General features: G+C 39.3%; 10 protein-coding genes across 15 annotated transcripts in view; 5 read left to right on the top strand and 5 right to left on the bottom strand.

The window, feature by feature from the left end:
• Positions 1-1,664: 1,664 nt before the first annotated feature.
• On the top strand, positions 1,665-32,144 carry LOC128371221 (connector enhancer of kinase suppressor of ras 2-like). The gene is made up of 22 exons (XM_053331482.1): positions 1,665-1,728; positions 5,892-6,055; positions 8,129-8,331; positions 9,453-9,558; positions 10,205-10,246; positions 10,346-10,465; positions 12,924-12,983; positions 13,075-13,143; positions 20,012-20,158; positions 21,756-21,889; positions 22,847-23,049; positions 23,219-23,308; positions 24,133-24,323; positions 24,440-24,488; positions 24,610-24,788; positions 24,903-24,976; positions 27,057-27,128; positions 27,420-27,487; positions 28,853-28,953; positions 29,028-29,511; positions 31,810-32,009; positions 32,103-32,144. Exons 1-22 carry the CDS (start codon positions 1,665-1,667, stop codon positions 32,142-32,144), a joined length of 2,862 nt encoding a protein of 953 aa, XP_053187457.1.
• Positions 32,145-35,691: 3,547 nt separating this feature from the next.
• On the bottom strand, positions 35,692-36,633 carry LOC128370929 (olfactory receptor 52L1-like). Its single transcript, XM_053331113.1, has one exon. The coding sequence runs from the start codon at positions 36,631-36,633 to the stop codon at positions 35,692-35,694; it is 942 nt and encodes a 313-aa protein (XP_053187088.1).
• Positions 36,634-39,446: 2,813 nt separating this feature from the next.
• LOC128371903 (olfactory receptor 52D1-like) lies at positions 39,447-40,400 on the bottom strand. The gene has a single exon (XM_053332294.1). It carries the CDS (start codon positions 40,398-40,400, stop codon positions 39,447-39,449), a length of 954 nt encoding a protein of 317 aa, XP_053188269.1.
• A 2,833-nt stretch (positions 40,401-43,233) lies between these two features.
• Positions 43,234-44,175, bottom strand: LOC128371787 (olfactory receptor 52D1-like). Its single transcript, XM_053332162.1, has one exon. The coding sequence runs from the start codon at positions 44,173-44,175 to the stop codon at positions 43,234-43,236; it is 942 nt and encodes a 313-aa protein (XP_053188137.1).
• A 2,843-nt stretch (positions 44,176-47,018) lies between these two features.
• Positions 47,019-47,972, bottom strand: LOC128371658 (olfactory receptor 52D1-like). Its single transcript, XM_053332027.1, has one exon. The coding sequence runs from the start codon at positions 47,970-47,972 to the stop codon at positions 47,019-47,021; it is 954 nt and encodes a 317-aa protein (XP_053188002.1).
• Positions 47,973-55,779: 7,807 nt separating this feature from the next.
• rnf167 (ring finger protein 167) lies at positions 55,780-62,186 on the top strand. The gene is made up of 10 exons (XM_053332016.1): positions 55,780-56,188; positions 57,516-57,641; positions 57,731-57,811; positions 57,900-58,037; positions 58,130-58,217; positions 58,318-58,408; positions 58,620-58,725; positions 59,141-59,234; positions 59,691-59,771; positions 60,430-62,186. The coding sequence occupies exons 2-10, from the start codon at positions 57,537-57,539 to the stop codon at positions 60,852-60,854; spliced, it is 1,209 nt and encodes a 402-aa protein (XP_053187991.1). The 5' UTR covers positions 55,780-56,188; positions 57,516-57,536; the 3' UTR covers positions 60,855-62,186.
• Positions 62,187-66,957: 4,771 nt separating this feature from the next.
• srrt (serrate RNA effector molecule homolog (Arabidopsis)) lies at positions 66,958-75,262 on the top strand. 5 transcript variants are annotated; one of them, XM_053331613.1, is made up of 20 exons: positions 66,958-67,025; positions 67,821-67,941; positions 68,162-68,290; positions 68,373-68,519; positions 68,725-68,913; positions 70,604-70,773; positions 70,860-71,044; positions 71,126-71,242; positions 71,329-71,488; positions 71,589-71,743; positions 71,841-71,902; positions 72,011-72,089; positions 72,609-72,800; positions 72,896-73,066; positions 73,294-73,447; positions 73,871-74,064; positions 74,261-74,411; positions 74,580-74,672; positions 74,756-74,870; positions 75,016-75,262. In XM_053331613.1, exons 2-20 carry the CDS (start codon positions 67,823-67,825, stop codon positions 75,089-75,091), a joined length of 2,658 nt encoding a protein of 885 aa, XP_053187588.1. In that variant the 5' UTR covers positions 66,958-67,025; positions 67,821-67,822; the 3' UTR covers positions 75,092-75,262. The 5 variants fall into 5 exon arrangements, with proteins under 5 accessions (XP_053187588.1, XP_053187586.1, XP_053187589.1 ...); XM_053331611.1 differs by having other exon boundaries at positions 74,261-74,417; XM_053331614.1 differs by having other exon boundaries at positions 74,261-74,417; positions 74,756-74,881.
• Positions 75,263-76,870: 1,608 nt separating this feature from the next.
• On the bottom strand, positions 76,871-80,939 carry mogat3b (monoacylglycerol O-acyltransferase 3b). Its single transcript, XM_053331479.1, has 8 exons — positions 80,925-80,939; positions 80,401-80,491; positions 80,083-80,190; positions 79,291-79,361; positions 78,178-78,382; positions 77,757-77,931; positions 77,473-77,657; positions 76,871-77,386 (listed from the first exon to the last, which is right to left on the bottom strand). Exons 2-8 carry the CDS (start codon positions 80,480-80,482, stop codon positions 77,232-77,234), a joined length of 981 nt encoding a protein of 326 aa, XP_053187454.1. The 5' UTR covers positions 80,483-80,491; positions 80,925-80,939; the 3' UTR covers positions 76,871-77,231.
• Positions 80,940-100,842: 19,903 nt separating this feature from the next.
• LOC128371652 (neuronal tyrosine-phosphorylated phosphoinositide-3-kinase adapter 1) lies at positions 100,843-112,780 on the top strand. The gene is made up of 7 exons (XM_053332019.1): positions 100,843-101,030; positions 107,719-108,086; positions 108,184-109,440; positions 109,618-110,127; positions 110,228-110,470; positions 111,636-111,742; positions 112,349-112,780. Exons 1-7 carry the CDS (start codon positions 100,843-100,845, stop codon positions 112,778-112,780), a joined length of 3,105 nt encoding a protein of 1,034 aa, XP_053187994.1.
• A 3,562-nt stretch (positions 112,781-116,342) lies between these two features.
• The window catches only part of atp1b2b (ATPase Na+/K+ transporting subunit beta 2b), a 6,720-nt gene continuing 1,166 nt past the window's right edge, over positions 116,343-121,896 (top strand). For both annotated transcript variants that reach the window (XM_053332025.1, XM_053332024.1), the window contains exons 1-4: positions 116,343-116,433; positions 121,045-121,173; positions 121,269-121,376; positions 121,589-121,794. In XM_053332025.1, coding sequence (XP_053188000.1) covers positions 116,343-116,433; positions 121,045-121,173; positions 121,269-121,376; positions 121,589-121,794 — 534 coding nt within the window. The remainder of the gene's footprint in view (positions 116,434-121,044; positions 121,174-121,268; positions 121,377-121,588; positions 121,795-121,896) is intronic.

Below are 121,896 nucleotides of genomic sequence, written 5' to 3'. Positions count from 1 at the left end.
AAAAGTTTTAGAACACCCCAGTTTTTATTGAAAAAATGTTTTCAAGCTTAGGTTAGCTTGGAGTTATGTTTTGGGTCATGATCTTGCTGTAGGATGAACCCCTGACCAACTATGTGCATGGCATCGCTGCAGAATGCTGTGGTAGCCGACCCTGGACCCAGAAAAACAGCCCCAGACCATCATGCTTCCTCCTTCATATTTGACAGTTAATGTCACACACTGAGGAACCATCCTTATCCGTACAAAACTCCTGCGTGATGAACAGAATATTTTAAATTTTGATTCATCAGTCCATGACAGCTTCTTCCAGTCTTCAGTTAGTCCATTGGCATGGCCCAGGCAAGCCTCTTCTTCTTATTCTGACTCTTAGCAATGGCTTTCTTGCTGCAACTCGACCTGTCAAACCTGCAACTCCAAGTCTTCTCTTCACAGTTGAAACTGAGACTTGTTTACTGCGACTGCAATGAAGCTGTGCTTGAAGCTGTTGTCCTGTGTACCACTTTTCACACAAGCTGTTTCAGTGTATACATCTAAGGGGTTCTTTGCAAAATAAGTTGTATAAAAAGGTTAGGAATAAGCTAAAACTTCAGCCTGCACCTTTTTGGTCAGTGTAAACTTACTTTTGTTTGTCACTGTTTCAAAAATACATATTTATTTACATGTGTATTTTAGTTTTATGAGTTGAAAATGACCAAAATAAACTAAACAGTAGGCCTATTGGTGGGGATGTGTTTCTGTCCATGCCCCCCTCAGATCAACAATGGTAAAAGTTTTCAAATCCATTACATAAAAGTACAATAAATGACATTCAGCCTTACTGAATGTCTGCAAACAACTGTTTGTTATATAAGGGCTTAATGAAGTAATGGCGATTGGAACAGAGAATTAAGCCTCACTACCTCTTTGTACCACACTACTACATCATTTCAAAAATCCTAATCTTTTCAAAAACAGTCAGCATCGTGTTCACTTATTCATTTCTGCTTATTCATGTCTGCACTGAAAATAAGTGCTGTCACTCCCTGCCTGCCACTGGATTTAACACGCTCTTTTTTTCTTTTTTTTCTTTTTTCTAGCTAAACCCAGTAGCTATGATCAGCACGCCATTAATTCCCATTAGTACCCATCTCCTCCCAGACTCACCCTGCCTCTTTGTGGCGTTAATCACCTCTCATACACACATACTTTGCACGGTGAGGACTATGACTCCATGTCTGAGTGTGAGGGAGGATGCTCAGAGCGAAGCCAGCCTCTACGGACACAAGTACGGAGTGATAGTGTGCGCGTTGTTCCCGTCTGCTCTGGATGGTACTGGGATGTATTTTGGAAGAGAGGTCGGGGCAGTGGCGACCCAGCAGCATCCTCACCGCCACTGAGCCTGACGTGAATGACAAATAAAAACAGCTCTTTCCAAGCGAGCAAACAGCAAAGGAATGTGGACAAGTCCGTTAGGCTGCATTCAGGCTCCTCAAAGCGACATTTTGGACCTTTTGGACCTACCTCGTTTTGTTTGTAAACACCCAAATCCCTTAAAGCAGAATTGACATCATTAGTTTCCCCCTCTTATTTGATTTTTATTAGATTTTTTTAATTTGGAATTTGGCGTGGTGAGGTTGTTCGGAGTGTTTTTCTTTTGTCAAGCGTGAACAGGACAAACTTCTACCATGGCACTGGTTATGGAGCCTGTGAGCAAGTGGAGCTCCAGTCAAGTGGTTGACTGGATGAAAGGTAGGCTTTGGACACGATGGTAGCCAAATTAAAAACAAACAACAACAACAACAACAACAACAACAACAAAACAATTGATCTATGCAAACTGCAATGATTAGTGTTGCACAGCGAATCTACATGCATTTCAGGCAGCACACATTCAGTCGAGATGCCCAGAGAGAACAAAACACCTGCTGAGCTTCGGGGGTTTTGCCTAATCGGTCGCTTCTACAGGCTTTTAAATGCAGCCTTAAATCATTTGATCGATCCCCCCCACCCCAGTCAGTGTGAATGTCTACCTCTCAGACCAACATCTTCTCCGGAGCCTAACAAATCCAACGGTTTAAGACAGCTATTGTGTCCTGCGGTGGGTATTGTTAACGCGGGGGTTAGCTCACAGGAGGCTGGGAAACATATAGTGCACAAATAACTACCCTTCACTGGATCTAAGCTCAGAATCTTTGTTTATAAAAAAAAAAGGGGGATTAAGTTATCGACCCAGTTTACTGTGTGAAAAGTGTTACATTAGAGCTATCACATCTGAGTTTGTGCAGCCATCTGTGCCAAATGTTGATCCACAGATGCTCCAAGTCATTAAGAAGTCACAGCTGACTTACAAGATCATCATGTAGGACTGGATTAAATACTTTTAAAACCTCATAGTCCACTGGAACTCGAGATGATGCTCATCCATTAGTAACTAGCTCTGAAGACTGGGATTTACTGACCCCCCCCCCCCCCCCCCCTCCCCCCTCCTCTCATTTCTTTGTAAACCAGAGCTATTCACATAATAAGAACCATGCACACTGTCAGGTTCAAATGCACAGGATCAAATGAGGCAATGTGGGACTCTCAGCCTCCAAGAATGACACGTTTTGACTGAACTGAACTGTAATTAATAGAGGTCTGGGTATGTAGCTGAAATTGAAAGTTAATATTAATATATACAATTGTTAGAAAAGTTTCTTTTGTTTTTTTGAGATTTGGTGAGTAATCGTCAAGTAATTATTCAGCCTCCAGAATCCTATAAATAGTTCACACACACCTACTTGCTCACATATAACTCATTAGTGTTGCTGCTTTTTTTGTCTGTTTGCATTACAAAGTTATTACCACAAGCGCTCTGTTGTTGCCAAATATGTACAAAATGCAAGAGGGGATGTTGAACTCAGGTGGGTGATGTTGTGCAAATGTGTGTGTTTGTCTGTTAAAGCTGTTATTGTTTCACTGCTGTGTGTTGTGTTTTTTTTTCTTTTCTTTTTGTGGAGCCACGTGCTCACGTGTCAGGCTACAGCCCTTCAGAGATGCTCCAGATGAAACATACACATACATACATCTTTCCCGCCTCCACACACACACACACACACACACACACACACACACGCACACACACAGTCATAACTCTAAGCCCATGAGCCTTTTCCTGCTGGCTCAGACGTATTATGATTGCAAGGATCAGACCTCTCTCAGTATGACTATTACAAATTGTACCTGAATCTGGCACTGCCTTTTAAATGGGGTGTTTATTTGTGAGTGGGCCAGCTCAGTAAAAATACAAATGTTTGGGTAGCTGGAGGATTCGATACAGACAAAGGAGACACAGGGAGGAGAAGACGTGGAGAAATGCAAAGACAGAATAACCACAGCAGTTGAATTGAGATTTAAGATGATCTCTTAATAAGCTGATAGCACAAGTGAGAAATGGAAAGAGCAGAGACTGGAATCAAGGGAGGGCTCTTTAGTGTCCCACATCTGACAAGTGGAGCAGAGACGATTCTTGTGCCCAGAGCCCAGTAATGGTAATTTAAAGTGAGGGACAGAGTGGCACTGAGAGACACTGAGGGAGAGAGAGAGAAAGGAGGAAGAGCAGGAAGGGGGGGGTGGTTCATTCTTGTCTCGCATCCATTCTCAGCTCCTGAGGACTGGCAGCATTTTGTCGTTAGCATTCACAGGTTCCATTATTAGCATACCGCTCCATGATGTCACTGGAGGCCAAATAGGGGCACCCCATGACCTTCCCACAATCCAGCTCTCCACCCCCACTTTGGAGTTTTGTGTGAGCAAGACGCTCTATATTCCCAGCTGTGACAAAGCCTCTTTAAAAAAGAGATTCTCATCACAAAAGAGAAAAGAATCCCAGCTTTGACTGACAATTTGTTCTTGACATTGCAAGTGCACGGCAGCAGTGCAAATACATATGATATATACGTGCTGTCAGTATTGTTTTGGTGAATTGTCTGTGTGTGTTTTTGAGGCACAGACCTAATGCAGGCTTAGTATAATCTCTTTACTCTTCCTGATCATGTGCATTAATATAATTCATGTTTTGTGAAGTGTATCAGTTTTGCTCTCTCAGTCTCTCACGCACACTCTCTCCTTGTCGCACGCGTGCACACACTGGCCGTGATCAATGACAAGTCAGATTAACACAAATCCATTATAACAGCGTTAACAGCCTTAAATATCTCTCTTACTTCACATTACCAGTGGATTATCTAGAATTGGGATCAGGATGTGTCAGTGCTGTGCTTTTAATTTCTCCTCAGTGTGCCTGATAATCTGACTCGTTCATGAAGTGGACAGGAACATTGATGTAGCTGAGATTACTTAGTGCAATCAGCAGAGCATACTCTGAGCAGCTTTCTATTACACAATGCTACAGTCCAAAGAGGACAAACATGAAACAAGATATGGCAGCTCAGCTGAAAAGGGAAAAACTACTAGACTTCATGTATATTGTATCTGAGGTAACAAATCCAACATTTCAACTATAATAATGACCTTTATTTCCTAATTAATTCAGTAGATAGCTGTGTTAGCTAGATGTCTCATGCTACCATGTAGTCACTTTTTCGGAGAGTGTCATGCCCTTTCTTCACACATTTCTTTACTTTGTCCTGCGGTCAGGGAGAATCACTGCCAAAATCCTGCTTCATGGTTTCCATGGGAACATGGGGAATACTTCATTGACATAATGAGTCTCAATTAAGTTGGTAAAGAGGGTGATTAGTTAAGCCTTTAAATTTTATGCAAAACCATGAAACTCCCCACGTTTCCTCTCCACCGTTTAGCTGCCAGCTAAACCCGATCTGAATGCTTGATCAGGTTCAAGCACAGGACTGAGTCACATGTGTATGGTCCACAGTGATGAAAAGAAGAGATGAGCAAAGAGTTGTCAGTGTGTGCATATGTGTGTTGGTCCCTCACTCACTGAGAAGATAGAAACAGACTGAGTGTATAGAAAAAGCCCTACAAAGGCTACTCTCTCTGTCTGCAGTGGTAAAAGGATATCTGGTTAGCATGCAGAGCACTGTCCACTGACATTCAGCTATGACGTACTGTATATATAAATTGGTATATATAGGATCAATGAGAAAAACTTTTCTGCTCAAATAATGTGTTGAAGTGTTGCAAATGTAAATAAGATTTGAGATCCAGGAAACTGAACCATCAATTCAAAATGTGTTTAAAAAAAAGCATCAAATAATTGTTTAATATCTAACAATATAGTTTCAACATAATACTAAGTCATTGGGGCAGTGTTGTTGTCTATAGGAAGCTAAGAGTAAAGAGAGTTGGCAAAATATCCAATTAAATATAAATATTGTACTTAACAATTTATTTTTTATATAAGTTTTTATGTGATGCTGTTGTAATATATGATGATTCCTGTCTTTGTGTCCACACCCTGTACTGTGTGTACTGTATTGGTGAAATCTGTTGACGCAGATAGAAGGAGCAGATTACATCGGTTTGTTTTAGTTGGCTGCAACCAACTGCTTCAACAAAAGATTTCACACCTGCTGCAGCAATGAAAGATATAAAACAAGCTGAGCACAGACACACTGCTCCTTTTAAGTTGAAAGCTTTTTCTATTTTAAAGCTGATAATGCGCTGCGGAAGTGTTGATGAGGGCGAATCTGTCGAATTTGTCGTCTGACACGGACTGTTTCACACATAAGACATGGCAGCAAAATACAATAATCAGATTTACAGCACATATTTTGGCAAGGGAGGCGATATCAAGACCTATTAGAAGATTAAAACACATTATGCAAAGGAATATTTGAAAAAGTTTGACTGACTAATAAAGTGGAAAACCTGATATTGCCAGCAAACAAAACTTTTGGCTCGCCATGCTGTAATGAATGTTTTCCCATCTTGCTGTGTGTTTCCCTCAGGCCTGGATGACTGCCTGCAGCAGTATATCAAGACCTTCGAGAGAGAGAAAGTAGGGGGCGACCAGCTGCTGCGTATCACCCACCAGGAGCTGGAGGATTTGGGGGTGTCCAGAATTGGCCACCAGGAACTCGTACTGGAAGCTGTGGACTTGCTCTGTGCTTTGGTGAGTCCAAACTTCCCATGCTGTCCTCCCACCACTCTGTAGTCTCACTTTAAAGAGACTGTTGTTGAAGTTTCTGAAACACATTTTGTGCCTCCTCATAATTCATTGGATAAACCTCAAAATGTGCTGTCATCAAACAAACAAAAAAGTTCCTGGAAAATTAATATTTTACTCTTTTTCTAGCACTTTATTGGTAAGACATCTATTCCAGGAATAAGGGGATTTTTATTGATTTTTGTCAAAATAAACAGAATATTCTCACAAATACTGATAGCTTTAAACTTTAAGTCTTTGCCCATCACACCAGATAAAATACTTTCTCAATATGGTCTCAAATATTACAGCAAATCTACCAGAGTTTATAATCTGACCAAAATATCCTCTACAGGCAATCTTACAGCTGTCATCAGTGCTGATATGGATTAGAAGTGATTTCTGTTCTTAGTCTTAGACCCACAAGTTTTGTGTGTGTCAGCGTTGCATGCTGCTGTTCTGCTGATTGGGCTTATGCGCTGCTGGCAAAGGAGTGAAAGCATAATATTTATTTTAACAGTCACTCTACGTGTCACTGCAGCAACATCAGACCTGTGATACACTGTGATCCAGGTCAGCGGGATCACAAGGTGTATGTTAGAGAAACCAATGATGATGTAACTTCTTGTTCAGTCTCTTCCACCAGTGCAAAATCCACTAGATCCTGATAGAAGAATGGAACACACATTTAATGATATTTATTCAGGTATTTTGTTAAGTTTTCTTCTAGATTTGATGGTTCCATGTTGTAAGATGTGAGAATTAGCTGCTTTTCTTGGATTTACATGACAATAAATTGAATATGTTTTCAGGTTTTGGACTGTTTATTGGACAAACCAAGACATGCCACTTTGTGCATCAGTTGACAATATTTGACAAATTAATTGATAATGGAAATAATTGGTAGTTGCAGCCATAATCACACTCAATTAAGTCAAAAGCACATTATTTAGTTGTAGAATATGTACTTCTTTTCAAAACCTACATTTATAACATTTTTGACTAGTTTTGACTTTTCAGTAGTAGATTCAAAAATGTAAAATCTTAACTCTTGAAAACATTTTCATTTAATTAGTTTTCCAGTTGCTCAGTGGTTTGTTGTATTCCTTTGTTTGGGTATATTTTGGTGTCATAGTTTGCTGACTTAAACATCTGTTAATTTACAAAAGTTTTAAATTCATGTGTCATCTGTTTGCATGTAATTGCCAGCACATACTGTAGCCCTGCTGTCCATATGATAGAGTAGCATACAGTATTCTTCTCGTCAGTTTTTAATCAGTGCAATTTAACATAGTGCTGCAATTTCCTCCCTTTTCAGATCCTTATTTTGATTCGCACACTGAGGACAGTCAGTGTGACAGTCAGTGTTAGAGCTGAGCAGTTGGAGGAGACATAAAAAGAGAAGAGAGTAAAAGATGAATGAGAAGTAGGAATGAAGGAGAGAGGGTGGGATATAGCGATGAAGATGGGTCTACGTTAGCCCTAGAGACACATAGGGACACTGGATGGAGATTTGGTGGACTGTGGTCACAGATGCAATCTGAATCTAAAGTCCCCTCATCCTGCATCACTGCACGGGGGGCCTTGCTTCAGCCTCAAAGCTCCTTACGTAACTGGGATTTAGTTTTAAGTCTCTCAGGCACTGCTGTATTAAATATGATTAGTGGCCCTCCTGCTGCGCTCTCCCCTCCCAAGAAAGTCTGACATGACAGACGCCCACAGGCCTGCACGTGCGGCTTGGCATACAGGGTAATGTGTGTTCTGCTTTCTCTAGACATGCAAAGTGACAGCTGGAGGGGAGCAGGGCAGGGTGGACGGGTCAGTGGTTTCATTCTTCACATGTGTCTCATATGAGCAGTATTCTCTGTAGTGTTACAAGGTGGGCGGATGCCCCGGTGGCCTTGTTCTGCACAGAGCAGTGTCAAGACAAAAGCTGTGTTTCCATCTCCAGACTGGAGATATTCTTGGAATGCCTGACAGTCAGAACAAACACTGACACACTGGTCAAACAAAGTGAATTTACTTTCCTCTCTCCTCTAGAATTACGGGCTGGAGACTGAGAATCTGAAGACTCTTTCTCATAAGCTCAATGCATCGGCCAAGAACCTGCAGAACTTTATCACAGGGAGGCGCCGCAGTGGCCATTACGATGGCCGAGCCACCCGCAAACTACCCAATGACTTTCTTACCTCTGTTGTGGATCTCATTGCTGCCGCCAAAAGCCTCCTGGCATGGCTAGATAGGTGAGATTTGACAAAAGGTTGCATGTGTGATAACTTTCAAGCATGTTAAAAGGCACATGATGTGTGTAAACACTTGGATACACATACATTCACGTTTATGTACACACACACACACACACACACACACACACACACACACACACACACACACACACACAAACATGGATACATTCATGCATAGACTTTGTTTTCTCTTGAATTTTTGGGCTGATTTTGTCACAGATCTTTGCACTTTGATTGAATGTCTTTGCCCCTAGAATAATCTTAGGTACATGCTTGTGACAACAGATTTTTAAGCCATAACGTTGGGGTGATGGAATATTTGAATTTAGCGTTTTCTTTTAATTTCACAGTTGTTGAAAATAACCTGTTGTGCTGCTGTACTGCAGCAAATTAAATATAGAAAGACTGCCTTCAGAAAGGATAAGACAGTCTTGTCTGTCATGAATCATTGGGGCATGCAGTGTTTTGTAGAGACTCCAAATGATACCACATGCACACCAGTTTTGTCGTTGTTTTTTACAATATTTCCATGACCAATCAGCTGACAAGAAAAATGAGTAAAGGCCTTATATAAGTAGATTTTGACAGAGTGGCCAAAAAGGCACTGAGCAAGTCTATTTATATGTCGCTTTATCCCTTGCTTCTCTGTGGGATTGTGCCAATGTGTGTGTGCGTGTGCGTCTGTGTGTGTTTGATTAATTCCTAAGTTCAAAGCTGACAACATTCAATAGAAACAACAAAGTGAATTGCTATTTTGTTTCTCATACAGGCAAATCATAATCTACAACAGCAGTTCTAATTAAAATTCAGCAACATTTTCATGTTCCAAATACGTCATTATTGACAGAATTACACCGCAGCTTAAATGTGACAGGTCTTTGGAGTACAGCAGTGGAAATGAAGATAAAATGTGATTTTTAGGATGTGTACAGTGTGTATTGCTGCTCATATTTGGTCTCCTTATCCAGGGTCTTGAAGTTTTGGTAAAAAGAAAAAGCTTTATAGTAAACATATCTTTATGGTAAATAAATGAATGCAGTGTTTATGTTTGGAAATGTCTCCACAAATTGACCAATGATTTAGTCTCAAAGGAAGAATGATCTAATGGTTCATTCCAGGTGTTCCTTCTTTTTCAGGTCCCCATTTGCTGCAGTGGCAGATTACTCTGTAACCAGAAACAATGTGATCCAGCTGTGTCTTGAGCTCACAACTATTGTACAACAGGTAAACAACTTTTTAAAAATATAATTCACAACTCAAACCCAGTAGTTATCCTAGTGAAATGTTTAAAATATCTCATCCAGACAAGAGTTCTATGATTCATGGTGAAGCCTAAATCCATTTGAACTTGTTAAAAAGCTTAAATTGAGAAAATAATTTGTGTAATGCTCAATACAGAAAGAAACTGAAGCTGCATTTCATTTAATGCCTTGTATAAACATCAATATAAAGCTTCCAATACCCTAACAAAACTTTCATTTTTGCACAAATTGCACCCTTACATATGTCCACATATAAATGAAATTTCAAGGCCAAACAAAACGTAAATGAAGACACAACCCTGAAAGTTCAGTAAATAATGAGAGAAGTGATGCTTTAAAGATGGTCTCTATGCAGGATAGTGTTTATACAGAGTTAAGAGAAACATTTAAAAGAGAGAGAGTTGAAGGCTGATAGAGAAAGAGAGAGAGAGACATGCCTCCGCATTGGTGATTCATTTGTTTTGTTTGTGCATGTGTGGGAGTGTTGGGGGGTTATAGGTGCCAAGCTGCTCGGTTTTTGCTTATATCCACCTACAGCAAAAATGCCTATAATAACTCAATTTTGACACATTCTCTGGAGGTAATAGTGTTCTCTGAATGTTCCCCAGGACTGCTCTGTATACGAAACAGAAAACAAGATACTGCACGTGGTGAGTTGCTGACTTTATGCCACTGAATCGATTGTTAATGAAGCTACTTTGCACACACATTGTACTCAGGCCTAATTTGTCCCCCTCCCTCCTCCCTAGTGTAACACTTTGTCTGAAGTGTGCGACCACATTATCTCTCTGTCCTCGGATCCCATGGTGTCCCAGGCTGCACATTTGGAGGTTGTGCAGCTTGCCAACATAAAATCCACTGAAGGATTGGTAAGACTTTTGCTCACTCAGACATAAAAGAACCAAACACATTTTTGGGGAGTTTCTCATTGGTCATCGCACCCAGTCAGTCACAAGAGGATGCTCTATGTGTTTCTGTGGTGTTACAGATGATTTGTAATTCTGTTTTTCTGCACATATAAACATCATGAAGTAATTATTGGCTCTATTCTGAAGATTGCTGTTGATTATATTTTCTGCTGGTTTTAATAATGCATCTAAACCTGCAAATAGGACAAAAAAATACACATCATTGGCAGAAAATGACTCTTTCAGATATTTTGGTCAGTCAGGTTTTGTTTACAGACTAAATGAATGAAGTTAGCTCTCTAGCTCAATTTTTCCCACTTACTCAAAGTGTAATTGAATAATGCTGAATACTGACATTTTGAGATACAATTGTCATCCAGTCATATGCTGGGTAGCTGCTTTGAAATAAACTCCCTAAACTCAACAGCATCACACTGCACAGACTCTCTCATGCAAAACACAAGAGTCTGTCAGAAGCATACAAGTCCAACACTCCTTTAAACTATGTGCCAATATACTTTTTCATGAATTGTTAATATATTTTAATATACTTAAAATATCAAGATGTTAAATAGTTTTTCCAGGCTTGATGAAATAAACACAAGAAAAGAGCTATGTAAAGTAAAGGTATGAGACTACTAATAATGCTGGATAATGGTGAAACCTACCAGACTAGAAACTGCAGCAGCATGACTGGTGACAGTGTATTGACTTCTGTTTGATTCAAATACAGCATGTACAAGTTATACAGCATGTGTGTCTCTCACTGCACACACAGTTACGTTCTAAAGCACAAATAAACATGCCCTTTCGTGCTACACACTTATTCCTCAAAGGTTGACATCCAGAAACATCACAAACTCAGCAAAAGAATAAGAACATAAGAAAATACAGCAGGGGGCAGAGTCTCTGTAGATACACCATCACACACTTGTAGTGGGTCATACTCATAAGTTATTATCAAGAGGGATTATTTTTGTATGAGTCTATACTCATAGCAATCCTCCATAGTATACCTTTAAAGGGTTAGTTGACCCAAATTACAAAAAGCATATTTGCCTCTAGTGGTAATGACCCATACAGATAGTTTTGGTTTTATTTGCCCCATGTGTTGAGATAAACATATTCCCCAGTACAATACAGATGAAAGGAATTGTATTTCTGTTGTTCACAGTGTTGAAGAGTTTTCATTAAAAATAAACAGAAACAGTATCCATGTCTCTGGGTTTTACCCCCAGACCTAAATGTTAATGGTTTTCATCTGGTCATCCAGAGTAACTGGGATATTGTTTCTGGAAAGACAAGTGGCTGTTGAATTTTTAAATTGGCACTTTAAACAACAGTCGTGGTATCATTTCACATTTCAAAGTAAGTAAGAATATTGAGGCGAAACAAAAACACTGCTGCTTTGTCCTATATCTAATGAAGCTAACTGCAGCTGTCCCTAAACTGGGTTTCATTGAGCTGGTGGGCATATGAGTCAGCTGTTGAAAGGCAACGTGAAAAGAACATGTTGCCCATGTTAAAATTATGAAAATTCAAAGAGCTGAAATTCAACAGCTGACTGCATACACGCTTACTTTTGTGACACACTGTAGATACTGTGTGAAGTAACATAGAAGACACTTATTTTTGCAGCCACCATGTAACCATCAGCCCTTTGTTGGACTCCATCTTCGCACTGACCTACACTCAGACACAAGCGACCTGCTTGGGGCCAGAATAAGAGCTCCACCCCCCACACGAATGCTAGCAGGGGGCATGAAAGTTCTCTCATCCGTTCAGCAAGACCTGAACAGAACAGTGGGCCAAGTGGCCTAAAAATAAACCTCTTACACTCATCTTCAAGACTGGCATGCTGCTCCTGTGTATCAGTTTGAGTGTACTCATGCACATCTGTGAGTGAACGTGTGTGTGTATGTGTGTGTGTGTGTTTGTATGTAATGCACTTCCGACCCCTTTTAGTGAAAGCTTTGAGTTTTAGCTTTTCTGCAACAGACAAACAATATTTGCAGATAAATAATCCCCCATGTTTGATTCAATCTGCTTGGAGTAGAATTTGAGTGGGACTGGCTACAGGACATGACATTAATTTGCGTAAGGTATTTTTGTAAAGTATAGCCATGTGATCTCCCTGGGCTTGTTAAAACATTTGTCTGATGAGGCAGATGCTGGCTCAGTATGAAAATAATCCACTGGAACTCAGCAAGAATTGAGATAAATTCGGATTCCTGTCCTTTCTTGCTTGATAATCAGATTAAAACAAATGCAGGGTCATAGCATATTTGCAAATATGCCTTGACCCTGGTCTGGTCTATGAATGGCTGTGTGGCTGATGCACTGATGCACTGTGTTTAATGAGCCTTGTTTTAGAGTTAGTTTTAAAATGTAAAATGTAAATCCTGCTTTCTTTCCATAGGGCATGTACATCAAATCAACATATGATGGCTTGCATGTAATTACTGGGACAACAGAGGGAGTAAGTATCTTATTGTTCACCTACTGTATGAAGATATTCACAGTCAAATGGTGCAGCAGTTTATGACTCTGCTTCTCTGTGTGTCGATCAGTCTCTGGCTGACCGCTGTAAGAAAATCCATGCTGGAGATGAAGTCATTCAGGTCAATCATCAGACAGTGGTAAGACCATACTTTGTGTTCTCTGCGTAATTTGATATTTTTCATGTTTTCTGTCTGAAGTTGTGGATTCTTTATTTAGTTTTTGCACTTGTGGATTGATTCAGTAAATTTGTTTCATTTATACAATCTTGTTTTGTACGCCCTTATATTGTGTTTATGGTGCGATCGTGTATGCATTTCCTTTACACACGTTCATGTGTGCCGCAGCACATCCACTGTGTGCCACTGCAGCAACACTAGACATAAGTGGCTGACTGCTTTGCCTCTTATAGGTTGATTTTGAGAATATGGATATGTTGCGCTGGCTGGATGAGTCTGCTACTTCTTGGCTGGTTGGATGGTCACTTGACATCATTGAACTTGTGCTCACAATAGCCCTTCAGTCAGGTGGCACCTTTGTAGGGCCATCAACAAACTAAAAAAATGTTGTTTTTCTTTAAATAATTAGATGTTTTCTCAAGACTGTATGGGCATGGGCACATGCATGGACTATGCCTTATTATATCTACCTCACATTCTAATTATATGTGTTGTTCATTAGAGCAGGACTTTCCAGTTTTACAATTATTTTGTAAGATGACCTGACATTATTTTTTAGCGTTGCACCACCCAACTTTAGCAGAGCCCAAAATAACTGAAAACACTTGTACAGGACCGGTGTAGGTACCAGATCAGCTCAGTTTGCTTGAGGTCCTAGCTGTGTGTTCTGCAGAGTAGCAATGACATACTTCCTTGTGGTCTTTATATGTTAGCTAACGTTAGTAATTTCAGCTATGTAACGTTAATTGCCCAACTAATCTAATTTAATTAAGAATACTGTCCTACAAAATGCCATGACTTATGTTTGTCAGTTAGGAGTTAGTGTGTGTATTGTTTTGGAGACTTTATCTGTTTTTCAGGTTCTAGCATACATGCTACAGCTAAGTGATTAACGGTTATGGATGGAACTAGCGCTCCAGAATTATTGTTCCACATGTCGAAGTTAATGTATTATTTATTTATCATTTGAGAGTAATTGTTTTGCTCATATCATATTGACAAAACATTTCAAATTAACAATCAAAATTGCATACCTTTCTCCTTGGCAAGTTTTTTCTTTTTTTTTGTAAAGTACCCAGGATGGCTTTTGACTTTTAATTTCCTCTAACCCTAACCACCATACTCATCAATGCTCTACCATGTTCTGACTGTGATGTACATTCACTGATGAATGCTTTTATTCTTTTCTGGGTGCAATTTTAGTGCCACCCAGAGGCGGCTGCCTGTGCCGCCCATAGGAAGTGCCCCATCCCCCTTTGTGTGTGTGTGTGTGTGGGGGGGGCTTTTCAGTGCTATTTGCTAAAGTGTACGTTGCACTGTATAAATTCAATGGAATTAAAAGCAAAAACTTTCTGTGTTGCACAATCTATTCATAGCACCCTTTGTCTAAAATAATTGCTACTTGTGAGCACAACAGCAAAACGTATGCTAATTACACAGCTCAAATCAGGTTCATTTCAGTCCATCAACTCACCCACTGAATGCAACCGTTTTTAAAGAGAATAAGTGCAAATGCAGAGATTATTTTATTGTCAGGGCTCTTTCATCTAACTGTGAGGTGTTATTTAAAGGCAGCCAAAAGGCAGAGTGGGGAGGTGTCAGTGCATGCTACTCTATGATTTGGGGTACTTGAACTTTACTTAAGTATTTCAATTTATGCTCCTTTATACTTCCACTCCATTCCATTTCAGAAGTAGTTCAAACTAAATCCACCTCGAGCAACTATAACAGTAAAATGCTGCTTACACTGATACTTCAGTATTAATAATTATGTCATATATATTAATATATGCTGTCCTGCTAGTCAATGCACAAACGTTGGATAATAAACTAGATGACCACCATGTTTGCATCAGTTTTTCAACAGGATATCAGGAATTGTAATGTACTGTGTTTCACTGAAACTGGGCTAAATCCTGGTATACTGGACAGTAGCATTCACTCAGGTGACTTTCTTTCTGTATACTGATCTCATAGAACAGAGGATGTTGTCAAGTAAAAAGGAGGACGTGTGCTTTATGGTGAAAAAGGACTGGTGTGACTGTGGGAATATTAAAATGCTATCCCGTTCCTGCCCACCATTACCACATCATTACCACAGCAGTCTCTATCACACCCACATCCACATCTCACCACAGGCAAGTACACAGGCTGCATGTTAGTCTTTGCAAAGACTTGAACTACACACAGACTGATTGATGATGCTGCACTCATTGTAGCTGAAGTTATGCTTGACTTACATCAACATAATAGACTGCCCCATAGGGAGAATAAACCCTTTGGATCACTGCTACACACCATTAAAAGGTGGCTACAGTCATCTTCCTGAGGTCAAAGTACATAAACACAGTACTATACAGTCTTCCAGGATACCACTGACCACTGTTAATGTCACTGACAACAGCAATGGATTCACTGAGTTTGTGGTGGATATAATTTGTTAAACAATAGAAGCAACTGTAGCGATTATGGATATTAAAAGATATTAAAAATAGCTCTCGTAATCAGGAGCACCATCTTCGTAATAAGGAAAAGATTTTTACTTAATTGGTTGTTTGATTAGCCAATTAATAGGCAGGCAAGACAGTTTTATTTATATAGTGCATTTCATACACAATGGTAACTCAATGTGCTTTACATAAAACAGAAAAACATGCAATTTGAGAAACATTAAAACATACAATTAACCCCCCCCCCCATAATAAAAACAAAGAGAATAGAATAGAAAAATAAAATAGAGAGACATAAGAAAGACATAGAAAGAGAGACATAAAATGCTAGAATAGAGCATTAAATATAAGATTGCAGCATAAAATAATGATTTGCTTTAAAATCATTAAAAGGACATAGAGTGCAAATGAAAGTGCTTTAAAAGAGCTCAATCATAAGCACAGGAGAAGAGAAGTGTTTTTAACCTGGATTTAAAAGTGTTCACTGTTGGGGCTGATTTCAGTTCTGCTGGTAGTTTGTTCCAGTTGTGTAAAAGCTGCTTCACCATGTTTAGTTTGAACTCTGGGCTCAACTATCTGACCTCAGTCAGTAGATCTCAGAGCTCTACTGGGTTTATATTCTACTAACATGTCATTCATGTATTCTGGACCTAAACCATTCAGTGATTTGTAGACCAGTAGCAGAACTTTAACATCTATTCTATAGCTGACTGGGAGCCAGTGTAAAGACTTTAGAACTGGAGTAATGTGCTCTGATCTCTAATAAATCAATAAATCATAATAATAATAATAAATCAATACATTTCTGAATCAGTCAAATATCTAAAGTTCATGGCTCTACGGTTCAATAGATCCCCTGTATCACTTCAAAGAATAGACATACACCATTGATTGAGTTTTATGGATTTTATTAACTACACACTACTAATAAATGATGTATAAATAAATGTAATGATACAATACAATATGAAGAGGTTACTGGATATAGCGACATGAATGAAAGATGATGGTGAATGATGAATTTAAATGAAGGATATGTAATTATGTGGAAACTAAGAAAACTTGTAAGTTTTACTGAGTTTTACTTTTAAAGAAAATTTGAATTACTCGATCTGACATCAACCCTTGATTAAAGCAATATTTGGATCCTACTTTCATCGATGGAGGGTGACGATGAAGCCCAAAAAGCCCAAAAAAGTTTTCTCATTTTGATGAAAGATGGAGGAAAAGTCCAATTTAACTAGTTCACTGTTTAATAACTTTCTGGAGAGATATCAGCGCTGACCACACGTCAAAATCATCAAAAATGTCAAAAACAGGCTGAATGCAAAACTTAATGACGTGTTTACTTAAAGAGCCTTTTCTCTAGACGTTGCTGGTGAAAGTTACAAGATTACAAAACTTAAGAAGACAAAGACAAAGAATAACTAAAGATTAAACGAATAAGATAAGGAGACTAAGTTAACAATGTGTGAGGTGAAGAAAAGAAAACTTTTTAACACTAATTTTCTCACTTTCATGCTCTGTGTGGTTTCAGGAGACACAGAGGAATGTGTCTTTTAGTTTATGATCGTGGTCTGTGTGACTCTAATCTGATGGAAGAAGTCTCTCCGATAAATTATGACGTCTGAAGGAGACACCAAAATCTGTCTTTCGTTACTTTTATGTAGTTCTCGTCACTCTTGGTTGCTCCATGGAATGTTAATGGATCTTTGTTTGTCCAAGAGAGAGACCCTGTCAGTCTCTATATCAAACCTGGTCCAATTTACTCATCTGAGGGTCAAAGGTGACTCTGACCAGATGATGATCTGAGCCGTACTGATGCTGTGTCCGCTACACAACTCTACCCAAAACTACAGTTAAATCATATCAACCATGAATAACAAGAACCATCCGAGATGCCATAAACACACACGCACTGCATCCTACAACTTTGGGCAGTTGTTTGGAAATATGGCCAGTTATAAAGCAGAATCCTACACTGTAAAAAGACCAACAAAGTGCTGAAGTGTCTCTAGCAAGTGAACTAAACCACCTTTATGCTTGCTTTGAGGCCATCGGCTGCCAACAAGCAAATGCTGATGCAGAGGTTAATGGATGGGTGGGTGCACCTTTCATATCTATCACCCTTTCTGAGCATGGTGTCAGGAGGGCTTTCAAGCATGTGAACACCAAGAAAGCAGAAGGACCAGACAGTATCAGGGGGTGGGTCCTCTAACTATGTAAAAACAAGACCAGCCTGCCTGCCCATCACCTCTGTAGTGAGGAAGTGTTTTGAACAGCTGGTCAAGTATACATCTGCTCCTCACTATCCAGCACACTGGACCCACTATGGTTTTCCTACTGTCCCAACTGATCAATGGAAGGCGCCAGGGCACACATCCTCTACACCACCCTATCTCTAAAGACTGGTTTACCTCAGATGCTTGAGAGGATGCTTGAGCAATTTCTACTACTACACCATTGAGGGTTTTCTGACAGGGAACACCACTGTCTGGTACAGAAAAGATAAAGAATAAAAAGGATATATAAAGGATATTTGCACCAGGATCTACAAGAATAAGGCTAGAAGAATCATTAAGTATCTCATCCATCCGGATAACGGCCTTTGCTCCCTGCTGTGAAGAACGTTGCTCCTGGGAAGAATGTACCAGATACACCAGGCTCAACAAGAGCTTCTACCTTTATGCCACTTAGATCCTAAATGAGATCACTGCCTAAGGTTGCCCCCACTCATCCAATCACACACTAACTCTTCCTATTCTGTTTAAATTCTTTTTATTCACTAATTTCACTCTGAATTTGGGATAGAGTTCCAGGATGCTGGAGTGGTAGTGGAGCTGGAGATGTCCCACTGCTGCAGAACCAAAAACGAATAAGCATATTTCTCTAAAAATTTGACCTATTAATTAGAAAAAGCGCTGAACACTAGATATGTTGTCTTCTCACAAAAAGATACAAACAACAGAATAGAAAGGCTGTGAAAGGTATTAATTATAACACAAAAAAGACTTCTTCAGGCTTGCAAGACATTGAAACAAACTTTGGGTCCTAAAAAACACTACTATGAAAAGAGGAGGTGTGTGAAAGAGTTCAGGGATGACTAATCTACAATTAAAGCAACTAGGAGAAGTTCAGCAGAAAGACATTCAAAATGTTCATTGCAAAGGATGTACATCAACCAAAGGAAAATTAATTTTCAAAAAATCTTCAGGGGTAAAAGCTGCCTCGTGATCAACTTAATGTTATAACACGTGTAGGGTAAGCTAAAGAACTGGCACATTATTCGGTGCTGTTGAGCACAGGATTGGAAAGCTGTAAAAAATGAGGACAGCATGACAGAAATAAATAACTCCAGGCAGCAATGATAGATTGAACGTCTGGTGGAATGGTCAATAAATGGGGAAGGCTCCAAATACATAAAAAAAGCTCCATACAGGACAGTAAATTTAAACTGGAGAGTGCTACCACAATCCCCTAGAGGAAATGAAACAAAAAGAAGAAACTAGTGACACAATGTTTCATAAGAAATACCTTAAGGGAGGACATTTCTTAACAAAAGTAGAACTGTAAATAGCTGAAAACAAAGTGAGAATCAGGTACACTTTAAATAAGCAATCTTTTTTGGCCAGACACAGCAATTCAATCTTTGTATTATGGAATAAAGCAGGCTTTTGATTCTAAAAGCGTCTGTTTATGCCTATCTGTCTCTTTAATGCTCTCTCTTTGTGGGAAGGATTTCTGTGTTGTCGCTGTCAAGGTGAAAAATTACTTGGAAAGGAACAAAGTGATTGCTAGGTCAGTGCCTGAAAAATGCCAGCTTTCTCAGGCTGCCTGGAATACACAAGATGTACTGAAATTCAGTGCAGTCAGCCAAGCAAGAGAGGATATTTCCTCCCCAAACTGGACCTGACATGTTTAGTTCAGCAGCAGACAGTGTTTCTCTGGGCGGGGTATTTTTTGTGCCAAATGTCATCAGAACTGGGTTAAAGACTATTTACAAGGCATGCAGATGTTCAGGACACACAACATCGAGGCTTAGCACAACATGACAGCATCTGCAGATTGATGTCACAGGAGCTATATGAGCTGCCCTTTGGCATCCAACTTTGCATGTAACATCTTCAACACGAAACACAGACAGTTGTAGAATATTCTGTGGCCATCACGATCCATGTGTATTATTAAAATAACAAGCAAGTAAAAAGCTTGTGTGGCAAGCTGAACTTCAGCATAAAATGGGAAAGAAAACTTAAAATGATGTGCAAAAAGAGACTGATAAACAGCCACAAAGTATTTGAAAGGTCAAATTGTACTCATTATTGAATCATTGTTTCTGTGGTGAGTAAACTTTTTAACTTGTGTTTGTTGTGTGCTAGGTGGGCTGGCAGCTGAAGAATCTGGTGAACTTGTTGCGTGGAGACCCTGCAGGTGTCACCCTGACGCTGAAGAAACGCCCACAGAGTACGCTCACCTCAACGCCTGCTCTGCTCAAGAACATGAGATGGAAACCTTTGGCGCTGCAAGTATGACTGCTTCTTTCATCCTCCACAGATTTGTTGGTGCATGCCTGTTTCTGTATGTGAATATGGATGTGCATCACAGTGCTATGTTTGTATGTGTGTATATTTCTGTGCATCTGTCCCTTTTCATGTTAAAAATAAGACTGGACCGACCTTTGACACAAGGCCCCAAAGTGATTCAGTGAGCCAAGATATAAAATAAACAGAAAAGTACAAAGTGAAGATGGGATTGGCACAACTACAATAGCATCTTTAGAATACAATGCCATCTAATGCAAGAGCCCTGAAACAAACACCATCTGTAGAGCTCATAATGTTCAGTTTCTTTTTAGGGATAATTTTGGTATATAAGCTGGTATTGCCATGGGGGTTGCACTCTATTTTACAGGCTTCTATTGCATCCATCCCTGTTAGGTAGCACAACTTGTTAATAATTGGTTGAAGCTTCCAGCATCATTCATTCACAAGTTGACATTTCAGCCCTAAGTGGCATCTGTTGTCCTACTTTGCCGAAACCAATTATATTATTAGGATTGTGTGCCTGAGCCAGAATGGGTGAAAATGAAATGAGAGGGATGTGTATTAATGTAGCTCAGCCTTTCTTTGAGTCCCAGGCCAGAGAAAATGTTTTTTCCCCCCTGAGGCCCTGAAGCACAGCACCACTCAGCCTCCTCCTCCCTCTTCACATCCACACATTCTTCTTCTCTACCTAAATCCAATTTGCTCTCCTGCTGGCATTTTTAAGGACAGAAAGTTGGGGGGGGGGGGGGAGAACATAGAAACTAATGTTTTCTTTTCTGAAATGTGACTAAGATTAAGAATGTTACGTTATTGAAGAAAACATCGTACTGTGGAAGCCCTGCAGTAGCTCTGACATGCATAATGGTCTTATGATGGAGTACAACGCCTGATAATACATCTCTGATATTAGTCAGCTGTGAGTTATGCAACATATTAGCATAGTCTGAGCAGTGACAAATTAGTATGCCATCACTGAAAGAATTTCAGTTCTTACACATTTAATAAGCTCTGAAGCATTTTTGGATAAATCTATCAACGTCAAATGTTTTATCACTGCAAAACAGACATCCTGTGATTGAATTACATCTCTATTGCTATTCAAGTTAAGCTGGTGACTTTAGTTTGATATAATACATGTTTTCAAGAAGTTAATATTTTGTTATAAAGATAGCAGGCATAATCTATCTCCATGTACTGCATTAACAGACTATGTAGGCTACGACCAGATTTTCCTTGACCTGAATGAGGGGGATGACTGGACTGCACACCAACCTGTCTTCTTGTGTGCACCAGTTAGAACTGGAGCATCAGAAATGTACAGTACACTGCTCATTTCATGGTTGAGATGCTCAGTGGCACAGCATGAACCGAACGAACCGTCCCTGACTGACTGACTGAACTGCTGTGAACTCCAAATTTTCAATGTGTCAATCCTTGTAACTGTTCCTCTCTCTTTCTCTCTGTCCTGCTGTCTCTCTCTCTTTCACACACACACACACACACACACACTCTCACACACACACACACACACACACACACACTCTCACACATACACACACACGCACACTCACTCACTCAGCCAATCTTCCCTCAGAGCCCCAGCAGCAGTGTCGCCACACCCACCAGCACTTTAAGCACTCCATCCAGGAGGAGTAGCTGTGCCCTGCAGGACCTCTACATCCCCCCTCCTCCAGCAGAACCCTACACCCCCAGGTGAACACACACACACACACACACACACACACACACACACACACACATACATAACATATACGGTGTTTGTTCAAATATTAAAGGTACCCTGCGGAGTTTTTGACCACTAGTAGTGTGGAACAATGTTTTTGGAAATTTGGCATTGCGATACACTTTCCTGCCCACAATTTACAGGCCTGAAACACATGCAATGAAGCTTTGCAGTATGCCATCATAGGCACAGTCTTGCCAATGTTCTCAAACTATTCCAATCTGATCTTTCAGTGATCTTTCAGTGGCTGTAATGATCCAAGAATGCCGGCAAAGGCAGAGAAGAACACTGCAAGCTAGCAAACCTGGATTTTGAACAATGTACCACTTAGATTATTAAATATTATATAAAAAGTCTGCTTTGCAAATGTTGCATTACAAAGGAAATGGATTCAGCACTATTGTTGTTGTCATGGATACACATAGTGATAATAATAATAATAAAGATAACTATTTTTTATATAGCACCTTTAAAAACAGAGTTTACAAAGTGCTTTGACAGCGAAGGCAACAGCAGTGCAATGCAAAGCAAAGGCACATGACACAGAAAGCAATAACTAGGCCAACATTGAGAAGATGACATTAGAAGACAATGAAAAACAATAATGAGATGATAAAAAGATAAAAAAAGATGATGAAAAGACGATAATGAGATGACATCACATGAAAGCAAAACTGTAGAAATGAGTTTTAAGAAGTGATTTAAAAGAAGTTACTTATTCTGGGAGTCTTTTACTGGATAATAGACTATCATTATATCCTCATCCTTTATGATCTCAAAACATGGCTGTTTTTGACTGATTACATGCTGAATGTGTAAAGTTTCCACAATACAGAGCAGTTTGATGATGCATTTTCTTTTCTTTGTGTGTACTAGTTCACATAATTATTGACATTAAGTTACCTCCTGCTTTTCCTTTACCGCAGAGATGACAAAGGAAATCTACAGGGGGACGATCCTGTGTCAGACGTCCATGTCGCTAAGGGATCTGAGTCACCAAACTCCTACCTGGACCAGGAATGTAGGCAGCGATTTCCTCTGGTGGAGGAGGACGCTATACTGTACTGTTATGAGTATGACCAAAACCAAGAGGTGTCATCAGTCCGCAGGGGGAGCACTCCCACTTATGGTAAGACTTTGGCCCTGTTAGACAACCTGCTGCTGTAATCGTGAGAGCCAAGAGCTCAAAGCCCTGCAAATGTGACATCTGTATGTTTTTTTAAGACGTCTGCATCTGTTTGATGTGTGTGTGTGGGCAACTGTGTGATATTGACGTTCCCTGTGCCTCCTTGCTCCAGGCAGGCTCAGGCCCATCTCAATGCCAGTGGAATACAACTGGGTGGGAGACAACGAAGACCTGGCCAAGCTGAAGAGAGAGAGCAGGAGAGGTGAGTGGGTGGCAGTGGGAGAGAGAAAAAAAACGGTGGCTAAGAAAGGAGGGAGAGCCAGAGAGGGACAGAGGGAGCTGAGGAGAGTGGGTGGATATCTCATAATATCCTCACCCTCTCAGATCTCTTAGCCAAAAAGTAGAAGGATGAGCTAGCCTGTCAAAACTGACAACATGCCAGATATCTGTTCCTGCCTCTATGTCATCCATACGTTCATAATCTATCGCTGCTCCTTTTTCCCCTTTCATCCTTCTCTCTCTTTCTCTCTTTCTCTCTCTTTTGCTGTGTTTAGATATGAAAAGTTCACTGTTGCTTTGGCAACTGTAGGGATATATTTTACTGAGATTTTTACATTTTGTTGGTGACTGTTGCACTAGGTGGTAAATGGAGTGGGCGGAGACTGAATTGCTTTATTTCAGTCTCAAAGAAAGATTTGAGTGATGTGTTTGTTTCCTTCAGGGGTGGTGGTGATATGTTGTTCCTTTGGGCTTTTTTAGAAAAAGAAGTGATGGTGCTATATTTATCTACAAGAGACAGCATTTGAAAGTTTTGAGGGCTTCCTGCCTGACAACAGTCTTCCTTTGTAGATTTTTAAAATGTCTTTCATGCCTCTTTTGGAACTGGTATGTGGTTAAATGTCCCTGGTCCAGGTAAAAAAAATTGACAAGCTACTTCCTTAAGTTATTGAATTGCTGCAGCATCTTGAAATGCAGATGCAGTTTGGGGAACTGTACAAAGCATTAAGTATGTAAATGATTGTTTGTTAAAGTTTGATATCATAAAGTGCATGCAGTACTGAGTTTGCCTCTGTCATTCCCCTGCAGAAAATTCCCTGCTGCGTTTTGCGAGTGAAGACAAAACGCCGGGGGAAGAGTTCCTTCTTGGACGCAGCCTAAGTCAGAATAGGAGGAAGACAGAGAGGGGAGGCAGCCCCACCCATTACACACTCGTCCCCGCCCTCCAGATGGAAGTCTCTTTGTCCACATCCAGCTCTGACTCTGCCTCCCTCTACCATGTCAGTCCCTTGTACCTGTGTGATCATCACTGAAAGTCAAATTTTTTGTTGCAAGATAGCATAGAAGCGGGAGTGCTGGGGTCCTCTGCATGTCGTCACTCTCTTTTGCTTTGCAGGTGTTTGAACGATCATCACTGCTGTCAAGATCAAAGAAGAAGAGTAAAGGTAGGAATAAGTGGTTTCACTTGAGCTCTCACATGTACTCAAACCCAAACATGAGCAGGTGTTTCATAAGATGTGTTTTCTGACCTCCTTGTCTTTTCTGCTCCCCTGCTGGTGACTACAGCGGGAAGTCCCATGTCTTCAATCAGTAAGCGGCGGATTTCTTGCAGGGACTTGGGTCAGGGGGACTGTGAAGGCTGGCTGTGGAAAAAGAAGGATGCAAAAACCTATTTTTCACAGAAGTGGAAGAAGTACTGGTTCATCCTGAAAGGCACGTGCCTGTATTGGTACATGAATGAGGAGGTGAATATGATTTTGAAATTTTCTCTAAGGTTTAAAAAATTCCAATTATAAATGTGAAGGCTTTTTTTTAATTAAAGGGGCACTTTGATTTAACCCTGGTATTGCTCATCACAGGACGAGAAGGCAGAGGGCTTTGTCAGCCTCCCAGAGTTCAAGATTGATCGTGCCACTGAATGCAGAAGGAAATTGTGAGTACTTTTTTCTCCAAGCTGTCTAGATATGCATTGCTTTTCTATTTATTTTGTGAAAATGAGACAAAACTGGATACAAATTCTGTCAGTGCACAGGTAATCTTGTGAAAAATGTTTCTTGGCAGGATATAGAATTGGTATTGGCATGATTTGCAGTGTTGACCATGCAAAAAGACAATTTACAGAGGATGCCTAACTTACAAACAAAATGCACTCACCCTATTAACTAGCATAATTTAGATCTGCTATACCACTGGGAAAGCAGATGCATACATTTATGCCTTTATTATAATTTTGTGTAAGATATGAATTTAAATGAGTTAAAGAACAAAAAGCTAGAAGAGTAGAAGCTGTAGTAATACTGTCATTGTGATGAGAGTAATAGGAGCTTGCCCCATTTGCAGGACAAAGCAGCCAGTATGAACAGAACAATATATTTTTAATAAAGATTCAGGCATGCAGGCACAACTTGCAGGGTTTAAATACAAACCAAACTGATGAGGGGCTGAGGAGGCGCAGTTGGAAGAGGAGAACAGGAAAGAAGCTGATTGGCTGGAGAAGACACAGGGAGCAGAGCAGGGCTAACAAGAGTGATGCAGGGAAGGTGTGGACAGAAGTGTGGAGGGAAAAGTAGGCTGAGGACACAGGGGGAAAAAGTGAAAACAAGCAACCCTGAAACACAATCCTCTTATCAACAACTATAACAAGCCCATTGCATCAGAGTTTGAAGGCAAAGTGCTGCAATCATTCAATCATAAACTCTGGTTTAAAGGGACTATGAGATGGCAGCAGCAAGGTCTGCCTGAAACAAAGACAGGTGTGTACAATCCTGATTCATGAAAATAACTTAAATACACAAGTAACACTTTATCCACTCAGTCCAGTCTTTTGAAAAACAGGGAGAAAGGTCTGTGGGCATCCTGAGGACTTGTGGATAATGGCAGGAACATAACACCAGACTGTGGCAGGCATCATGAAAGCAATACAGTAATAGAATAGAGTTATAAAAAGTTACAACAAGAAATGTGTGGATCACATTTAATCATGGACATTGTAAGCAATTCTAAGCATAAGCAAAGCTACTTAAAAAAGAGAGAGACTACACTGTCCTGGCTTACTGGTACATATCATTAATGTTATTAGTAACTTGTGCTTTTTCTAATATGTCAAGTCAAGATATGATGTGAAATAAAAGCATATTCAAATATTAGACACTTCTTTTTTTATTTGGTAGCAAATAGCTCTTATTACATATAATGGGTTTGTTGTTTGCTAATTGGTTAAAGGATAGTTTTTCACAGTTTTTCAAGTCTGTCCCACTTTAATCATTCCCAATATTCATACTGGTTCATGTGATGTCTTTTTTTAGTAAAAATGTCCCTCTTTGTCTCTCAGTGTTTCCCAGTTCAGCTGCAGTGGAAGGATAGTAACAAAAAGAGGGAACTTGGCACTAAAAAGACAGTAACTTGAAAACTTAATGACATGATTTGACTAATTTGGATGGCTGAAGCTTCAAATTAGCGTCAAATAAAGTTTTTAATACATTTTTGCACTCAGGGAGGCTTTCTGAGTTTGTCCTCCATCCCTTACATTGTAAGCACATTATGAAACCATCTCTTAATATCCAATATGAACAGAAGGAATCATCACAGCAAACAAAACATGCCTCAGTGTTCATTTGGGCACCTGAATGTTGTTTTAAAACAGTGAACCTGTCCTTTAAATGCCAGCAAATACAGTGACTTTGAAAGTATTTATGAGATCCTTGTGACTTATCATCTATGTATATTTATCTTGATTATGCAACCCAGCTTTCACACCGTGGATGCAGGATTGTGTTTGCAATGCACGCTAATGAAAATGACTCAGACTTTCTTACAGGTTCTCCAAAAAAAGAAGCACAGCAGTTCATCTCATGATGCAAAGTCTTGCTGTTTTTGTGTCAGTCTGGATTACTGTTTGTGTGATTGCGTGCCAGTTTATCCTGGCAGTCTTCTGTATTCATATGTTAATGTATGCTATATATCCTCGTTCTTCTGCTCACATACAATTAAATATAGTCCTGGTTCTCTTTCAGTGCTTTCAAGGCTTGCCATCCGAAGATAAAGACCTTCTACTTTGCAGCGGAAAATGTAGACGACATGTCCCGGTGAGTTAATGAGGCAGTGACAGTCACGCTGTTAACTCTCTCAGTCCCGATGCAGCCACATTTAAACCCCCCACTGGTTGGAAACTGAATCCCCCTACTGGACTGCCCACTCTCCTCGAAGCAAAGCAGTTGTGTAAGATGATTGATCAAACAGGGAGACACACACACACACACACACACACACACACACACACACACACACACACACACACACACACACACACTCTCAATCACAAGATTTTTTATTGGATGTCAAGATGCTGTATGTCATGACTGTTGTTCTCCCACCAGGTGGCTAAGTCGTCTGAGTATGGCGGTGGCAGGCTACTCTGAGCAGGAGAAAATTCGGCAGGACCAAGGTGAGATTAGTCACAGACTGCTCTGTTAAGGAGTCGTTGTCTGCTTCACATTGCTCGTCAACAATTATATAAAACTGGCGATATTAAGCAGTGGGATGTCAAGCTGTTATTTTTAGATCAAGTCATCGTATATGAAGTAGTCTTTACTTAGTGAGGTTTTAATTTGCTACCACAGGTTCACAGCAGTCACTTCCCATCACAGTATATCTGTTCCTTCTGCTCTATATAATACATGCTGGAAATAAATCAGCTTATAGCTACAGGCTTCATGACTTTAACACAAGACCAACAAAAAAAATCTACTTATGAACACATTTATTTCACAGCTTAGGATGAGAAAAACTTGAAAACAATGTGCATCAAAATTGCTGTGGATAATAGGATCATGTCAGGTGTATACCAGAAGATTCACTCTACATGCATTTTAGCAGAGGAAAGGCTTGATGTCCATGCCTGTTATAATGACGGATTTGTCTTCAATCAGTTTTTTGTTTGCCTAATTTTGCACACTCGCAAGTCTTTTTTTATTTGCTACCTGTTGTAAGTTTGTCCTGAATATTTACATTCATTTCAATATATTTTATGTATTGGTAGCTCTTACTCTTTTTTCAATTTCAGGCTTAATCATACCATCTCCCTATCGCTGTTAGTCAGAGGGATTATGAGAAAATAAATGGGCAATCAAAATGCTTAAATCTTGAGTCATCTTGTGTAATTTGATGCAGTAACCTGGAAAAACCAGACCTCATGTGGAGAATTCGTAGGTCTTATTCAGGAACAGCGGCAGAGACTTTTTAGCGCCTCTCTTGCGGTGTCACTTCTACTTCACATCTCACACAGAAGGCGTGCTTGTTTTTCTCATGTTCTGGCGTTTTTCGGCTTCTTATACACGAACAGGAAATAATGTAACTAACCTTTTGTGCTATTTAGAGAAGCCTATGTAGAGACCCTACAAAGGTGGGTGGGTGAGAACTGCTTTGTCATTGGATTTATGAAGGAGGGGGCTTGTTCCATCTTAGACACGTTTCTAAATTAGACACCTTCAGAAGATGTAAGAGGAAGTTCTTGCATCTTTGATTCTTCTTTCTCATACACACTCTACATCATGTTGTCTACATCACTCCTACACCTCAGCGACACTGTAGCTACACCTGATCAGTCTGACCTAAAGCAGCACTTCAGAAGCTAACTCAGAGACTGAACATGTGAATGATTTGTTCCAGCTGCCATAGTTAGATAAGCCATGATAAGCTTCATTTTTGCTCTTGTAAAATGTTATAAAAAGGTTTCTGCTGCATTTAAACAGCTTGGTTTTGATTCTGATGTAGAAATATTAACATGACGTAGTCTGTTTGTCCACAACAGATTATTGGAGTGAGAGTGATCATGAGGACATGGAGATGCCCCCGATGCCCAAACAGGATAGTCCGCCACCACCTTATGACACCTATCCCAGAGCCTCTTCAGTGAGTCTATCAGCCTGTAGTTTAATTAACAGACTATCTCTTTAATTTCTTACTAACCATCTGTTTGTATTTAGGTGAGTCCCTACATGGAACCGAAACGAAGCCATCTCTCCTCCTCTGACACGTTCCAGTCACGTTCGTCTCATGAGGAGTTCCACTCTGAGCCTCAGGAAGGTGGCAGCAATAACGGCATCTCTCCCGGGCAGAAGGCAAGCAGCCACCGAAACTCGTGGCAGGACCAGATGGAGAGCAACACGAGGATGCACTACCTCCAGACGTATCCAATGGAGGAGACCCTGCTATCTGAGGATCGAGAACAACTGGCAATGGAGTACCGCAGACAGTCCACCCTACCTGCACAGCGCAGCCTGCTGCAGGAACAGTACAGAGCCCTGCCTTTGCCCCTCAGGTCCAGTATCGATTCAGACGCGGGAGGGAAACCCCGCAGCTTCACGCTACCCAGGGATAGCGGGCTCCACGCTATCCTGGCTGCCACTGCTGGTGCAGCGGATCAGAGAGAGCCTCAGCACTACCAGCTGGAGCGGCCCAGAGACACAGGTCAGACACCAGGAGATGGAAGATTCAGAACCTGTGTTTTACACCTTGTCACACGCAAAAAAAAAAGCATTTAATATTTAAAATCATAGCAATTTTTGAGACTGCAGTAGAGCTGATTCAAAAACAGTCTTTTAAACAACAAACAAACATTCACTAGTTCCAGCTTTGCAAATGTGAGATGTTGCTGCTTTTTTTTTGTAAATTAAATATGTTTGTGAATTGGACTGTTGGTCGGATAAAATAAGCAATTTGAAAACATCACCATGAGCTTTGAGGCTTGTAATGGGCATTGTTTACTATATATATATATATATATTTTTTTTTTTTTAAATGACTGATAAATTGATAATAATTCAAGTTATTGTTAGTTGCAACCTTACATCACGCACATAATGAGACACAACACTTGACCTTAAGATCATCCTGATATCTCTTGATGGTTAGACACATTCCCTGCTCACTATTACAATATATCAGTTTTTCACTTATTTGTATTTTCAGGGTTTTTCTGTAAAGCAAAGCTGCTAATCGATGGTCCGAGTCAGCAAATGTCAAAGGTTGAATACTGGCTGTTATTTCTTTATTGGATTGGATTTGAAGCCAGCCCATTTACTGTCCCTTGAAGACCTCCAGGGCAGTTGTCTAAGTGAGATAAAATTGAGTATCTTATTTGAGACTGATTTGTCTTGGCAGTCGCACTCTATCTCACACGCTCATGCTCACTCTTTCTCTCTGTCTTTTTTTTTCTTCCCTCTCTCTCTCTTGCCCGATCGAGATGTCACTGTGCCTGCGGGCAGTGTTTGGATGGTGAAGCGAGGAGGAATCCTTTCAGTCCGTGTTAATGTTGAATTCTGAACAGGATAAAGAAACACGCCCCAAGGGTCCTTTCTTCTTGTCCTCATTTATCTATTTGCTCTTCCTTTCACTCTCTCCACCACTGCCTGTAAAGACTAGAGAGGAACACAAAACAGGCGGCAAATAAAGCATGATACATTTCAAAGCACAGCCCCAAAGCTTCAGAACGCACCACCCTCCTTCCAAAACCCAAAATAGAGTGACGACTAACAGATTCAGAGCTTTAGTGTAGAGTTAGTATCATGCCAACAGAGGGCAGTGTATGTAAACAGGAAACAAGGAGGGTCCTGGTGGTTTATTAGAATGATGCATTAGCTGTGTAACCAGTGCTGAAGGTTCTTGGTCTCCCTAAAGAAAAAAACATAATGAAAGATTTAAATGGTTTATTAAAAAGAACAGAAATGTGGATCCAAAACCAAACATACATTGTGCGCAAGGAGAGGAGGATTGAGATTGCTTTCACATACAGTAGTTCAAATTAGTGTGATTTCAATATGTAGGAAAATTAAAGGAGAATCTTGTGTAGAATTAGTTCATTTCTGCCTTGCAAATTGTATTTTAGGTTTTTACTATAATGTTATTGTACATATCTTACCTATATCTTAATTTTATTTTGTAACACAGTGTCTCAGTATGTTAGGTAGGTTTATTTTCATCATCGATAAACATCTGATTATTTACTAGATGAATAAAATAATCGTTGGTCTGTAAAACATCAGGGACATGTGCTAAAATGTCTTGTTTTGTCCAACCAGCAGCCTAAAACATCAAAGATATTGACTTTAATGTGAAGTCAAATAAAATCAGACATTTGAAAAACATTATATTTTAGGCATTTTTTGCTTAAAAAATGACTGGAATGATTAATCAATTTTCACTATAGTTGCTAATTGTAGTTGTTCATTTTCTGATGATTGACTAATTGATTAATTGACTAATAGTTGCATCTCTACAATTGAGATCACATCACAGCTGATCACTTATTTGTTTATTTGGAAGTAAACTAAAGGGCCAGTTCACCCAAATTAAAAAATACATACATCATTTAGTTATAGGTTTTGAAGTTTAGAAAACTCTAGACTATCAAAACTTGTAGCATGCAGTGCTGTGCAACACACACACACACACACACACACGCACACACACACACACCCACACAGAGCTTCAAAAATCACTTTCATCCCCCTTGCCTGTCAACTTGCTTGATTTTTGAGGCTTCTCATCAGCCATTTGTTAACTTCGGCTCTTTGCCATGACATGCTGGGCAGGGAGCACACAACTGGCTGGTGTGAACATGTGGGAAGGCAGAGGTTGCCTGCAGTTTCATACAGTGGAGTGATGAGAGATTCAATGCAAGATAGAATATCTTAATCTTAATAAATCTCACCTTTAGTTCATTTTGCTGTAACATTTTTGTCAATAATTGCTTGTCTTTGTTGCCAGGCCATATACGGGACTTCAGGATGCAGGCAGACTCTCTGGGGGATTTGTACCGGGCTCTGGAGCAGACCAATCTGTCTACCTCGGCTGAGCACAGATCAGCCAGCCGCCTGGAGTACAAGCGCTCATTTGTCCGCCGAGTGAATGACCCCCTACTCAATGACAAGCTCCACCGACTCCGGATACTCCATAGCTCACTTAAGGTACGACCACATACTTTTTTGAGCATTCACGTTCCTCCAATATCTGTGCGTTTTATTATTTAATTGCTAATTATTCCTTCCACCTCTTTGCAGAATGTCCCTCTTCAAGACACAAACCGGTCATTAGGTTTTTAGGGTAAGCTTGTGAGGATCAGCTTGTCAATGAATCCTCGAACGTATCACCTCTGCCTGTGCATAACGCAGCCGGCATCCTGCTGCTGGAGATGAAAGGCACCGGAAAACCTCTTTCACCTGCTCGGCTCTCCATCTCCCCTCCTTTCACTTCTCCTTCAGCCCCGCTCACCGCGCAGGAGCACAGAGACTTGGTGTCTCTCTCCACCTGAACTCTCTCTTTTTTTCTTTTTTTTTTTTAAAGATGAGGGCTTTTTGAGGGCTTTCTCAAAAGGCAAAGAAGAAGGTTGACTTGATCAAAATAAATACAATCTCACAGGGTTTAATACTGGAAAATAAGCCCTTTGTGTCCGTGTCAGAGACTTACTGGAGAGTTTTGTAACTCATCGCTCACATGCATGGCCACTTCTTGTCGCTTTTGTTGAACCATTTTGAAGATCACGTTGGAGTTGTGTACAGCCCCGTGATGGAGGATTTAAAGCTATTTTGGATGTACACAACATTTTGTTATGCATGATTGTTCCATGAGTGTACAGGGTGTTAAACATATAAATATATATATATATATACATATATATATATATATATTTAATATTACGTTACTATGGCAACAGTGACTACACAATGTTTTGGGGTACTTATACAAATTGTAAATTAAGTGCTGTGCCTCAGTGATTGTGAATGTACATTGTACTTTTCCAAGAGAGACGATACAGAAAGAAAACTATTCCACACAACAGGAGCACAATAATAATATAACGCTTGGCAATAATGAACCAGTATTGTAAATTACAAAGGAATGATCAGACTAGTCGTCTATTTTTGTAAGCATGCTGTCTACCTGATTGTTTGTAAAACAGTTTTGTATTTCTAAGTGCGTCTGGAGAATACTGGTGTCAACCTCCCCACCCCCACCACTATCCCCTAAACAACCACCACAATGTGTTTTTAATACGTATTTTACCCCCCCCCCCCCCCACGAAAGTTGATTTATTTTCAAGTGGTCCCTGCAAAAAAGAGGAATTACTGTGTTTATTAAATGTTTAATGTACAAGCATGCTTTGTATAACTAAAACACATTACCATGCCATTTGAAATTGACTGACATTGCACATGAGTGCCATATTGTAGCTACATTACTTTTATATTAAATAAAGTATGGCATGGGCACATGTAAAACATATTGTTAAATGATTTTGTTTCTCATGATCATTACTGTTGTCCAACACTATATTCCACTACCAGGGAGCCCAGCAAATGTTGACTCAGCAGATGGTACTAATAATAATAATATGCAAAGAGTACACACACACTCACTCTGTACGGAGCCTCAGGCATTCTAGTAGGATGTAGTGAATGTTTTTATTAATAAAGAATAACACAGAAGAAGACCAACACAGAAAACTAGTGCAATATCTCCAGTGTAAGTTTGTACAGCAATATTCAAAAAACACAGGGTGAAACTGGAACCCCACTGTTTCCACATGCAGAAAGGTAGAAACCATCAAAAATCATTTGCTGCAGTTTAGCAGCAAGGTAAGGCTCAGTCCCATGCACAAAGAATGACAGGACAACTGCACCAATTTACCACAGATAGATTTTTAACACATAGACACACATCAGTTTTTATATCATCCTGGAACAAAACATGTCTTAGATATGTGAGGAAGGTGACTAATGTAGTGTGAATTATTGGATGTCTTGCACCAGAACCAAGGTGAAGATTAAGTGTGAGAGGATGTAGGCAGCAGTAGCTTTTACATGAGGTCATAATTTTCATGGAAAAATAATGTTTTTAAAATGTGACTTTGTTCACAAAAATGAAAAGGCATGGAGACAAGATTCTTTTAGTTTTGTCTACAGGAAGCAACAGAAAATAGTGATTTTTGCTCATGAAGAGGATTAGGGCCACTGTGGGAAAAAAAGTGAGTTCTGACTTTTTTCTCAGAATTCTGAGTTTAAAGTCAGAACTCACTTTCTTTCCACAGTGGCCCTAATCCTCTTCCGTACTACAGTGTCTTTCTTTGTCTGTTTAGCCATTTTCTTTTCACTTTATCTTATTCATTATTAGAGAAAAAAAGTGACTCTGTTTTGGTTGAACCTTTATCTTTGTGTGCAGTCTTCAACAATATAATGAACACAGAGTGGTAGGGAATACAGCACATGGGACAAATTTAATTTACCAATTTTTCACAGTCACAGTCCCATTTCTCTACAGATGTCGAACTGTATTAATAACCATGATAATACCATCTTGTCTCATAATATGAGTAATGTAGGAGGTCTTAAAGATATTAATTGTCCTCAGTTGACTTTTGAGTAAGAGCCTTTCATCAGTAGCTCAAGAAAAGAATTAAACTAGAAATGCTCATTTTGGATGCTACTTATTAGAATTAAAGGAGGATGAGGCACAAATAGAGAAGCAGATAAATACTTACAGATAAATAGTCATGCAGTCTGAATGTAAACACTGCCACCAAACAAAGTCACTATTTCTCTTTTCTGTGTATGTTTCACACATGATGCACAAATTAAATGTTTGATTAACATCTACAAACATTCAGCAAATGATTTTTCTTTTTAAATTGTATTTTCAGTTAACATGCAGGGGAAAACAGACACCAAACACATATAATAATAATAAAGGGGAATTCTCTACAGTGACCAGATGAATTATACTTTATTAACTGTACCAAATGACACAAAAAAGGACTTTGACACCCAAGAATCTGGACACTTTATCTAATAACATATGCTGTCAGTCAATGCATAAACAAACTACTTCCACTGAAAATGATTTATGTTTTCAGCACATTGTGACACTCAGCATATGAATGGACCACATAGAACAAAAAGAGTTTGTAAATCTTGTCAAATGTCAGAGAGCATAAAATGCACATATATATATTATTTATGATCTAAACCTTAACACTACATGCTGAAAAATCATTACAACTCCAATGCTGAAATGACTTTATTTGATTTCTTTTAGTATTTTTTCTATTAATTTGCAACTAAAAATATCGAATCAGCATGATTAAAACAAACAGTGGTCATATGAGAGTTTGCAGCACAGCCAGGACAAAGTGTGAAAGACAAACTTGATGCATATAAAATGTGTTTTAGAATTTTCTCCACATTTACTTGTTGATATTTACTATTGAGTATTTGCAGGTTTCAGCGTCTGTTTAAGTGTATGTTTAAAAGTCTCAGCAGCATATTTAGCCTTCTTTAGCAAGCCAGTTGAAACTCTGAAAAACGTGTTTTATTGCATTCCTGCATTATAGGATCCAGCGAGGGGCTGACAAACTCATCGAAACTCAATACATTAAATGCACAAAGCCTGAGCTTCAGCCTGAAACTAAACATGGCATGACATGAATTCAACTATCCAGAGGTTTTTTTTCTTAGCACTGCCTGATCTAGTCCTGTTTTAGTAGCAAATGTAATTAATCAACAGGGGGAGACAGGACTTTCTTTATGTCATGTGTTTCCAGAGGCATCAGTCGACACAGCACAATGCAGGACACAACAACAGCTGCTCTGTTGGCTACATTATTTGCACTTGCCTGTTTTTGCTGCTGAAAAGCCTGAACAGTCGCAGTCTTATGGCTTGAATACTCAAACCGTAGATTGTTGGATTAAGAATGGGTGGAAATATCAAAAAGTACAGAGATAAAAACAACTTAGTTTGGTAGGGCAGACCACTAATATTGAATCGACTTTGTGCTATTTCAAAAAAGCACCCAATCGAGTAGTTAGTTATTGCTAGCAGGTGGGGGGTGCAAGTCCGGAGAGCTTTCAGCTTGGATTTGCTGAATGACAATATACATATTCTCAAGATGTGTGCATATGAATAAAAGATCATGATGAGCTGTGGAAGTGTATACAGAGCTACAGATAGCAGGCCAACTATATTAACAACTGATGTATCTGTGCAGGAAAGTTTCACCAGTAAGTAATTAATACAGTACACCTTTTCTATGGTTGTCTCACAAAACCGCAGCCGAAGAGTTAAAATGAAAACAATAAGAAATGCCAGCATGGGGAAAAGCCATGTAAAAACAATCAGTTTCACAACTCTGTGTGACATAATTGTATGATAAGTCAGCGGAAAACAAATGGCCACATACCTGTCATAACTCATCGCTGCTAGAATTGTGAATTCAGTGATGGCATATGTGTGTATACTGTAAATCTGTATCTGACAGAACTGTAGAGAGATCTCATGTGAGTGTGAGAGCATGTTGCTCAGCACTGCTGGCAGTAAAGCAGTGCTTCCATAAAGACCATTCACAGCCAGGTTACACAGGAGCAGGTACATTGGCTCATGCAGGGTTTTTTCACAATAGATCACTCCAATTAACACTACATTTTCAGCAACAATGGTTATGTATATAATCAAGAACATGCAGAAGTATACTGGCTTCAGGTCGTCCATTCCATAAAAATCAGCCAGAATAAAATATGTCACTTCAGAGAAATTTCTCATGCTGACACAAATTCATTTACGAACATCTGATCTTACGAGAATATACTTCACAGTGCCCACTCAACAATTAGAGATCAAATGTGTGTGCTGACCCCCCGCCCCACCTGCACATGAATGCACTGGGCAGCAATTATACTCTGCATTTCTGCTCTTGTGAATTGAAATGGTCACATGTTCTTACTCATATGCATATGTGGATTCATATGTCAAATCCTACAATGCACTTATGGGCTGAGGATGTGACAACATAAATCTGTTTCTGCATAGAACATTTTACAAAAGCTTCAAGATTCAATGTATTTATTACCATACCAGTGAAACACTGATTGGATTTTGTCTTGGTGCATACTTGACAAAAACAATACAATACAAAAATACATTTCCTGTAGTACTGCAGGTGTTATGCTTAGTTCCAATAAATTCCAATTTGCTTAAATGTATGATGAGTAATTTCCTCTCCACTCATCATGTGATTACAATGGCAAAAGTTGAACTGACATCTGCAATCATTTTACCTCTATACTTAATTTTTACTTTGAGATTATCCTTTGAGTTTGAGCCGCTGAACTCCAACCATGAAACCTTTCATGTTTCATGTTAAACGTTCATGTTAAACTTAATCTGTGCTATAATGTTCTGTTTTGTCAATTGATATTGAATTTCTAACTTTGTGACAGTTCTGACAGAATGATCAATGAGGTTAATGAATATGGTGGTCTGAATAAACAATACCAAATACATTTGTATTTTAAAAGTTATTTGAAGATCTGGGTTAGGGTTAGGGTTAGGGTTAGGGTTAGGGTTATGTTTAGGTGATGTTTGATTTCATTTCTCTACCGGCAAAAGTTGAGTGCCTTGTCAGGGGTCAAACAAGTTGCAAGGTCTGTCTGTAAATTGGAGATTTATTACTTTAATGATCCCTCCTATTGGGAAAATAGTCTTTTTATTAATCCATTATTATATTATATTACTATAGTATATTGATTATGGCCTATGCTTAGGCTACAATTGTTTCATCACAATTACACTACAGTCATTTATTCTCCAGGTATTGTTCACAGGTCAGGTCTCACTCTCATTATTAAGTTCCTAATTGCTTCCAAGGGGATGTAAAACACTGACCGCTAATGAGCTTACTTCTATTCTATAGTTCCCACTTTCCTGCTAATTCACAAAACAGTGATAAAGAATTCCATATATAGTGAAGTAGTATTCTAAGATGAGCTAAGCTAAACTAAATTCCACAACTAAATTCAAACAAAGTGAAGGTTTGTTTCAATTGCTGGATTTGGACATTACATTTTACATAATATACATGACTGGAGAAACTAATGTAATAACTGTGCATAATGTGATAAAAAAATTTTAATAAAAACTGAAAATGTAATAATCTGCCAATACTGTAACAAAAATGATGATCACATAAAGTCATATCGTTTTCATTTTTTGACACCATTCCTTATCTATAGTACCTAGTACTTTTGTCTTTTCAGCAGTCCTCACCATTTTATGATATGTGTTACAGCATATTAAAACACATTTAAGGCAATCGGCTGGGCTAAACAAGTATGTGTATTTGCAGACCCCCGGTATCTACATTACAGGTGGTTATTATCATGCCACTAAATTCTACATACTACATCTTTAATCTAAGAAGTTTGGACTTATAATTGTGTCCTTATTAAGGTTATACAGTTAGGGGAACCCAGGATGCTCAGTTACAAGTCCATTACACTATTCTGTGTGTCTTAAAGAAAACTGACAATATACTATACAAAACCACTTTATTAAAATGTTGCATACATGAATACTTGCACACCTGGCGAAGATCTGCTCTCTCCTGCATGAACACATGAATAAATGCATTCATTATTTATGTAATCATGTATTACAACTATCCCACAAAGCCACTGTTTTTCTTCTTCTTTTATTCATGCTTGAATAGACATAAACCATGTTAAATACAGCAATTTCACTCCTTTTAATTGTAAATGGTGGAGCAGCATTGGACACTTGCTGTTCTCTATGTCTGCTCTCAGGTAAAGGCAGGTAAAATGACTCATGAAATTATGAGGACAAGTGATGAATCAATGGGTTTAACTTTGTGTGTTGTTTGGTCTCAAAGTCTTTACAGTAACAATCAACTTAATGTACAACTTTCTGTCTCAACTAAAGACCTAAAAACCTCAAATATTCAAATTTTATTTTGTATGGTTTAGAAATCTTAAGAGATGAAAAGCACAAAGACTCAGGAGAGTATACAAAGAACTGAGAGAGGATGGACTCTCAAGGCAACCGCATTACACAGTTTTCACAAAGCATCCTAATTTCTGACATTTGAAGGCAAATACCATTTATTATGCAAACACAGAGACATATCACTAAACTTAGCATTTAGTTGATAATTAATAAAAGAAATGATGAAAGCAGCAAAGCAAATGTAGTCAGGTACATATCATATAATGTCATATATTATTTATCTTTCACCTTATTTTCATTGGAAACTGAAGTGCATGCTGCCATATATATGAAATATTAACTATCAAATCAATTAATGTCCTTGGAAATTAAATATGCATTACAGTTTAAACAACAGCTTTGAATTACACTCTCTCACTCTTATTAATTTGTATCATTATCACCATTAATAAATAGACTTACTAAAAGGAAAAAGGGCAGCAAAAGATGAAGGAACTCAAATAGCTTTGTGAGAGTAATTACTTCATAAAGATCATTGTATGTATTATAGTGTCAGAAACACTTATAATTATAATGAATGGGGATGAATGTAATAGTCTGTAATTAAGCAGCAATCACTTTGCTAACTGTGTTGGCAGGATCTTGTACTTAATAAACAGTTTCAGTATTTGAATTCTCACCATCTGAGTTCCCAATCCGTACAGCATCGGGTTTGTAATTGGTGGAATGATGATAAAGTATAAAGAAAGGAAGATCCTTGCCTGGAAAGCCACATGACTCATGTTAAATCTAGTTTGGATGATTTCAAATAAGCAACCAATGGTGAAGTTTATCAAAGATAATACATGTGGGATGCAAGTTTTAAGTGCATTGCCTTGAGATTTTTTCAATAATGTCCTACATACTCTTAATATTTGCACATAAGAGAAAAGAATCATTGTTACCTGAGGGGCAATAAGAATTAAAATAAACACAAGTCCCACTACACTTATGTATGATGCAGATGCATTTGTGCATGCGTTTTTGACCAGTTCCATGTTCACACAGTATAATTTTGGCATGACTTTTCCACAAAAGGACAGTTGTACAGTTAAGGAATAAAAACACATAAATAAAACTAGGGGATATATGCTTGCAAATGCAACAAGTTTGCATACTTTTGAATTAGACATGATGCTGTGGTAATGAAGGGGGTAACAGATGGCAACATATCTGTCATATCCCATAACAGCTAAAATACAAAACTCAGCACTCCCATAAGTGTGTATGAAATAGACTTGAGCTATACACCATTTTACAGTTATTTCATGCGTCTCAGATATGAGCATGCTCAAAACTGCAGGTAACAAGGCACTGCTGCCGTAGATTTCATTGATGGATAACATACATGCAAACACATTCATAGGTTGGTGCAGCTTTTTGTTTTGGTGTATGACCACAATTAGCAGTGTATTCAGAATAATAGTAATAAGATACAGTAGGAGCAATACAGTAAAGATCCCGTGTTTGTAGTTTTCCATGACAGCATATGCAGTCATTGTGAATGTTAATGACGTCTGGTTGTCCATTTTACTGTGAAATTCTGAAAAAAAGGGAAAAACATGTACATTTTTTGGGGGGCACATGTACATTTCTTTCTTGCCATTCGATAAATGCATTATATTCACCTTTTTATGTTATGTGACAAGGTACAGGAAAAACACAAAAATAGGAAAAGCAAAGCAGTTATTCCAGTTAAAGGGTAACTTTGTGACTGAGAAGATAATGATAAGAGTCAACAAACCAGATTCATGACTGACATTGTCATGGTTCGGAGTACAGAGACATACATTACCTGTGTTACATGACATAGTTACCTGTGTGATCCTCCTCTTCATGGAGTGTGTCTGCCGCTCTAGCTTGGGTGGTTTTTTAACATTGCTCAGAGAGGAGTGGTGTGTATTACTATGGTTACCAAAGTTTGTTACTCATGATCCACAGCTGCCCCAAACTGACCACTAATCTGCAGAGGGATTTTAAAAAAAAAACTTAGAAAACCATAATGCAAGGTGTAGACTACATTGTTCCCGCACAGATACTAAAGAGGAATGTTGCAGCAGCCATACTTCAAGTGAATGGGTTGTGAATTCTGCAAAGTATTGCCACTTGCACAAAAAGACTTCCTTCAATCGGGGTGAAGAAATTAAGCACTGGGTAGCATCTGAATGTCTTGTGAAGGGTTTCATAGCTGATACCCATAAAAGTGTAGCTTATGTGAAGTGACAAAGTACACAAGATTCTCGGTCAATTCACTGTTTCTCCAAAACATTTCACTTTATCAGCTTAGATGGTGGACTGAACCCATGTGCTTTTAATTGTCTGCACCACAGAGTTGGACCAATCTGATTTCTCCAGTTGATGCCATTCAAGAATAAAGGGTCTGCTCCATGTCTACTTCACCACTCAGCTGAGACAAGATTACATTAGTGGTGTTGCAAAGATGATTTGTTGCTAGACTGTGCATTACCACAATACCACATGTATGTAATGTAACTGATTTCCAACCTGACCCCAGGAAGAATAGCTTCAGCAAGGTTGCAACTAATGGGGATCCTAATAAAACTAAACCCGTCAAGGCAGATGGCCACTCACCTAAAGTCTGGTTCTGCTTGAGGTTTCTTCCCGTTAAAGGGGATTTTTTCGTTGTTATTGTCACCAAGTGTAAAGAGTACAGGTCCTATGCCTGCTATGTGTGAAAAGAACCTTGAGATAACTTCTGTAGTTATTTGGCACTATATCAAAAACTGTATTGAATTCAATTGAATCAGAATGATAAACATGTATGTATGACTCTCTCCAGCAGGAGAGGAAAGCACAGTGATTGTGTTGTAATTTTACTAAAACTCTACTTTGTTAAAAATGTCACACTTTGTCTTAAAGCTGAAACTTTTTTATATAACTTTTTCATATCACTTAAATCAGTGGATAATTCTGCTAATCTGAAGCTACAAAATGCCTAAAAAATATATTTATCTGTTTTACAGTATGAGGTTACTGGCAATAATCACCACTGATCTATTATCACCATATATTATGTTAAGGATTGATGTCTATTGATATGTCTATTTGCAGACCCCCGGTATCTACATTACTGCACCCACTGTACCAACAAAGTTGACTACGTAATTCTAAAGTTGCAGGGGGTTATTATCATGCCACTAAATTCTACATACTACATCTTTAATCTAAGAAGTTTGGACTTATAATTGTGTCCTTATTAAGATTATACAGTTAGGGGAACCCAGGATGCTCAGTTACAAGTCCATTACACTATTCTGTGTGTCTTAAAGAAAACCGACAATATACTATACAAAACCACTTTATTAAAATGTTGCATACATGAATACTTGCACACCTGGCGAAGATCTGCACTCTCCTGCATGAACACATGAATAAATGCATTCATTATTTATGTAATCTTGTATTACAACTATCCCACAAAGCCACCGTTTTTCTCCTTCTTTTATTCATGCTTGAATAGACATAAACCATGTTAAATACAGCAATTTCACTCCTTTTAATTGTAAATGGTGGAGCAGCATTGGACACTTGCTGTTCTCTATGTCTGCTCTCAGGTAAAGGCAGGTAAAATGACTCATGAAATTATGAGGACAAGTGATGAATCAATGGGTTTAACTTTGTGTGTTGTTTGGTCTGAAAGTCTTTACAGTAACAATCAACTTAATGTACAACTTTCTGTCTCAGCTAAAGACCTAAAAACCTTCAAATATTCTAATTTTATTTTGTATGGTTTAGAAATCTTAAGAGATGAAAAGCACAAAGACTGAGGAGAGTATACAAAGAACTGAGAGAGGATGGACTCTCAAGGCAACCACATTACACAGTTTTCACAAAGCATCCTAATTTCTGACATTTGAAGGCAAATACCATTTATTATGCAAACACAGAGACATATCACTAAACTTAGCATTTAGTTGATAATTAATAAAAGAAATGATGAAAGCAGCAAAGCAAATGTAGTCAGGTACATATCATATAATGTCATATATTATTTATCTTTCACCTTATTTTCATTGGAAACTGAAGTGCATGCTGCCATATATATGAAATATTAACTATCAAATCAATTAATGACCTTGGAAATTAAATATGCATTACAGTTTAAACAACAGCTTTGAATTACACTCTCTCACTCTTATTAATTTGTATCATTATCACCATTAACAAATAGACTTACTAAAAGGAAAAAGGGCAGCAAAAGATGAAGGAACTCAAATAGCTTTGTGAGAGTAATTACTTCATAAAGATCATTGTATGTATTATAGTGTCAGAAACACTTATAATTATAATGAATGGGGATGAATGTAATAGTCTGTAATTGAGCAGCAATCACTTTGCTAACTATGTTGGCAGGATCTTGTACTTAATAAACAGCTTCAGTATTTGAATTCTCACCATCTGAGTTCCCAATCCGTACAGCATCGGGTTTGTAATTGGTGGAATGATGATAAAGTATAAAGAAAGGAAGATCCTTGCCTGGAAAGCCACATGACTCATGTTAAATCTAGTTTGGATGATTTCAAATAAGCAACCAATGGTGAAGTTTATCAAAGATAATACATGTGGGATGCAAGTTTTAAGTGCATTGCCTTGAGATTTTTTCAATAATGTCCTACATACTCTTAATATTTGCACATAAGAGAAAAGAATCATTGTTACCTGAGGGGCAATAAGAATTAAAATAAACACAAGTCCCACTACACTTATGTATGATGCAGATGCATTTGTGCATGCGTTTTTGACCAGTTCCATGTTCACACAGTATAATTTTGGCATGACTTTTCCACAAAAGGACAGTTGTACAGTTAAGGAATAAAAACACATAAATAAAACTAGGGGATATATGCTTGCAAATGCAACAAGTTTGCATACTTTTGAATTAGACATGATGCTGTGGTAATGCAGGGGGTAACAGATGGCAACATATCTATCGTATCCCATAACAGCTAAAATACAAAACTCAGCACTCCCATAAGTGTGTATGAAATAGACTTGAGCCATACACCATTTTACAGTTATTTCATGCGTCTCAGATATGAGCATGCTCAAAACTGCAGGTAACAAGGCACTGCTGCCGTAGATTTCATTGATGGATAACATACATGCAAACACATTCATAGGTTGGTGCAGCTTTTTGTTTTGGTGTATGACCACAATTAGCAGTGTATTCAGAATAATAGTAATAAGATACAGTAGGAGCAATACAGTAAAGATCCCGTGTTTGTAGTTTTCCATGACAGCGTATGCAGTCATTGTGAATGTTAATGACGTCTGGTTGTCCATTTTACTGTGAAATTCTGAAAAAAAGGAAAAAACATGTACATTTTTTGGGGGGCACATGTACATTTCTTTCTTGCCATTCGATAAATGCATTATATTCACCTTTTTATGTTATGTGACAAGGTACAGGAAAAACACAAAAATAGGAAAAGCAAAGCAGTTATTCCAGTTAAAGGGTAACTTTGTGACTGAGAAGATAATGATAAGAGTCAACAAACCAGATTCATGACTGACATTGTCATGGTTCAGAGTACAGAGACATACATTACCTGTGTTACATGACATAGTTACCTGTGTGATCCTCCTCTTCATGGAGTGTGTCTGCCGCTCTAGCTTGGGTGGTTTTTTAACATTGCTCAGAGAGGAGTGGTGTGTATTACTATGGTTACCAAAGTTTGTTACTCATGATCAGAGTGACCCTAAGTTACCCCACAGGCCCACAGCTGCCCCAAACTGACCACTAATCTGCAGAGGGATTTAAAAAAAAAAACTTAGAAAACCATAATGCAAGGCATAGACTACATTGTTCCCGCACAGATACTAAAGAGGGATGTTGCAGCAGCCATACTTCAAGTGAATGGGTTGTGAATTCTGCAAAGTATTGCCACTTGCACAAAAAGACTTCCTTCAATCGGGGTGAAGAAATTAAGCACTGGGTAGCATCTGAATGTCTTGTGAAGGGTTTCATAGCTGATACCCATAAAAGTGTAGCTTATGTGAAGTGACAAAGTACACAAGATTCTCGGTCAATTCACTGTTTCTCCAAAACATTTCACTTTATCAGCTTAGATGGTGGACTGAACCCATGTGCTTTTAATTGTCTGCACCACAGAGTTGGACCAATCTGATTTCTCCAGTTGATGCCATTCAAGAATAAAGGGTCTGCTCCATGTCTACTTCACCACTCAGCTGAGACAAGATTACATTAGTGGTGTTGCAAAGATGATTTGTTGCTAGACTGTGCATTACCACAATACCACATGTATGTAATGTAACTGATTTCCAACCTGACCCCAGGAAGAATAGCTTCAGCAAGGTTGCAGCTAATGGGGATCCTAATAAAACTAAACCCGTCAAGGCAGATGGCCACTCACCTAGAGTCTGGTTCTGCTTGAGGTTTCTTCCCGTTAAAGGGGATTTTTTCGTTGTTATTGTCACCAAGTGTAAAGAGTACAGGTCCTATGCCTGCTATGTGTGAAAAGAACCTTGAGATAACTTCTGTGGTTATTTGGCACTATATCAAAAACTGTATTGAATTCAATTGAATCAGAATGATAAACATGTATGTATGACTCTCTCCAGCAGGAGAGGAAAGCACAGTGATTGTGTTGTAATTTTACTAAAACTCTACTTTGTTAAAAATGTCACACTTTCTCTTAAAGCTGAAACTTTTTTGTAACCTTTACATATCACTTAAATCAGTGGATAATTCTGCTAATCTGAAGCTACAAAATGCCTAAAAAATATATTTATCTGTTTTACAGTATGAGGTTACTGGCAATAATCACCACTGATCTATTATCACCATATATTATGTTAAGGATTGATGTCTATTGATATGTCTATTTGCAGACCCCCGGTATCTACATTACTGCACCCACTGTACCAACAAAGTTGACTATGTAATTCTAAAGTTGCAGGGGGTTATTATCATGCCACTAAATTCTACATACTACATCTTTAATCTAAGAAGTTTGGACTTATAATTGTGTCCTTATTAAGGTTATACAGTTAGGGGAACCCAGGATGCTCAGTTACAAGTCCATTACACTATTCTGTGTGTCTTAAAGAAAACTGACAATATACTATACAAAACCACTTTATTAAAATGTTGCATACATGAATACTTGCACACCTGGCGAAGATCTGCTCTCTCCTGCATGAACACATGAATAAATGCATTCATTATTTATGTAATGGTATTACGACTATCCCACAAAGCCACTGTTTTTCTTCTTCTTTTATTCATGCTTGAATAGACATAAACCATGTTAAATACAGCAATTTCACTCCTTTTAATTGTAAATGGTGGAGCAGCATTGGACACTTGCTGTTCTCTATGTCTGCTCTCAGGTAAAGGCAGGTAAAATGACTCATGAAATTATGAGGACAAGTGATGAATCAATGGGTTTAACTTTGTGTGTTGTTTGGTCTGAAAGTCTTTACAGTAACAATCAACTTAATGTACAACTTTCTGTCTCAACTAAAGACCTAAAAACCTTCAAATATTCTAATTTTATTTTGTATGGTTTAGAAATCTTAAGAGATGAAAAGCACAAAGACTGAGGAGAGTATACAAAGAACAGAGAGGATGGACTCTCAAGGCAACCGCATTACACAGTTTTCACAAAGCATCCTAATTTCTGACATTTGAAGGCAAATACCATTTATTATGCAAACACAGAGACATATCACTAAACTTAGCATTTAGTTGATAATTAATAAAAGAAATGATGAAAGCAGCAAAGCAAATGCAGTCAGGTACATATCATATAATGTCATATATTATTTATCTTTCACCTTATTTTCATTGGAAACTGAAGTGCATGCTGCCATATATATGAAATATTAACTATCAAATCAATTAATGTCCTTGGAAATTAAATATGCATTACAGTTTAAACAACAGCTTAGAATTACACTCTCTCACTCTTATTAATTTGTATCATTATCACCATTAACAAATAGACTTACTAAAAGGAAAAAGGGCAGCAAAAGATGAAGGAACTCAAATAGCTTTGTGAGAGTAATTACTTCATAAAGATCATTGTATGTATTATAGTGTCAGAAACACTTATAATTATAATGAATGGGGATGAATGTAATAGTCTGTAATTGAGCAGCAATCACTTTGCTAACTGTGTTGGCAGGATCTTGTACTTAATAAACAGCTTCAATATTTGAATTCTCACCATCTGAGTTCCCAATCCGTACAGCATCGGGTTTGTAATTGGTGGAATGATGATAAAGTATAAAGAAAGGAAGATCCTTGCCTGGAAAGCCACATGACTCATGTTAAATCTAGTTTGGATGATTTCAAATAAGGAACCAATGGTGAAGTTTATCAAAGATAATACATGTGGGATGCAAGTTTTAAGTGCATTGCCTTGAGATTTTTTCAATAATGTCCTACATACTCTTAATATTTGCACATAAGAGAAAAGAATCATTGTTACCTGAGGGGCAATAAGAATTAAAATAAACACAAGTCCCACTACACTTATGTATGATGCAGATGCATTTGTGCATGCGTTTTTGACCAGTTCCATGTTCACACAGTATAATTTTGGCATGACTTTTCCACAAAAGGACAGTTGTACAGTTAAGGAATAAAAACACATAAATAAAACTAGGGGATATATGCTTGCAAATGCAACAAGTTTGCATACTTTTGAATTAGACATGATGCTGTGGTAATGAAGGGGGTAACAGATGGCAACATATCTGTCATATGCCATAACAGCTAAAATACAAAACTCAGCACTTGCATAAGTGTGTAGGAAATAGACTTGAGCCATACACCATTTTACAGTTATTTCATGCGTCTCAGATATGAGCATGCTCAAAACTGCAGGTAACAAGGCACTGCTGCCGTAGATTTCATTGATGGATAACATACATGCAAACACATTCATAGGTTGGTGCAGCTTTTTGTTTTGGTGTATGACCACAATTAGCAGTGTATTCAGAATAATAGTAATAAGATACAGTAGGAGCAATACAGTAAAGATCCCGTGTTTGTAGTTTTCCATGACAGCATATGCAGTCATTGTGAATGTTAATGACGTCTGGTTGTCCATTTTACTGTGAAATTCTGAAAAAAAGGAAAAAACATGTACATTTTTTGGGGGGCACATGTACATTTCTTTCTTGCCATTCGATAAATGCATTATATTCACCTTTTTATGTTATGTGACAAGGTACAGGAAAAACACAAAAATAGGAAAAGCAAAGCAGTTATTCCAGTTAAAGGGTAACTTTGTGACTGAGAAGATAATGATAAGAGTCAACAAACCAGATTCATGACTGACATTGTCATGGTTCAGAGTGCAGAGACATACAATACCTGTGTTACATGACATAGTTACCTGTGTGATCCTCCTCTTCATGGAGTGTGTCTGCCGCTCTAGCTTGGGTGGTTTTTTAACCTGGAGTGGTGTGTGTTACTATGGTTACCAAAGTTTGTTACTCATGATCAGAGTGACCCTAAGTTACCCCACAGGCCCACAGCTGCCCCAAACTGACCACTAATCTGCAGAGGGATTTTTTAAAAAAACTTAGAAAACCATAATGCAAGGCGTAGACTACATTGCTCCCGCACAGATACTAAAGAGGGATGTTGCAGCAGCCATACTTCAAGTGAACGGGTTGTGAATTCTGCAAAGCATTGCCACTTGCACAGAAAGACTTCTTTCAATCAGGGTGAAGAAATTAAGCACTGGGTAGCATCTGAATCTCTTGTGAAGGGTTTCATAGCTGATACCCATAAAAGTGTAGCTTATGTGAAGTGACAAAGTACACAAGATTCTTGGTCAATTCACTGTTTCTCCAAAACATTTCACTTTATCAGCTTAGATGGTGGACTGAACCCATGTGCTTTTAATTGTCTGCACCACAGAGTTGGACAAATCTGATTTCTCCAGTTGATGCCATTCAAGAATAAAGGGTCTGCTCCATGTCTACTTCACCACTCAGCTGAGACAAGATTACATTAGTGGTGTTGCAAAGATGATTTCTTGTTAGATTGTGCATTACCACAATACCACATGTATGTAATGTAACTGACTTTCAACCTGACCCCAGCTAATGGGGATCCACGAAACCTGTCAAGGCAGATGGCCACCCACCTAAAGTCTGGTTCTGCTTGAGGTTTCTTCCCGTTAAAGGAGATTTTTTCATTGTTATTGTCATCAAGTGTAAAGAGTACAGGCCCTAGGCCTGCTCTGTGTGAAAAGTGCCTTGAGATAACTTCTGTAGTGATTTGGCGCTATATCAAAAAACTGTATTTAATTCAATTGAATCAGAATGATAAACATGTATGTATGACTCTCTCCAGCAGGAGAGGAAAGCACAGTGAAAAAACACATGAAAACATTAGTTGATTATTTATTTGTAACAGTCCTGAATATCAGTAGCTTGTGTTCAAAATTGCTGTTTATGTTGTAATTTTGCTAAAACTCTACTTTGTTAAAAATGTCACACTTTCTCTTAAAGCTGAAACCTTTTTTGTAACCTTTACATATCACTGAAATCAGTGGATAATTCTGCTAATCTGAAGCTACAAAATGCCTAAAAAATATATTAATATGTTTTACAGTATGAGGTTACTTGCAATAATCACCACTGATCTATTATCACCATATATTATGTTAAGGATTGATGTTGACTTTTTTTTAGCATTGATGATGTAAGCTGTACATGGATGAACACACTCCTTAGAGGTCATTAGTCCACTTTGTGTTTCCATTCCTCTTGAAAGCAATTAGACTTCTGTTTTGCCACAGGTGAGACCTCTTTGGACAGCACCTTGAGAATAGAGACAAGAGATGGGAACAAAACATTAATGACTTCCCTTTGGAGAACACTGGTGTAACACTGATGAAACTGTGTCTGAAAGGTCCAAAGGCACAGGTTGTGACCTTTGAGCAACAATAATTTGTTATAGCATTTATTTTTTTTCATTTTTTTTTACTTAACTTTGCTGCTAACCACATGCATAAGGGTTCTTTTATGAGAAGAAAAAAATGCTTTGTAAACATTATGTAGGATAAGTAGTGTATATTATGCAGGTAGTGTGGAGTGCAAAGTTGAAAACCTAACACAAGCTTGGTGAGGTAACAAATCATATCTGCTATATTGTGAATAAGTGTGTATTGTAGACTATTAACAACTCCATTCCAATGCAGCACCTATATGTTTATATATTTTAAAGGTGTCCATAAACAGAAACAATAGAAGCAGTAGTAAAAGGTCTGTCAGTGGGGGCTAGCATTGGGACACCCCTCTCTGATCTACTAGAAATATTGCAGATTGCTCTTATCTTACTGGGAATCTTGCAGGATTTAATTTCTAAGATAACAGAAGCCCCCTGAATAAAGATACTACTAGCCAGTGAGCGTGAGTTTTCTATGAACATTTTTGCAGTTGTTTTCTCTTTTTTCCTGCATGTTTTCCTCTGCAACCTGCATTTTGATGTTTGGCAACCAGTCAATTATAAAATGACAACCGTGTGACAGTGACACTTTCTCTGATTTTACAGTACGGTCAAGGATATTGAAGCAGCAATGCTGCAGTCATGAGTTTCCATGTCTAACCAGATTTAAAATACAAAAGATCTGTATAAAGAATTAAGCCAGTTCCTCTCTGATGTAGGGAGGCCATAACCCCACCACATGGCAACCCTGTCAGTTTTCACTCATTTAAGACCAATTTGCATTTACGACCCGTGACAAAAGTGGTTCCTGCATGAGTCACTGAAACACAATTACACCTCTGTCATTAAAACAGCTGTAACACAGCTTGTATTATTGAAGACACAGCACCAAAATCAACAACAAAACTAAGAGTAATGTGATTAAAGAAATTAAGTACTGTTTGTGAGAATGAATAAGCTCTTTAAAAAACTATATGGTGTTTTCTTTCTAAATTATTCAAACCTAAATGATTTCTTTCATTGGAGTTTTGATTAATTCATTCTGGGAAAAGTTGAAATGCTCAACTTGCGATTTCAATCCTAATGCTGTTGACAAAATGCTCCCTTCTATGTGCTCTCCCCAACAGAAATAGATGCATTCATGACAATTTCTTATAAAATACCTTCTGTGACCTTTAACACAGAAAAAAAAACCCTTGTCTATACATGCTTATTATCTCAATCTCAGAGAGTAATGAGGGCTAAAGATGTGCATGTGTTTTAAATCAGCTGAAAAAAGTGTTTTCTTGGAGATGTTTGTCTCTTGTCTCATGACAACACTGGGTCACAAGTTTGGCTCAGTGATGTAGTTTTCTTAAATGTAATTAGGAAAACTATGTTCTCTTAAGGATGCTTATAATTCTATAATATAAAACCTAGTGACCAGTATGCTGCTTCATATTATCTTCACTCCTCCCCTCAGACTAAAAATACAATCAGACCCGGGCCTAACCCGCATTTTGGAGCGACAGTATCAGAAGCAAGAATGTCTGGTTATCGTGTGATGGTTTTGGCGCTCTTGGTTGTCTTGCTGCTCAATGGTAAGTCTTGATATTATATCTCTTCATGCTCGCTGCACATTTTTAAGCTTCCAGAAATGATAGATAATTGAACGTAATTATTATCTTCTTCAGGTAAAAGATTTGACATTAAACATAGCTGCAATGTTTCCCATCTGTGATTACAGCTGTTGAGAATGAGGCTGCATCCTTCCCGTGGTCTTGCCCAAGTCTAAGTGGAGTGTGTAGAAAGGTTTGCCTACCCACAGAACTTTTCTTTGGACCTCTGGGCTGTGGAAAAGGCTTTTTGTAAGTTTTGATGTTCAGTTGTAGTTATGTGAACGTACGGTTTACATTTTGTTTGCTGATGAAAAGTAACTCATTGTTTCTTTTCTTTTTTAAAAAAAATCCCAGGTGCTGTGTGTCTCATTTTCTATGAGAACTGAAAAAAGTGGGACAGGAATGCATGTTCGCTCTGTCAATGCTGTCCTGAAAAATGTGATTCAACCTGGCAAGAAGACACCAAGCATTTCAGAAGATGAGACAGCTGTGGATGATTATTTTGGGCTTTTTACTCTGATGTAACATGGCGGACTTTAGAATGTTAAATTAGCTGCTTTTGGAGTTTTTGGTTTCTTTTTGCTTATTTTAATGCAGTTCAAATGGCTTAGGTGGAGTAAAATACTATATTAAACATCCTTGCTTGTTTGTATTGTTTACATATAATGTAGGATTGCTTATCAGAATGTGATTTGATGTTTATCTAAATTCATAGATCTCTTGGTGGTCATACTTGTACTCATCAGTTCATGTTTTTAATCCAAGTTGGTCTTATTTCAGTTGGGGACAGTCATGCTGAAATCTTTCCCCTTTCACTACACAAACTAGAATTCAGAATGGACTCATTGAAATCATAGTTCTACATCTTCAGTATGAGTAAAATATTTTGGATTGAAACTATAAGATCATGTAAAATTACGAATTGATGGTGAAGAGAGCTCATATAGCTTTTGTTTAATATCTTTCATTTTCCACTAAAGCTGTGTATCCATGTCTCTTTTGTTTGGTTGGTTGTTATAAACAAACATGTCAAGCCGCGCACTCATTTGCATTTTCTTAAGCATCTGGAATTTGATTATGACTGGTGTATGAAATTTGTTAGAGGCCTCGGTGATATATCACATGACACACTGCTCAATTTGATCCTCAAGACCATAGACTTTATTCTATATACTTAGCTTTACAACAAATGTCAGACCTCTGTGCAGCAGGGATTGTTGTGTGACTTGGGTCTAAAATGTATGCAGCTATAGGGCAGATTTTAAAAATACATATTTACATTTACATTAACATACATGCATATTCATCATTCACACAATCCTACAATACAACAAACAAGCTGAATGCAGGTGCCCAGCTTTAGAAGTTAATCTTTCTTCATTCATTTGGCAATGTGCATCATATATACTGTATGATGAAAAAATAATTGCGTGATTTCCTCAAATCTAGTTTGTTATGTTTGTTTTCATTTTGTTTACATAATCCTTCTTACATCATTCAGTGACAAGATTATACGATGATGCAATGGAAACACTCACAAAAGAAACTCTTTCATCATCCAAGGGTCAGGATCTGCACAGACAGGGTATGACCCAGACCCCAAGGTCTGTACAGACTGTACGGGGACACAAGTCAGCTTTGGGAGCCTTGGCAACTGTAATAGTGGACTGACTTTCAGATGATGTAATTATAACTCCCAAAGGCAAGTGTTTGGTTGCTGTTCAGTTTAGACGCAGGCAAATGGTGTCGTTTTATAACACTGAAGATTCACACAGCTGGTGGTGGATTTTGACAAACCTGACTGATTAAAGGGGTTCAGACATCACACAGCTCTTCGCTGTACTGTACACGTTACTTTAAAACATGACGAATATTCTCCAAAGATTAACTCAAAGGTTTACTCTTCAATCTTTTGATAAAATGTGAGCGAAAGGAGCCTTATGACTACTCAGGGATTACAGCAGCTATGAATGAACAATTTATGAAAAGCAATTAAAAAAAAAAAGTATTCATTCCTCACATATGAGTCTCCCCAGTTAGGGGAAGGGCTGGATGCTATCCAAGCATATAGAAAGCAGAGGGCAAGTAAAACACTTTTGAGTGGTTGTTTGGCTATATGCTTGCTTGGCAGGGCCTAAAAATTCATACAGCTGGCTTGTTAGTCTTAAAGACTTTGGTCTTTAGCAAGATATCTTGAAACTGAAATATGGCACTCATAATCTTAGACATCAGAGGATCATTCTACTGATACTTCAGTATAGTACTGCAGTTTGATCTTTTTTTTGGAAATCAAGCAATCATAGAAAGAAGAACAAACTCATCAGTATGCCATCAGTTTTATTCATCCTATACTTATGTACTTACTAATTTTCTAAAGAATGGTAAGCTTAAATTTTCATACTAAGACTGTGAATCTCAAGACCATTAATATTATACTGGTCAGCAGTAAATGTGTGGGTGGATAATTCACAATGAAAAGCATATTTGTCTCCTGACAAGCAGTCTGAAATGCATGAAAATTGTAGATTGATTCCACAACTGACTAAAGACTGATTTATTTCTTCTGTAAAAAAGAAGAGCGTGCAGACAATCATAAAAAGGATGATTCATTGACTCACCATGCACCTCATGAAAATATCACTACAGCAGCAGGCATCACAGACACCTTACAGTGCAGGTTAGTTTTTGACATTGGCAGTAGAGGGATTACTCAGTAGGCCACCTAACTCCTATTAGACGAAAAATGAGCGTGAGAGGAAAAACATTCTTCTGTCAGCACCCTTAGGCTTCTATTTGCTGCAGAAATGCAGTTTGCCTTTCTTCTCAATCATTTTACAAGGCAACATGCTGTAAACAGGCTGTAATTGAAAAATTATATATTATCATACAAACAGTTATAACAGTTTTAGACTTTCTTTTCAAAGACTTATTCAACTGTGTGTTATTAATGACTCTCTTGTTGCAGACAGTAGTTATTTTTCTTTTTCTTTCTTTTTCTTGTCCTGCTAATTGCATATGGATATACAAACAGGTGACAAATAAAATGACAAGCTAGTACAGGCCTGAATTCTTGACCCCTACAGTGAGGGGATCTGGTGGCTCTGTTATGCTGTGAGGGGCATTTTGCTGGCATAGTTTGGGTCCATTAGTTCCCCAAGAGGTAAGTAAAATCAATACAGAGTTGTTCTGAGTGATCACTTTCCTATCCTATCCTATGATGAAATATTTCTATCCTTATGGGAGTGGTCTCTTCTAGGATGATAATGCCCCCATCCATAAAGCACAAGGGGTCACTGAGTGGTTTGATTAACATGAAAATGATGTGAATCATATACTGTGGCCTTCACAGTCATCAGATCTCGACCCAGTTGAACACCTATGGGAGATTTTGGAATGATGTGTTGGATAGCATTTTCCACCACCATCATTAAAAAAACATATGAGGGGAATATCTTTTAGAAGAATGGTGTCCATCCTTCTAGAAGAGTTCAGAGACTGTAGAATCAGTACCAAGGTGAAGCTGGCAGCATGTGGTGGCCTAACACCTCTCCTTGTGTGTGTGTGTGTGTGTGTGTGTGTGTGTGTGTGTGTGTGTTTGTGTGTGTGTGTGTGTGTGTGTGTGTAAGCTTATACATTTACTTGCATCTGCCTACTTTCATAGTCTCAATGAAGCATCCTTTGGTTTCTTCCTTCTATCAACTCCTGGTGATCAACTAGAGCCATTAGGCCTACATAGCTAAGTATTCATTTAGATATTTGCACTGCAGTTGGACAGTCATGATAGATTGACCACAGTACAACACTATGTGATAGTACAGAGATCCTACCACTTGAGGGCAGTGTTGATACAGTTGTGAATACCTCTGTTTTCACCCCATATATGCTCTGGTAGGGGGCCAATCATTTGCACATGACATGCATGAATAATGGAAAATTCCTTGATGTGACCTGCAGATGTAAGTCTGAGACCTGGCTGACTGGATCATTTAAATGCAGTAAAACCGGTCTGTCTCATCTCATCAGCATACAAACTTCAGACTCAGCTCATATAGGCCTACTCCTTTATAAAATATCATAATCACTGGCTGCTACAGATATTTTAATGTTATTAGTTTTTCTTAATCATCTAATTAGAGGTATTAGGTTTTCAGTAGTAGTTTCATTTCAGAATCATTTGATCCACATGTTGCCATCCACGGGCCATAGAAAGCCCAGTAGGTGCCCTGTTTGTGGGCAAACCCGCAGGGTCGTCAGTTCATTGCTGTTTCTCTTTGGGCCACTGGTGTCGCTGTGCGTCAGGTTGCTGTGAGTGAGTAACTCTGCTATCAGCTCACAAAGAAGAGCCAAGGCGCAAGAAGCAATAACAAACAAACCTACAGTAGCAGCAAGCTAACGCAACTTTGGTAAACCGAGCAAACGGGCAGTTTCGTCTTCACAGCGGATACACTTAGTATCAGTTTATATCCTATGAACTTTGTATGATAGGATGTTGTCGGGCTTTAAAGGAGACATATAGTAATCTGTCACAGACCCGACTTTAACGTAACTGTTAACGTTATCTAACATCTGCTAACACTAGCCAGCTAACGTTAATCCTTTCTGTGTTGGTCGTTTTCTTGAAGAATTACCTGTTGTCGAGAAAGTAGCTAGTTTAGACATTGTGAAGAAAACCGAAGTTTATCGTTTCTACACGGTGACATGTGAGAAAACCCAGGGAAGACAGCTGGGATAACCTGAGCGGTGCCGATATTAGCAGGACACTGAGGTTGGTGCTACTACACACTAAAAACATGGACTATGGTGACTTTTGATATGTTACTGTTTTTTTATACCAATCATAAAAACCGAATTACTAATGAACCCAAAGTCCAGCAGGCCAAGACTGCTTTGACGTAATTATTCGCCTGTTGGGACCAAGAGCAGCTAACAATATTAGCGACACAGTAAACAGGTTTAATATTGCAACACAGCTTTGCCCGCTCACTTCCTACTGGGAGCACAACAATGGTTGAACTCTACGTCGATTATATGTAGGCACAGTTTAATTTCAGCATGTTCAAACAAGCAGTATCTACTGGCTTGGGTTAATTACTAACTTGTTATAATCATAAACAACACGAGCTTTGCTTTTATCTGACCTCACCCTAATGCAGCTGACTCCTTCAACATGTTTGTCTATTAATAGTTACTGTCACATGTATAACTGGAGTTAAAAAGTTTCTGTACCCCGTTATAACAACATAAAGGCCTCCACGTGTAAATTATGTGTTGATCATGCTCTGCCACATTGAAAATGATATTATGTAAAAACACTTTTTTTTTTCAACAGTTTTGCAATTTGCCAAGTTTACAATTTGATCATTCAGTCATTTTGAGACTATCTGGTCCTCACCCCTTTTTACTGAGAAACTGAATTGCTGATTTTGAGGTGTTCATAATTTTTAATGTGTAGTATGAATTTAACTACCTATAGTGCCTTTGACAGGACGTGTAAACAAAACATCAGCAAGGTTTTGGTAAAAATGTGTGAGGATATTATATATATTAAAATATGCCCAACAATGCTAGTTTTTGTTAATAGTTTCTTCACATCGCTACTTGAGCGACTCTCATGAATGTTATGCATGTGAGAGTTGTTTTTCATGCTGCTCAAGAATAATAGCACTTAATTGCTTTTTGAGGTAACTACAGTGGAGGGTTAAAATCTATGCAATGTGCCTCCATGTGTTGTGCAAAAGATGTCCTTTTGTTTATATAAACCTAGTCCCGAGAGGTCATTTGTATTATTGTATTACTGCACTGTAGTTGTATTATCTGCTTAGGTCTTCTCTGCCACCCCATGAAGACAGAATGTAGGAAGTAGAGAGTGCCTTATATCTTTATACATGCTGATGAGCTAGTCTACAGTTCCTTGTTTGCATATTCATGCAAGTATTTACACACCACCTGAATTGTCTATTTGCATTAGTATGTTAATGCGAGGCCGTTATCTAACTGCACGATCAGCCTCGGCCTAAAGCCTAACCCACTTTCCCTCTGGTTGTAAGTAATTATTCACTCTTGATTGTGATGTGTTGCTTCTTACCTTCCAGTGCAACTGTAACTAACGAAGGATGGTGCACCTAAGTGTGTGGTGCATGGGAGCTCGAATGAGTATCGTTTTACTGGTTTTCTGCAGTGTACTGGCTCCGTCACCCACACATGCCTATATCTATGCTGTAAGTAATCTTGGAGCTACTATAATACTATAATAGGTTTTCTCAAATTCACCTAGAGTTTATGACTGTTCCATGTATTGTTTTGACAGCATCACAGCAATATGACCTCCATGTTGTTTGAGGACCTACCTGCCTTGTTTGGATATCCGCTTCCTAAGGATGGATTAATGGTGAGAGCAGAGTATTGCAGAAAGGGTGCATAAACAAAAAGATATGTTGTAGTCCTTGATGGTTGACATTTTTGTCTCTGTATTAAAGGGAGTTTTAGTGGTGTCCCGTCCACTTAATGGCTGTACAACAATAGACCCTCCTCCTCCACTGCCACCGTCTTTCGATGCCAACACCACCAAATTCGTAGTTCTTATCAGACGCTATGATTGCAATTTTGATATAAAGGTGAGAAATGTTTGTGATGTAGTCTGAGTGACACTGAATAATTTGAAGTGTTTGTGAAGCAAACTGGTCTAATGTGAGGGAGTGGTTTTCAGGTATTGAATGCACAGCAAGCTGGATACAGCGCTGCGATCGTTCACAACATGTATTCAGAGACTCTGCTCAATATGAACTACAGCAATGGTAAATCATCAGTCTTTATTTATTTTTCAAACTTTACACAACAACCTTATTAAACAAACCCAAAATTAAACTAAACTCTTGTTTTTTCTTCATTTTGCAGACACAATTGCAGAGGAGATTGTGATCCCCTCAGTATTCACCAGCTTCCACGCCTCCCAAATGCTCAGGACTTACATAATTCCAGAACCAGGGTGAGTAAAATCCTCAACAATGCAACATTTGTTTTTATACATTTAGGAAATCATTGCTATGACTTAACAATTGTCAAAACTACCTTTTTAATGGTCAGCATTAGATTTGCACAGACCAGCACATACAGACTGCACAGACTTTGGCAGTTTTCGTGCTGATGATAATGTTGGTGTCTGATTTTTTTTTTTTATATCTCTTCTTGACATGCAGAGCCTACGTGATCCTCAAGCCAGAGTTTTCTTTTCCACTCTCATACTACTTGATTCCCTTCACTGGAGTAGTTGGCATGATCATTCTTGTGATGTGTGTTGTGTTGGTAAGTTTGCACAGTGTGAGGCCTCTTTATGTGCTTATTTAATATGTAACACATTTTTTTTGGTTAAATTAAAATAACCCATTTTTAAACTGCACTACATTATATTGTTCTGTCATCAAGATTTTAAAAAATGACTATTTGGATCAGTGGTAGCAAAGGGGAGCCTAGAATATGTATTTTTTTTTGTGTGTTATAAAATAGTGAACTAATGGTCATCCAGTAATGTTTCCTCTTGAGTTATTATTTATTCAGTAGACATCGCATCTTTTCATTAAGTTAAAAGACTTTTTTTCTATCAGCTTCTTATCATAAGTGACAGGGTCCTACATGAGCAGAAAAATAAACCCATCCTTGCATGTTGAATGTCAGTACAGATCTCGTAGCATCATTAATGTGGTCTTTTCATATTTTTCAGGTCATACGGTGTGTACAGTACAGAAAAAGGTTGAGGAAAAATCGTTTGTCAAAGGAACAACTGAAGCGGATTCCAACCCACAGGTTCACTAAAGGTAATAAGATCGTACCATTTTCACCATTTTGACAGAGTGTTAACATTAATTTTATTCACAGACCTTTAAGGCATTAAGCAGATTTCTTATGGAAATACTTTCTCTGTTTTATTTGGTGTTAGTTATACAGAGAATAAAATAGGGACAGCACTTTTAGGGTTTGGTTCTGCTTTATGATAATTACATGGTTTCTTGACTTCAAAGTTGTGTCCAAACAAGACGAAGCCGAATTTAGCATCTCGGTTTAGGTTACCAACCATCTGTGATGCTGTGGGAAAATATCCTAAAGCTACTGTAATACATTGCTGTTTGTAAGAATATTGAGAAGCAGACACAGTGAAGTCCATTAAGCTTCTTTCATCTATAAATGTTACCTAGTTGTAGACCAGAAGATAGTAAATAGTTGATACCTCATGTACAGTTTGTATGATCCAACTGAACTTTTCTCGCTTTCAGGGGACGACTATGATGTGTGTGCAATCTGTCTGGATGAGTATGAAGAAGGAGACAAGCTGCGTGTTTTACCTTGTTCACATGGTAAGATTTTGGATATCATATTATTGTGATATGTTATGGTGCTGTATTTTGGGGGCTTATCTACCACACTTACATCAACTGCTTTTGTACAACTTGACTATAAAGTATAGGATTGTACCCTGACTTGCAAGTCAATATTTATATTATTTATATTGTGACATTTCAAATCAGGAAAAGCACAGCTGTGAATAATAACACTAATGATGGCCACATTCAGTGTCCCAGTAATCCATGTCAGTGAGCAAGAACGGACAATACCAGAGTGCTGGAACTGACTGACCTAAATACACTGCAGTCATCAATAATGTTGTTAATTCCACCTTTGCTTTCCCTGCTTTGACGAGTCGACGTGTTTGTTGTTAAAAAGGTCTGTCCCCAGTTCCTCTGACCCTTCAGTCCTCATTAATAACTTCCACACATAGCCTGGAACAGTGTAAATGGATCAGCCCATAGAAGTCACTAGTTCAAAGATATGATCCCTTCACCAGATTCTCATTAGTGAAAATGGTCTCTGGTGTAGGAAAGTGCTTTTTACCCTGTGTCATTGGTTGCCTCAATTTATCATCTGTTTATTCACTCTACAACAAAAATGCTGCAATAGCAATTGTCCTTTGGGAGGTCTTTTCTTAAGTTTCTTGACATGCTTCTTCCTTTGCAGCTTACCACTGCAAGTGTGTAGACCCATGGCTCACACAGACCAAGAAGACGTGTCCCGTGTGCAAACAGCGCGTCACTCGGCAAAACCAGGAGCCCTCAGAGTCGGACTCCGAGGAGGAGAGTGGAGGACACAGGGAGGAAGAAGGACCAGAGGGCGAAGCAGACTCTGAACGCACTCCTCTGCTTCGGCCCTCCAACCCCGGATCCCCGTCAGGGAGCCCAAGAGCCTATTCTGCCACCACCACAGTGACCACTGCCCAGTGCCTCGCCTCCCCTGCATGCTGCGACTCACCCATCGTAGGTTATGAAGGCTACTACTCGCCCCATGAGGAAACAGACTCTGAAAGCGATGACGCTGGAGAAGACAGGCACCACACTGACGATGACACCGCTCAGCTCATTGGTAGGGATAGAGTGGAGGTCTGATGGTTGGAATTTAGCTGCAATGAGATTACTTGGTTCTACTTAAAAAGGGTCTTTCTATCATCACGTGTGCTGTTAACACACTGTAATAGTTTTGAAGATTTGTGGTTAGCTAAACATTTAGTGTACCTGCCACATTTGTTGATTGTAACAAAATCTTTTACCCAATAATCAAAGGAGGTGGTTTTATGAGTGTCACATGCAGCACAAGAATTGATCTGTTTTACCAAAAAAATCTAATATTGTGGATCAACCCACTTCAGTACGTATTCACTCCATATATCCAATATTTGTCTGTGGACCTCCTTTTTTAAATGCATGTTGTAATTCATAAGTTGACCACGCCACAAGACCTAACCACTAGTGCTGCACAAAACCACCGCGCCACTTTAATGTCTCTGTAATCTAAAGTTTCAACCAGGAGCTTTCCCCAGTTACTAAAAACATTTTGAGGAACTCAGTTCCTCTACCTGCATTTCCACCAGAGGGACCAGGGTCTAAATTAAGGTCCAGGGAGATAGTTTTACCCCCCTCCCTGCTCAGGGGTGGTACTTTCTAAAAGTACAAGAACCCATGTGCCACTTTATCCATAAACAAGGAAACAACAAGGATTTTGGACCAGTTTAGGATAAGATGAGCAAGAATAAAGCAGTGAATGAGATAATTAAAGTCTAAAGCACAAACACCATCAGACACTCAAACAGCTGTTATGCTGTGGAGATGGATGCTCTTAGTTTCCGTGTGATTCATTGCTGCATTTCTCCATTTCACTCATTCATCACATCCAAATTGTGCAGCAGTAAATACCAAGATCAGGGCTTGTTAAAACTGCCAAACGCTGCCATCTTTGTTACATTCCTGTAATGTGGGTCTAATTTGCATGATCTACCTGGTTCCTCAGATGCAGTGGAAACAGTAGTGTGCTACAGGGAGATTACTTCCTCTGGGTCCAAAGTACCTGGAAGTTTGGGTGGAAATGGGGCTTAATGTGCTGTTGAAATAAGATTATGACTCAAGTAGATGAAGTAGATGAGGCCTGTGTTGCTAAACAGAATGAAGTCTGTGCTCATACAAGGTTCTCCATAAGGATTAAGGTTACTATTGTCTTAATCCTAAATGTTTTATATCTGACAGTCCTTTTACCTAATTTTGAATTGTGCCCAAACAAGGACATGAAAGGGGAATGTTTGTCCTCATTTTGACTTTTAATCACTTTAGCTGTCTCGTCACATGTTTTTAATGCTAAGTTTCAGTTTTTTGAAATGTAGATATTTCTCAAATTTCACACTAAAACTACGCTATGATAGAATAATGTTCTGCTGCTTTTACATTGTTATGGATTTAAAAGTATGTTTTAGCTTTGTCCAGTTTGTCATGTTGAACAAACTCAGGTTTATAGCAACAAATGAAAGGTCAGTTGGTTTTATAAACGAGTCACATAGTGAGAATTAATGGGCTTTGGTCATTTGAGTTGTTTTATTTTTTCTTTGAATCAAGTGTAGATTCATGAATATCTAATGGGGTTTTTTTCCATTTTTTTACACGGAGAAAACATCAACAGAATGATAAATCGTGGGACCCTGGAGGTGTTTTAGGACAAAAAAAGAGCATTGCCTTACATTGGCCTTGACGTACATGTAAATGTTAAATTAAATGTTTGGAAACTGAAGGGACATGATTCACACTCCTTTTTGTTAAGTTTTCCTCTTGTCTAGCTGTATATTATACTGCTGGTTAGCTTTGATCTTGTTCCCCCCCCGGTGTGAAAATGTGCTTCACCTTTTGTTTTTATTAATGTCGAACAAGAAAGAGAAAACTTGTGCTTCCACATGTTTAGTGTGAGTAATAATCTACAAAGAAGCCAGGATTAGCTTGGTCATACTTGATTTGCACCTGCAAGTTTGGACAAGCTAATGAGCTGTCAAACAAGATATGGTATTTTGTCCGTCCCCCTCCCCCCTACTTTTAAAATGACCTGAATGGAGTCCATGCCAGTGTATTTATTTTAAGAGCAGTACAAATGGAAACCTTTAAAAGGCTGTTTCAGCCAAACTCGTTCACTGCTCCAAAATAAATACACAGTTTATTTTTTAATGTTTTAATAATTAAACAGAGTGTGGGCGTTTTCAAAGTACTGTATAAATTTACCCACACTTCATATTTGCCTAAATGTGACTGTACATATGTGATCTGTATTCATTTCATATTGCTACAGAGAAATCAAAATATGTTTTAACCATTATTTTATCAATTAAAATGAAAAAGTCCTGCAATATAAAGTCAACTTAAAACCTAATTTATACCTTTACCACATCAGATAGGGTGACTTAATATATCCTCCTTTTCAAATATAAAACACTGCACACAAAGATTTGTTTTAAAGTGTAAACAATAGGACTGTAAAATCGTTACATTCCATCTTTATATTTCACTGATGATTGATGAAATGACCCGGCACTATAAAGGTTTGATTGGGACGTCTTTGGCAATAGTCTATATTGTAAAAAATAGAACAGCTGTTTTCCTATTTGCAGTATGCTTTAAATGTCTTTTGTACTGTACTTTTTTTTTTTTTTGCTTTATATGTCTCGATTTTAGAGACTCAATTGTTAACTGAAACGTGGAGAAGCCCCCCCCCGCCCCCAGAGTTAATATTTTTTCTGTCTTCTTTTAGAATGTGCCTAGTTTATCACACTTAAATAATACATGTACAGTGTCAAGTATAACTCCCATGTGTAAAGAAGGTTTAATGATCTTAAGGATGTCTTAACATGATCAGTGGAAAGGTGCATTGAATGTGTGATTTGTGGAAGATTAAAGGACATTGAAATGGGACTGTGTGGAGCCACTTTTTTTGTGAAATTAAACTTCAATCCTTACACATGAATTTTCTTGACATAAATGATCACACTTTGCTTTATAATGGCTTTATTTTAATGTGTGTATCATTATCTTGTGATTTTGCAGATCCTACACTTAAAATCATAGTTTGACACAGATGTAAATATCTAAACCAGATGCATTTATTAACCATTTCTAACCTGTAATATACAGTGGTGAAAAGTAAGCCAAAATCAAGGAGTGTATCTTAAATGACACATTATTAGAAGTTTGTGTTTTTTTGTTCACAGTATGAGCTAATGAGTAAAGGTGTTCTGCTGTGACAATTTGTCATGTGGAATAAATACTTAAAACTAATTTATATTAATATTTTTTAAGGTAGTTTCAGTGTCTTCTTCACTGCCTGCCCTCAGTGAGCAGAGCCTTAACGAGGTGGGCTCGTTAATAATGATGAAAAGACCAACCTTATGTAAAAGCGTGGCTCACCCAAGAAAATCTCCTGGTAATTAACTTATGTTCTTTTATGGTCGTTTTAATGAGTTCTCTATTTTTCAGAGGGCCACATTCTCTTAAATCAATGATAAACAAAAGCCTATATTAATACTCTTTTTCATGGCCATTTTGGTTGATAGTCTCTACGTTCAGTTGCCTGCTTTAGGGTGAAATGGTAATTCATTCATAAGACTTCTTGCAGTTGATGAATCTAATTCCTATAATCTTTGCTAACAAGCTCCAAGTCTTTTCATTGTCACCATTTCATGTTCTTTTAATCACGTTACCGGCTGCTTTGAAGAAAGACCATTCATATTTGAGCTGAATTACCTCCAAATAGAAGGTGGGTGTATGTAGGTTAGCCAATGGCTGGATTGTGTGTGAGACTATAGGACATACATACATACACACATATATATATATATATGTATATATATCTCCAAGAAAAATGATGTGAAGCATTTTGACTCATTAGAAATATATGACCTTTCTCTGGATTCTGACTAATGCCAGTTGTACAGTAAGATGTCATCACACTCGGCTGTGCTGAGATTGCCTTGCTTGCTGTTCTTGTTTGTTTCTTTGTTTGTACTGCTGGATTCCAAAGAGACGCGTCATGAGGTAAAGTACACATTTATAGTTATATTTAAATATCAGATTAATTTGCTGCCTGATTTTCACTAGAGGAGTCTCAAACAGGATGATTTATCTTGTCTTTCTCTAACTTGACATTATGTAATGGCATAAAGTATGTTTGACATCTATTTTTTGTGGGTCAACATCTTTAAAATGGCGAATCTTGGTGGATATCTCATTAAATTGCATGTAAAGGAGCTGTAGTGTGCAGATGTTCATCTTTCTATTTTACATTGTTCCTTTGTTCCAGCACCTGTTTGACATTTATTCAATATGGGTGTCCACTACACTTTCAACAAACACTTAAAATTAAAATTTTAAAGTTGAAAAAATGCTAAAGCATAAGAGCAGTGAAAGTATTCAAATGCTATTCAAATGACCTCAAATGGAGAGTGACAGTTTATATCTGTATTGTCTTGTCAAACTCCACTACAGTGTGAATGTTAGTCTCCATCTGATGAGCAGGTTGGCACCCTGTGTGGTAGCTCCTGTATCAGTGTACGAATTTATGTGAATGGGTGAATGTGACATGTAGTGTAAAAGCGCTTTGAGTGGTCAAAAAGACTAGAAAAGCACTATATTAGTACAGTCTATTTACCATTTACAGTTCGGCTTTTGGATGTCAAATGAAACTAAAGGACAGTCTCTACAATTATAATAATCAGATTGAAGTAGAGTTTAATCAGTGGATTAAACTGTACTGTTCCATAAACAGATTCATTTCATGCTTTCTACTATTGACATGAGGCACTGCAATCTTTTATTAAACATAAAGATGAATAATTAATGAAACCTTTTCATTGTTTATGAATGACATTATGTGTGTCATAGTGTACTGTACAATAAACCTGTTGTCAAAGTGAAACGTTTAAATTCTTTACGTCACAAAATTGTTATGTAGTGCCTTTTGATACTGAAATTATATTGTACAAATAAGGAGGGATTAACACTGTATGACATGTGAATGGTTTATTGTTCACATATTTACAGAGTTGTTTGGATCATCCTCACCACTCAAACCGTATCACCACTCCTTTGGAGTTCCGTGGTGGACCCAGACAAGACTTTGCATTTGGACCCAGGGACATCCGGACCCTCCCACAACAAGAAGAATCTGCATTTATCATGGAGGATGAAGCACAGGCTACTCAAGTGTGGCAACGCGTAATCCAGGATTATATGAAGCACCAGTTGAGGTTCAGAGGAAGGACGAAGAAAAGCACAAAAAAAGGATAAACTTAGCAGTTTATTGGATAATGTCAAATAAAATAGAATGAGAGATGAATCTATTAAAATATTATTCAAATACCAAAACCTTTAACAGTGACTTTTTTAAGCACATGTTCACAACACCTCTTATCTGCTATTGAAAAGTACATTCGGAAAATATGAATGCCACATACACATGAGGTTTAAAATAACAGTACAAACTGGTTGTTTTAACACTTAACCTGCTAATACAGATTTAATGGTTATATCAAGTCAAATAACTACAGGCCCAGTGCCCCAGAATAAGTATTTTTGTATAGTTTGACTGATTATTAGACCTGTTATCCGTGTGTACAGTTGCATGACGACATTGAGGTCTCATCATAACCCACCCACTCACTGTACACCCACGCCTGATAAGGTGATGCTGCTGCAACAGTGCCAAAAATCCCTGAGTCAGTGACTTATGGCAGATTCACATGATTTTTTAAACAAATGCCTCTATGTAGCATATTTGGCCCAGAAATCTTAAAAGTGAATTGGAAAAATTAAAATTGAAAATGCAATCATGAGTCAGGATAAGAGACATTTAAAATATTTCCATTTGGTGGAATAGTGTCACTTCATAAAAGCAGGGAGTTTTAGGTTTTGTTTTTTAAATAAGTGTACATCATACAGCTTGGTAAGAACTAACTCAAACATATATATATATATATATATATATGTATATATATATATATATATATATATATATGAGTTAGTTCTTACAATTCATAAAGCTGTATGATGTACACTTATTTAAAAGACTTCAAATAGTGTGAAATAATGATTTTTCCAGCCTTTACAGATATAATTGAAATTTACACTCCACACCAGGTGGCGGCGGTAATGCACCATCTTGTTGTTCGTCAACGACCCTAAAACATGAAGAAGGAGAGGAGGGAGGCGAAGAAGAAGACGACACGAAGCTCATCCTAGTAAATAATAATTACTGAGGTACAGAAGTGTTTTCCTCACACTGTGTCACATCGTATAAACTGGTATTAAAACACTTAGGTGGCAGTTGATGTCTCATCTAGAAAAAGACTTATCTGTAGCCTTAGCTAGACTGGAGCTCTTAATTTCTACCTTGCTGCTAGCATCCTGGCTAACGCGAGCTAACCGACACCACAACAATAAGTTATTCCCTTTGTTTTGACCCGGGAAGACACACATTTATCCTAGTTTATGCTAACGTTACAGTTTGTAGTCCCTAAATATTTGACAATTTGGCTTCCAAAGTGATATGCCATCAGCTAGCAGCTTTGTCGTTGTTTCAGCAGCACAGTTTATGCTAATTGTTAGCCGCCTCTCAGGCAGACCATCTTAGTATTTTATCTTTAGGTTTTGATAGTTTCTCAGCAACAGTTGAATCCACAATACAAACTGCAAAGTTGAGTGTTGGTTAAAATTCAGCTTCCAGGTTTGCATCATTAACCATTCGCCTAGTTATCTCTTCCCCTCTTTTTTTTAGCATGCCTGCTAGGCTACATGCAGGCTCAATGTCACAATACTGTGTCAGTCATAAATGAACAAGCTTTACTTGCTTTTTGACAATTATCTGTCTGCTGATGATACAGTTAGGTCCATATATAGTTGGACACAGACACAAGTTTTATTATTTGACCTGTCTACCAAAACATATTCAACATACAGCTATACAATTTATATGTGTTAAAAGTGCAGGTTCTCTACGTGTCTTAGGAAATGTATATGTATATATCATATGATATGTCTTTTCTGACTTCATAGAGATGGGAGACAGTGATGATGAGTATGATCGAAGGAGAAGGGACAAATTCAGACGGGAGAGAAGTGACTATGATAGGTCCAGAGAGAGAGAAGACAGACGCAGAGATGACTGGAATGACAGGTAAGAAAAAGAGATGTGTCAAAGCTCAGAGAAATATCATTCATGACAGTGATTCAGTTCAACCCCATGCAGCCACCTCATCTCTAAAAATCATAATAAGTGTAGCTAAATGGTGGCTCTCTGATCCTCTCACTCTTGAGTGTAACTATGTTCAGTATTAATATTTGTATAACTGAAGTGTTCCTGTCCTGTTTTTTTTTTCCTGAAATCAACTTACCAGAGAGTGGGACAGGGGCAGAGAACGGCGTAGCCGTGGAGAATACCGGGATTATGACAGAGGTCGTAGGGAGAGATTCACCCCTCCCAGACATGATATGAGTCCCCAGCAGAAACGTATGAGGAGAGACTGGTGAGATCTGCAGCAACACTCTTTCACAGCCTACACACCTGGTATCTGCTGTTGTTTAATCTTGTTTCTCTCCCGCATACAGGGACGACCATGGTGGAGAACCTTACCGAGGTGGATATGACTTGGGTTATGGAGGTGGAGGAGGACCCAGCTATGGCCCACCACAGCACTGGGGCCACCCTGACCTGCACCTCATGCAGCCACATCATGGCATCCCCATTCAGGCGAGGTGAGAGTTACAGTCAGAGTTGAAAGAGCTTAGGATTCTAACAACTGCAACATTTGTTGGGTATTGAACGTTAATTTAATTGTGTTTAAAAAAAAAACAAAACAAAGGACAATATGTTCTCTGTTATCACACAACTAATACATAGAATAATTTAAAAAATAAACTCGTATGCTCACCCACTTATAACTTGCCTCTCTTCTGTCAGGCTTGGTAACATACATGACATGGACTTGGGTCCTCCCCCTCCGATAATGAAGAGCTTTAAAGAGTTCCTGCTGTCCCTGGATGATTCTGTGGATGAGACTGAAGCAGTCAAACGCTACAATGAGTACAAAATCGACTTCCGCCGACAGCAGATGCAGGATTTCTTTTTGGCTCATAAGGATGAAGAGTGGTACGATCTTAATTTCCTTTACTACATAAACTCTAATCATGAATAGTAGTAAATTTCATGTAGATGTACAGTTAGTTATTTTATTAGTTGAAGTCTTTTAGCCACCTAAGCTTTGATTGTCATGGCCAGATTTCCTTTTTTTTATTTTTTACAATGTTTCATTACCATAATTCTTTTTAGATATAATTGCTTTTTTTGAATAACAATCTAATAAGTGGTGCTTGGTCCTATGGTGGGTGTATCGTGGGACATTATTCATACATTGATATTTTTTTGATGGCTGATTAATCAAGCATTTGCATTAACATCTTTGACCATATAATATAATGTGATATCTCCAGTTATGGCTTTTTTATGAGGGCAGTTGCACCCATGTACTAGGACCGGGCCCACAATCAGCACAGATTGTCTTATGAATGATTTGTGTTACAGTACTTGTAGTTTATAAAGGAAGAAAATCAACCCAAATTCAACATCAGTCCAAATTACTACATGCCTATCGAAAGGACTCAGCAGGTCTGAGATAGAGTAAACTCACTTTATTATATTCTTCTTCACAATGATGTACAGTAAATCAATAAAAGCACTTTTCTCTAAATTCTTTTCACAAACATGCAATAAAAAGATTAAAGCTGAATTAATTCAATTTTATTTCAACTCCATGCAGCCTTGGCTATAAAGACATCCTCATTGTTTGGGTTGATTTTCTCTTTCTTGTTCAACATTTTAACCGTTTTTTAATGCCCGTTAATGCTTATTACACTTATTTCACAGGTATCATGCAAACTTGTTTTGTTGTTGTCATAACCCATTTTCCTCCCTCCATTCCTACTACTACGTTGACGACGTGTTTTTTTCAAGATGAGAAAAAGTGGAGCTCACTCGCACGAGTCGGTCTTAGACAGTGAGGGCATGCACTGCGCACAATGCAGTTGCTCTTAGACACACAGTATCAGGGATCTTAGATAGACAGTCAAGTAGTCTACCGCGCATGGAGATTTTTGTTTTCTTGTTTTATGCTTTTTCCACACTATTTTCTTTTTACATTCGGATCAAATCGAATCCCAAAACCGAATTTGTGTGTATACAGACACACCATTGGGGTGAAGTGGAGCGCATTTTCACAGAAGAGACCCCTCTCTGTATTTATTTGTTATTAAACTGGCAGAGCAAAAGGTAACTGTAGTCCACTCACTGATACACATTTATTATGTGAAAATTTGAATATGTGAATGCTTAATTTTACATTCTCTCTGTTGTGTTTTTTTCTTTATTTTTTGGTGAGTTAACCTCAAACTTTTTAGTAATGTGCAATAATCACAGCTACAGCAATCACAGAGTCTAAACATGCATACACTGAAAGACTTAACACAACAAGCAATTTACAGCAGATGCAAATCACAGTCTTGATTATGGTAGTCATCTGTTTAGATACTTTAATTCCACTGACTGATTTTTGGCATTTTTAACTTTTTCCAACAAACAACCATCTGGATGTAAAAGATATTTGTTAATGATGTGGTGATAAGACAATAGTAATATGCAGTTTAATTAATCATTGTACTTTTGTGACAGCACAGATGCAGCATAGACATATAATATGAATTTGTTCTCTAACTTTTACATCCCGTTCATCCCAACCCTCGTCATTCCCTCCCCACTCTTTTGTGGACCCCGACTGTGGACACAGGTTCAGGTCCAAGTACCACCCAGATGAGGCCAGCCGACTTAAGGCAGAGGCCCACGGTGCCCTGCGCAACCGTGTGAATGTCTTTGTGTTCCTGATGGAGAATAGCTGGTTTGATAATGTCTCTTTGGACATTGAACAAACACCAGCCATCATCAAGGTTCTGGATGCAGGTGAGGCCCCCGGAATAATTGTATCTAAAGAATATAAACAGTCATCAACTGTAGCCTGAACCACAAAACCTATTGCTTGCCTTCAGCCGTGATAAAAATGGAAGGTGGGACAGATCATGATCTTCGCATCTTGGACTTGCCATCTGAAGAGGAAGAGGACAGGGAGAAGGCGGCGTCTGTTTCAGGGGGAGCTGAACCTCCTAAGAGAGAAGAGCTCAAAATGTTGGATGGCGACCGCAAACCCTCAGAGGAGAAAGACAAGACCGAAAAGGTAAGTTTTGTTCTCTGTCAGCCTCTCCCAGGCAGTAAAGATTTCATTGTGCTAAACTGATGTCAGTAAACTTTGTTACAGGACCAGAGCGATTCTGCCATCACAGAGAGAGCTGCAGCCAGAGCGGAAAAAGGGGAGGATATTAAAGAGGAGGGAGAGAAAGAACCTACAGAAGAAGACATGCCCGAACCCAAGAAGGTCAGTGTCACTTCCATTATATTACTTATTTGCTAATGAGGAGAATGGACTGAATGGCTCTCATTGTTCTCTCTTTCATTTACCAGCCAAGAAGAAAGAGAAAGCGCAGCGGGGATAGTGATGATGAAGCCAGTGCCTCAGAGAGCGATTCAGACTCGGATTCAGACTCCAACTCCAACTGCTCTGACAAACCCGTAAAGAAAGAAGAGGTGGAAGACAAGGATGAGGAAGAAGAGGAGGGTGAAGGTGAGGAATGAAATTCGTAGTGAGATGTCCTATTTAAAATGTTTTTTTCCGCTTCTATATTTCCAGTAGTCATAACTCTCTCTCCCATCTAATGACAAAGAGGTGAAACCTAAGGAGAACACTGAGGAGGAGGAGGAGAAGAAAGAAGAAAAAAAGCCCAAAGATGACTCTCCCAGACCCCGGCCTCTCCACAGGACCTGCTCTCTGTTCATGAGAAGCATTGCTCCAACTATTTCCAAGGCTGAGATTATCGCAGTGAGTTGACACAGGCTCTGTTCTTGTCAAGAGAATCACACTAAATAAAGTGTCTTTGTTTAAAAGTCAGTATGCTTATCTATTTTTCCTTTCTCAGCTGTGTCGTAGATACTCTGGCTTTCTCCGGGTTTGCTTGTCCGACCCTCATCCAGAGCGCAGGTTCGTTTAAAAAAATATCTGTACATCTGCGTATGTGTCACATATTGTGTAAAGCAAGAGACTACAAGACTACACATTGATGTTTAAGTGAACCCTGTGCTGTTGCAGGTTCTTCAGACGTTGCTGGGTGACATTTGATCGCAGCGTCAACATCAAAGAGGTCTGCTGGAATCTGCAGAACATTCGAGTAAGTGTGTCAGACTCTGGTGACAGTCCATACAGCAGTGTATGTGTTACAGAGCAGGCGAAAGAGACAAAATGATCCCATCTAATCTGTTTTATATATTTTTGCTGTGTTTTTTGTCTTAGTAAATTACTGTAATGTATGTACTGCATGAATGTGTTGCTAGCATTGCACTTTCTATGCTGAGCGTTAAATAATAATAATAATAATAATAATAATAATAATAATAATAATGATGATAATACATTTTATTTAAAGGCGCCTTTCTTGGCACTCAACTTTCCTAAACATTAATGTCGAGTGTGACGTATTCTCGCCTCTTTATTGTTTTATTTTATCATGATAGCTGCAGTGAAAGATGTTGTATCTCCAAAACAACACTTCTGAACAGTTTCATCTCAGCATGTTGGACTCAATCAGCCTTGGATAGATTTTTTGCTTCTGTTTTGTAGAACAAGTGTAATTTCCCTAAACTGCAATTAAGGCCTTTAAAAGGTCTGTTGTATACTCCACACTTCACAGCTGCGAGACTGTGAGCTGGCACCAGGGGTGAACAGGGACCTGGCGCGGAGGGTGCGTAATGTTAATGGCATCACTCAGCACAAGCAGGTGCTCCGCAATGACATCAAGCTGGCTGCCAAACTCATCCATGCCTTGGACGATAAAGGAGACCTGTGGAGCTTGAAGTCTCAGGACGATAGTCAGAGCACAGAGGTAAGTGCATTTTTGGATGTGTTTGTGTTTTTCAAAAATAGATCATTTTCAAATGATCCTGTCATCACTAAATTATTCATTTGTGTTTCCCAAAGCTGCCAGCCCAGAACCCCATCTTGAAGAATATCACTGATTACCTGATAGAGGAGGTGAGTGCTGAGGAGGAGGAGCTCCTGGGCTCTGCAAGCGGGATGGATTCTGAGGAGGGCACCAAGGAAGGAAACCCTACAGAGATGACTGTGGAGAGGGACGACAAGCTAGCCAAGGTTTGCCTGTTGCAGTTATGAATTTGTAATATACGGCAGCACTGGGGAAAACAATTCCTGATCTGAATCAATCATTGTATTTAAAAAACAAACACACAATTTACATTTTAAAATATATTGTATTTGTAGTGTTCCACGCCTGTCACTCAAATGGCTGGCTATATTGAAATGACCAAATCTGTACATTCAGTTTTCATAAGGTTTCTTTGCCCTCTACCTTGTTCCAGGTTTTGGATCGGCTGATCTTGTACCTGCGCATTGTGCATTCAATTGATTACTACAACACCTGTGAATACCCCAGTGAGGATGAAATGCCCAATCGCTGTGGCATGATCCATGTACGTGGACCCATCCCCCCCAACCGCATTACACATGGAGAAGGTCGGTCTGCTTCACTTGTTTGTGTTATGTAACATTGGGGGAGGGCAGTGGGAAGAGAGAGAGAGTAAATATGTCAATTGTACAGCAGCAAATGTAATTTAATTGATTTATGTACAGGATTGAACTGCAGTTTGATTTATAATTTTGTTTAATTTTTATTTATCTAAAAATATGTGGAATTATTGATAATATTCTTTAATATATTCAGTCCCTGCTAAACCATGTATTTTACATTTGTTTCACTGTTTCTCGCCTCTCACATTTTCCTGCTAACTTCTAATAGTTTTAAAATTTCTTTTAGAACCATGACCATTTTTATATATTTGTGAATGCTTTCTCAGGGGAAAATTTCATATTTGATACTGTGTTTTCATAGATGATTTACCTGCATGTTAAAGCTGCTTTTTTTTTTTTTTCAAATAGTGCAACAATGGCAGAAGATGATGGAGGAGAAGCTGTGTCCTTTGTTTAGTTTAAAAGAAGTACTGTCTGAGGATGAGGCAGTGAAGATGGGCCGCAAGGACCCTGCGGAGGAGGTGGAAAAGTTTGTGTCTGCAAACACTCAAGAGCTTGGAAAGGACAAGTGGCTCTGTCCGCTTAGTGGCAAGAAGTTTAAGGTGAGCGCTTGTAAAGCAAAGAATTGAGGACTGTACAACACAAAAAGATGTGATTTTGTCCAAATTTCAAAGGATTTAAAATGTTTATACAAGTTATCTGTTGTGCTTTCAACCTATCAGAAGACATAGTCATACACTTTTTTGTTTAGTTCTTTTCATCACGCTAAGATTTCATGCATGTTTAATTAAATCTTAGGGGCCAGAGTTTGTACGGAAGCACATCCTCAACAAACACGGGGATAAAATTGAAGAAGTAAAAAAGGAGGTGGTGTTCTTTAACAATTTCATGATGGATGCCAAGAGACCGTCTCTGCCAGAGATGAAAATTCCTCCTCTTCCAGTCCCAGGTCAAGGTAGAAATGATATTTCTATCTACTCAGTTCAGATACTAATAAAGGATTGTAGCTCTTTAACAATGACTGACTGAATAAATGAATTAGTGCACTGGAGCTTAAATAATGGAATAATCTTTCAGTATGAGCTAATTTTTTTTTCTGTTTGGGACTGTCCTGCAGGCTTGCTTTCTCCCAGCATGCCATTTCCTCCTCAGGGTCCTCAGGGTCCAATGGGTTTTGGACAGCCTCGCCCCCCACTGATGGGCTACGGTGGTATGTTCTCTGACTGTACTTGTTTTTGTCATGTTGGATGGCAACCAGTATTTTTTGTTCTGATTTTAAATCCTTTGTTGCAGGAGGACCTCCCTATCCCCCCAATCAGTACGGAGGAGGAGGAGGAGGAGGAGGCAGAGGCAACTACGACAACTTCCGCGGACAAGGTGGCTACCTTGGGAAGCCACGCAACATTAGGTGAGACCACTGTACGTCTGACCTTTATTTTGCTTTGGTCTGTGTCTGTTTTCTGGTCTTGGAGAGTTATGATCCACTTTATTCATTATCTTTTCTGTTCTTCTTTTCTCTTCTGTTTTTCTCCTCACACCCTCAACTGTCTCAGAATGTCACGAGGTGATCCACGCAACATCATTGAATATCGCGACCTTGACGCACCTGATGATATGGACTTCTTTTAGAAGGTTCACTTAGTCTTTGGTCTTAATTCTTCCCCTGTTTTGTGTTCTGCTCGCTATGTGTAGAGATTAGCTCATTTGTTTTCCTAAATATTTTATTTTGCAATTATTGTGCCACTACTAGAACAAACTTCTGCTGTAAACTTGTTCTTCAATAAAGTTGTGATCTAATTACAGTAATATGTATTATGTGGTTTATCAAACGCTGTGTGTGTTACTCTAGGCAGATCAGAGCATCGAAAAGATTCAGAAAAGCAGCCAGTCAGAATTATAAGGACAAGCTTCAGATGAAGAAATGTGGTCTGGTTGACACATTGATCCTAGATGTCTCATATCCTTCTGTGGTCACATCAGCATTTAACAACTTGGGATCAAGGCATGTTTATTTGTATAGCACATTTCAGCAACAAGGCAATTCAAAGTGCTTTACATAAAACATAAAAGGCATCAAGACAAAATGCAAAAGAAACATGAAGCAATTTAATATTATATGTAATATTTAAATACTATTAAAAAGTTCAATAGAAAATTAAAATAAGCTAAAATAGAATAAGAAATAAAATGAGAGTAAAAGTGACAGTGGAGTGTAAGACATTAATCAAAAGCCTCAAGTTAGATTCAATAAAAGGCAGCGGCAAACAGAAAAGTCTTCAGCTTTGATTTCTAAGAACTGAGGCTTGCAGCGTATCTGCAGTTCTCTGGGAGTTTGTTCCAGATATGTAGAGCATAAAAACTCTGGGGATAGCAGTATTAAAAAAATCAGAAAAAGGCAAAATCAAAGAAGTCTTTGACAAACAGGAAGCCAGTGTAAAGATCTAAGAACTGAAGTGAACAGAAGAAGCCCCAGAATGGAGCTTTGGGAACACTGCACATCATTTTTATCCACTCAGATCTATAACTACCTGTAGACACAAAGTAGTCCCTCTCCCTTTTAAATAGGATTCAAACCAGTTCAGGGCTGTCTCCACACAGTGTTGTAAGTGCCAAAAAATTGTTCAGCTGTCAAAAAACAGCTTTTTTTTTTGATAGATTTTACTTAAGAATAGGAGGTTAAATATGGTCCTAGAATTGTTCATCAGTGATGTGCAAAAGTGACTGCACTTCTCAGAGCCTGTGAGAAGAAACCTCAGAGGAGATTTGTACAAAATCTAGTTTTTATGGTCGATAGGATCAAATTGTATCGTGTATATATAAATGAAATTTTAAGTGGACATCAGCACAACACAAGCTTAAACACATTAGTCATTAAGAGGGACTAATTAGTGTTAGACATTTTGTACATTTTGTCTTGTTTTGCTAAATGTATAAAGTAATTAGATGATAATATTGTGTTTTTGTACACCTGTGCTCATGCCCAGTCCTGAACAGCTGATATTCTCTGTGGCACATTCGGAGACCCCCACCCCTCCCTCCTCGCCCCAACCCTTCTGATAAAGGACTTGAAACAGATGTGAAGACTGGTTGCCCTCTAGTGGGTAAAGCATTGAATTGCATAATGTGGACGTCTGCTGGCCATTTGATTTGGCACAGAGGCTAACTGGAAAACTGCAGGAGGCTGTCATTACTGCACAAAACATTCAGAATTGCTGAACTGAAATAAAATGTAGTTTCTTCACAATACAAATACACCATTTACAAAGAAATTAAGTATTTTACTTAAGTATGTGTATACAACTGTTGCTAGTACCATGAAAAATGCATTCTTGTGATTTTCTACATAATTCATCTGCTTGATTCCTGTTCTCCCACAAATTGTTAGAAAAACAAGCAACACATTTTAACATAAGCAATCATTTATTACCAATAATTTACCATATCATAACCAGATTTGTGTAAACATATTAGAAAAGACATATTTAAGTGTGATGTAAACATAATGTCAAAAGCATGATAATACATCAATATTCTCAGTGCTTTGGGAATGTAGTTTTCCCAAATCATGGCCTTCACATTTCATTAATTATGAGGCACATGTTAAATACTTTCACATCAGCACTTACAATATGAACTCTGAAGATCAGTTTCATTACCACATCTGACTGACCACACTGTAAACTCTCATTGTTGGAGTACTGTTGAAGGCGAGTGTCATTAAGCGCAGCATATAAAAATGCAGCGGTGGAGTTCAAGCTATTTGAAACGTCTAAATGATCTGAAGCTTGTGACTTTCTGAAAGTCCACAGCTGACCTTGTGTTCATGGAATAATTTGGACAGGCCCTCCATGTAAAGTTTATGATAGTGGTCGACCTCCTCCTCAGTTGGTGTGACACGTTTTGGCACTGAGATGGGACTTCCCACTGCAAGAAGCACAGTGTTAGAATAAAGGTGGGTCAGTACATTAAGTTAGGAATATTAACTATCTCCAGGATCATGAAATACTCACCAACAGTGGTGACTGGAGACCTGTAGGGCAGCAATCCAAAGCGCTCACCAACAAATAGACATGGGGCAAAACCCATTATCTTTTTGAACAGGTCCTGTAATCTCCGACCTAGGCTGCCATCTGAGAAAATTACCTGCCGAAAGAGTTCATTCTCCCCGAACAAGTAAACAGGCACCAGGTCAGCCCTGAGGAAAGTCAGCAGAGGTTATGTCACTGTGTCCAGTTGTTGTCAGTTGGCTGCATGTGAGTATAAAATTGATTATGGTTATTTCCTGTGTTCTCACCCAAACTCAAGAGCTATCCTGACAAATCCCTTTCTTTGCTTCATGACCACTGTGTGGACTCCAGGAGAGGATGCCAGAGACTCTGCAGCGCCCCCAATCACAATCACCACTGCATTTCCTTTACCACTTTTTGAAAGGAGGTGGGTGAGGCTTGGTTTGCTGACTGGATAAAGACCTAGTCATATAGAAAAAGTAAGAGAGCATAAATAATTCAATGGAGACTGATTCTGTTTAAAGACAAGCAGAACAAAACAACTTGTCTGATAGTAAAAAAAAAGGCATCACACATTCAATGACTGATCTATGTGCAATCTAACAAACTAAAAGTGAATTTTCACTTTAATTATTAACCTCATATAAACTGCTTATCAGACTATGAGACAGAACAGTTCAGCTCTTTTGCTGAGCTTGTTTTAAATACCTGCAGCCATTATGTAGTCCCTGAAGAGTGGTATCTTGAAGAGTCCTGCCAATACCGCCAGGCAGGAACGCATCCCAGGAAATGCCTCCACAAAGCCACAGCTCTCTGTGGTGAAGCAGGCAAAGCCTCCAGCACACATGATACCGTGCGGGTGACAGCCTAAGATGTAGTTTTTGTTTGGATTCAGCTCAGCTGTCTTCACCAACTGAGCAAGAAAATTAACACAAGGGGATTAACAGAGTTGATCAATCAATCTCTGTTCTTCATATTAAAAGAACCAAGTTTCACTGTATGTAATTTGAATAAGACATCACAGAAGAGTCACACCAGATGAGTGCCACAGGCCTTTTGTTGAGAAAAGGTACCAATGCAACTATGTCAGAATACTTAATTACAAGTAAAAAGTCCTTTATAAAAAAACCTACTTAAGTAAAAGCAGTAAAATGTAGTAAAAGTAGGTTTGGTCCCTCTGGCTGATATATTATTAATATGACATCATTAGATTATTAATACTGAAGCATCAGCAGCATGTTACTGTTGTAGCTGCTGGAGGTGGAGCTAGTTTTAACTACTTTATCTACACTTAGCTAGTTTAGTGCACTGTTTCCCAACCTAGGGGTTGGCCCCTCCGATGGGTCAGCAGATAATTGTGAGAGGTCATGAAATGATTAATGGGAGAGGAAAGAAGAAAAACACAAAGTTCTGATACAGAAATTTGTTTTCAGGTTTTTTTTGGACATCTTCTCTAGTCTTTGATTTTTGGTGAATTATTGGGTCATTTGAACATTTATTAAAATGAAAGCATGTGAGAAGTTTAGAGGGAGAAATCATTATTTGGTGGTGCTGCTAACAACTCATAGACATCTGAAATGTGACACTGACAACACACTGCTTGTGTCCAAAATTAAATGATTGTTTAACATAGTTTCACTAATACACATTTCATTTTTTCATGAAAGAGTTAGGATAAAGCTGACTTTTGTTTCAAAATAGTTTTCCAGTCACTTTGAATCAATCTCAGATCCATTTGTTCCAAGTTAAGTTAATACAATTAGATGATGAGAAGAACACCAGATCTGAGGCAAGTATTAAAAGATGCATGATTAATCTTACCTTGATTGGAAAATAGTCTCTCATGTGGTCCCATACCTTCCACTTCCTTAGAAATAGTGTTCTCCTGCCTCCTGATGGAGACATTAGAAATCTTACAGACACTATGTGTGGGTGTGACCCAATTTCACACTACATACTAACTGTATACATTATATAATACACACTAGAGCTTGGTTTTGGTACTCAATACTTTAAGGTTTAAGGTCAAACAATATCTGCATTTGATCATTTTTTGACCCAGATCAAGAAACAATAGCTGTTTGTTTGGTTCTCAGCCAATCACTGCAAGTGTTCTTTGATTTAATGCATCTTATGATTGGCCCACTACCCCCGAAGCTACAACCCATACAAATCCATCTGTGGTGATAATACTTCATTGTAACAAACAACTGAATGATTCCATTCAGATAATAAGTATCCAGTGAAGTAGAGAAAACAATTATTGAATGAAGTACTCTATTGGTACCAGTATCATTTTAAGGGTACTGGTATTTTTAAAAGGTACCCAGCCCTCGGGTACACTTATTGTCTTAGTGTACAGTTTTTGTAGTTGATATACAAAATATTCAACATAGGTAACTGTTTTATATTATCAAACAGTGACTTCACAAATAGAAAGTAAAATGTGTTTCCAGTTTGTTTTTATATTTTCCAGCTGTGAGTAGCTCCACTATTTCCTTTCCAATGCATTATGGGACAGCAGTGTGCACTCTCAGAAATCTAGTGTTTCAGTCTGTACACTGCATGTTGTGTTGACAGTCATGAATACTTAAATGATGCAGTTTCCTTTACCTCTTTCAGGGGTTTGCCAGTCCTTCATCAGCCATATGAAGTATAGAGTGGGGAGCGGCCACAGTGAGGTAAACATGAGATACACCATCAAGATGATACAAGACACCCCTGAATGTGTGTCATGTTGGATGATATGAGAGACCAAATGTTAGGGGTACAAAATATGTCTTAAGTTAGCTCTGGTGCAAATGTTAATACAGCATGGTTAAACAGATGTATCAAAATGCTTATGAATAAATAGGTGAGCTAATGTACTGTAGCAGAATGTATTATTAATATTATACAAGTTCAAGCAGAGTAAATGTAGTGGGACCTTACCTAAAAAGAGAAACGTCAGTTCCCATTGCAGAACACTCAACACCTCTAAAAACTCCTTCCACTTAGTTTTTTCTGTAGTCATTCCTGCTACCTGCAGAAAATACCATTAATGTTTGCAATCAATAGCATTTAAAGCTATGCTTTCATCCAATAAAGGTCACAGGTGTAGAAATGATATACTGCATATCTGAAAAATGATAAAGGTTGCTTTTATCTGAGATTATGATTCAATTTATGATCAATGTCTTCATCAGTAATCGGCTCTTCAGCTTGTGCTCTTAATCTCCCTTCAGGGAAGACGTAGACTTAAACATTTTCAAGGGTTCCAGCAGCCTGATCAAATTACTTACTTAAGAACAAGCTCACAGGCAAACCAAGACAGAAGGACTTTTAATTTTCTCACAAATAAAACTTTTATCAGTCAAACTGGAAGGACCACAAAACACCTCAGGCTTCAAAATCATTACAGGAATATAAAACACATTTTATGACCAGGCTGCTTAACATAAAACATAACACTTTACCTTATTAAAGTTTATTCCAGAGTTAATTTTGAATGGATGCAGATTCACCAGTGCAAGAAAAGCTCAGCATGTAGTATGCACTTTGACCAGACCACGTAAAGCCACTGATAACAAATCCACTCCCCCAGTACTTTGACACATAAGCAGGCAGTGTCAGAGACCAAAGCATGCACAAAGTGTTAGAATCTAATTCTTTGTGCACCAGATCTTCAGAGTGTCTTCAGGAGGACGTGCCATTGGATCCGTGTTTAAGTCTCATTTGTTTTTGATCACTCCAGTGGCCAACGTGTCAATCTGTTCGGCTGTTATTATTCAACTTCATGGGAGCTCATACCTCATTCAGCTGTAGTGGTCTTGTTTTCCTCTGACGCTGTAAAATGCAAAAAATATTTCCCTTTGTATCTCCTTGCTTTCCTCATAAGTTATATTAGCTGTGCTGATATAATACACAATCTAGTTTTACCAGAAAAACTTTAACAGAAGTGGTGTCTTTAAACTGAAATATTCTCTACCTATCAATTCAATCCTATCAACTCTAGTCGTTGTCTTTATATTTTGCTACTGTTACTGTTACTCATAACTTCCTGTAGACGTTTCACAATACAAGCCTGTCATAAGTTCAAGGGATTCTGCTTCCTGAACCAATGAAGACTTTTAATGTGCAACAAAGTGAAGAAATGGAGGAAGTGATGAGGGTGATGACGGGAAGGCTTAACAATACTGTATGTTCAGATGGATCAAGGCGGTTCTTTGGTACCATTTGAGAAATAAATAATTTAAATACTCTTAATGAGCACCTAAGTCTTTTCAGTGTTGCACACTCTTGGTTTTGGACCATCTCTTGCATTCATTAATCAGCAAGATTGTATGTCACAGACCAGACATTTGCAATAATGTTGCTATAATGCTGCAACACCTCTCATTTCAGTAACCCCTGGTCTTATCTGGTATTATCGTGTAGATTATTTCCACATCTTTCCCCTCACAACCAATTATATTTTGCTACTGTTACTGTTATTCATAGCTTCCTGCAGACGTTTCACAATACAAGCTTGTCAGTGTTGCACGCTCTTAGTTTTGGACCATCTCTTGCATTCATTAATCAGCAAGATTGTATGTCACAGACCAGACATTTGCAATAATGTTGCTATAATGCTGCTATAATGCTGCAACACCTCTCATTTCAGTAACCCCTGGTTTTATCTGGTATTATCGTGTACATTATTTCCACGTCTTTCCCCTCACAACCAATTATATTTTGCTATTGTTACTGTTGCTCATAACTTCCTGCAGACGTTTCACAATACAAGCCTGTCATAAATTCAAGGGATTCTGCTTCCTGAACCAATGAAGGCTTTTAATGTGCAACAAAGTGAAGAAATGGAGGAAGTGATGAGCAGCAGCAGTATAACAGCATGATAAATTGGATCAGATCAGAAAACGGGAAGGCTTAACAATACTGTATGTTCAGATGGATCAAGGCGGTTCTTTGGCACCATTTGAGAAATAAATAATTTAAATACTCTTAATGAGCGCCCCAAGTCTTTTCAGTGTCGCACACTCTTGGTTTTGGACCATCTCTTGCATTCATTAATCAGCAAGACTGTATGTCACAGACCAGACATTTGCAATAATGTTGTTATAATGCTGCTATAATGCTGCAACACCTCTCATTTCAGTAACCCCTGGTCAGCACCACGGACAGCTCCTCTGATCCCCAAATCATATAGAGAGTGCAAGTCCTGCCCCTCTTCCAGGTCAGCTTCTCTTACATTGACTCAAAAAAATGTAATATAGTTTCTCGTTCAATGGTTATTGCATCACTTTGTATGATAAGTGAAATAGGGGGAGTGTAGGGTTAGGGTTAGGGTTAGAGTTAGGGTCATTCTGTCCTGAATTGTCGTCCAGAGTTTGACATCAGAAGGCTGTTTTCACATTCATCTGCTGAAGAAGAAGAAAGGTTTTTCTGTGCTGATTGAAAATCCGAGTTTAAGGCGTGCATCCATTACTATGACTAGTTTGGAGCCAATCCTGGTTTAGTCTTCAACTTACACAATTGGAAGGCATGTCCAGGCTTTTGACTTGTACTGTAGGCATGTCAAAGCCTCATGGGAGATATATTTGTGGAATGCAATCAAAATAATGGAAGTTTTAAAAGCGTGGCACTGCATCTGATAGAGATTTACAAAATAATCACAAATACGTCACATGTCTGAATTCAGTTGCAGCTCTAAATTACTCAATGTCTGGACAAAGGTAAATCACTGATTTGATTCATGGACTTTGGCTTCAGCTTTGTCCAGATGTTTTTACGGCCAGATTATTAAAATGGAGTCTCTGTAATATACTTTGACCTCTGCACAGTGCTTTACACCTGTGTTTGTGACAGTCCAAAGACTGCACTGATACACATGATTAGAGGAATGTGTTTCTCAAGAGGGGGCAATGCCTAATCTCTCTACCTGGTAGTTAAACCTCCCACATTTCACTACTCAGCTGTCCTCACCTATATAATCTCCCGCAGACTTTAGGGGGCGTGTCAGTTTTACACAGGCCATGTGTTGGCTAGTTGGTCATGTGATACCCCGCCCTCCCTCCACCCACCCTGTCTCCCAAAACAACCACATTTGTATGCTCAAGTATACCACAATTCCCCACCTGTAAGTCTACTATTGAAGAGAACAGGCATTATGAAGGTGGTGTTTTCATTCGTGTAGATTATTTCCACATCTTTCCCCTCACATCCAATTATATTTCCCCCAACTGGCTTTAATTGAAATGACTGCTCATGCAGATACAGTCCAAACAAAATGTCATACCAATATTCCTGTGACGGCTTAGCCTACTTTGTGTCTGTGGTACTCAACACTGGGTTTATGGAGAGCTTATTTTATACTAATAGTATTTTATCCCCTATTGCATCACTGTAATTCACATATAATATCCCCATATATGAAAGTGTGTCTTTAGTTTTGTGTATCCTGGTATTGATGTGAAATAAATATAGCCCACGTTTATCATAGTTGGAAAAATCGTCTGTGTCGAATATCCATCTGGACATGTAGTTAGTCTGCCGCTGAATCTTCTGCTGCAGATAACAGCGTCTCCCAGTTGGACTCCAAGCCACCTCTGATGCTTTTTTCCCCCTGAAAACAACCCCAGTGGTCTTCTTTCAGGAAGTACTGTGTGAATATTAATACGGATGCAAATACAGTGTGAGGATGCCCAGCGCTTGAACCGACACAGCGCGCTGATATCTGCGCATTTTTTGTTTTTTTTGTTTTGACGTGTTTTTTTCCTCCTGCCTGGGCTGCAAGCATGTTTCTTTGGCGGAGGTCGAGTTGGAGTCTTTTCTAAAAGGATGGCGACGTACCTGAGTGTTTGTTTGCAGAGAAACCTTTTAATAACGTCGCATTGAATTGCATCATGGTTTTCAATCAGCTCTCAACACCGGCCAGGCTACACACCGAGCCTCGGTAGTACAGTGCGCTGTTTATCATAAAAATGGAAGACCTTTCACGTCAAGAAAAGGCGTCAGTCCGGTCATATGCGTCTGAATAACTGATTTTTGATTTCCACGTCAATTGACACATCTGGGAAGGGTTTTCTTTTCCTTCCCTCCCGTCTACCAAGACAGCTGTGTCATCAACAACCGGCGTGGTTTTGTTGTTGTCTGATTTTTACGAGTCTGAGCAACTGGATATCGGCACAGTCTGCCTCTGCGCCAGCCATAGGCTACCCTGTTACAAAGGTAGGTATCACCTTCATTAATATTATGTTTTGCTCCTTAAATCACCGCATCAGTTGCTTACATCATAGCCCGTATAGCCAGCTGTCATCGTCAAAAATGCACTGTCTGCCTAATTAGCAGCAGAAAATGTGTGATGCTGTATTGCGGAGGAGACGTCGGGGCCTGATTGTATTTTTACAGCTAAATTTCAACAAATGCACGCTTGACAGTGAGCCGTTGTGTTTTCAGAAGCCAAAAAATTCAACCTTGAAACCTCGCAGCCCACGTCGGTTGAATGTAAGGCCTGTGTTATTATTTTTTTTAGTCACCCAAACACAAAAGAGATGTAAAGAGACGACTAGGGCTGACAATAACCCACAGCCCGCGTTTTAAGTTAAGTCGTGACAAGCCTTTATAAATATTTCACCCAAAAACAAGCCTCTATCAGCTGACTGGTGGTGGTGCTGGGGTATGAACAGTGTTATTGATCAGATACAGCAGTGACAGCGGCGGTAGTGTTTCTGCAAGGCCATGGTGGAAAACATCTGCATGTTTACGGTTGATAAGAGTATAGCAGGGTTGTGCTGTGAGTGTGTGTGAGTGTGTGTATGTGTGTGTGTGAGTGAATGGGCGGTAGTTACTCTGATTGTGAATATACGAGGTGGTGTGTGTGTGTGTGTGTGTGTGTGTGTGTGTGTTTGTGCGCAGCCAGGTGAGGATGTGTTGGCGCGTCTGGATGAGAAGAACCAGATCATTAGATTTTTTTAAAAAGAAAATCCATCTGATGACCAAGACTCATTAACTGCCGCAGTATCCCACCTTAAATCCCCCTATAAGAAGATCTAAAAGGGTCGAAAGGTTGTGAATCAAACGTGTAATTAAGGTTAGTCAACACTGTTGTTTCTTTTCCCTTTTTTTCCGGGCGTGACAGTCACGCAAAACGAGCTTCTTTCACACATGCTGTGAGATTTCTTCATCACCACCCCACTACAGGCTTGAAATATCCCAAAATGCAGCAGTTATTTGGCTGATAAACTGTAAATGTGTGTTGTAGTTATTTCATAGGCTGCTTGACTTGGCAGGAAATGTAATATCAACACTGAATAGACATTTAATAATGACATGAATAGTCTGGCTGTCACAAAGCACATGGAATATTTGAACCTAAAGGGAATACCACAAAACTGCAATTCATACAGGAATATTACACACACTCCTGTTTTAATGTAGAAATATGATTATTTCTTTTTTTGCACCAGCATGTTGGATACTTCACTATCTGCCTGAAATTGAATTGAAATATAAAATGAAATTAATTACCAGCCACTCTCACATGACCTTGGAGCTGCATATGTCAGAAAAATCTACATATCATTTACATGACTTTAAGTCTGTCATAGGCAGATAAACAGGATGTGATATGTGACTGTCTCTCGTGCTGTTTGGTTAAGCTTTCCTTGGTACAGCAAGAGGAGGAGAGCAGGGATGGGTGAGAGCAGCTGTGAATGTGGGGTCATTGAGTGCAGGCTGCGAGCGCCACACACTGTGCAGTATGTCTTTTATGCAGGAGAAACCGGGGCTTGCACAACCAGTTGTTAGCTGTCATGCTCACCTGGTGATCCCAAATTGAGTCCAGAAATGTGATTAAATCAGAGAACAGCAACACAGACAGAGATAAATGCAAAATGTTTCATTGGAAATCTCAGTCCTTGAGGATTTATTCTACTAAATCAAAATGTAGTGGTTTACTTTGTGAAGAGTTAATGGATTGGTTATGGGTAGTTTTGATTAAACTGAAAAAAAAACCTTTTAATGATTGAAGTATTCTGACTGCATTTGAGTTGTTGTTTTTTTCCCATGAAAGGGATGATTCAGTTGCTCTGAGCAGCATCTTCCATCATGGCTGATTCCAAGAAGGATGAGATATCCAGATTGGAAGATTGAAAACACACAAATAGACCGGATCCAGAGAGGGTGAGAGAAGGCTCATGAAGGACCAGGAAGTATAGAGGGACTGATGCGGAGGGAAGAAAGGGAGTGAGGGCCTGATGGATGTGAGACAGACGTGGCAGATGCTGACATTTTAAGCCCATTTCTCTAGTCAAGTGGATACCCCTGTCTGGCTGAGCCGTAATGGATTTTTTATTTTTTTCGCTGTGGCTTTCTTGGAGTATCCAAACACATTGTTTCCCAGGAATTTGAGCAGCAGCAAGTCAATAGGTTGGTAAAAGTAATATAAATGGCTAATACTGACCAGTCGTGCAGGTATTTCAAAATCAATGCTACTGTTTAACTATCCTCAGTGTACATTGTTGTGTTTTTCATGGCAAGAGCAGGTGCTTCTCCCATCTGTTACCATCTTGATTCTCTCAGCTCTGTCAGAGTGAGATGGCATCAGAAATGACGGAGGAAGAGCAGCATAAATGAAAGTGGACGACTGCTCCTCGATATTCAGTTTTCATCTGGGCTGTGGAGAAAAATTCAGGATATCTGGTCTGAGATTCACTGTGTTTACTAGGAACAGAACATATACGCATTTTGAGCCCAGTTTATGTTTGCCCCTAGTGGTTTCAGATTGAATCTAGCTACTGTTTGTTCTACATGCATCACTACCTCTCTTATTCCTATACTTACTCACTGTGTACATAACATACTAGTAGAAGTGATTGAACAGCCCACTTTCTTTTTATAGCTGACAGTGTGACAGGTTTGTCTTTAAGAATATGCACTGTGACCAGTTTGTATCATTCCTGTACATGTGTGAAGAAGTTGGCTAGCATTTTGAAAATGGTTGTGTTATGGAGGCATTGGTTGACTGTCGCAAGTTAAAAAAAGTTTACCTGTTGAAAAAGCAGTGAGGGGGTAAAGTTACATTTCCTAGTATGTATAAAAGTTTTTAGTCAGAGAGATAGAGACACTTAAATAATGTTTTTATTCGTAGGAACTGAGAAAATAAAATTCTAAATTGTAAGGGTATTACAGTCAGTAACAATTTTTAAAGGGTTACTACAGCTATTTTGTACTGCACATTCACAACAGTGGGATACTTTGTCACAAGCACATTAAAAAGAAAAAATGGGATCAGGAGAGTCTGAGATAACCTGACTTGTAGTCCCCAGTAAGGCTGGATCCTACACTTCCCATAATGCAATGTGATTGTGTCTATTTCTCACTTGACAAACTTCTCAAAAATGTAACTGAATTGGTAAAAATTGGAGGACTTCCCTTTAAATCTTCTCACTGTCAATAATGTGGCTCGTATAAAATTAATTAACTAAACTTTTGTCTTTAATTCAACTGATTGTCACCATAAATTCATCATGATGTGCTGTTGACTGAGCTAGTATTCAGACCCACAGTCTCCATCGACTTCTAATTTAAACCCTGCGTTTCTTGTGGATCAAATCAACTTTCTCACTCACTTGAGTCAGTCAGTGTTGAGCCATAAATAGGTCTAAAGCTAAAGGTTCTCTCTGGTGGCTCCTTGATTAAAGGGCATGCCATTTAGCAGCAATGTCCTGGGTACAAATCCAGCCTTAGACGTTGTTGGATGCCATCCTCCTTTCTCTTCTGCTTGTCCTGGGTCTTTACTCATAGACTGTCCAATAAAGAGAAATGAATTCTATTAGACTTTTCAGCTGTCTTTCCCGCTCTAAACTCCTTCTCTCTAAATAGATACCATAAAATCTTAAAGATTGCTCTCTCTCCTTTGGAAATGATGCTCTTTGTCTCATCTTTGATGCACTTGAGTGCTGGGGCTGAGGGAAGAAAATGATGGAAACCTTTAAATGGACAGACTTCCCCTGCATCCACTGGGGGAAGAGGAGGAGGAGGGATTATTTTGCTCGACAAATTACCACAAAAGTCTTCTGTGCTTCATTTGGGAGCTCCCTTTGCGGCTGTGTTGCTGGATGTTGTTGGCTCTCTGGGTGCTCGGCAGTTTAAAAAGGTCATACATGCGTGTCCCTTGTCTGACTGGAGGATGTCTTTGGATGGATATGGCCAAATTAATGAGTGAAAATTTGAAATTAAATGCTTTCTTTTAAATGGTTCCTTTCTGGATTGTAAGCATTTTACAGCATCCAGTCTTCATTGCAGTGTGTAGTCAAGAGTAATGATGTGTGCTAATGATTTCCTTGAGGCAACTCATCGTTGTTCATTTCCCCTCTGTTTTCTTCTCATTAAACCTTTCAAAGTCATTTGCATGGTACCATGCAAAATAAATAAAGTTGGGAGCCAACAGTTACTTCTCTCTTGTTGGCATAGAAGAGCCAGTGTTAAGCCATGTTGATCACCACCTGTTTATCTGCATCTGTACAGTATCTTCCATGTAGATAAACATGCAAGTATGTGGGACAGAAAACAAATGTATTTACAGTTGTTTGTGTGCCATTTATGAGTTTTTTCTTCAAGAAGCCTTTAGCGAAGTAATTTCAGTGTCATTATGTGAGCACAGTAATTCTCTGGAATTACAAGAATGGCACTTTGTAGCTCTATTTTGAATTATACATGTTCAAGCAAGCGTAAATTAACCACACTGGCCCAGAATCTTTTGTTAAATTTCACCATTATAATTAATTGACTTCACTGATGCTAAAGACCTTCAAAAGACCTTGACTATGTTAACTGAATCTGGCACTAACATGTTATTTGTGCCAGCTGTGTGTTAAAAACAGAAAACTATGTTTTACAGCACAAATCTCACAATCCTAAAATGTCACTGTCATGTGAATATATGGAACTAAAAATGATTTGAAGCATATTGATCTTGGAAGTACCACAGTGGTAATTCATAGTCTGTGGTACTCCTAAAGGTCACAGTAAGCCAGCAAAAAAATGCAGGATTCAGCAACAGTGTGGGGAAAAGAGGTGATTGTACACAGTGACTTTTATGTGGAGGAAAGCGTGAATCTGAATACAGGATCATTTAAGTGTGTGTTGCAAATGTCAGAGCAATCTTCACTGGTACTGGAAAGAATCCCAGCTTGCCTGAATAAGTGGCAGCAAGAGGAGCTCTGTTGTTACTCTGATTTAAGAAAAACTAAGATGTTAGAGGTTTAAATACCCCAAGACACTTCCACTTTTAGGAAGAGATTTCGGGGGGTCAGAGCTTCATATAGATCAAAAAGTGAATTTTAAATGTTTGGTCTATATAGCATCCACGCTCTAGGCCTATACAATGATATGTTTAGCTATGATCTTTATTATAGTTTTGTTATTGCGTAGCCCTGTCAATACTTGGTTAATTAAATTGAAATGATTTGAAATAATGTAACATTTTACATACAATCACTAATGATGCAGCAATGCTGTTGGAGAGCAATGTGCTGAGAACAAGCGGTTGGTGTATCAAAAACAAATTACATGCTTACAGCTGATACCGCAGAGGTGAAACCATAAACAGCCTGTACGAGTGTCACACTTTCATTTTCTGGATGGGAGCCACCTGGGCCAAAGCAAGTCACCCCACAAGCCACTCATAATAATAATCATCTTGTTAAAAATCAGGGGTATTGTTCACATTTGCTATTTTTCTTCCACCCAATCACAAGACTACAATATAGAAAACATTGCCTGAATTTGACATCCTGCAGTGTGTAATCTGCTGTCACAATGTCATTTGCCACAGTTAGCACCTTTTCATTTCATCATTGTCAGTACAGTGAACGTTGGGAGCGACAGGAATAGGAATTGCTCAAGTGAGACCAGGAGCTGAAAACCTGCCAATCACACCTGTAAAGCCAATGAAACCTGTACATTTTCCTCTTCACTTCTCTCGCTTCTCAGCTTGCCGTACAGACTCTCAAAATGCTCTCAGACATGCCTGACTTACTGATTTTCAACAAGTCTCTAAAGTGCCTGATGTGATAGTATTCACATATTTTTTTTAAAACCTATAGCTATACCATTAGCTTTGTTTTGTTTTCTTGAACTTGCCCTTAAAGGGGAATTTAACCCATAAAAGTCTGTTCATTTGTCTTCAATGTGTGTTAGAGAGAACCAGACCAGTGTAGCACACTCCTCATCTCTCCTTAAGGCTTGAGGCTACATTAGCAGTTACTAGCATAATACAAAATCTGTACAGTTGAGTAAATCAAGTCAAGTTGGATTATGGGTAATGTAGGCACAAGGTTTTGCTACTTCGATTATGATCCTATCTGTCCATCGTTAGTCCATAAAAGTTATACGATTGCAATGTTAAATCAGTGGAGTGCTTTTTTAACAAAATCTCCTCCACTGAGTTACCGTCATGCTGGCAAACACAGTGGGGTGGAAATAACTGGGCCATAGGAGACATGATCTGTATGTAATAAGATGAATGAGTGGGAGAGCTGTGTGTGGGCATGTGTGTGCTTATCCTGTGCAACCTACGCTATGACTCGCTTATCGGGGGACTGTGAGCACAAGGAGTGGGATGATTCAAACATTGGAAAACCACTTGTGGCCTACCTGGTTTGCTAATCACATCAACACTTTCAATGAAACAACACGTAGCTCAGAAAGTGCAGTGCAATAACATTCTTGGAAATTTACATGACATATCTGGGCACATCTGATCTTTCTTCTTGTTTGTTCTATAAATAATGTGTGAATTGATTTTTGAATAGAAGTTACCTGAGATCTGTTCATTTTGCTTTCTGCAGCTAAACTGATAAAGCTGAGGCTTTTCTAAGGCAATTCATAGCAGTTTGTTTGCACTAGCTTGTAAAAGTTATGAGTCAAGCCCACTGCAGGCTGCTGTGAGGCAAATCATATGTCTAATTTACAGTGATGTTCAGCTGATCCCTGTTTTGCTTTGGGCTATTGGGCTTTGCTTAATTGTTGCTGAATAGTTTATGAGGTTGTCATGTTGGGGCAGGGACAGCCTAAAATGCTGCAGGCTAGGATGTTTTTAGCTTTTTATAGGTGGATCAAGTAAACAAACCATCGCTCTGTATAATAAAAAACAGGGTCAACTTCGGTTCAAGCAGGAAGAGACTTGGTTTGAGAGATCATCCATACAGCCCACAGCGTATGCAGACAAAAAATGTTCTACTTCCATAAGAGATGAGAACATTAAAAGATTAAGGGTTATACATAAACCCTAACAGTGCATCATAGTATCATCAGTTACATGCAAGATATAATAAAAAAGACTTGAACAAACAAACAGGGAGGCATGCAGGCAATATTGCTGGGTAATCCACATCTAAAATACAGTAAGTCAGATCTTGGTTAGAGAGGGATGCTGGCTCAGTGAAGCGTGTGCAGCTGCAGAGTGGAGCTCTTCCCCTCGTGCACAAGCATGGAGGGGTTTTTTTTTTTTCAATCCTCACTCTTTTTTCCTGCAGCCCCACCTCATAGTCTTGGTTTTAGCAACCAAATAGAAAGACCTTACAAAAAATACAAACTTTCTTTTCGTATAAATATAGTATTTATTTTATTTGATGGGCAAACTCATGCAGAATTTCCTTGCATTGCTGAATGATGTGTTTGAAAGGAAGAGTATCTTGAGGGAACCCTGCAAAAAACATCTGAACACAGCAATTCTGCGCTCTTTCGTCATACCACATCCAGTGACAACGCTCCTGCTATACATATTCTGAGCATTCAAGCACATGGCTTTCTTCCAATGTCATTGTTCAATTTTTGTTTCTTCCCCGTGTCTTTCTCTCGACCTGTCTTTCACAATGTGGCGTTTCCGCAGCATTTTAAACCACATATGTATGCGTGATTGAAACAGTAAACAAGATAGACTGAATGAAAATGGATCCAGTGAGGTATAAGGTCTTGTAAGCCAGTAAGTGTTCATGTATGCTAAGTGCAGTGGGTCACCTTGGTTACTGCAGATTCCAGCAGAAGATGATGAAGGCAAGGGCAAGCTGAGATGGGAAATGGTGAAGCAGAGTGGCGGGCTGAATTATCTTTTTTTAAAAACCAGAAACAGACTGAAAAGTGCTCTGTTATTTCATTATTGTTTTCATTTACTGTGGTTGCAGCTCTTTCTACTGCAATTTGAACTATTCATAATCCACATATTGTTCAGATGTTCCTTAAAACTACCCAAAAGATGAATTTTTTGGCAGAATATGTGTATATTCAAAGCAAACATTGAGCAGGTTTGTTGTGGTAGTCGTGGTAGCGCAGGGAAAGGAGAAACAGGGAAAGCTTTTTTGTAGGATATTTTTGGTTGCAGTCCATGAAAGATTTAGTGGTCACTCAGTTTGTACAATGCTGAGGAGGAGAATCCAAAGTGTGTGAAGCGTCCTGTGCATCTGTATTTACGTGAGTGTGTATTGGGGTTTTTGGCCTCTGTTTGTTTAGTTGGTGTCTTTTTTAATCAAAAAACAAACATGACAGAAAATGCCATCATACTTTGATTTATTCAATGTGACAATAAATATAAAACATTGAGGTTTGTCTTTTTATTTCATGTCCAAAACACTAGAAAGAGGTCAAGAGAAAAATCCAGCAAAATTCCTCTACGCCTCTCATGTGCCTTCCATCCCTGGCCTGGACTGATACATCAGCCTCTACATCTTCCTCCTCCTCATCCTCCTCCTCCTGTCCATTCTCATCAGCCACAGGCATTTCACTGCACAATGCAATATTGTAGAGCATTCAGCACACAACAGCGGTACAGGAAGAGAAGTTCAGGCGTGCTTTAACAGCAAAGAGCCCTGTATAACCCAAAGGTGAAAATGGTGGCTTCTGGTTTAGTAATGCACAATAAGGGATTTATTTGAATAATCTCCTTACCACAGACACACTTCAAAATACATATTTAATTAGGCTCAATGTGCAGAAAAAAAATCTGCTCTGTTTTTTTTTTCTCTCCATATTTTGAATTCATACAGGGCCTTTGAGTCCGGTTAATAGATCAGAATATCCAGCATATCAATCATTTTTAGCAGATTTTAGCCTGAGGAAAGTAAAGGAGCGTTCTCGAGGTGGCGATGGCAATGAAAACCAAACCTGGAAATGATAAAGACTCTGAAAGGAAATGAGGACTCCTGTAGTAACAGTTACAAACAGAAGGCACGTCAAACTACTAGTAGCAACTGTCTGTCTACTTGGACTGTCGAGTACACCGCAGTGTGAGAGGAATCAGATGGGCAGGTTCTACCTCAACTGACTGTTTTGTTGTCAGGGAAGGTTAGAGTGACTCCATTTGTAGAAGCCCATAAAAGCAGTATATGTTTCTTGAAAGATTTTCTAGCCTGTGAGTCAACCTTGCAAAAAAAGGATAAGGCTGGAGATTTTCTATGTTGTTCTAACTGTCAACTAATCTTATGTGCAGAGCCAAACCAACAATGAACTCATTCTGCTTACAAGAATTGTGTGTGTATCCAAAGTCTAATGTATCATATTCCTCAGTGCTGTAGACCTCTGCTGTTGTCCAAAAACTACTAAAAACACGTCTGTGAGCGGTAACGCTGCACAGGATGACACACTCTTTCACCTTGAAAGTAATGGCTGCCGTTGTTTGTTTGGAAAGGGAGAGAAGTTCCTTGTATGGCAGACACCAGCGAGTATGTGCGGGAATTTGATTTGATTTACAGAGCTTCGAAAAGTGATGATTTAGCATCTTTTGTCTCCTTGAAATTTTATTGGTCAGTTGGTCATCAGAGGAAGTTCTGGTAAATGTTAATGATAATTTATCTCACTTACCAAATGTTTAGGTTTGCATCTCTCATTGTGAGTTTAGCTCCTGTGAACAGAAAGTGTGAGAAATCTGGCCATTAATATTTTGCAAGCATGTTTGTACTTTGTCAACACAAAGTTAACTTTTGTAAAATAACTTTTGCATTAGTCTCTCTCTTATTGGATTTTGATTGTGCTTAGCTGAAATACTGCATACGTATTAATATACAGTGGGATTCAATAAAACATTTAAAGGAACAGTTTGACATTTTGGGAAATATACTTTTTTCTTTCTGAGAGTTAGATAGGAAGATCAATACCACTCTCATGTCTGTTCAGTAAGTATGAAGCTATCACCAGCAGCTATTAGCCTAGCTTAGCATAATTCCTAGAAACAGAGAAACAACTGACTTTGTCCAAAGGTGACAAAATCCTCAGACCAGCACCTCTAAAATGCTCTATATCCTGTTTAATCCGTGCAAAAACCAAAGCCTTGTCATCACCACAAGTTACTAGGCAACAAACAGAGTCTGCAGGAACTTACTGTACCTGACTGAGAGTTGCTCCATCAAATAACCTCCCTGTGACTTTCCATTTTTAGACTATAGGTTAAACAAATAAGATAGAACGTGTTAATTAGTGAGCTGGTAGGCAGATTTAGTCATGTTTGAACTGAGTCTTTGTGCTAAAATAGGTGAACTGGCTGCTGGCTGTAGCTTCATATTTACCATAAACATATAAGTAAGTGCAATCAATCTTCTCATCTAACTCTCAGCAGTGTTTTTACCCTAAATTCAGTCATGCAATTAGATAGTTTCCCTCTATTACACTTCAGCTTGTATTATAGTGAGTCATTAACAACATCAATTGTCAGGCATCATTTTTGTGACCATGCTATCAATACTCATGATCACAGCTTTTACCCAAGTAGTACCTTTAAGATTTTGACAACAAATTCTCTGTGCATTACAATGTCAAAAAGCACATTTAAACTTATTGTGACCTTGCAACATAACGTCAGAGTTTTATGTCACCTCAGTCCTCTGTAGTTCTCAGCACTGGTCGGCCAGTATGTATCACTTTGAGTGTTTAATGGCGATGAAATTACACATCTTGTCACGTCACGCAAGCCTCTGCTCTTGAGGTTTGTTTGATGAAGGAAATTAAATATGATGAACAAGTGGCTGGGGACTTTTTGTTCTTAATGGTGACTGACTTGCTTAAATGCAGCAACAGAGAAATAACCATACTACAACAACATAGGCCACTGTGGTCCAGAAAGTAGACTGAACCCAATTAGCAGCGTCCTTGTTTTGCTTTTACTGGCAGATTAAGTCAAATCTCAAATGCTGATATATTTGTGTGTCTTTATATCCAGAAAGTAAAAAACACATCTTGTTGTGCCTTTAGTCAACAGTTTACTCAGCAAGCATCAGATATCTTGCGGTGGATGCGGTTCATTTCTTACAAGGTACCTTTGATCTCGTCCCAACAGCTGGCAGAAGAAAGATTTATCAACTCATTGATTGTCTGAATTTTCTTCAGACCATCGAGCACATATGGAAGTCAGTGTTTGACAAGGCACGCGTGAGCTTTTGTGAATAGATGAGTAAATACACCCAGTTTGTTGAGAGGAACCAGTGTTGTTGGTATATGTGTGATCTCATGCAGCTCCTGTTGAGCTATTCCAGTCTCAGTATTGTGAGCTGGTGCAGAAATTCTCCAAGCTCAAGTTGTCAAAGGTCACATATTATATTCCTTTTCAACAATATAGGTGTCTGAGGTCCCCAAAACACGCCTCTGAATTTTTTTTGCTGAAAGTACCACTGAGATTATGCATTCTAGAATACCTCTATACCCCCCTGTTTCAGTCATGTTCTCCATGGGCTGTTTCTGTGTCTATGCAAATGAGCTGCTGCTCCCCACGCCCCACTCAGGAACTGGGTCTAACTTTATCATTATGATACAATGTGAGATTATATGATCACGACAGGAGAGACCGAGGGCTATTGACAGTATTCATATTCATACTAGAACTGCAATGGAGCTGCAGTGGCATCATTAATACTAGCACGGTGGAAACTGCTCATTGTGTTCACAGTTATAATGATCAACTGCTTATATGGATCAAAAAGCTTAGGACAGAAATCATTTATTTACAAATGCTGTATAAGTTATTTGCTTATAGTAGTTTTGGGATTCTTTTTTTTTTTTTTACTTTACACCCACGATACACATATCATATATGTACTCAGCAGCTGTGGCATCCTTATTGCTTTGTGGTAACTCATCTGTCTCTGGCTGGTTATTTGAGACTGGTGCACATTGAAATCATGACAGGAAAAAAAAGTCATTTTCTCTCAATGAAACATCTTCTCCTCAAAGCTATGACAACCTGCCAAAAACAAGTCAACAAGGTGCAGCAGCAAATCAACAAGCATTTGAAACAGCTGTACAGAATTTTGAAACCATCAGTGAAATTTAGTAAATAACTTTCCTTTTTATTACTTTATAAAAATGTAACAAATATATAAAGCATCAATTTATCACACATATACACTCATATAACACTGTTCCATTTGTGGAGACATTTCCATTAAAAATATAGTGAATCCAACAGGACTTCCTCAGATGATGGGACAACATAAAGACTGTTGTGTTAGTTTTTGCATAAACAACAGAACTTTGATTCAATTTCGAAAGTTGATTCAGTGGGGACCGTCAGCCTGCTGGGGGGAGGTCTATGTTCAACAGATCCCTTTTTGATGATATAAAGGTAATAAATTCAAAGTGTTTTTGCACACACATTTACTGAAAGACGGTGCAGGAGAAAAAGAGAGAATCATTCTCATAGTTTGGGGGACTCTAGAGTCACCAGGGACACACATTTATGTTGAAAATACATGAAAAAGTGCATTTTGCATAACTTGTGACCTTTAATATCTCACCTCACCACAGTTCAATGTGACAGGTGATAAAATAATACTCTGCTGAAATATTTACCTGATTTTATTGAGTATGTTTTTATTAACAATGTCAGATTGCTTATTTTGGATAGTTTTCTTCCAGATAAGTAAGATTTAGAGACTGTGCAGTGTGGCTGACTACTTCATGTCATGTTAGCAGCAAGGTTGTGTGGTGGTTGCTATTGGATACAGATGTTATCGTCATTTAAAATTCATGGATACATTGTTGCAGGAGGAGCAGGTACAAATGAAGAGGCAATGAAGTTTAACCCAGGGATCATCACGTATGACGAGGCTGATGTCCTGCTTTGTGCATATTCAGTGGCTAAGGAAGAGATGCATGGCTGACAGTGTTGCTAGGAGACCACACACAGCGACTAGTGTGAGAGGCTTGATTTCACCTCCCTCCCCCATTCTTGTAGTCTAGCTGCCTTTCACTGTTTTTCTATCGTCTCTTCCTCTCACTTGCCTCCATTTGCTTATTCCTCCATTCTAATATTCCCTGTCTCAATACTCCATCCATCAGTCTGTCTCCAGCATGTTTTTTCGCCTAATCGTATTTATCTCCAGCCTGGTTGATCCCTCAGTGACTTTCTATTTATTGGCTTTCCCCCCATTTTTCACCGTGTCCCCTCCCATCTCTTCCCCGCTGCCTCAATCCTCTCCTCCTCTCTGGTGGTATGTCTCAAGCTGCTCATTCTTCTCCTGAACGTTTTCCCTCCATCCCTCTTTCATGGCTTCCTCTCCACCTCTCTCATCCACTCCGTTTGTTTCTCCAGGCTGAGCCGCAGCATTGTCTGGCTCGAGCGTGGTGACTGTGGTTTACAGTGGCTGTGGGGTTAGATTATGACACTGTACAGTGGTGGGCAAAAATATGTTTGTGGTATTAGGGACATACCAAATAAACTGAAGCCTATGAACAGTATCTTGTATTTTTAAAATATAGAGTCATCTGTAGGTTACAAAATCCTATTGTCTTTTTTTCCTAATCACCTTATTGATTGTCACATACAAAGTTACAACATGTGCTGTTTAATTCAGGTTCAGTTCAAATGTGAGCATCCTACGGCAGTGTGAGGACTGGGTGTGCAGCAGAAGGTAGATGTCTTTAATGAACGCAATGTTCTGTACTATCTGCCCTCTCACTCTAATTACACCTGTTTAAACAGCCCTAAATATGTTCTGGATGCTATTTTCTCTAATGAAGACATTAACGTTAGGTTTTGTGGATGTCTGAAAGCATAATTAGATGTGTATTTTGAATATGTTTTATAGAAATATTGCTCTTTTGCCAAGACCTGGCCAGCGCTGTGATGCGTCCCTCCAAACTGCAGCGCTCCTGCCTCACTCGCAGGAAGGTGCAGCAACACTACAGGACCACTTGCTGAGGTGGAGGCTGGAGGGCAGAGGGCTGCAGCACAAAGTGTTACAGAAGTGTTAAATTCAGCAGCAGTGAAAGATGAAAAGTGCTTCATGGTCCAGTTTTGACTGAAGATACTGTAACTGGTCAAAGCTCATTCTTTAACTACACAATTTGTCCATCGTATCTTTGCTCTTTCTTTCTATTGAGCTTTATTTATCTCTTTAAAGTCCCTCTCTTCAGTCAGTCACATTCAAATCAGCTGCTAAGCATTTGCAATTGCTGCTTCACAGCCTGTGGGTTTGTGTGTGTTTAGCGAGTATGGGGGATTTGAGTGTGTGTGTGATCTGTTTGCTTATGTGCATGAATGACTAGTCGGTAGTGTTGCATGCAGATCCATTTTCATGAATCATGACTCCATCTGCCTCCTGGTTCTAATCAGAGGAATTCAAGCGACTCCTGACCCTACAGATGCTCCTGAAACAACTTGCTAAATGCTCTGAATTTTTTTAAGATTCAAAGTTACCATGGTGAATAATGACAGCTAGCATGCATGAGTGTATTATATCTGTAAAAATGATATTCATGGCCCGTTCAATTAGGAAAATGTGTCTGTGGATGTACAGTGGTATTCTCCTGGTTCTTTTAGCTGGGCTAATTGCACACCAACCCACAGAATGTAATGCGGCAATTGCAGGGGTGCCTGCTCAGCTGCCAGATCCTAGAAACCCAAATCAAAGCTCCTGTTAACAAAAGCCCAACCTACAGTCGCAGCTCCCTAACCTAATTAACAATGAGTCAGCAAGCATGGCAGAAGCAGCGGTCGAGGTTGTGGTCAGGGCTGTGGAATACAAGAATAGCAGTAGCCACGCTGACACGCTGGATGACACACTGGGCCATGACAAAAGAATCACACGTGGCTACACAGCTCAACATGCTGCCTGGCCCAGGTAACCCTGCCTGACACTCATACTGTGGATTTAGATTTTTTTTTTGTCTTTACATTGAGACATGGTTAAAATATTGTTCCAAAAGTAAAAATGACAGTGGCTGGTAAATATGGTTTAAGGGTTCCTGAATCTGTACAGAATTAGAGGAGCAATTATCTTTCTGGAAAATGAAAATATCATTTTTTTTTTATGCCCTTTTCATGCTGCTCGCATCCTTAGTCAACGAATATAAAAGCATAATTCAGAGCTCATTAAATTGGATTTGCATGCAGTTTCATTGTAACATGCTGTGAATGCACAATAGTGATTTTGAAAAGTATCAAGTAGAGAACATCATTTGTTTAATATTTCTCTTTGGGTGTATTTTTTCTGTCACTTTTGGCCATGAAAATCACTAACCAAACACCATATATGAGTCTTATTTCATTTAGTTGTTAATGCCTCTCATGTGAAGTGATTTATTCAGTTTTGTTCACAAAACAACAATGCTGTTCAACACAAAACAAACTGATGCTACAGTTCCAGATGCCAGAAGCACAGATGATAATGCTCCAATGTCCTGCACCGAGAAACCCTCAAATGCTCTGTTTCCATTTATGATGGAAAAACACTGGAAACATGCATCAGCTGACAGCTGTGCTTTTCTTAGCCAATTGCATTGCGCACTTCCATTCACCAGCATGAAAACACTGTTGGGCCCTCAAATATCTGCCCCACAACAAGCCTGACTTCTCATGGGGCGAGCGTGAGTAGGAAGCTGTGCATGCGCTACATATGACAAACCACATTACTGTCTGGCTAGCAGACAGGCTTAGCTAGGCCATCCCAGGGCCTGCAGCCAGAGACGCTCTGCAGCTGAGTTACCATGCTTACTCAAATATTCATAACTGGATAATGAAAGTATAAATAGTTTTTCATGTGATACACTAGAGGTTGAGGTAAACAAAACTGCAACCTCCATCATTATGCATCACTGTGTCTGCTTTGAAGGCTGCCAGTTGGAGTAATGGGCAGGATTGACCGCTTTGACACAGTGAGAGTGATAAGCTTTGACTCTCCTGAAGTTCTGCTAGTAATTTGGATTTGATTATTTGGGTTTCTAAGTGTGTTGCCGCATCCCAAAGCAATCACTGTCAATCTTGTCAGCTGCAAGTAGGCTGGAAAGCTGTTGAACATGTTTTTTAATGATTGATGAACTCAAACATTTCCCTTGTTTCTTCTTGTTTAGGTGAGTTGGAGAAGGCTGCCTGTAACATACGTCGCCTTCTCCCGAGTCTTCTTCTATACCATGAACTCTGGCTCTGCCCAGGATGTGGCAGTCGAGCATTTCCTGCGTGACATAGAAAGGCGAAGCAAGCGGCTACACTGCGCTGTGATAGGCTGCGAGGAGGAGAGACCCCGCAGCGACATGAACCTGCTGTATCGTAAGAGCCGTTTGGACTGGAGGCAGAGGGACCAAGAGGGAAGTAAAAAGAGGTGAGAGGATCAGCTCACACGAGCTCTGCATATATGGGATTACATTAGGGTTCAGTTCAGTGGGGATATAAACCTCTTAGCCAGCGTGAATGAGTTTAATTTCCAAATCTCAATTCCAAGCGCAGTTCATGAAGTCAGATGGGTTAGCCTGAAAAGTCTTGGACGAATTTGCATAACAGCACTTCATAATGAAGTTAATATGTTCAGCAGATGAGATAAACTACTATAATATCAGCCAAAATGTCAGAGGGTAAAAGGGGAGCAAAACCCATAAAAAAGAAAATGAAATACAGTTGCCTCATTTGTCTCAACATGATTATTTTGACTTTACATACTTTCATTTGAGGTTCTAACCTTTATGCTTTAATGAGACCATGCATTAGAAGTCACAGCAATGCATCATGTAAATGCATTCTTTCATGGAGCAACTGCTGTATATAGGCCATACACTCCTTTAGCTGTTTTTTTAAAATCCAATTCAAGTCTTTCAATGTGTTGTACTGGTGACGACTGAATACGATCTAATTGTGTGTTAGCTGAGTGAAATAAACACTAGAAAACCTTACCTGTTATGACTTGGAATATGTAAGAACTGTGTTGCTATTAGGTGCAGTCCTCAAAGCTCATCCTAGTACCCTTTCAGTAGGATTCAAGAGTTGTTGTAAAATGAGGCGCAGTGTGTGTGTTCAGGGCTCTAATTTTCTCCACTATAACGACACAGTTAGCTGCTGATTTATCAGGCCCTGTTCCTCTTTTTGGACATCTTCCAGTGAAAGTGAAAAGTGATAATAATAAATCACCACACAGACGGTAATAAAAATAATAATAACTTCTACCACTACTACTGCTTCTACTAATGATAATATTAGTAGCTTCTTCTAACCAATTTGTTGTAATTGCAGTTTTTATGTGATTTAGAGTCAAATCAAATCAAATGTATCCAACAGCATTTTACAGTCATCCAAGCATCAAAACAAACTAATTCAATTACAAAAGAACCAATTCAATCACACTACATAAGTGGGCAAAACAGTTGACAGCAGCATAACATCATCACACTCTGAATCACAGTCGTGACAGTGTTGTCTTGAAATGAGTGTGTGCATGCCTGTGAGTGAGTGATCTCATGTTTCTGAGTGTGTGTTTCTGGGACAGAGGAGAGATGTTCCGTTCAAATGTGAGTCACCTATAATCCACCAATTCCACGCTGTTTGAGGGGCTGTTTGTGCTGTGGAGGGAGAGCATCAAAGACAACAATTCAGTTCGTCTCCAAGTGTCATCCAGTGCTTCCTGACTCACAGCAGTAATTTGAGGCATTCGTGTTGGCAGCAGAGATCAACGTCATGGCAGCATCAAGCCAGTGGAGGTGTAGGGCAGCGAGTGGGACAACGGGACATGATGAGCAATGAAAGCAGAGCCAGGCAGGGCCAGAGCAGCAGAGGTGAGAAGCAGGACATGACCGGTGATGATTATGAACAGGACAGGGTCAGGGATGAAACTGCACTGGGACGAAAGGATGGAAACCAAATGGACTCAGGGCAGGACCAGTGACGACTGCAGGGCCAGTGGGAGCAAGAGAGGGCGGGAGGTGGGGGCAGGACAGAGGGACAAAGAAAACGATGTGAAGGGCACAGGTAGACAGTTTGAGATCTCCAGCAGGCCCTCAGGAGAGAAATCACATTTATAAAGCACAGACGGTGGTGGAGATACAGAATGGTAAATAGGTGAGTTTCAATATGAGTTTTAAAAATAGACAAGGTTTCTTATGGCAGACAGACTATTCCCAGTAGTGGTGACTGGTGGAAGAAAACCTTGCTGCCAGCTTAGGTTTTATTAATTCTTGCACAGAATTATGAGACCAGTGTGAACGGGCCAACATGGGTGTAGTCTGGCACTTCCGGGTATATGGCAGAGAGAGAGGGAGAGCTTTACAAATCTCTATGAAGCAAGTCAGTAATTGATATTCAGTTGGACTATTGGACTGAGATGGATGAATAATAGACAAATGAATATATCTATATCTATATATATATATATAGATATAGATATAGATATATATATATATGAAAAAAATGCAAATACATTTAATGAAACATTTTTATGGGTGAAAGTAAAGGGGGGAATTTAGTTAGCTTTCATCAGACGGATACCAATTCACATTTCAACTTTGATATCATTTACATGCTGAAACTGAAGTCTTATTGCAAAACTCACTTTCTAAACTTTTGCCATGAATGTCCAGGATGCAGTTTATAAATTTGTTATGAACTGTTTAATAATCATTAGCACATCTCTCTTGGTTCTCCATAAGCAAGTGCAAGGCCGTGTTTGTATAAATAATAAAGTAAATAACTTGCACTCTGCTCAGTGTTAGGAAGTTGATGTTAGCTTCACATGGTTGAAATGATCTCTGAGTTCTGTAATATTTGTAAGGTAAAAAAACCCCCTGAACATTTAGAAATATTTTTAATGCTAAGAGAAAATTCCGCTTCTTTGTCCAGTCATGTTAAATTAACTGTGTTGTGGGGCCAAAAATCATGATTTAAATAACACTCTTCTACTATGGAGACATCAATTGAATGACTAATGGGTAAAATCTGAGAAAACAGATAATTTTAGGCATATATACCGATACCTAACAACAAAGGCCAAGAGCCAACCTCTTTATGCATGCAGTGATTTTCTCCCACGTAGCATAATGTCTTACAGACTGGTCTCATGCAAGCATGACAACTCAGAATCCAGTTCAGTTTCTTTACAAACAGGCACTAAACGCACTTAACTAAAAGGCCAATATCCTAATAGTTTGAAACATTCTGCAGGTGCGCATCTCATCTTGAAGGTCTTACATGGGCTTGTACTCTCTCACTGAGCCAGTTCATGCAGAAGGATAGTAGCAGCAGCAGCAATTACCAGAGAGGACTGTGTTTTAGTACAGATGTATCAAGTTTGGGTTAACAGTCTTCTCAGTCTGAGCCACCCACTACTAGAATAGTCTACCTATTGAATTAAGAGAGAGCACTTATCACCTAACCTTTAAGCATGAACTTAAGATATGGCTTGAAGCAAACCAAACTTAAAAATATGAGTAATGATACTACCTTATCTCTGGCACTGCATTTACATACTCTCATTTTTTTAATATATATATTTATATATATATATATATATATATATATATATATATATATATGTGTGTGTGTGTTTTTATTGTATTATATTGTATTGTAGTACTTGTTGAAGCATTGTATTGATGATATTAGGTCTCTCATTTGTAATTACCTGCCCAGGCACTACTAATGATAATTTGCATAGTAGCTAACTCTGGCACATTTACATTGATGTGAAAACTGAAATGTTGATTAATGTGCACTGGCCCAGATTGTGAGCAGGTTTCTTCCCTCTCTCTGCATATATCTCAGCTACCCACTGTCTGCATGTGACTGTTATTCATGCTGAGCTCATCTGATGTGGGTATGAATGTGGGATGATGTTAAATTTGTTAAATAGATAAGGTTGATGAATATTGATTGGTTTTTAAAAAAACCCATCCTCATTTCCTTTTAGTGACACTGAACAAACACTTTGTTGCACTATCACATACAAGTTTAGTTCAAAGCTATGTTTGAACTCACCTAACCTCTTTTATGCATACATCAAACCCAGAGTGGAGAGATATTTGTATCCAAACCATAATATCTTAATCACATGTTTCAAAGCACTTTCAGACCATCAACATTTATTCTGGCTGATCTAGCATCATCCAGTTTAGTTATGAACATAATATGTTGCAGCTGAATGTGAATGCACAAACATAAAACAGTCTTTATCACATCAGTTAAAATGTGAAAGTTTAGGTTAGTGTTTAAAATGAGTTTCAGGCATGCAAAGATAATTATTATCCTGCTAAAGTCTCAAGAAGTCATTATCTGACTGAGACATAGTTATAAATGAAAATGTATTTTTGTCTTTCTCTTTAGGGCCACCTACGAGTGTGAATCACATGTTGGCAAATAATACTACAATGATACTATTAGAAGAATCAGGAGACAAAGCTGGTTCTTTATTCTTTATTGCTATGAGTCAAACCACCAGGCAGTTTCACTCGTGCAATTTTCTTCCAGTCACAGAAGAAGAATCACATCAGTCTAAACCCACACAAGAGACAACCCATAACTTAAGGCAGTCAATTAAAGTGTCGTGTATTGTGTCAAATATGTCAGTGAGGTCCAACAGAATGAGGACAGTTAAACACTCAAAGTCAACGCTCAACCTTAACACATCTCAAACTTTAACAAGAGATGACTTACTGCTATGATTTGCCCTCAAACCAGATCGGATGTTCTTAAAGATAAGATCATATTTTTCAGCCGTTTTAAACACAACTGGTTCTTAAACTTTGCCCCAAAAAAGGTAAATTAGAAATAAGATGGTAGGTGCTAAGGGCAGGATTATCTCATTTAGATTCCTTCAGCAAAAGCTTTATCACCATTGTCTTAAAGGCTTCTGGGAATATCTCACACTCTGAGGAGATGATGTTCAAGAACCTATAGGTGTTAATAAGGTTACAGAGGAGCAGCGGGTGATCTCAGGCTGTTTTGACATCTCATAAGATGAATATCTAACCTTTGTCTGCTGGAAGTCATATGATTTTGAAGACAACAAAGACAATATTTCATTATTGCACAAAGATTACTTTTGTTCTTAGTTGTGATACAACATTTGATTGAAATTATTTCGAGACACCTGAAACTTATGTAGGCAAGTAATCCAGGTATGGACTTCGGACAGATCAAGACAGCACGAGAGGAATCTTCCTTGAAGTATTTATGTTTAATTCATCGTTACTTATCGAGCTCCATTCATTATTAAAACGGTGCATCAGATCACGTGAAGACAGCAATCAGATCCAGTAATAAGCAAGAGCTACTATTGAATAATCAATGTGTCCTGAATTAACAAGGTTCAACTCACTCTTAAGGTACAGATTTTCATTTTGTGAACAAGAGCCAGAAGCACTTTTTTTTTACTGTAGAGAATACAGGATTAAGTGTTAAAGGAAAATTTCAACACTAATAATCTTTGTTGTACACGGTTGAATGAGAGGATTGACATCAATTTCTAAGCTGATTTTGTTACCTTCAGACCGAGCCTGGCTAGCTGTTTCTCCATTTCCAGTCTCTATGCTAAGCTAAGCAAAATAAAGCTTCTGGCTTTAACAGTTGTCTGACATAATAGCAATGTTTAACTTCTCATCTAACTGTCAGCAAGACAGCAAATAAGTGTATTTTCCAAAATCTAATGCTTTAAGTTGCAGTTACTGTAGATTATGTAACACAACAAAAAACAGCAGAGAATAAAGAAAGTCCTGATAGTTGTTGAACAGCTGACTCTTTGGTCTTGATTTCAAGATGTTCAGAGCTTCTTCTGCCCTTAGAAGAAGTAAGGAAAAAACAGAGCACTTCAAGATGCCTGGAGGAGCAGCTCAGCCTCTGTTCTGGGCTAAATTTGGCCCTGTAGTATCTATGTCGATTGTGAGGAGTCACAAGTACATCTCCACAGGCATTCAAGGGCGCAAACATACTCACACAGATGCAAACACACTCTTTGCTATACCACACACATAAACACACATATCCGGGCACTCACACACAGTGGTTATGATGAAAAGAAAATAGGAACCTCTGTATTCTCCAGGATGAGCAGCCTCAGTGCTGCTTCTGCTGCTTGCTCGATGTTGACTGCAAATTGTAAGCTCCAGTTGTCTTCCTGTGTGCTTCACTGCCTCACAACTGATCTAAAAGAGAGCACTGCGTGACCTGTAGTCATATGTTGCCACATAATAATCATGCATTTGAGCCATTTAATTACACACTCAAAAACACAATTTCAAACACACAATTTCAAACATGTAGACACAGATGTGGTTATCCAGATGTGCTCCCTGCACAGGTCATTTCTTCCTCCATTGCTGTAGTAAATTCTGTGATATATATATATACAAATTTATGTCAACAACTTAAACTATGTTATAATAAAAAGGTAAGCACTTGGATCTAGCAGTGTTAATGTAATAAAAGATATCTAGTATGTTCAGCCAAAAAAAAGGAATACAATTCTACATATTGCTCAGTTTGGTAAAACAGTGCAATATTTTCCCACTATTTCTCCCTTCATTTTTATTTATTGCTTTGGGAGTTTGTGTCATTGGTGATTTCAAAGCCAAACCATGAAATACATGACAATCACAACTGTTCCCATGGTAACAGATTAAATTCTTCAGACGACAGTGAGAGCAGACTACAGATGTGGGTTGAGGATATAAAGAAAAAGGGAATTCCAGCAGCACACTAAGATCACACTAAGAGCACTTTGTTTTTGACAAGGGAATTGATTTCCTAATTAAATGTGTTTGAGGGTAAAGCAGATGTGGAGGAATGGAGATGGAGAGATATGGGAATGCAAAAGATGAAGGTACCTCTAGGGCTTTCCCTTTTTGCAGCGAAAAGCCCTGCAGGCATTTTTTTTATTGCAAAGGCGATATTTGAAGACCAAAGAGAGAGAGTGAGGAAAGAAGGAGGTCAATAATATAAAGGATACAGTAGTGTATGAATGTTTTTTTTCTTAACTATGATTTCCTCATGCTTCCAAATTTCTCAACCTATACAACCCTTTTCCCAAATTGCAGCTCCACCCAAAATGACCCTTCAGCTACCGTCGGCAAAGTCAGAGACTTGGCTTCTTTCCGCCGGCACTTCCGGATGGGTTTCATGACCATGCCAGCCTCCCAGGACCTGTCCCCTCACTCCTGTGCCTCCGCCATGGCGCCACGCTCACAGTCCTGCCATGCGGTCGGTGCTGGGGATGCAAGTCTAGAGAATGGAGACTACTCTGACACCCAGTCACAACATGGTGGGCGCTGCCCTCCGGCCAAACCCAAACGTCACCCCAGCACTCGCCTCAGCTCCTCATCCGCTGACAGCAGAGGACCTCCTGAAACGCCGCCACCTCCCCCGCCCTCTCATTCACAGAACAAACACTCAGAAAAGAAAAATGGTAAGAAGGATATTTCCAGATGCACGTTCTACTGAGAGAATTTCTTTATTTTCTTGAGATTATTGCGATTCTTGATATTTTCTTTTATTCTTTTAAGCCATGAAGAAGTCTGACTCTGGGGAGATGGGTTCAAAGAAGGTTCCTCCTTTAAAGCCCAAGAGAAGTCCCAGCACCCAGCTTTCCTTTGACCCCCTTCCTCCACGTGTGCCTCCTTCTGCCACATCCCTGCCTTTCCAGGCAGGAGACTCTCAAATTCAGACAGGAGACGGGGAGGATGAGCCAGTCTATATAGAGATGGTGGGCCAGGTGTTCACCAGAGACAGCCAGACCGCCACCCCCCACCCTGTCACCCCTGTGGCCACCACACCTGACTCTGATTCAGACCAGAGTGAGGCTATCTATGAGGAGATGAAATACCCATTGCAAGAGGACAGAGAGTCCCATAGACACCCCCCACCCAAACACGAAAAACTGAAATCCTCTAAACATTACCATGTCACCCCATCTTCCTCCAACAGCTCCTCCTCTCTGCCACGCCCATCCTCTTCCTCTCCCTCCTACTCCAAACCCAAAGCCACTGTGTCGATCTCTCATTCATCTCCTCTGCCCTCCTCCACATCCTCCACCCCTGTCCCCCAGGTCCTTTCTGCCAGTCCCCACACCCCACGAGCTCCTACTCCCTACCTGCTACAAGGGGGTAAATCTGAGCCCGAGTCCAACACGAAAATCCCAGCCCCTTTTCCCAACCTTCTACAACACCGGCCCCCACTGCTGGCCTTTCCTCAGCCCGCAGCAGCCTCCAGTGGGGTCGGGGTGCAAAACAAGGTTTCTGCCTCTGCTAAAATGGGGACTCAAACGTCCAGCGTGACAACTCAAGCCAGCACCTCCTCCTCAACTTCCTCTAATGTATCTGTATCCATGTCAGGCTCTAAGGAGTCGTCGGGAGGAAGTATAACGCCGCAGGACAAACACAGCAGAGACGCCCAGTTGGGCCCTGCTCCTGGACTGAGAGCCAGGAGTCACTCAACACCTCTGCCTCCATCCTCCAAATCCACGTCCCCTTTCTCCCATCACCACCACCACCCTCACCACCGCCCCTCGCACTACCATCACTATCGTAAGCCAGAAAGAGGGGACTCTCCTGCTCCGACCAAGAGCAGCTCTCAGACTTCGACACAGGCCACCGTCCAGACCCAAACCTCAAGTACAGGCAAGGAGGGCAAATCGGTTAGCTTCCTCTTAAAGACAGATAAAGGAGAGAGGGATAAGGACAGAGACAAGGAAAGAGATCGGGACCGAGACCGAGATCGAGATCGAGATAGAGATAGAGATAGAGATAGAGATAGAGATAGAGACAGGGACAGGGATAGGGACAGGGATCGGGGTAGAGACAGGGACAGAGAAAAGGAAAAAGACAAGGAAAGAGATAGAGACAAGGACAGGGATAGAGAAAGAGAAAGAGACAGAGAAAGAGACAGAGAAAGGGATCGGGACAGGGATCGGGACAGGGATCGAGATAGGGATCGGGATCATCGTGACAGGGATCGTGACAGGGATCGTGACAGGGATCGTGACAGGGATCGTGACAGGGACGGAGGGCCGCACTCCTTACAGATGGATATCATCACTAGCAGCCAAACAACTCATAGCAGCACCAGCTCAACCCCTACACCATTATCTTCATCCCAGCGTCCTCATTCTCGTCCACACCTCCGCTCTCACACTCCTCATGGCCTGCCAGCATACAAGCCTCCCTCCTCAGACAGCCCCCTGCTGTGGACCTACCCCTCCGGTGGCTTCCGTAGACCGCCCGCTTACGAGAGCTTGAGAGGAAGCTCTCAGATGCCAAGTCTGCAACAGCCCTCGAGTCTTACGGGTGTAGGTGAGGGGGCATCTAAGAGTAACGGAGGGTCCACGTCCCTCCAGTCCAAAGTTGGCTTCATGCCATGGGACAGCAGTGCCAGCTTAGCCGCAGATGAGGGGTCTTACTGGCCCATGCAGAGGAAATTGTCCTTCAGCCACGGGAGCAGAGAGACAGAGAGTAAGTCAGGGGTCATTTTGGATGTAATGTGCAGATGGTATTTTGAAAAAAGAAATCAGTATCTTGAAGGTATTTCATTCTGTTCCTTCCCCTGTATCAGAGGACGAAGGACGCACATGGAATGGCAGTGCTGATGCCCTGTTAAGGATGGATAAAGAAGAGTTAGGGATGGGGTCTCGTGGAGGCCACTCAGGCATCCCGGTCCACTTCAGTGGTGCCACCAGCAGGGCCCTTGGTCACAGTGAGTCCTTGGCAGGCGTGGACAGCAGCCCAGGATTCAGAGCCCTGCCCAGAGTGGGGCTGCCTCTTCCCTGCCAGACTTTCCCTGCCTGTCGCAATGGAGGTAGGCATAATCTTTTCAGTCATAGCTTCTAAAAAAGACAAACAAGAAAACCACATTATCCTCTTTAGGAAGGAACTACATACTGTGAGCAGATTTACATGGGGATTCTTCTGCTGCCTGGGTGATGATGAAGCTCTTGAATTTGGACAGCCAGCTTGTTTTTTTTGCCCTTGTTAGGCAAAGCTTCACACCCCCAGAATTTAGGAAGAGATCAACTTTCCCCGTCTAAGTTATTTTTTTGTTTACTAAAGTAGAGATTTAAACTGGCAGAGGCTCTCCTCTGTCCAGCACATCATGCTGTACTGAAGTTAGCCTTGAAGCCTCTGTGTCTCTTTGTCAGTCACATATTCACTCAAGGCCTTCCTCCAAAGACAGAGAGATGCTGGTTACCCTGAGAATCAGTGCAATACTTTCCTTTAAGCAGAGCCAATAAAAGAAGGGTTTGATAAACAGGCCCTCATCCCCGCATACACACATATTCATGAGCCCTGGGCACATTTCATACTGTTAACAATGTACATTGTGGCAAACCCAGTTGTTTAAAGCACATTATAATTGAATTAAATGCAGTTATATCAGCTAAGTACATAAACAGACTGGGTGTAAATAATATTACAGGTAAGCCTCTTAAGTAAACTGATATTAAAGGAAACTATAATATAGAGTGGAACCCTTCACCAACAGTCAAATATCTGTTTCACTCAAATCATTTCTGTCACTTCATTGTTAAACCTATTTTTGATATTTAAAAAAAAAAAGTAGAATATTAAATTAACTCTCAATCTTATTTTGGTTCTGTCTGGATAAACAATAATTGCAGAATAGCGGAAATTGCAGATCAGGATCACCACCAAGATTAAATTATGTGTTCCTGTCCAATAAATGTAATGGTCGTGTGTTTACAAGATAATATAAGATATTCAGCTGTCAGACAAACAGTGACACAACAAATCTCTGTGAAAGCGTTCCTGCATTAATAAAAATGTGTTGCTCCAGTATCCATTGTTTGTGATGTTAATATAACTTTATAATTGTCTAACTGTTTAGAATATGACAAGCACACAATGTACAAAGGCTAAGTAAATATTCATAGCTCTGTGTGTTGAAATGAAAAGTTATGTTCCATTGTTCTCATTAGCAGGCACAAATGTTTGTTTCTTTACAGAAGTGGGGCGGCTGGGCCGCTCCTCCTCTGCTGCTGGAGTGAGACAGGTGGGTGGAGGAGACGTCCCGAGACAGAGCAGTCTACCAGCACGAGAAGCCCTGAATCAGGTGAATATATAATACCCAGCCTTATAACTTTAGACGCTATTAACTTCATTCATGGCAGATTTGGGAACGAACATTAATATTGTTCTCATTATGGTTCCCCTCCTGCTATCCTGCTAGAGACAGTGCTCCTGCAGATCTATTTATAGCAGGTAGATTTGCCCACTGAGCAGAATAAGGTTCTGGCTTGCCTCAAAAGGATAAGAACAGCAAAGGTATATGACGTAGGCATATATGTAATCAGTAAATGTTAGAGAATAGAGGATGAAAGAACATGCTGTACTATGTTTTGGAGTGATGAGCTGCAGTCTTCTGGCAGCACATTTTGCCCAGATTCTGGCTGCATAGCAAGTGCTGACGCAGTTTGAGTGTGCTGCAGAGACTGTCTGCATGCGTCTGGTTGACCCTCCCTCAACCTTTATTAGATGAAGCAGTGCTGCATCCTCCTGGCAGCCCATAGGAACTGCAGTATTATTCAACATGTGCTATGATTGGTTGTTATTGCAGATAGCACTGCAGTGATCTTTCAGGTTTGTTAGAAATTGAAATACAGAATGTTCATAAAGCACTACATAAATTCACTGATTTGACTGTTTTCAATGTGTTCAGCTGCATGGTCTGGCCCAACCTCAAGTGCCCTGCAGTCCCAGCAGTCCCAGTGTGTCTCGGCAGCAGCAGCAGCTTCAGCTACACCAGCAGCAGCTGCAGTTAAAGCAGCAGCTCCAGCAGCTTCAGCAACAGCACCACCTGCAGTTGCAGTTCCAGCAGCTCGCCCAGCTGGCACAGGGACAGCCTTCTGTCAGCGGGGGCACCATCCCTTCCACAACGCAGACCCAGAGAGATGGAAAGCTGCTGGAAGTCATTGAGCGCAAACGCTGCCTGTGCAAAGAGATCAAGGCCCACAGGCGGCCTGACAAAAGCCTGTGCAAGCAGGACAGCATGCCCATCCTCCCTAGCTGGAGACGGACACCTGAGCCTCGTAAGACTGGCACGCCACCATGCCAGAGGCCGCAGGCCGTCGTGTGGGACACGGCTATCTGAGGTGGAGGGACAAGCCGGCGAGCACAGCACTGTAGAGAGATACACACAGATGAGTCGAAGGTGGTTAAACAATTAATAAGAGACGAGAGTAAAAATGGGTTCAGTAACTGGAAGATCCTTTAAGGGGTGTTGTTACCACAGAGGAACGATGGAGAAATTAGCTTGTGCTCTTATTGTGTGATCTGAGAACAGTGATGAAAGTTATTGTAGACTTTGAATTCATTTAAGAGAAGAAAAAAATGAAAGTTGTTGATAAGGAAGGGTGAAGTGAAACAAGTATTACAATCAAACAGTTGATTTGTACTTGTTCTGTACTGTGTCCTTCTTGATGTGTTCTAATTGCCAATGATTTTTGCCACAAAACACCAGTATTATTGCTACAAAACGAAGACACCAACTCGATAATAATGGGTGGGATGTCTTCAGAGTTTGGTGTTGCCAAATTTCCTCCTGACTACTTGAGACATAAAGGAATCATGTTTTTATTTTTTTCCCCCTCCAACACACAGAGAAAGTTATAAGAAGGTACCTGCCAGTGAAGGGCACATTAAACTGTGGTCCAACACAAACTACTCTGTGGATGAGAGAAGGCAAGACTCATTGATAAGTTATTGAAGTTTTTATTGAAATCGTGAATGCATATGAGATGTCTTGGTATCAACAGATTGTCATTGTGGATGCAAATAATCATCACCGAGGAGTGAAAGCTACCTACTGTATCTGTTTGCATATTTGTAATGTAAATCTATTTACTTTCTCAACATTTCTGCAATTTTATAGCAATATGCTCCCGGTGCTGGAGCAACATAATTAAAACTTGTGTCAACTAGCCTAACATACATATCTAAGACTTCAATAAGTCATATTTACTGTGTCATTCTCTGCATGTCACAATAGACATACAGTATTGTAAAAAATGTGTAGAGATGATCATGTCAGACTTTTACATACAGCTGATCTTCACTATAATAACATGTGGTTGTATTAAAAAAAAGATGTTGCTAGGTGTATCATTAGAAAAGGTGGTGCGACAAATGGCACGTATGGTGCAGTCCAGCCAAATATAGATAACAGATCAATGGTACAGAAAAAATATCATCACTCATGCTTATCCACAGTTGCACATTAGTGATTGTTCCACCACACAGAAAAACAAGCACTGACACCCATCAACACAGACTGTACAATATGGTGCAACTGATAAGACTGTGAGTACTGATCACCTCAAACAGAATGCTGGAACAATCTGCACAAAACATGGTAAACGCTTAGGAGAAACCCTAATGTACTGTAAATAGATATGTACAACTGTATTGAAAATGTAGCAATTATTTCCATTTTCATACTTGTAATCAATACATATTATGTAGCATATACTGTATAAAACATAACTTTGTTCACTTGTTTTTTCTAAAAGAATTAAGTACTTTATCTGCTGCAGCCAGTCCATGCATTACTTATAGATCCACTAATAAACAGTAAGCCCTCTAAAGAAAGGCACAGTCCAACAGTTATTTATTTAAATTTATGCAAGACTCCCTTTAAGCTGTTATTGGTTTATTTATGCCTTTTTTTTCTACATTCATTTTCAGATTTTCAGTGTACAGATTTTCAACAGCTCCTTGTCTTGACCTTTTTGAACACTTTGCTGATATTTTGAACTACTGGTATTGTTCATTCAACCACATGGTGTCACCGTGAGAAACATGATTAATATAGTGCTTATTGTCACATTTTGTTTTTTATTTCTGACAGCCACGTGAAATGAAGTTTGTACCTTGACGAGTGAGCCCTTCTGTAATAGTATTAAGGCACATGAATGTCTCTTGGTTGTTGTTGTTTTTGATAGTTAGCACCAAACTGTACAGTACAGTACACCCAGTGAAAAGAAGACCTATCTAAATGTTTGAGAGTCACTGCTTGGCCTTTCGTTTTAGTTTTCGCCTGCGCGTGTTGTTTTTTGACGGTCGAGGTTTTCAAGCTTACTGAGTCCATTTTCAAACAAACACGGGTCAGGTTGAAGGAAATGGGCAAGTGCAATGCATGCAGAGATTCCTCACACTGAAAATGTTCAAAAATGATATTGACTATTGTGCCCAATTTAATTTCAGATACTGAGAAACCACCTTACTATGATTCCTTTTCACAGACTGATATCGAACCCTAGGTATCATCTCCAAAATAGTTTACAGAAGCTGTTGGTTTTGTGTGTCTACTAAAACAGTGGCCATTATATGAGTGCCATACTATATTGATATGGTAAGATACGGTGTACCTTGGAAATCACTGTAGTGCTATATTTGCATTGATATTGTCATTAAAATAAATTTTATATAATGAACTTTACACAACAAACAGGATTTTTACATGTTTTCCTGCCTCGTGTTGTTCCCACGGTGAGATGGTGGTGGAGTGGACATGATGTTCCCACTGCACTTCTGCAGCACGTGTTGCAGCACACTCAGCATCCACGTGAGGGCGCTGCCTTCTCTCTCCACTGCTGCTGGGCTTTGGCTGCATGCATGTGATAATACAGTCACTGCTTCAATACAACACATTAACACTTTTTGTACTGACTCAGTGAAACATTAGATCTTCATAGTTTGAATTTCACAAATTGTCACTTGGATTAGTTAGTGCTCTTGACAAGGGCAATTCAGCTGAGTTTGGGATAGATGAGGCACACATGCAGACCATTTCTTCTCCAAATTCCCAAATATGAGCTTAAGACACTCACTGATGAAACTCCTAACATATTGAGGTGAAATTCTATATAACTCTTGATATTATTATTTGAGGAGTTCATACATTCTGACACTTAATCTATGGGAAATTTAATCAATCACCCAGATAAGAGTTTATGATAAATTCCTGTATGATAGATTATATTGTTCTAATACAGCACTCTATAAATTCATCACAGACTAGGGTAGACATGTTGAATTCTGTAGATAAATCAGATGGATATTCATTTTTCTTTAGAGACACAACGAGTCGGGCCTGGGAGCCAATAAAATTTTGCCCTCAGCCACCCCACGATTTGCTGACGGGGTTGTCTTTCACGTGTCGGGACCGCGGGGAAGCAGGATGCGCTGCAGATGATTGGCCAGGCTTGGGTGGGGTGGCGGGGTAGAGGAGGAGGGAGCTGGCTTTGCAGAGCGGGTGGGAGGGGGTTGCAGAGGGCGGGGGGTAAGTGTAAAGGGAGGCGGAGGGAGTGCTTTACCGCAGTATCACTAGATTTCTGCACCACTCATCAAAACTCTGCGGAATGCAGACAAGAGCAGGGGGAGGGCAGTTACTAGGTCTGTGCTGAGTGTATAGGACCACCACCTCTTACTATTTCCTGTGTGCAGATAGGCTGCAGTGGCGTCTTTCCTCCCATTCCTCCTCATTTGAAGTGGAGCTGTTTAACTGCTTCCCATAGGTACAGTAGTGGTACAGTAGAGCCCTCTCTCTGCCTCTCTGTCTCTGTTCTCACTCTGCTGTCTGCCTGATTGTCTCAAGTCGGCGTTTTATTGCATTAGGGCTACTTCATTTGTGGTGGTCGCACTTTTATAAGAAAATGGCAAAGGATGGAGATCAAGGCGATTGGAAAGAGTTTATATGGAACCCCAGGACGAGGGAGTTTCTCGGCAGGACGGCGAGCAGCTGGGGTAAGTACTGTCCAGCTACAGCAATGCAGCAAATATGGTCCCTTGGCTCTTTTAACAGATCGCTGTCATTTTAGTCTTTGCTGAAGGATCAACACGATTCTTCAAGAGAGGGCTCCTTCTAAATTGTGCATGTGTAAAGTAAAGTACGATGTAATATACATTTGACTTGTTTCAGCGGATTATTTGTCTTCAGTGCTCAGGTGAGATGGCTGTCGCTGTCTACTGCTGTCTGGTGCTGAAATCTGAATGCGGCACAGCTCCTGTAGAAGCCGGCGGAGAATTTTTTTCCCCATCTCCCCTCCTGTTTCTTTCTTTATTAATTAATTTATGACACCGCTTTCCCTGCGCAATGCGCTCAACATAAGGGTGGAGGCATATGTTCTTATTTTACATCTGAAATGGCCAGATTACTGCAGCATTTGCTGAAACAGATTCCACTCTGTTGCAAAGTGCAGATCATCAGCTCCCCTCTGTGGAAGCACTGATGTTGGCTTTTAGACATCAGTTCTGCCGCAGAGGAAGGTTCCTTCTAGGTAGGTTATAGCTGTTCACTGAAATTAAATTGGTTTATGTGCCTTTGGGTTTTGCCAACATGATGTCATTCATTTTCAGGCTTTTCCCCCCTCGAGATTTTCATGGATGATCCCATTCCCAGTTTCTACAAAACACAGTGCTGTTGTCACATACTGTCCTCTTTTCTGCCATGCAGGCAGGCTGCAACTATCTGAAAGATTCATGAAATGATAGGGCGCATATGGCTCTGTTCTAATGACATTGGAGCGTTTTAATCTGGGTAAAGCCGAGGGCCAAATGCTATTTGTATCACCTCCAACCCAGCCCCTCCCAGTGTGTGTAAATCAGTGAGGGATTTAATCCTAATCTAATGACTTCATTGGCTGATGGGGAAGGTATCAATTCAGCACGTCAGTTCTAGCAAAGTCAATCACTTTCAGGAATTTAGACTATTTGTGATCTTTTCTCTGGAAATGTGATCTCAGTGACACTGAAGTTTAATATTTGTTGATGGAATAATGCTGCAAATGCTTTTTACTTACAGTATGATCCTGGTGATTTTGTTTCATGAATGGACTTTGTCCTATTAGTACAGAGTTGGGAATCATTGACTGTAGCTTCCTTTGCTTGAATCCCCCCACAGTGTACGACTTAATCCAGCTCAGTGCGTCCCAGGTGCTTTAAGGTCTGGTGGCCTTTTTAAGCTGTGCTCTCTAAGGCTCGCTAATTAGGCTATTTCTGTAGTTCGTCACCACATGTAGTTCTGCTAAACTTGGCTTTCCACCTTAGCACTTCCTCACTTTCTTAATGATGCATTCACTGTAGTACTGGCCTTTCACTTGTTTGATAGTGTGGCTTTATCCTTAATCCATTCATCCATTTTCTTCATCTATTTTATATACAGGGCAAAAAGGCAAGACAACTCCCTAGTCAGCTTGCCAGTCTGTTTAAATGACAAATTTGTTGTTCACACATAATAATTATTCAGTATAATGTACGTTCAGAGCCTCAGATCAAAGACCTCTTTGAGGATGAAACACTGAACACTTCCTTCTGTGTTCTGCTTTGTGTAGAAAGCTGTAATGATATGGAAATAGCCTTGATAAAGTAGAGCAGTCCTGCAATTTTGATGTTACACTGCTACCAGCTGACACTAGGCAAACATGTTCAAACAACTACAGTACCTCTATTTAAAAAAGGACTTACTAGTGTTCTGTGCCTCCCACCTCCAAAACAACAAAAGACACCAAGTGCAACTGAGGAAAAGAGCCTAACAGGATCCAATAGGGAACACAATCACGATGATCTTAATGAAAGATTGCACACATTTATATGATAAAATATGGTTTGACAATAAACAAACCGCAGCTGAAAGCTTTCAATTCGTTCTAGACTATTTCGTTTTCAGTTCAGAGGTCTGTTTGATCGCCTGCTTACAAAGCATTTGCATGCTCTCCTAATTTATTCTGAAAGAAAAGAGACACCTCCAGCCATTATCGTTGAAGAAAGAAGAGGATGCTGAACCATCCCTCCCTGTCCTTTTGTTCTTTGCTTTCAACCAGTATGAAAGAGAGATGCTTCACTGTCCATCAACAGCCTGGATTGAGAGTGCAGACTGTAAACCTAACACCCTCTTTGCCAGGGGGGAAGCCACCCTGCCTGCATGCTTGACCCTGTATGCACATGTGCACATCTTAGTGTCCCCCGGGTGGTGTCATATTTGAGTTAGCACAACATCCACTCTGGATGACAGAGAGAAACACTTTTAACACTTTGTTTTCTCACGTCTTATCTATGATTTCTCTTGCCGCAGTGCCTCCAGCTTGGTCTGGGGGCTTGAGCCTGACTCTGTATATATTTAATGACTCAGCTTGGGCCTTTTCCAGGCTACAGACGGGATGCCCGCTGTCATCTTCCTTAGCCATTAATTACACTTTCTCCTACTGCAACAATTCAAGAGACAATAGGACAAAAAAACATGCACACATGATCTAATTCATCAAGATATCCCTCTTTGATGGCCCCCCATGGAGCAGCTTCCCCTTGACATTTTGTTATGGATTCCTGTAAGCCTGGCTGTGTGGGGAGGCAGATGCAGAGTCGACCCTGCTGACAGAGCGAGTGAGCTCCACACTGGGGGCCATCCAGCAGAGGCACAGGGTCAAGGCACTCAGCTGCTACCCAACGCAGGCCTCAGGTGCTGATACTTAAAATGGGGGATGTGTCATAGAAAATGCTATTTATGTTTCCCGGCTCTCTACAGGAATGTCTGATATTGCAGCTGTTTCAAAAGAATTTGATGATTCCAAGAAAGAAACATCTCATCACTGAGTTTTTCTAATGACTGAAACTGTTTTCAGAGAGGATTCATCTGACCTCTGTGCAATTAATAAAACATGGGAGCAACAGAGTATTCCAACATTGCAGATTCATTTTGATTTTATTTAATGTTTTAAGTACTGCTGAAACTAGTTAGATCATTGACTAGTTGATCGTCATAAAATATATAAGCAGCCATTTTGATAAATGACAAATTGAAGTAGTATCATCAAATTAATATTGCAGCCATTGTTTCAGTGCAGAAACTCTAATGTAACATTATCTCTATGGTCCTCTTACACTGTTCATGTAATAGTCTATGAAGGCCTGTAATCTCCTGACCCGGTGTCCCAGTCTCCAGGGGTCCTTGTTCTCCCTCCTCCTGTATCTCCTTCTGTCATCGTCCCTGCCCCCTCTGTAGACAGTGCAACTCTACAATGAAAGTGGTCAGAAACCAACCATTCAATCCTGGTTTAATTCACATTGTTAAGAGCTTGGGGACTAACAGCATTTATTTAGTGGAACATGTAATGACTCCTTGATATTTTAATTGATTCCTGATAATAATGAAATGCTAAGTATCTTTGGGATTTGGGTTTGTGTGCAAGTGAGAGACAGAGAGAGGCAGATGTTGCAGATGGAATGAAGCGCCTCTAGTTTAATGAGGATTAACTGCTCTGTTTGGTTGGTCAAAAAGTGACAACAGAAACACAACACTATTACACTTCATTAAAATGAATCAATTCAGGTATTAACTCAGATGTAAGATAATTTGTTCAAAGTGGGTTTGTGCATTGGGGTAATTAGGAAATGGACTGCACTTACCTAAAGTTGAAGAGATTAGTCTAATGTAGCGTTCATGCATAAATGACAAATCACTGAAACACACAGCAGCCAGCTCAACAAGTGCACAGTGAGAAGTCTGGATGGAACAATCAGTACTAAGAATAATGCCTGAAAATCTGTTTTCCTTCATAATACATAATCAAATAGTGAAAGCTGGTTCTTGTTTTAACTGTCTTTCAGTACATGTCTTCATATTGTATTTGTATGTCAATCAACTGTTAATAAGGGAAGTGGTGTTGCTTGCAGTGCTTTGTTGTCAGCTTGCGTCAATGACAAACCACTTTACTCATAACATTTTCTCCTTATTTAAAATACAATGTTATTCTCAATGCCTTATTGTTCCTATGTGCTATTCATAAAACTATTGAAATGACTACAAATCCTAACTGTTTAAACACTGAGGAGGAGGTGAAATAAGCAGAAGTGGCTAGGCTAAGTATATAGATTATAAACCTTGTATGTTAATATCTAAGTAAGAACATGACCTTAGACAACTATATAGAGAAAATTTCATTTATATTTAAAGATTTGCAAACATTTTTCAAACAACAACTATGACTACTTGAATTAACAATAACATTAGCGATAGCCTAGCTGTAGAGCTAACTAGCTACCAACTAACCACATACGCTTCACATTATCTTAAAATATGGACTCACTGTGTAATGTGAGAATAATATGTTGCTGCTAATATGTTGTTCTATAGGTATACACTAAGTAATGAAGTTACTTTACTCTAAATGTCAATTAAAATTGCATGATACACCATTTATAGGGTATACTTTGTGTTAGCTGTAGGGCTATTTATTGCCTATCCTGAGTGAGATACCTGAGTTTAAAATGCTCTATTTATACTATTTTGATCTGTTAGTTCTATTATGTTATTATATTTCTCATCAATATTGCATGTAACTCTAATCTCTCTGTCTGCAGGTCTTATATTGGTCTTTTATTTACTATTCTACATCTTCCTGGCCGGCATGTTTACCCTCACCATGTATGTAATGCTGCAGACCTTGGATGATCACAAACCAACCTGGCAAGACAGGCTCACCACACCAGGTGCAGTAGCTACTAATAATAAGAACTGCAGGAGAACAGGTCAGAGTCTGTGCCGCAGTGCTATGACCTCTGTGCTATCTCTCTGTCAATCACAGGCATGGTGATTAGACCCAAAGCAGATGAGACCTTTGAGATTGTCTATAACATCCAGAAAACCGAGAGCTGGGACATGTACGCTCAGGCCTTGGACAACTTCCTGTCACGTAAGTCTGCCTCTCTTGGCTTTGCTTGTGGTGACTCAAAAAGCTTACTGCTGTGGATTATCCAACGATCTAGACTGAATTGTTTTTTTTTTTTTACCTAATAAGAGATAATTCCCTTTGAGTCAGTTGGTTGGAGATTGCCTTGCACCAGGGGTTTTAGTTGAGTCATAAGCCCCTAACAAAATAAACCCCACCCCCACTCTCCCCTGCAGCCTACAACAACTCCGTCCAGGCCCAGAAAAATGACGAGTGCACCCCAGACCATTACTTTGTCCAGGATGACAGCGGCGATGTGAAGAACAACCCTAAGCGCTCCTGTCAGTTCAACCGCACCATTCTGGAGGACTGCTCTGGAGTCGGTGACCGTTACTATGGATACCAGGATGGCCAGCCATGTATCATCATCAAGCTGAATCGGGTATGAAAGAGAAAAAGGAAAGGAATGGTGTTGCTAGGAGACATAGAGTGACTGAGATAATGAAAGTGGTTGGGAATGAGGAAAAGATTATCCCAGTAAAAG

The sequence above is a fragment of the Scomber japonicus genome, chromosome 13 (genome assembly GCF_027409825.1).
Source record: "Scomber japonicus isolate fScoJap1 chromosome 13, fScoJap1.pri, whole genome shotgun sequence".
NCBI lineage: Eukaryota > Metazoa > Chordata > Actinopteri > Scombriformes > Scombridae > Scomber > Scomber japonicus.
This window is presented reverse-complemented; position numbering and strand designations above follow the sequence as displayed.

What these genes read in the sequence shown, in the direction of transcription:
- LOC128371221 (XM_053331482.1), top strand. Translation starts at nt 1,665, where the DNA reads ATGGCACTGGTTATGGAGCCTGTGAGCAAGTGGAGCTCCAGTCAAGTG. An exon ending in AAAACAAGATACTGCACGTG is followed by an intron (nt 10,247 to 10,345) that starts GTGAGTTGCTGA and finishes CCTCCTCCCTAG; the next exon opens with TGTAACACTTTGTCTGAAGT. An exon ending in GGAAACCTTTGGCGCTGCAA is followed by an intron (nt 20,159 to 21,755) that starts GTATGACTGCTT and finishes TCACTCACTCAG; the next exon opens with CCAATCTTCCCTCAGAGCCC.
- LOC128370929 (XM_053331113.1), bottom strand. Translation starts at nt 36,633, where the DNA reads ATGAGAAATTTCTCTGAAGTGACATATTTTATTCTGGCTGATTTTTAT.
- LOC128371903 (XM_053332294.1), bottom strand. Translation starts at nt 40,400, where the DNA reads ATGGACAACCAGACGTCATTAACATTCACAATGACTGCATATGCTGTC.
- LOC128371787 (XM_053332162.1), bottom strand. Translation starts at nt 44,175, where the DNA reads ATGGACAACCAGACGTCATTAACATTCACAATGACTGCATACGCTGTC.
- LOC128371658 (XM_053332027.1), bottom strand. Translation starts at nt 47,972, where the DNA reads ATGGACAACCAGACGTCATTAACATTCACAATGACTGCATATGCTGTC.
- rnf167 (XM_053332016.1), top strand. Translation starts at nt 57,537, where the DNA reads ATGGTGCACCTAAGTGTGTGGTGCATGGGAGCTCGAATGAGTATCGTT. An exon ending in ATTGCAATTTTGATATAAAG is followed by an intron (nt 58,038 to 58,129) that starts GTGAGAAATGTT and finishes AGTGGTTTTCAG; the next exon opens with GTATTGAATGCACAGCAAGC. An exon ending in TGTTTTACCTTGTTCACATG is followed by an intron (nt 59,772 to 60,429) that starts GTAAGATTTTGG and finishes CTTCCTTTGCAG; the next exon opens with CTTACCACTGCAAGTGTGTA.
- srrt (XM_053331611.1), top strand. Translation starts at nt 67,823, where the DNA reads ATGGGAGACAGTGATGATGAGTATGATCGAAGGAGAAGGGACAAATTC. An exon ending in GGAAGAAGAGGAGGGTGAAG is followed by an intron (nt 71,489 to 71,588) that starts GTGAGGAATGAA and finishes CTAATGACAAAG; the next exon opens with AGGTGAAACCTAAGGAGAAC. An exon ending in GACCCTCATCCAGAGCGCAG is followed by an intron (nt 71,903 to 72,010) that starts GTTCGTTTAAAA and finishes GTGCTGTTGCAG; the next exon opens with GTTCTTCAGACGTTGCTGGG.
- mogat3b (XM_053331479.1), bottom strand. Translation starts at nt 80,482, where the DNA reads ATGACTACAGAAAAAACTAAGTGGAAGGAGTTTTTAGAGGTGTTGAGT. An exon ending in GGACTACATAATGGCTGCAG is followed by an intron (nt 77,932 to 78,177) that starts GTATTTAAAACA and finishes CTATATGACTAG; the next exon opens with GTCTTTATCCAGTCAGCAAA. An exon ending in GTCTCCAGTCACCACTGTTG is followed by an intron (nt 77,387 to 77,472) that starts GTGAGTATTTCA and finishes TGCTTCTTGCAG; the next exon opens with TGGGAAGTCCCATCTCAGTG.
- LOC128371652 (XM_053332019.1), top strand. Translation starts at nt 100,843, where the DNA reads ATGAACTCTGGCTCTGCCCAGGATGTGGCAGTCGAGCATTTCCTGCGT. An exon ending in ACACTCAGAAAAGAAAAATG is followed by an intron (nt 108,087 to 108,183) that starts GTAAGAAGGATA and finishes TATTCTTTTAAG; the next exon opens with CCATGAAGAAGTCTGACTCT. An exon ending in CCCTGCCTGTCGCAATGGAG is followed by an intron (nt 110,471 to 111,635) that starts GTAGGCATAATC and finishes GTTTCTTTACAG; the next exon opens with AAGTGGGGCGGCTGGGCCGC.